The sequence below is a fragment of the Natrix helvetica genome (assembly GCF_964273705.1).
Source record: "Natrix helvetica genome assembly, chromosome: 3".
NCBI classification, from domain to species: Eukaryota; Metazoa; Chordata; class Lepidosauria; order Squamata; family Natricidae; genus Natrix; species Natrix helvetica.
The window spans coordinates 138,159,580-138,281,475 of NC_138549.1; the positions used below are offsets into that span (position 1 = coordinate 138,159,580).

General features: G+C 38.6%; 2 protein-coding genes across 3 annotated transcripts; one reads left to right on the plus strand and one right to left on the minus strand.

Annotated features, from left to right (window-relative positions):
• Positions 1–16,720: 16,720 nt before the first annotated feature.
• Positions 16,721–110,369, plus strand: PKP1 (plakophilin 1). 2 transcript variants are annotated; one of them, XM_081947522.1, is made up of 14 exons: positions 16,721–17,111; positions 29,333–29,433; positions 39,022–39,449; positions 43,236–43,380; positions 46,904–47,111; positions 47,633–47,810; positions 50,623–50,737; positions 52,006–52,158; positions 52,875–53,051; positions 58,002–58,155; positions 59,063–59,249; positions 60,301–60,385; positions 61,213–61,309; positions 109,647–110,369. In XM_081947522.1, the coding sequence occupies exons 1-13, from the start codon at positions 16,901–16,903 to the stop codon at positions 61,282–61,284; spliced, it is 2,214 nt and encodes a 737-aa protein (XP_081803648.1). In that variant the 5' UTR covers positions 16,721–16,900; the 3' UTR covers positions 61,285–61,309; positions 109,647–110,369. The 2 variants fall into 2 exon arrangements, with proteins under 2 accessions (XP_081803648.1, XP_081803647.1); XM_081947521.1 differs by lacking the exon at positions 109,647–110,369 and adding an exon at positions 63,668–67,178.
• Positions 86,861–120,564, minus strand: TNNT2 (troponin T2, cardiac type; the record flags this gene model as incomplete). The annotated part of the gene is made up of 14 exons (XM_081949178.1): positions 86,861–87,143; positions 97,105–97,145; positions 102,073–102,163; positions 104,291–104,400; positions 104,980–105,090; positions 105,891–105,968; positions 106,664–106,780; positions 106,888–106,948; positions 110,376–110,397; positions 111,905–111,937; positions 112,754–112,813; positions 114,251–114,280; positions 117,994–118,069; positions 120,409–120,564. 14 exons carry the CDS (start codon positions 120,562–120,564, stop codon positions 87,095–87,097), a joined length of 1,035 nt encoding a protein of 344 aa, XP_081805304.1. The 3' UTR covers positions 86,861–87,094.
• Positions 120,565–121,896: the final 1,332 nt, after the last annotated feature.

Sequence of the window (121,896 nt, forward strand, 5' to 3'; positions counted from 1 at the left end):
CCAGTCAATTGCAAAAAGCAGCAACATTTGCCTATCTCAGGTCCTTGGGAAGGACATAATAAAAATGCCAAATCCAGTCTAAACATCTGGCTAACTGTGTAACAAATCAATAATAATTTAGAATAATTTAGAAAGAGAGATATGGAGGTGGGAATAAAGGAAAACCCCTAATTTAAAAGAGGACATCATTCATCATTTATTTTCATGGGCAAAGAGCCACACCTTCAAGGGCCTTGCAAGTACCATCAGAATGGAGGCCATTTGTATCTGGGGATTGGAGAATCTTGTTTAGGTGCTACTTAGAGAGAACTTTCACTTCTCTTAAACTTTCTTTTGGATGGTGTTACAGGTTGATGCCATTGTTTAACTGAAGGAACCCAGATCATGTCAATCCTTCCAGATCAAATTGGTCCAGCAGATACTATGGGAGATAGATGGTCCCTCAAGTTACAAAATTCTATGCCATGCAGGTATATTACTTCTTTTATATCTATAATAGAAGCTGCTCACTTAGCCATATTCCTGAAGTTTCAGCAGTTAGTTACTATATGCTATGGTTCTGCTTCTGAGAGAGAAGTATTGCAAAATGTGGTATGAAGTCTGACAAGCAGCTATAACTATCTCATTGTAGATCTTGAAAGGGTAGGAAGTAACTTCAAAATGTAAGCACTCAGGTCAAGTTCCATGGAAGAATATGAGAGCTGAAAGAAGAATTCTACATATAAATTGCAGAACATAAATGTTGGAGATAGATGGGGTTATTTTTGGAATCATTCTGGATGAGAAAATGGTTTGCACCTATCCAAAAGAACATTTGCCTGAAATATGCTAGGAGTTTTAAGTTGTATCCTGTATGAATTGAACATGACGTCTCCAAAGTACAAATTTCAGATACTACAGACTCAGACTCATAAATAAACTTCAGATTCATAAATAAACTTCAGACTCATAAATAAAGACTCATATCCTTAAATATAAATGCCTGCAGCTATTTCTTCTTTCAAATATTTTTTTCTGTTTATCTTTTAACTTTGTGGAGGGTTTTATGAAAATAAACACAAATTTCTTCCCCCTCTCTCTCCCTCTTGTCTGTCTCTCTTCTCTCACCCCTCTCTCTTAAATGGACAAATGAATAAAAGCAGTATTGATTATTTGTATTACTTTCATCTCTTCAACCAAGTAAAAGATAACTTATTCCCCAAAAGCAAATTGCACATCTTCCAAAAAGTAGAAAATAATAACAACATTGCACTTTAATTTCCACAACATCTGTGGTGAGCTACAGAAATAACAAACTCTAGAAGAAAATGAAAAAAATAGTACTCAAATTCTTGATTTTACTTGATTTGTAGTTGAACACAAATCTTGAACTTCAAAGAAGTGATTTTCAAAAAAAAAAAAACTGAGTAGGATTCTACAGCAAGAGAAACTAATTTGAAAAGGAGTTCAGATTGTTTTTTTCTACTGAGAAAATAATTCCAGTGAATGAAAATGAAATAAATCAGCGTGACTGAATAAAGATTAGTGATGATTTAAAATGAGACCCTCAAAAAGAGGGATTGATCACCAAAGAATTGTATAGTCTGGAATTGTAAAGATGATGTCAAAAGGAATAAAGCTCAGAATGAACATTGAGGTTGGCAAGTGATGTTTAAAAAAGCAATGATCTTTTTTTTTGCATAGGTTCCAATTAAACTGAAAAAAAGAATCATAGATCAACTACTGAAGCAAGATGGCAAAATATGGCAAACAAACAGCCACTAGGGCTTATATCTGATCGTTTCTGAAAATTGTGAAGTGGAGGTGTGTGAATGTTTTGAAAGGGGAAAAAAAGGAGGATCCAGGGAACTATAAGCAAAGGCTGATGTTAATACCTGGGATTAATATCTAATCAGTCTATACCTTGAAAATAATAATTATCACTCTGAAAATAATGTTATAGTTAATGTATACTAGCATAGATTTATTAATGAGAAGTTTAGCTAAAGTAAGTTCCTTTCATCTTTTTGATTAGGCAATTCACTTAGTAGATTGTGAAGAATGTGTAAATGTGATATATCTTGATTTAATTTATTGACAAAGTAGGTCATGATATTGTGATTAACAAGATAGGTAACCTTGGGCATAATTATGTCAATGCATAGCTGGGTCCAAATTATACTCCAAATTATATTCAAAGTATGCTTATCAATGGTTCCTTATCAAACCGAGTCCAGTTCTGGGCCTGGTATTTGTCAACATTTTCATTTAATCTATTACACAGGTAAAGAGATGGATAAAATAGTGATCAGATTGCAAGATGGAATGGATAATAGAAACAGAATAACTAATTGATAGCTTAGAAAAAGGGTGTAAAATAAGAGAACTGTAAATTCTGCACTTAGGAAAAAGAAATAAAACAAGATATCTTATTTGAAATTTGAATTGTAGTTGATCACAAGGTGAATATGAGTCGCCAATGTGATATGGGCAGCTAAAAAGAAAAAGCTTAGATTTTGCCAAGAAAAGTAATTTCCAAATAATGGGAAGTTATAGTTTGCTATGATTTGAGGGTAACATTAAGTTCTCCTTCGTTGCACATATTTAGTAAATGATTGGACAACAATTTGTTTTTGATGCTTTAATTTAAATCTCTACACTGAGCAGGGGATTTGACCTAACTCTTCCTTATCCATTTTATGATTCTAAGAAAAATAAAAATGAGGTGTTTTAGTGCTAATTTGGAATTAATTAAAGAAATAGACCAGACATTTCTTGTAACGTTGATTGTCTGACATCAACAGGAAAAGGCAATTGCTGGAATTTACAAAACAATGAGATAAGTGGAACATAAAATTGATAGTCTTTAAATCTATGGAAACACAGTTTGTACTAATGTCTTAAGGGAATGCAAAGGGGAGAATAGGAAAACAAATGGAGAAGCCTGCTTTATACTTTCATCTATATAATTGATTTATTTTTCTTTTTTATTATAAATAAAAGCATGTTGCTCACCAGAAAAGCTTCAAGGCTTGGTGTGGGAAGGAAAGGTTCATTGGAACAATCAAAAGAAAAAAAAACAATCAAAAGAAAAAGGGATACTCCAGAGGTATTGCAATATATGCTTGAAGAGAAGGGGAAACAGGTATCTGTATCTGCAAACTCTATTAAAAAGTGAGCTGGTTGCTTTTGAAATGAGAATGGAAGAAAGGTTTGTAAAGATGAAAGAGGAAATAAAAGAAGTTACCCAAAGTTGAAGAATGTATTTATTTAACTTAATAATAATAATAATAAATTTGGATTTATTAGCCGCTCCCTTTCCAAGTAGGACTCGGGGCGGCGTACAATGGAGCATAAAACATAAAAGATATATAACAGCACAAGAACGTACATACATACACAACACACATACATACACGGAGGAGGAAACAAATTACATCATTAGACAGTTAAAAATCAGCTTTAAAATACCCCAATTGTAAAAACCCAATATGCAGTTAAAAATTAATATTTAAGGACAATTTAAAAAACAGTTAGGAGGAATGAGAAAATTACGATTGCGATTGAGCCAGGCCAGATAATTGAAAGAGGTGGGTCTTCAGCTGTACACGGAAGGAGCGGAGATCGGAAGTAATCCTGATGTCACGGGGGAGGTCATTCCACAGGGCTGGGCCCATCACAGAGAAGGCTCTGCTCCTGGGTGTCGCCCCCCGGCACTGTTTGGCGGACGGCACCCGGAGAAGTCCCTCTCTGTGTGAGCGAATTGGTCGTAGGGATGTGTGGGGCAGGATGCGATCCTGCATATAACTAGGCCCTGTGCCATGAAGCGCTTTAAAGATCATAATCAAAACCTTGAAACGCACTCGGTAGACCACAGGAAGCCAGTGCAGCTCGCGCAGGAGAGGTGTTACAGGGGAGTATCTAGTCCTCCCCATAATCACCCGCGCGGCCGCGTTCTGGACCAACTGTAGTCTCCGAGTGCATCTCAAGGGAAGCCCCATGTAGAGAGCATTGCAGTAATCCAGGCGAGACGTCACTAGCGCATGGGTGACTGTGCGTAGGGCATCCCGGTCCAATAAGGGGCGCAATTGGCGCATCAGGCGGACCTGATGGAACGCCCCCCTTGCCACGGCTGTTACATGGTTATCCATGGACAGCCGGGCATCCAGGAGGACGCCCAAATTGCGCACCTGTTCCATGGGGGCTAGTTGGACGCCCCCGATGGCCAGAGATGGAAGCACCTGGTTGAACCGGGAGGCCGGAAGCCACAGCCACTCCGTCTTGGAAGGGTTGAGTTTTAGTCGGTTGCCATCCATCCAGACCCGTACGGCCTCCAGACACCGGGACATCATTTCGACGGCCTCATTGGGGTGGTTCGGAGTGGAAATGTATAGCTGAGTATCATCAGCATACAGATGATATCCCACCCCAAAACCACGGATGATCTCGCCCAGCGGTTTCATATATGTGTTGAACAGGAGAGGCGAGAGCACCGATCCCTGTGGCACTCCACATGTGAGTGGCCTCCGGGTCGAACTCTGCTCCCCTGTCAACACACGTTGCGTCCGATCAGAGAGGTAGGAGCCAAACCACCGTAAAACGGTGCCCCTGACTCCCAGCCCCTCTAGCCGGTGCAACAGGATACCATGGTCGATGGTATCGAACGCCGCCGAGAGATCTAATAGGACCAGGATAGAGGAACAACCCCTATCTCTGGCCCTCCAGAGATCATCAACCAATGCAACCAAGGCCGTCTCCGTGCTGTGCCCGGGTCGGAAGCCGGACTGGCGCGGGTCTAGATAATCATTTTCCTCCAGGTGACGTGGGAACTGCTGTGCTACCACACTCTCTACAACCTTCGCTAAAAAAGGAAGGTTGGAGACTGGACGATAATTGACTAGGTCCGTTGGGTCCAGGGAAGGCTTCTTGAGCAGGGGCCTCACCACCGCCTCTTTCAAGGCGGCCGGTAGAGACCCCTCACCCAACGAGGCGTTCACCAGGCCCAGGAGCCAGTCGCGCGTAACCTCCCAGGATGCCAGTACAAGCCAGGAGGGACACGGGTCCAATAAACATGTGGTGGGTCGCAGACGTCCACGCAACCTGTCCAAATCCTCGATGGCAACCGAGTCAAACTCCTCCCAAAGCGGTCCCTCAAGACTCGCAACGGGCGTCTCTACTGAACCACTGAAAGGGGTCCATCCCATCCGAATTTGAGCGACTTTGTCCTGTAGATAATTCCCAAACTCCTCTGCTCTGCCCTGTAGTGGGGCTTCCCGTGGTCTCTCAAACAAGAGGGAACGGGTCACCCGAAACAGGGCGGCAGGGCGGTTATCTGCAGACGCAATAAGAGCGGCGCAATGTTGACGTTTGGCCGCTCTTAATGCCACAAGGTACGTCTTCAAATAGGCTCGTGCCTGTGCTCGGTCAAATTCGGAGCGGGAGGATCTCCAACGACTCTCTAGGCGTCTCTTGTGGCGTTTCATCACCCTTAGCTCCTCGGTAAACCAAGGTGCCAGGGTGGTTCGTCGCCGCAGGAGAGGCCGCAAAGGCGCCACCCGGTCTAAGGCCCCGGTAGTCGCACTGTTCCATGCGTCTACCAGGTCCTCCACCCGGGGGCGGGTCAGGTCCACAGGAGGTGGCCCAAGTTCCGTCTGGAACCTATCCGGTTCCATCAGGCGCTTGGGGCGGAACCATCTAATACCTTCCAGTTCCGCCTCCTCGCGGCGGGGGGTAGCACCAGGGAAGTCCAGCCGGAGAAGTGAGTGATCCGACCATGACAGGGGAATAGTGTCTAGATCCCCTATTCCCAGATCACTCGTCCACTGGCCAGAGACAAAAACAAGGTCCAGGGTGTGGCCTCCCTCGTGAGTAGGGCCCTGAATTAACTGGGTCAGGTCCATGGCTGTCATGGAAGCCATGAACTCCCGAACCCCCTCAGACGCTTCTCCCATCGACGGCAGATTAAAATCCCCCATCACTAAAAGTTTGGGGGTCTCAACCGCCACCGATGAGATCAGCTCAAGGAGTTCGGGCAGGGCCGCTGAAGTATAGCGAGGAGCCAGGTATACTATCAGCAGGCCCAACTGCCTCCCTGGGCCCCATCTCACGACGAGGGACTCACACCCAGATGTCTGCGGCACGGTGAACTCTCTCGGCTCTAAGTCTTCCCGGATAATCACTGCTACCCCACCGCCCCTTCCCTGGGCCCGAGGCTGGTGAAATGCTCGATAACCTGGAGGGCACATTTCCACAAGGGGTAGACCTCCCTCGTGGCCCAACCAGGTCTCGGTTATTCCGGCGAGGTCCGGCTCCCCCTCCAAAATTAGATCGTGGATGAGGGGGGCCTTATTGACAACGGACCTCGCGTTGCATAACAGCAGTCTCAGGCCTTGGGTCTGTAGATCCTGACCACCTAGTATGCAGGGGTTGGTACAAACGACCGGGAATGACCAAAAACCCCGGTCTCCCAACCGACTACGTGCTCTTAAACTGTCCTCGCACCTGCCCCTCCCCACGACCGTTGGTATTAAGGTGCCCTTCACAGGAATGCTATCTTCCCTCTCCTCCCCCACTCCGCTCCCTCCTCTTTCGACCACACCTAGGTGCCTGGCTCTTCCATCCCTCCTAACCGGTTCCCCCCCCCATCCCTACAACCCCTCCCCCCCATCCTTATAACCCGTTACAACTTTTAAAAAACATTTAATTAAAAAACCCCTTAACATGCGCTTCCTCCACCTCTCTGGGTTAATGAACCCGTCCTCAAGGTGGGCCCTTGAAAGGGCAGGAGGCCATAGCTGCGAGAGGGGGGAATCTCGTAGCTGTAGTAGGTCTAGCCTCATATATAACATGATTAGACAGGGCCAAGTTCGTCAAGAGGGAGCTGTAGATGTATCAGTGGCCACAGTTCCCACTAAGGGGATGGTCTTGGCAAGAAGATAGTCCAGGCAGGGGGATAGGCTGATGAAAATAGTCCATATCCGAATGGAAATGCTGGCTGATGGAAGTATGATAAAGTAGCCAGCTGGTGGATAAGAATTGCAGCTAAGAGGTGGTTTGCAATGGATGGTAAATCATAGTAGATGGTAGGGCAGATAGCCCGTAGTAAGTAGATGGTAAATGCGTGAGTGGGGGGGGGGGTAGTAGCGAGCACAGCAAAACACCGGGTCTGACCTTCTGCGTGGGCCTCTGATGTTCCAGGCCTCCGAGTCTATGGCCTGCCCTAGGTGAAAAGAATCCTCTGTCCATTTGGCAACCCAGGTGTTGTTGTTGGGCCCGGGAGGGCTGCATCGGCCTCCCTGCGGCCTTCCTGCAGCCCTTCCCTCGATCTTTCAACTCTGATTCCTCCGGCGCCTCAGGCCTCACCCTCCTTCCTTCATCCCTTAGGCGCCTTAGGTCTCTCGGGCCTCCCTCGGGCCTTACATCCTACACACATCACCGGCCAAATTCGAGCTCAGCGATCCATAGTTAGTTCATAGTTTGGGCCGCTCGGCTCTCCTGGGTTGCCACCATCACTCTCATATCACAGGCCAAAAACCACCCAGTCGCACAATCACGCAGTCGCGCAGATCGCCCAGACCACCGCCGCTGTCCTCCACCGCTGTCATCCACCTCCTCCAGCCTTCTCGCCCCCCTCCAGTCCAATTTTTACCACTCCGCTGCTCCGCTGGCTCTGGCGCACCGTTGTTCTGCCGCCACTCTGCCGCTCTGCCGCCCTGACTCCAATTCTGAGAGCGCCGGCCGCCATGCTGGTTTAAAACGCCAGCTACCACGCCGCGCCGCTATCTTCCTCCTGTCTGGCTGCCCGGCCGACCCGACAGGCCAGCTTGGGGCCAGGCAGGTGCCAGGATGTTTAACGCCAAAAATCCCCGACCCTCAGGGTGGAAATGAGGGTCGGCAGCATCCCGCCCGTCAGAAAGCCCTCCGCATTTAGCGGAGCTCAGAGGCAGTCCTCCATTCCCTCCGGAAGCTTCTCCTCCAGTCCAGCAAGTTGCAGAATAGGTTAAACAAATTAATGACCGAAGTGGACAATTTTAGAAGGTAAAATGGAAATAATAAATAGAGAGCTGGAAAAGGACTTAGACAATCTGGCATTACTAGAATTGAGAGGAAAAGAATTTTGCTTGAGGCTTAGAGCATCCTGGAGAAGATACAGAGAAAAGGTGGTTCAATCTTTAAAAAACTTTATGGACTGAAGATGATATGGAAGTAGAAATTGACAAAGTGTATAGAATTAACATACAATTTTTGAAATAAAGAAATGTACCCAGGGTAGAGGTGGGTTCCTACCAGTTAGGACCGGGTCAGCCGAGTAGGTAGTAACTTAGCCTACCATGCCCCCGAACTGGTTCTATAGGTGGCGCTATAGGTGCAGCCATTTTGTTTTTTGCTTCTGTGCATGCGCAGAAACATTTCTTTTACTACTGTACATTCAAGCATAGCGCGCATCAAGCACAAGTATACACGCGCCCAAAGTGCATCCCTGAGCAAACTGGCAGAAGCTGGAACAAACCCCTGATCCAGGGATAGTGCTGAGCATTTTTAGCAGGATGAAGACTTGAGGCCAAGTGTTGCAGCAGCATTTTACTACCAGATTGAAGACCAATAATGCCTATTGTACTTAAAGAAATCCTAATTTGAATACTGCACAAATGAAAATAGTTTATTTTTTAAAACTAACAAACTGAAACAGAAAAAAGATATCATTTCAATGGAATAAATTAGAAGGAGTGATCTTCACTTTTAAATAATAGAGGTTAAGTTGAATTCTGTCCAAAAAAGCAAGCAAATTTCTAGAAGAAAAATAAAGGAGAGGTGGAAGAAATGCAAATGGATGGAAGTATTAATGGGAAACATAAAGGATTTGGGTGCTTTAGCTGATTTAAAATTAACAAAAAAGATAAATATGTCAATAAAAAATATAAAAATGGAAAACTAAATGAAACTGTTGGAAATAAATTGGTTTTAAGAGGAAAAAAGTAAAATATCTAGGTATCACTATGACTAATATAAATTGTATGTTATTTCAGAAGAATTAAATTAAAACAGGGGATGAAATTAGAAAGGACATGTTAAGATGGGAGAAAAACCAAATTATTATTGCTGGGAAGAATCTCTGTTATAAAAATGAATGTCCTGCATAAACTGATGTTTTTGTTTCAAACAATACCTATTTTAACAACTAACGAACCATTTATGTGATGGCAGAAAGATATATCTAGTTTGTATGGCAGGAAAAGAAGGCAAGATATAAAGTCTTCAAGATGCAAAGGGACAAGGGGGATTAGGATTACCTGCTTTAAAACTGTAATTTTCACCCAGATATTTGGATTGGATAAAAGAGTAGGTATTGTTGAGAAATAAAAGAATTTTATTTTATTTTTATAAAGATTTTTTTTATTTTAATTAAACAAAAACACACAAAAAAAGAATCATCCTTCAATACATCTTGTAGAAAGCGTGTTGATTGGTTACAAATAACTTTCGTGCATTTCTTCCATAGTCATTACTTGTAGTTCATAATAGATTATACACTTTAAATCTTGCCAATTGTGGTGTCAGTCTTCTTTTTATCTCCTATATAAGGTTTTTATAGATTTCTCTCCACACTTCATTACTTAAAGGATCTCTCAGGTAATCTCGTTGCCCTCCAATTATTTTTAAGATTAGCTTGTTTTGGGTTATCAATCATGTTTCTGAAAGAGTTTCTCTTCTTAAATCCATCATCATTACCCTTTTTTCCTCTTCTGTATCTTGAAATCTGGGGTACAGCTCCAATTCGTCGAAATCCCTCTTCCGTGTTCCCTTCATTTCACTTTCACCCCACATTTGCTCCATTAATAAATTCATCAGTTGTCTTGTCTTTATCGTCTATATCTTCATTCTCCCCTTTAATTTTGGGGGCTCCAGCCCCTTCATCTTTTGATGTGAGAAATACTAGTTTTTCCAACTTCTTCTCAATTCTCCCATATCTTTCCAATAAATTTTGAATCCCAGCCAAAATATTTTGAAATTTTAAGGTTTCCTCCTCAGAATATTGATCCATGTTTCCAAAAAAGAAGAAAAAAAGAACTAATAGCCACTGCCACTCTAGTCTTCCAAGCCTCTTTTATTTTTTTAATTTTAGGTTGATTTTTTTTGTGCTCTTCAAAAGAGAAGGGTTTTATTTTGTTTTGTTTTCCCCTTTTCTCTCCCCTGCCAAAATAGTTCTCACAGGCACCTGCAAAAACAATTCATGGCCTTAGCTCTTTATCCATTTGTATAAACAATTTACAAACCCTTCTGCTACAAAATCAGTGCAAACAAAGAGGAAAAAAAAGAGAGATACATTGTTCCAAAAACTCCAACTTCTGACTTCCAAGTGGCTATGTTGTTACTTTCCACTTTCACTATCTCAGGCTTAAATGAAATAAAATTCTTTAATAAAATTTCATAACAAGTACTAGGAAGAATTGTTAAAAACAAAAAGGAAAGTTTTATTCCAGAAATCAAAAAATAAAGTAACAAAGAGCAGAAGAAAAAAAGGTTGATCCATTCACTTTAAGAGAAGAAACAATCAACATTACGAGCATTTCAATCCACAAAATATGGTTACAAAGAAAAAAAGCTTTCCAATGAAATCCAGTATTAATTAATTTTGCAGCCTAATTCTTGCTTCAGGATCTAATTTGGCTTTTTTTTTTAAAAAAAAGGTTTCTTTGAGCTGTTTTTCCAAAATAGAAAAAAGTCTCACCAGATGGACTCACTTTCTCTTTTCACTTCCTCCTTCTGGAGTGTCCAACTTCATCAGCCTGCCTGTTTACCGCCGGCTTGAAGAACTTCCCTTGGGTCAATCAGGGACTTTGCAATGTCCCTGAGACCAGCAAGGCTTTGTCTTCCTGATAACTGTCTCTACGGGACGGTTTAGGTCCATCTGGACCATCCAGCGGCAAAAGTGTCAACGGCAGTCTCGGAGTGTTGAGACAGCACGTTGTGTCATCGCGACATAGCTCCTCCTTTTCCCGAAATGAAAGAATTTTAGAAGTGTACAATCTGAGGAGTGGATGGCATGTTTTAATGGTATAATTAAGCTAAGGCTAATTATATTTTAAAAATCACTCTGTTAGACATGTCATATTGATAATATGGAATAGATATAAATCTAGACTGTGCCCAAAAGTACCTTCAAGGGTTTCAGCACAAGAAGCATTTTATAGGAAAATGACAGCAGGTAAAGAGAAATTATTAACTATTGAAAATGTTAGATCATGGAGAATATAAGATGAAGTCAAAAGAACAATTCACTGCAGACCAATTTATTTTTCAGACATTTTTGTTCTATGACAAAAATTCAAGGTAAATTACAGGAATTTTGGAAATGAACAACAAAAGACAAAATTTCAAGTTGAATTATATGTATTTATTTATTTATTTATTACTTGAACTTATTAGTCGCCCCCTCTCCCCACAGGGACTCGGGGCGACGTACAAAGGTATTATATAGCGTATAGAGGAGGTAAGAATAAATAAATAAGTTACAATACTTAAAAAGTTAAAACCCCAGTGAAATTAACCCTTAAAAACTAAAATTACAATTAAAAATGCCCTGGGCTGGGGAGGTTGTAGAGTTATGCCAGGTCAGCTAGTCGAAACAGGTAGGTTTTCAGCTTCATACGGAAGGAGCAAAGGTCGGTTGTAGTTCTGATGTCTGGGGGGAGGTCATTCCAAAGGGTGGGGCCCACTACAGAGAAGGCCCTACTTCTGGGCGCTGCCCTCTGGCACTCTCTGGAGGACGGCACCCGGAGTAGTCCCTCTCTGTGTGAGTGGACGGGTCGCAGGGATGTATGGGGCAGGACGCGATCCCGCAGGTAACTAGGCCCTGTGCCATGGAGCGCTTTGAAGGTGGTAACCAGTACCTTGAAGCGCACCCGGTAGACCACAGGAAGCCAGTGCAGCTCGCGCAGGATAGGTGTTATATGGGAGAATCTCGATCTCCCCATAATTACCCGCGCGGCTGCATTCTGGACCAACTGCAGTCTCCGGGTGCACCTCAAGGGGAGCCCCATGTAGAGAGCATTACAGTAGTCCAGGCGAGACGTCACCAGTGCGTGAGTGACTGTACGCAAGGCCTCCCGGTCCAAAAGGGGCTGCAACTGGCGCACCAGGTGAACCTGGTGGAACGCCCCTCTCGCCACGGCTGTCACATGATCTTCCATAGACAGCCGGGCATCAAGGAGGACGCCCAAATTGCGTGCCCCTTCCACCGGGGCTAATTGATCATCTCCGATGGTCAGCGATGGCATATGCTGGTTGAACCGGGAAGCCGGAAGCCACAGCCACTCTGTCTTGGAGGGGTTGAGCCTGAGCCTGTTGTCATCCATCCAGACCCGTACGGCTTCCAGACATCGGGACATCACTTCAACAGCCTCGTTGGGGTGGTTTGGGGTGGAAATGTACAGCTGAGTGTCATCAGCATACAGATGGTATCCCACCCCAAAACCACGGATGATCTCACCCAGCGGCTTCATATATATGTTGAACAGGAGAGGCGAGAGGATCGAGCCCTGTGGGACCCCACAGATAAGGGGCCTCGCGGTCGACCTCTCCTCTCCTGCCAACACACATTGCGTCCGGCCAGAGAGGTAGGAGCGGAACCATCGTAATACGGTGCCCCCGACCCCCAACCCCTCCAGACGGCGCAATAGGATACCATGGTCGATGGTATCGAAGGCCGCCGAGAGGTCTAATAGGACAAGGATGGAGGAACAACCCCCATCCTTTGCCCTCCAGAGATCATCCACCAACGCGACCAAGGCTGTCTCCGTGCTGTGACCGGGCCGGAAGCCGGACTGGCGCGGGTCTAGATAATCAGCTTCTTCTAGGTGACGCGGAAACTGCTGAGCCACCACACTCTCAACAACCTTCGCTAAGAAAGGAAGGTTGGAGACAGGACGGTAATTTGCTAGCTCCGTTGAGTCCAGAGAAGGCTTCTTGAGCAGGGGCCTCACCACCGCCTCTTTCAAGGCGGCTGGTAAAAGGCCCTCACCCAGCGAAGCGTTCACCAGCTCCAGTAGCCAGCCTCGTGAGCCCTCCCAGGAGGCCAGTACCAACCAGGAGGGACACGGGTCCAATAAACATGTAGTGGCTCGCAGTCGCCCGCGCAACCTGTCTAAATCTTCGGTGACAACAGGGTCAAACTCCTCCCAGCATGGTCTCTCAAGACTAGCTTCAGACGTCCCCACTGGAGCACTGAGGTGGGTCCATCCCCTTCGGATCCGATCGATTTTATCCTGCAGGAACTCTCCAAATTCCTCTGCCCGGCCCAGTAATGGGGGGTCCCGCTGCCCCTGTGACAAAAGGGAGCGGGTCACCCGAAACAGGGCGGCAGGGCGGTTCTCCGCGGACGCTATAAGGGTGGCACAATACTGACGTTTGGCCACTCTTATTGCCACAAGGTAAGTCCTTACGTAGGCTCTTACTTGTGCTCGGTCGGATTCGGAGCGGGAGGACCTCCACTTGCTCTCTAGGCGTCTCCTAAGGCGTTTCATTGCCCTTAGCTCCCCGTTAAACCAGGGGGCCCGGGTAGATCGTGGCCGTCGAAGAGGCCGCAAAGGCGCCACCCGGTCTAAGGCACCGGCGGCCGCATTATTCCAAGCGGCTACCAGGTCCTCTGCCCGGGGGTGGGGCAGGTCTGCAGGAGGTGGCCCAAGCTCTGCCTGGAACCTATCTGGCTCCATCAGACGCCTGGGGCGGAACCATCTGGGATAGTCTGGTTCCGCCTCCCCGCGGTGGGGAGCAGCGCCAGGGAAGTCCAGCTGGAGAAGTGAGTGATCTGACCATGACAGGGGCGTGATGACTAAATTCCCTCTTCCCAGATCACTCGTCCACTGGTCGGAGACAAACACAAGATCAAGTATATGGCCTCTCTCGTGTGTGGGGTCCTGAACTACTTGAGTCAGATCCATGGCTGTCATGGAGGCCATGAATTCCCGGGCTGCCCCGGATGCCTCTCCCGTCGATGGCAGGTTAAAGTCCCCCATCACTAATAGCTTGGGGGTTTCAACCGCCATCTCCGTGATCCGCTCGAGGAGCCCGGGCAGGGCCGCTGATGTATGGCGGGGAGCCAGGTATACTATCAACAGGCCCAGCTGACTCCCTGGGCCCCATTTCACACCCAGAGACTCACAACCAGAAATCTGCGACACAGTGAATTCCCTCGGTGCCAAATCTTCCCGGATGATTATCGCTACCCCACCACCCCTACCTTGGGCCCGTGGCTGGTGGAATACACGGTAACCTGGAGGGCACATTTCCCTGAGGGGCAACCCCCCCTCTGGGCCCAGCCAGGTTTCCGTTATTCCTGCGAGGTCCGGCTCCCCCTCTGTGATCAAGTCACTGATGAGGGGGGCCTTATTAATCATGTAGATGATGAACATGTAATCACCAAAATGAGAAAACTCTTGCTGAAGTTTGAAATGGAGGACAAACAAGTGAAAGAAGGTACGACAAAATGAGCTAACCATATTAGACACATTGTATTTTGGAAAAGTGAGAAAATGTGTTTGAAAGGACTGAAATTCACATTACTGTAATAATGAAAAAGAATGTTTCTTTAAAATGATGTACTGTTGATATATGACTCCATAAAAATTAGCCAGACTATATAAGGGTATTTCAAATTTATATTGGAAATATGGGTTATTTTATCATGCCTAATACACTTGTTAAAAAGCCAGAAAATTTTGAGCTTAAATACATACACTGTTAAAACAATTTTTAAAGATTAAGATTTAACTGAAACCAGAACTTTTCTTGTTGGGATTAATGAACAGACAACTAGAAAAGAGTCATGGAAGACTATTTTTATATATTATGTCTGCTATAAGACTACCATGTACACAAAAATAGAAAGACTTTGATATACCGTATTCACAATGGAAGAATGCTTGGCAACAATGATGGAACCAACAAAGAGGCAAACTTAACTTGTTTGCTTAGAGAAAAACCAACTATTTTATCAGTGACTGAAAATCTCTTATAGACTTTTTGCTGAAAAAGGGAAAAAGATAAACGTGATTTATGGCTTGGATGATTAGAAAGTTGTCTATTTCCCATTATCACATTATTGGAAAAAATACAAAATGCTCCTCATAATCAAATCAATCTTTGCAAGAGTTCTTCCTTTTCCTCTTTTTAAAAACAACTTTGTTCATGCGACTAATGTCAAAGAAGCAACTTATCAGAATCATTTATTTCTTCTTTTCCAAGTATGGTTTTATTAATCTGGTTTAAATATAATGAATTATATTTCATTTTAATTATTTATATATAATTATGTTTCCTTATATATGCACCAGCAAACAATAACACATGAAGGGAAAACGTTTAAGTGCAGATTATTTAAAGACTGTAACAGAAGGCAGATGTTCGGATATCAACATCATCTCTCTAATGGTTTATGATCTTCAGTTTTATGATCTGATTTCCCCCCCATGAATATACATCCTTATTTTTTTTCCAAATCTATTTAGAGAATAAACAAACCACTCTAAGGCATTATTTTTGTTCGTTAAAAAGAATGAGGTAAATACTGAAACTAATGAGACAGTTATTTGTGATTTTGAAAAATGCTTACAGAGATATCAAGTGCCAATATATACAGAGCTAAACTCTGTGTATAGCTTCTGAGATCATGAATTTTAAAGCCTGTTGTGGGATTGCAGCATTCTGAAATTAGGAATATCTAATGTATTTTGCAGAGCTTTTTTGATATGGAATAAAAGAAGTGGGTGGCTTCTTGTCTCACATTCTTCTCTAATATGTGAGATTTTTAACTTCTCCATAAAGTTCTTCATACCCAGCTGTTTTAAACATACACATTTTAGTAGCTAATGGGCAGGTTCAGCTACAGCTTTTAACTGTCCATTTCTCCCCCTCTGCCTCCTTACCTGTCATTATTTTGAATAAGGCTTAAGAGCCTTCTAGTAAAAGCTGCTATCACCAGATTTTGCTTTTCCTGAAAGATGAGTTTTCAAAAGTGCCTAGTTCTCTTACAACTTGCTGTGCTGCCTAATTCTGGCTATTCCAACCTTCTTAATAATGCTTTGGAACTCTAACCTGTATGAAGTTTTTGCATGTGGAGAACTGGCAAGGATAGATTTTCCTAGCCTGCTCTCCTAACATTTGACAGTGGTCCATGACTGAGTCCATGCTATAGAAGGAATATTGAGGTACATGAGGGGAGAAAAAACCTGTTTTGAAAGACAGAGAAACCATCTCTATCACAGAATTAATAAACAGCTTATGTTGGGCTTCATATCATTTTTCCTTTGCTTTGCTTTCCTTCTACTAACAATATGTCCGAAATGATTTTATGAATTAATGTTCAAGCAGCTGATTTCTAATTAGGAGCCCATTTGAGAGCACATAAAGTAAGAAAAATGCAGGGTAGAAACCCTGGTTAGACAGCCAAGAACTCATTTTAAACTACTAACTCTGGGTACCAATATCAAGGAAAAGATAAAATGACAGAGGGTATGAATTTGATTTTAGTGGTGACCTTTGCCTCCTACCTACCTGCCACCACAGATGGTATTTTAGCTAAAACACAACCCTATCCGGAGAAGCCAAAGGGCAGTAGCTTGGCAAGTTTGTTCTGCTGTTTTGGGCTCTGGAAGTAGAATACAGCAATGGGTGTGTGCAGACATAGACAGAAGGCTGTATATCCAGTCTAGCAGAGGGCGTGCCTGCTCAATGATTCACAGGAGAGCAGAGTGTGGAGAAAGAGCAGCTGTCAGCAGAGGACCGTATGGCAAGGAGGGCTCCCTGAGATTCTACTCTCCATTGAGATTGTTTTGCTGCTGTTTGCTGTTTTTGCTTTGCTTTGTTTTTTAAAGTTTCAAAGGATAGGCAGGTGACATTCATCTTGGTACCACCATCTGCAACCATGCTTCACTCTCCACTGAAAACTGCACTGGCATATGAGTGCTTCCAAGATCAGGCCAATTCAACTTTAGCTTTGCCTTCAGATCACAAGTTAAAAACAAGAGGGACAGGAAAACAAAGGGTCCAGGAACAGGTGATGATGACCGTCAAGCGGCAGAAGCAAAAGTCCTCCCTTTCATCAGCATCAAATGCGGCAGGTCACTCCAACCGAGGTAAATATCTACCGCTACTATGAATAACAAGGGATGCTGGCTGGGGTGTGTTAACGTGGTCACTCTCCGTAGAACACCACTGCATATTTTAGGATAATTGGAATTCACCCAAACACTTTATGTACTTGCTTTTGGTTCTGCCTGCAGAATTGTGTGATGAACATTGGAGGAATGTCTTGCACTGTTTGATAGGATGAGCGTACACATAAAAGTTTTGAGTCCTTGACTTTCTGCTTTGCAATTTAATGTTTGTGATGTTGCAGAAGCTCCAAAGCATATCCAGTTAAATTTATTAAGGCTGAAGGTTTCAATCTGGCAAGGAGAACTGCACAAGGTGATTCCGAGTGCAGATGCTTCTGTTTGAAATAGAACGCTGGGAGTACCAAAATCTTCTTAACTTTATCAATATCAAGCTTCTGTGATATTATTGTTCTTTGGCTGGAATGAAACCAACGGAGTAATTACAGGCACAGTTGGACTGATTAAACTTTTCTAGATCCCACCAACTTCAACAAAAGAATAAAGCATTTCCAAGTTTAACATTCTGCATTAAAGTTAATAAAAATGTAATGGATAATTTTATTTCAATCTTAGGTTTTGAGACTGATTGTGATTTCAATTGGACTTTAAATTTGTTTATGTTTACATGGGGGAAATGTATGTGTATACAGAAAAGTTGTTTAAGTTGGATGTATTGCTGAGAGTCAGATTAAATGATTTTGATGTTGTTAGTTCTTTGGACCACCCTCTAAATACGTTTTAACATTCCATTGATGTAGGAATTTTATATCTTATGTTTTGTGTCTATTATCATGAAACACAATCTGTAAAACCACAGGGGGAAAGCTTTATTGCCCAGAAAACACACAATTAATAATAGTCTGCACTGTTTTGTGTGTGTGTGTGTGTGTGTGTGTATGTGTGTGTGCCTCTTTCTAATTATAGACCAAACCTGAAAACCTGGTCTTTGCTTCCCAGACAGTTATGCTTAGACTTGGAAATGTAAAGTCTAATTCTGGAGCACATTAACACATTGTCTCCTGTAATTTGAAGCTGTGAAGTTTCATGGTTTCAGGCTTTTTAAAAAAAATATGCATTTAAAATATGAATTTTAAATTTTAAAGTAATGTTTAAAATATGTATTTATGGCAGTACATTGTCCTGGTTCAAATATATATTTATAAGGTAATATAGATTTTCATCACTCAAGTTGTGAAGAGCTTATGCTTAAGTCTTTTCACGCTGCTGATCACAAACACAAAATTATAATAAGCAATAGTGTTAATTGAAATCCTAGCAAAAGGCAGTCTGCTTAATGTTAGCATAAAAGATTGATAGTGATCCTCAGGGAAAGCCAATAAGATACTATTTTCTACACCACAGGACTGTTAACTGAATAAAATAAGGATTGGTAACATTTGTCTGAATGTGGGATTGGCTACCTTCTCAGACTTGAGAGTTTTTTGCCTGCCAGAGTAGTCACCTTGGGAATTATTATTATTTTTTTGGAAGGAAGGAAAACTAAGAATCTATACCTTTTAAGGCTTGAAGATGATTAGTCATCTTGTTACATAACTTTCAGGATTTTCCAAAACACTTTGAAAGACAATTTCTCTTTGAAAGACAATTTAATCTTTATTCAAGTCATTTTCCAGATGGAGAGCTCTGATTTTAAATCTTATTTGTTTCCGATCTCTCAATACCGCTGTGCTGGATCTTCTGCAACTATAGCTTCAAATAATGCTACCTCAGAATAATATATTCCACTCAATAGTGAATTTCCTGAAATATAAAACAAGGAATTTCTGACTAAACAAAGTCTACGGTAGGCCTTGAGTTACGTGTGGTTGTTTTAGTAAACTGGATCATAGTATTTAGAAGATTTTTTTTTTGTTCAAGAGCCAATTCTGTTGATTTAGAGAACATACCTTTTTTCAATTTCAATATCTTTGCTGAAGCAGAAATAACCTCTGAAGAAAATTTAGTTGCTAAATAGCATAAAAATATGGGGCAATAGCAATTCAGAAAGACATGGATGAGGAATGGAGTTTCTTGAATTGTTTTGCTTTTTCATTTCATAGATGCTACTTTTGCCTGTGAACTCTTTATTTTGCCTTAAAAAAATCCAATAGAAGTATCATTCTGCTCTTAGTAGTTGTTCTACACTCAGTGAAACTTCCCAGAACTTTTATTGGGAATGTGACAGTTTCATATCACCATTCATCCAAAAACATATTAATCCCAAACTGAAGAAAAATGTGATTCTAGTTATGAATATCAAACTTTTATTATTTGCTTATTCTGGATGAGCAACAGGAAAGGATTGTAGACAGCATCAAATATCAGGTGTTATCATTGGCTTTGGGTGGCCGGATTATCTCTTGATGTAATATGGTATCAGATAGCAAAATTACGCACAACACAGATTCTTTCTTCTTCTCTCCCCCCCCCCCCCCAACTCTCAAATGAGTAATAGGCTTTGAAAACTAAAATCAGAGGGAAGGCTCCTTTACCTAAAACAATCCTTTGGTTACTCCACTGAAATTGTGAAAATCATTTTCCCAGTTTCTTTTCTCCCTGGCCTGATAAGTTAAAAGAGGGGATCCATGCATGTTTCCCCATGGGGACCTGAGTAGGGGTTGTGGGATAGGGTGGGAAATGATTTAAAAGCCCCATTTTCATCACTAGTCAACCTACAACTACAATATACCAGTGTCATGAATCACTGGCATTGGATGTTTTTCAAGCCCACACATTGATTCCTTATTGATCCTGGAAGCCTTCTGTTTTTGGGTGTGCATCCTTCAACCTATTGCCATTGTGCGATTCCTGTTGTTTCCTAACCTGCATAGATAAATATTGACCTAACTCAGATTTCTAAAAAAAGGACTGAAAAGGGAGAGAGGGAGGGAGGGAGGGAGAGTGTGTGTACTCTATAGTACAGTTCTTATTTTCAGCTTTGTTAGAGGACATTTTGATATCTTCTTCTCTATAGAATCCTAGTCACCAAGTTAAAAGCCATTTGGGACACAATTAGAAAATTATCAGAAAATAATTTGATATCACAAGGACACGTTTTTTAGTAAAGTTTCCACTGCATTTATAAGGCACATTTGGAAGATGTTGGGAGGGAAGTTTAATTCTAATGCTTAGTCATATAATAAATGTACAATTTTTATCTCAGTTGGAAAATTGCAGGTATTTTTTTGTGGTGTATGTGCATGGAAATAGAATGTTGTGAGCTAAAGAGTATTTAGACTTCAGAACAATTAATTGCCAATCACATCTTTAAATTATTTGACTTATTGCAAGAAGAATTTAGATTGTCAAAAGCTGTGAAATACTAAATATATATATATATATATATATATATATATATATATATATATATATATATATATATATATATATATATATATATATATATATATATATATATATATATATATATATATATATTCTTAATTTGTTTTCTAGAAGCAACAGCAGTATCTGGAATTCTCTAGTTATTAGAAAAGTGTTTCAGATTATTCCAAACCTAAATTCTTTTTATTGACAATTAAAGAGTTTAGTTTAAAAAAAATTAAAAAAAATATTTTCAAGAACTTTGGAATGATGAACTGGAATAGCCTACATAAAAATGAAATCCAATCAATCACTTTTTAAAATGTTCAATATGTTGAACATATATGATCTTCAAATAAGGTTAATTCAGAAAAAGATTTGTTTCATGTCTATTGGCAACCTCAGAAAATGTTTCTAAAGGGCTGGCTTCAACTTCGTCATGACAGAAGTACAAAATGATTGTGGGAGTACCACCACAATATAATACGGGGTTGTCCCAGTATTATCTATTTAGGTTTAATATTCATGTAGATAGTCAATGTGATTTGGGGAAATGAAAATAGGATTTAAAGATACGACACTATGAATTATATATCAAAGATTTGGAATTTGTCAGTTTAAGAAGAGCTGTGATTTGTGAGCAAAAAATAAAAAATAAATATTTTTTATGATGGACAAATACTGCTGCCCCAATATACAATCGGGTTCACATTATGCTCATAGCTTATCGATTAGCATAATGAAAAGTCAGATGGGTATTAAAAGTCCGTGTGATTAAGGTTTAATACAGTGCTTAAAAATGGAGATGATTTCTACATGTCTGTAATATTTTTCTTGTTTTTAATCACCTTTTTTCTATACAATAATTCAAAAAAAAAAAAAGCATTCATATACCAGAAGGAGCTCTGAATATACGCTTCAGATCTTGAAGACTAAAGACTTTCTAGGACTGATTAGCTTACATTTTCGAGCTATTATTAAGCACCTCATTTTGAAATGTAAACTCATCTAAAAAAAACCAGTAGCCCAAACTATTTATTTCTGTCACAGAATGAAATAATTTATCGATATATTGTCTATAGTCATTTTGAATATGATAAATATATATTCCTTCCAGCTTGTTCCCTAGTTGTTAAATCATACAAACATTTGCATTTAAATTCTATGAACAATTTCTATTGCACATATTTTCCCCTAAAATGCTCTGACTCTATATTAAAAATGCATTTTGATCTTGATATTAGTCTTAAAAATACGATGGGCTGTTTTGCATAAAAAAAAATTAAAACTCAGCAGAATCTTCCTGCATAACCCATTTTTTATTTACATAATAAAATAATGAAATGAGAGATTTGCCTCATTTAAAACTATCGTAGTCACAATCAAAATCAGGATAAAATAAGTCTTTTTAAAAGGCAGCCATCTACTTTGTATTTCATATTACAGCTACTTCTGAGCTTGTAAAATACCTCTATAGGTCTTCCATTGCCAAGAAACAAAATTAAATCTTTCTGTAAGTTTCTAATTTGCTTAAAAAGTATCAAAACCAAAAGACAGAGGAAGAAGAATTTCAACTGAACTGAATATTTGAGATGTGTGATTTATGACAGGCTAGCATTTTCCACATCACAAAATATGTTGTACAATTTAAAAGGCTCTTATCAAGTGAACTTACATCTGAGGAGCAATAAATTACGAAAACTGGATGGTCATTTCAGTAGAATTCTGATGAAACTAATGATAAGTAACTACAGAAAATAATAACGTTAAACAGCTTCTCTGCCTGAAAAATTGTAAATGTAATACCAGAGAGTAGAATCAATTAAGTTGAAATGGTAAACAATGGCCAAAGTTACAAGGAAGAAGCCGAATAGACCTGTTATCAGGTATTTTTATGCAGAATGTAGTCTATATATGTTTCTTGTCAGCAGGTACATTAATGGGGTAAGCACATTTTTTCATCATACTTGAATTTTGCAATTATTTCATTTAGTAAGCATTACTAAGCATTAATTTTGTACTCAACAGTAATTTATTAAAAACAAGAACAAATGACAAATATTAACTGATACACAAGAATATATGCTCAATGCATTAAAAAAATAGCAGTTCTCTCTTTCCACATAAAAGAACAATAAAATAACAATGTAATATATAGACCAGCTTTAAGATAAAATATAAAACATATCTTCATAATTGGCTTTACATTAATCTAAATCAGTATGGACTGTAGAATTGTAAAACGGACTGAAAATGGGTAGATTTGTGGTGGAAATTAGCATATTTTAGGTAGTGAAAGAAAGGTATTGAGAATAAAATAGGATTTTACATTTTTTATAGTTAAATAAGATATAGAAATAAAATAAAATGTGTCAATAATAGAGCCATAAAATAAAATACTTTACATAGTTATAAAACAATATCAAGCTAAATTATGTGGAATAATGCTAAGTAGTACAAGGCAAACGGTTTTAAAGGGCTTTTATTTTTTCTCCTTTTTAGCTAGTCACATGTTTTAATAATATTGCTAACTTTTGTTAAAGATTACCAATCCATAATTAGAGCATATTGAAGTCACTTTCTATATTACACTCTGACAATTTTGTGTTCAGCATATTTTTTTTCTTAATGTCAAAATGTAACCGAGATGCAGCAATCTTCCTTTACTGGCACATACTAATAACACACATGAGTTTAAGTATATTGTTGACGTGCATATACATAGCCCCAAATAAAGGGTTACTGTGCTTCTTTGATTTTACAGAATGAGCTAAACTCATGCTTGAATCTCAACTATTGAAATAAAGGGAGGTTAAATGCCATTAATTTTTGTTAGAACTTGTTGATAAGGAGCAAGATCTCTTGTTTCTTCTACCAAAACCTTCTTGTTTCTGTGTATAAATTGCAATGTAATATTTAATATTATAAGGCACAGAGTCATAAAAGAGATCAAAATGAGATATAGATTGACATATGAAATCAGGATTTTTCTAGGCATTGTCTTTTTTCATGGTACAGATTTGCATGATTTTAGTGCTGGACAGACATTTTTTCCCCTTTTGCTTTATTTTTGTTCATTTCTCATTTGGTTTGAATTGAAAGAATTTTGACATTCTTTCAAAGAAGAAAAGAATTCTGGGAAAGTCTTCAAGAATGGATTGTGGTATCTTTGCATGTACTGTATGTAGTTACAAGATGGCTAACAGGTGCATGAGAATGTTCTGCCTCTATTTGTTCAATCATCCCTCTAGCAATGTATGACGTCCCTGACTTCCCACGCTTCAATTAAATCCTAGGGATGAGATGATGAAGGAACTCCTCTGTTTGAGTGTTTTCAGTAGTAGTGCTTGAACATTTGGGAGGAGTCTTACCCTTAAGAAATTATTGGAGTCTGCCCAAAATTTAATGGAATATTTAAAAATAATATTCATGCCTACCTCTATTATAGATGCTAATTAATAATATTACTGGTAATATAGAAATATTAATGATATAATAATGATGATATAGTAATATTGCTACAATACATTTTTCAGCCCAAAGCAATAAAAAAAGAAAAAAGAAAACTCTAAAACTTTTTGTCCCATTCAGAAGAGAAAATATAAGTAGACGAATAATTTCAACTGTTTTTCAACACTGTTGATGAAGAATCTTGACAACACTTGGAGGTATAATCAAGTTCTTTTCTCCATGAAAGTTTTTCCCAAGAAGAATCACCTAAGGCTACTATTTTGCTTTGGCTAATAGTACTATCAGTAGCCTTTTAAATATCTATGGAAAGTAAATTATAAATAGCTTTTCTGTGAACAAGCAGACAAGAAGTATAGGTTTAAAAAAGCCCAAATTCGTAGCTCAAGAAGAATAGGAAATGTTGAAACTTTTTAAATTATTTGAACTTTATGAATGCTGCTTATGACTTCAGCTGCTAAAGTGCATGTCTGGTTGCAATGTATAAACTGAATTTCTTTTGTGCATTTGGAAACAATCTGGCATAATGATCTCACGGTGCTTTGTAAATTGGCACATTGAAAAGGGCTTTATTGGGAGCTTGGTTTGTATAGAACACCTGATTAAGTAATGTAAGTCCAGGACAAGGTAAAGTTAAAATAACTGAATGTATGAGGGGCCAATCTGGATCAGTCACTGGGACCAGACAAAACTTCTGGTCCCAGTGACTGACCCAGACTGGATCCTGCAACATTATCCTGGGGCAAGTAAATTCATCTTCATTCGTAAATGTATGAGACTCAGCATGGGTTGAGTCTAGACATACAAGCCTAGAATAAAATGAAAATTATATAGAATATTTATAACATACAATTTCAGCTTAAATTAGATAATTAAAAAATATTTGATTTCTTTTATACATTAAAAATTGTGATCAATGATCCAGTCCTAAACTGTTAGAACTGTTGTGTGCTCCAAAAATCAGCCAATGTCATGTGTTCATATAGGGCTTTTAAAAGTAAATAAAAACTGATAACACTATCCTGATAGCCAAAAATGCAGAGTCTGCTTGCAAATGGTCTGCTAGTTATAAAAGTCAATGGGTGCAATGAAAACAAATGGAACTAAAATTAAACATAAAGAATTCCAAACTAATGACATCAGTATAATAACCAGCTTGAAAATGACAATGAAGTTATCAAAGTGAGTAGTTTCTGCTTTTGAGGATCAACCATCAACAATATAGAAACCAGCAGTCAAGAAATAAACTGCAGACTAACACTTGGTAGACAACAATGACGATCTGGGAAAAGATATTCAAATGGTGTGATTTATTATATCTACAAATACCAGAATCAGGCAAGCTATGGTGTTCCTGGTAGTGCTCTATGGAAGAGAAAGTTGGACCTGCAGAAGCATGAGAAGGGAACATTGATACTTTTGAACTTTTGGTGTTGGAAAAGACTATTGTGAATCCTATACCATGGACAGCCAAGAAATCAAACAAATAGATAATGAAAAAATCAACTTGGGTTATCATTCAAGGCACAAATGAACAGGCTTAAGTTTTCCTACTTTGGAAAACATCATGCAAAGATTTATCTCTCTGGGGAAGGGTCTAATGCTGATGAAAAGGAAAGGTGGATAGATAAGTAGTTGGAACAGGAATTGAGCAAATACAGAAAATCTAAGCAATGAGTCAAAGGGAAGGACTTCGGGAAACAGCATGGAGAAACATACCTTTTCAGGAAGTAGAAGTAGATGCTTATCTACTTCTATACCACATTAGGGCTTCTGAATCAAGTTAGTATATTGTTGACTTTTTTTAACCTATTCTCCAAATGACCATGCTCTGAGATGCCAGAAAATGAGATAGTGATGGCTCATAGGCTGATTTTTTTCCTTTAGAGCTATTAAGCAGTATTTATCATGCATCTTGAACATACTATATTAGCATTTACATGTCCAATTGATCCTGTCAAACATTTTGGGGGTCTATGCCAAAGTTTTGCAAAAACTTTGCAAAAACTGTGTGTATGGAGATATAACTTTCTTATATGTAGTAAACAGGTTTAACATAACTGTGTTCCAGAAACATATTTCTCCAAGGGCATGTTTTGAAGAAATGGTGGTAGTTAGCTGTGCATCTACAGATGTAGATTATACAAATGCAGGAGAAAAACCAGGTACAATAGTGCTTACGGCACAGGTAAAGTTGTCAGCCTATAATAACCTCAGGCTTAGGTCATTCAGTTCTTTGATGGATGTCTTTATTGTTTTAATGTTTTTAAATTGTTTAAATTGTTTCATAATTTTAGTTCTAGAATTGTAAGTCATATAGAGTCACTTGGTTGAGTTGAAGAGGGAAGAAGGGGGAAGTTAGAATAAACATAATTAAAAAGTAACTACAGGGTAAATTAGTGATGTCGTCTTCCCTCCTCCTCCCCCTCCTCCTCCTTTTCCTGTATATCAAGCATCAGCAACCCCTGAAAGAGCAGATCCACAACATGGGACAACTCCTGACCTCAAGTTACTATCAGATAGGCAGATAAAGTCTATGTCTATACCAATTACCCAGATTAAGATGCTGTGAAAATTGTGAGTCTCCTGCTTATCACTACCCAATGGAATAATCCATGAGCTAGCTTTGAAGATTACTTGAAAACTGCAACTGGTTCAAAGTGCAGTGGCCTGCTTATTGGTAAATCTGATGTGCCATTAAATCACATAAGACCTGTTTTGTGGTCATTGTTTTTCTTACTAACAGGTTTTCAAGTGAAATATTCATTTTAACCTGTAATGCTCTGCAAAACTACTTTAGTTATTCAAAACTTGATGGGGAGATGCAACTGAAGTTTTGCCATTTCAGTCCCCATATTTTGAAAGGTTTCTTTCATAAGGTTAGGTTAGCACTTACACAGGTGGCCTTCTAAAAACTGTTGAAGACCAAGTGTGAGAACAAACTTTTGGTGGATGAAAATTGTTCCATTGAGCCTGTTTGTACTTGCTTATTTTTATTCTGCTTTTCCTGTTTGATAAGGAGCCCTAGTGTTGCAGTGGTTGAAGTGAAGTAGTGCAGGCAAAACCTTCACACAGTCTGGAGTTTGATCAGTTGAGGAGATGACGAGCCCGAGGAAGGAGTCAAACACGTTTTCAGCCTTGAGTCTCTTCGTGCCCACAAGAGGTCTAAATTTAGCCCAGCTTGAATTCCACTGACTCTTATCTACTGCCAATTTGCTTTGACCATTAGTAGTTCAGATTCTTGTAGAGAGTTTAAACTTGTAATAAAATCTTATATCAGGGGTGAAATCAACTTACCTTCGCTACCGGTTTGCAAATGTGAGCGCATGCGCGTGCCACCTTTGCACATGCATGGAACTTTCTGCGCATGTGCAGAGCATCAAAAATAGGACATAATGACGTCCAGGTGAACCAGATAGAACCGTCTGAATTGCACCACTGCCTTATATACATTTGAACTGCCTGAGTTTCCTGATTTCCACACTTGACACTTAGCCTTCCATCCTTGTGAAGTTGGTACAATGAGGGCCCAGATTGTTGGGGCAATATGCAAATAATGCTTACATTATAAGCCTAAATGCTATTGCTATTGCTTTACAGTGTGTAGGCACAGTTGCTATTTTTCTGATAATGAATTTTCAGGAGTTGTTAATATTGTGGTGGTATCAGAATATAATAAATATAGTATAAACACAATATCTATACAACACACCTATAAAATAGCCAAATATTGTAAATTACCTCAGTTTGCAATTCTTGTAACCTTTGATGGAAGTTCATTGCTTAGAAAGGTCTTTAAACTTTAACCTTAAATGCTATTCATTTCCTTTAAATCAGATTTTGAGTGTCTCCCACTGAGGCACATTGTCAGTGAAATTTTTGGAAGTCAAAAGACTTTCATCATTTTAGACATTGTCTCTGTAATTAGCTATTAAGGATTTATTCAAGTCTACTCTTTATTGCTGAAGTGATGAAGAGTTCGATTCAATATTTCTATATTATACTATTCCATGGCAGTCAATGTGGTATAGTGGTTAAGCTGCTGGACTTCACTTAGGCAGTGAAGCCAGATAGGTGATTTTAGGCCATTTACTCTGACTCAGCCTAGGTTGGGAGAATATATATATCTGAAAAACCTCTTTAGGATAAAAGTGGTAAATATATTATTCATGGGCCCATAACAGCATATCTTAATGGTATCTATGAAACATCCACATGAGAAAAGCACACTAACTATCAATTAAAATAGCTTGCATATTGAATATTTTGAAATTTTAGCAAACTCAATATGACATTTAATGAGTAAGAGTGTCAAAGTCTGATATGATTTTTCTGCTTTTAAAGTGCTGAAAATTGTTGAGACCTCTGGCAGTGTCCAAAATTAATTCAGGTGTCCATTATTTGAAAAATATGGCTTTCCATTGATTTAGGGACCATTCCACAGACACTGTTTCCTCATAGTGAGGAGTAGTGGTGAGCAGATGAAGACAATTCACCAAGATTCAAAATTGTTTCAATAAAAAGACATGTCTTTGGAGGTCTTTGTACCTGTTTCTTCGTATAAGATCAATAGCTAACATGAATATAATAAAACAGTAAAATGTAATAAAAGTCTTTGGTTTTTGTTTGTTCATTGTTTCTCCTATTGCTAAGGCTGCCCACTTGCCAACTAATGGGCAATTATAAAAGGATTAAAAACATCTAGCAGGAATAAAAAAGAATTATAGCAATAAAAACAAATGAAGGCACACTCCCTGGCGGGATGACAGGCTCAAAAGACACAGCATAGGCTTGCACATCATACTTCCCCCATTTCTGTGGGAAGAGCCAGGTTTTCAAGATATCCTTAAAGACTGCAGAATTAGGCCATATTGACCTTCGAGGCATGGCTATTCCCAATGTATTACTTTCTTTTGAGGGGCTGGTTAACCCATGGTTATCATATTGGTCAGACTGGCAGAATGCTACTTAAATAAATAGTGGAAAATCCCACTTGACAGTATATTCAAAATTCAGTAACATAAGCATAATCAGTTTAATATAAGTAAGTTGGCTATGTTGAGTGGAAAACTGAATCATTTGTCTACAACAGATATGATCATTTTATTACATAATCTGCTAAAATGTGGTAAAATTTCAGAATTCAGTACATCTCCTTGAAATATATACATCTTTACATTTATGCTTCATACAGCATACTGTATGTCCCATGAACTTTGCCAATAGCTTCTTATGTAGTTTTTTTTATATCATAGCCACATATACAACATGGTAACATTTCATTTATGTCATCTGTTCACTGATTTTTTGTTTTTAGCACAAAGTGGGCAGCTGGGTCAAATACTAAATCAAAATCAGAGATAAAAATCTTTTTTTTTTCATTCATAATATTCTTGCTGTGTTTACAGGTTCGATGTATGATGGTTTGTCTGATGGCTATAACTATGGAACAGCTCGTGGTACCTACTATGCCAAAGCCCACACAGGAACAAATAACTGGGGCCATACGGTAAAGTTTTATGTTTGTTTGTTTGTTTATTTTGGTCTTATGGTCAGGAATAGGAAACTCAAATCCTTTTTAGGCTTATTTAAAGCCATGTTGAGAAGGAATGGAAGATGGAATGGTTAGTTTGTTTAAAGACATAATCAACAGCTTTCTGATGATTGAAAATTTGATTTTGTATACTATTCCAATAACCAGAGTCTTATTTTTCTCTGTAGAGAATATTTACAATTCTCTGTGCATTATATGTTGCATTTTCTAGTTGTAAGGCCCTAACGTAGATTAAATTAAGGCATTACTTTATAGAAAATAGAAGGTTTGTGTTTTCAAATAAGTTTCTCTTAAAAGCATTGCAATTCTATACTTTTCTTTAAATGCATATAAGTACAGTCAGCTTGTATAAGCAAGGTGTTAACTATGGAAATCTATAATTATCTTTCTGGCCAAAAATCTTAGTGATTATAGTTCTAATGCATCTCTAGAGGGGTAAATTGGGGAAATTTGAAGACCAACAATAATCCCCTTGTGTTTCTTGATAATTCATTTCTAACTGTACCTTGGAATAAGGTGGAACTGGGGATGTTTAGACATAATAAACATTGAATTCTTTGTTTCTTTAAGCAAGCCAAATGGCTAGATTTAAAGATATTTTAGGGAAAAGAGATAGAAATTGATATCGATGCAGGTATATTGTTTCAGAGAAATTAGAATGCATAAGATTTTATTTCCTGGTTAATCATAGTTAGTCAGTTAAAATATTAAATGACTAAAGACTACATCAAAATTGATCAGACTTTTAGCATAAGCTATAGCTTACATTAAACATATAACATAAAAATATATAAACATATAGATGACATTTGTAATTTAAAAAAACCATTGAATTGAGCATAGTAGCTGTCTTAGATAGGCAGCTTAGATAGCAGATACTCGGATGAGGCCAGTGCAAACCAAGTCCTTTGCTACTGTTCTTCCTTTGGTGCAATGGAAAATTGTATCAGTAGGTTTGAAGTCAACAGCTTTATTCAATTAGACCAGCCTTCTTTTTCTTCTTCTTCTTCTTCTTCTTCTTCTTCTTCTTCTTCTTCTTCTTCTTCTTCTTCTTCTTCTTCTTCTTCTTCTTCTTCTTCTTCTTCTTCTTCTCTTTCTCCTCCTCCTCCTCCTCCTCCTCCTCCTCCTCCTCCTCCTCCTCCTCCTCCTCCTCCTCCTCCTCCTCCTCCTTTTTCTCTTTCTCTTTAGAATGGCTCTGGGAAATACTCTACACCAGGGATGTCAAACTGGCGGCCCACAGGCCAGATGCATCATGTGTAGGACACACCCACCCCACGAATGGGAAAAACATCATGAAACATCACATGACAGCAACCTGACGCAGCGAGTTTTGACACCCGTGCTCTGCATTGTAATCTAGGATTTTTCCCCAATGGATATTCTAATCAGGAGTACAGGATGGCTGCTTTGAAAAGTCAACAAGCCATCTGAAGCTTTTAAGACTTTGGTGTATTGGCTTGAACTTTATACTAAAATAAAAAGAGGATGAAACCCCCGTGCAGTTAATAAGGCCAATCAATTCAAGATTAATTTAGATTCAGAAAGAGTTTTCATGCTTATACATATGGACACTACCCATCACCCCCAAGGGGCTGGAAAACCTTGAGTCAAAGACAACTGAACAGCTTCCAGGTATGAAAAAGGAAACCATTCTGTCTGTCTAGAATTAAGCTGTCAGAGAAAATTAAGCTGTCAGGATAAGAGCCTGTGAAAACTATTTGGTAGACTAAATACAATAGGAGATGCCTTTACTGTAGTATGAAACATCATTTGTTAGTCTCCTAGTGAAATGTATGTGGAACTTAATGTCCAGCATATGCTCTGATTGCAAATAGTTGAACAAAAATAGCTTTTGGGGTTTGGTGGGAAGTTGTATAACTAGGATGTTTGGCAATCAAAGTTAGAATGTGCTAAAATAATTGGAATATTAGCGTAAGTGTGATGTAAGTCTGTGTGTGCGTGAAAGAGAGAGAAAGAAAGAGAAGAGGAAACAATATTAACTTAATGTCCCTTCAAGCCACCATCTTTTTAATCAATTCAGGAAGAAAAGAGCACATAACAAACAAATGAGTATATGCTAAATTGTCCCCATCTCTTCCAGAACTGAAGTAGAAAATTTATCAGTTCAGTGAAAAATGTAAAACATAGGTATATCTAGCAAAACCATGGCATTTAGCCTTATTTTTGTTGGTTTTTCAAGTTTATGTGTTCCATTGGTGTGCTATAGACTGGGGTGAATTCTTTTGGCAAGCAGAATCAAGGGTGTGTGTTGTACTCTGGTGGTAAGCCATCTTATTTTATTACCTTGGTTTTTCCCTCAGGCCTGCTAGACACTCCTTCTCAACGTGTTCGTGCAAATGTTTTAACCTTCATACCATCTGCTGCTGGAGAAACAAATCAGGCAGTTTTTTTTTAATCAAATGTTTTTGAGAAAAGGCTGCTGGCCTACCTAAGGGAATTAGAAACACTCAGCACAGTTTTCAGTTGTCATCTTATTTGATGATCCCCTGAGTTACCTGAGTGGTGTGGCACTTCACTTTCTCAGTTATACAGGGTAGAGAATGAGAGCAAACTGCTTCCAAAAATACATAGTGACGGTGTTAAAACAACATTAAAATGCTGCATACAGCATATTATTATGTTTCGTAGCTGCTTTGGGAAACATATTAGCCTTGTGAAAAAATCACTGTAGTCATTATCTACTTAGGTGTTAAGTGAAGCTTAATTCATGATGTAAAAAAATGCTGGACTATATTTGGTTGGGAAAGTGGCAAATTGTAGACCTGGATTATTTAGATGTAGTAGATAAAGTACTTTCAGCCCTACGCACTATATCATTATTGTTAATATCAGTGGTGGGTTTCAAATTTTTTTAGAACCTCTTCTGTAGGTGTGGCCTGCTTTGTGGGAGTGGCTTGCCAGCCATGTGACTGGGTGGGAGTGGCTTGCCGCCCATGTGACCAGGTGAGAGTGGCTTGCCAGCCATGTGACCGAGTGGGAATGGCTTGGCAGTCATGTGACTGGGTGGGTGTGGCCAACTTGGTAAAATGTGGTGAAACTCACTTAACAACACTCTTGCTTAGCAACCAAAATGTTGGCTCAGAAACTCTGGCATTTGAAGCACGCAAGTCTTAAAGCTGTCAAGTTACAAGACCCTTGCAACTCTAACCCTTTAGAAAAAAACAAACCAGGGGTGTTCAAACTTGACAGCTTTAAGACTTGTGGACTTCAACTCCCAGAATTCCTCCTCCAGTCATGTTGGCTCAGAATTCTGGCATTGAAGCATACAAGTCTTAAAGCTGTCAAGTTACAAGACCCTTGCAACTCTAACCCTTTAGGAAAAAAAACCAGGGGTGTTCAAACTTGACAGCTTTAAGACTTGTGGACTTCAACTCCCAGAATTCCTCCTCTTGCTCTTCATCTTGATGATGTGCGGATGGGTGGGGGGAGGGAGCTGGAACCGGTTCTAAACGGCACTGTAGATTTGTGGAATCTCTTCTATAGAAGAGGTTAGAACTGGCAGGAACCCACCCCTGATTAATATATTACTGAACTCAATGTTCCAATGAAATCAGAGGATTGCCAAGAATGCACACTAATGCTATACTGATTAACTCTCTTTGCCATTTGGAATATCCCACCTCACTTCTTGAGGTGGGACCTCTCTTGGCTGGACTTTTGGAAGACCCAACTCACTTGGTGCTCATAGAGAAGCATGTAATCATGGGGTCAGTTAGCGCCATTTCTTTTTAACTTTAATTATTTTATTACTGTTTTAATTGTTTCCTTTATACAATATTTATAGGGGGGTGTTTACATTTTAATTATACACTTCCCAGAGTCACTCTGGTATGAGAGAGGCAGTCTCCAAATAGACTCATATTTGGGATATATAAATATATTTATAGTTATATAAATAAAACAAATAAATAACTAGACTAATACTATCTCAACGCTGCTGGATTTCCTTGCTTATGATAAATGTGCCTTGTGATAAAAAGTTGCATTTATGAATCAGATTTTATATTTTAGGTTTTAATTTAAAAATGGGCAGTAAAGAGTACCTTTCTCTGATTTTGTTTAATAACAATGAAATCAATGGCATCCATTCAACAATGCTGAAAGATGCCTATTTTTCAGAATTATGTTTCAGGCACACCTTTCAACTGACAAGCACAATCCAGTTGGCCTAGAAGTTATTACATTTCTATAATAAGAGGATACTTGCATTCTAAGTTTTAAAAAATAGGTAGATATATCATAGCATCCATATCAACTGATCATTTTACAAATTGACAATTGAATTCAACTTGAGAAAAGGAAGCAGATTCTGATTCTCCTCTGCACCCTTTCCCCACCTCCTCAAAATGCCCCTGAAGACAAAGTATCTTGGATTCACCACTCCAGATTGCTTCTTGATGTAGTTTCTTCGATATCAGATATGTTGGATATCAGATACGAGTGAGAGATGTGTCCCTTCCGCTAATTTCATTCTTGAGCCTTTTCTTCATAAACTGGGCTGCAACTGGAGAACTTTTGGGAGCAGCCCCTTTTTTTCATTCATTCATTCTTTCTTTCTTTCTTTCTTTCTTTCTTTCTTTCTTTCTTTCTATCTATCTATCTATCTATCATCTATCATCTATCATCTATCAACTATCAACTATCATCTATCTATCTATCTATCTATCTATCTATCTATCTATCTATCTATCTATCTATCTATCTATCTATCATCTATCATCTATCTTCTATCTAATTTTAAAACTGCCCATCTCCCATACAGAGGGGCTCATTGTCTGGAGAAATGGAGCACTGCAGTCTGCTTCTTATACTTCCTATTACCTTGAAAAATGTGCATATTCTTTTCCAATTGTTCCTGACCACATTTAATGAAGGTTTTATTAAGGGCTCATCTTCATGGGCCAGCAACCAACCATTTTGTTGTTCCAGTTTATAATGCAGAATTTTTCTGTCCCCCACCCCCACCCCTGTAAGTCTTGTCATGGACATGAACTGCAGCATTTCCTTCATGCTGATGTTTGGTATTGATGAGGACTGGATCTTGCCAAAGTCCTATAAACCAATTCAGATTGCTGCAGATGCACCCTTTCCCTTCTGGTCATTGTGCATTGCCCTCCATGGTCATTTTGGCTTTAAGTAGAGAGAGATTCTATTTGCCAAGGTTTTTGCTTATGCAGTGCTTCTCTGGTGCTGGTCAGACATGATGCAGGTGTAGAGCTCTTCTAAATAATATTCAACATGTTTTCTTTTAAAGATAGATTTACATATGATTAAAAAAGAGGACTAATGCTGTGCTGTACAGAATAGTTGAGACTACAAGAGAATAGGATTGAAACACTTGTATTGTGGATGTTCTTCTAGATACTTTCATTACAGATTTTCCTTTTACCAGCAAAGTTTTATGTGTGGCCATACTCATTTCTAGCATTATTTGGTGGATAATAATATTTGTGCCATTTCATCTTCTGCTGACATTTTCATACTCACTAGTGACTTCTAAGTGATGGCCACAGTCACTAATTGCCACTAATTGTCATTCTGTTCCCCTTTGTTCAGCTATAAGTTTGGATGCATAAAAAGGAGAAGGAATGAGAGAGGGACTCTGACAATGTGCCTAAAGAACTCTCTTTTATTTACTTCCCCATGCATACTATTGATTGGCTGGTCTTTTTAAAAAACATTGGTTTTATATTCCTCCGGTGCTGATGTCAGAAACATCCAGGGTGATAGATTGCTGCCATGGAGTATTTTAGCTGAGCTCTTATTCAGGGGACTTGAGTGGTGGCTATAGCCTCTCTCAAGGGAACCTGCCACACTCAGCCCATTTCTCTCTAGAACGCGTTAAGGTGACCAATTAATGTTGGGTTTCCCATCAGCAGGCGATGCTTAGTGGGAAAGGAAATAAATCCAGGGAATCCACCAATGACTTTCTTCCATTTATCCTGTATGAAACCTGTAAAGGCGGCATCATTGTTACAGAGCCAAATTAGAATTTGGTTGTCAGCACAGTCCAATTAACCTTGGCATCCTTTTCTGCTGACTCAAGAAGAAGAAGAACACAGATGAATAAAGCCATGAAGAAAAGCCCTATATGTTGGTTGAAAGAGATTAAAAAGCAGTGGCAGCTAGGTTTATTTTATAAGTTAACATGTGTTTTTATTCCAGTAACGAGGGATGTTAGAAACAGCAATTTGGCAGAGATGGCTAGCCCCTGGGGCATTAACTGCAAACAAAAGCTAGCTATTATGTTCACATTAAAGACTAAACATATTATTTGTGTGCGACTTCTGTTTTCTTTTGCAAGTATCCACATCGTGCATCTGGAAAGAGAACAAACAAAAAAGGTGTGCACAGATATGTATGCATCTACATAGCTTATTTTGTGTTTGTGGGAAGAGATAGCATTTTGGAATGCGAAACTAGTTTTCATTACAAATGAGATATTAACATATTCTTTTTCCCAGTAAGTCTTGGGAATTGTGAATGCCATGTTTTGAGTTTTGGAAAGGCATTTTTTTTTGTTCAACAAAGAATAGGCAAGTCACTGCAAGTACAGACTGGGTGGGGTGCAACACCGAAAATATAGTTTGTAGAGAGATGGAAAAACAGCTTGGTTTGTGTGAAAAGAAGCTCATTATCAAAACCCTTTTAGAGTTCTGTGTCTCATTCTTTTTCAAGAATCAAAGTGGCTTTTGGGTATTCTGTATTGTAATATGTCATTATTGGTTGGGTTTTTTTCAATATTTGATCCTTAAAATGGGTTACTTAAGATTTATGAGTGTATTAAGGCAGACCACTTTTCTTTCTAAGATTTTCCGAAGTATAGTATGGGTGGAAACTAATCAAAGAGAGAAGCAACTTAGAACTGAGGAGAAATTTCCTGACAGTTAGAACAATTAAACAGTGGAACAGCTTGCCTCCAGAAGTTGTGAATGCCCCAACACTGGAAGTCTTTAAGAAGACGTTGGATAGCTATTTGTCTGAAACGGTATAGGGTTTCCTGCCTAGGCAGGGGGTTGGACTAGAAGACCTCCAAGGTCCCTTCCAACTCTACTATTGTATTGTATTGTATTGTATTGTATAGGGGACACTAACATTTTTGTGTGCTTCCAATTCAGTGTTAGTTGCCTTTTATGTAGAAATGTGAAGTGTATCCTGAAACCACTACTCTGAAAGTTAAGGATAAACTCTCAAGTTCACATAGCTCTTCTTTCAATGGATATGTTAGGTTAGATTACAACTGAACTTCTCATTGAAATGGGGGTGGGGTGGGGAGTATAGATGGATATATTTTCCAGTAACTGGCAGGTATCAAAATTTCAGCAAGGCTACATTTTTGCCTACAAAATGTAGGCAAATTTGAATGAGCAAATTAGGCATTCACTAACAAAAACATTCTTCAAGGGGTATATTTAAATCAGATCTTCCTTACCAGGTACCTTCCAGATGTGTTAGAAAACATCTGTCAGAACTGCTAGCCAAGCAGCATGAAATGTGTAATCAGATACAGCTAAGATATAAAGAATCCTATGAAATCCCTCCAGATGCTAATAAAAACTGGTAGAATTCCTGTGCCCGTATAGCAACAGTTATTGTACTAACATTCACATACCATTGTCAGCAGGGGTGGGTTGCTGCCGGTTTTACTACCAGTTTGCAACCCACACACAACATGCATGCTCTGTTCAATGTAAATTGTTCTGCACATGCACAGTCACTAAAAACCAAGATGGTGGTGGCCCAGCAGTGTGGAAATGGGCATCACATTATAGTAAAATAAATGAACAAAGTTAAGACTAAAATGGATCCATAAAAGATTATTTACCATTTCCTGCCCTCAGAACAGAGTTATTGATTATTATCATATGCAGAGGATCTTGTATACTTGCGCACATGGCCTTCTGGATATTGCTGAAACTCAGTTGCGTGCAGTGAGGTTTATGACTGATGAGGCTGGTGACGTCATCAAACCGCGTGGTTGCTCTGATCGTACGGGCGCAGCCTGACCAGAGAAGTTTCTCTTCTCAGAAATGTCAGAAAGGGATGGCAGGCTGCCACAGCTCCACTGAGAAGACATTTCTGAGAAGAGAAACTTCTCCTTTCTCCTCCTTCCCCCCTCCCTTCTAGCACTGATGATGTTACCTAGGCATTTTTTGCATCGGGCGAGCCCGGGATCCTTGCAAGGAGAATGGGACCACATGTTCAGGAGGCTCCTCAGTGCCAGCCTCAGATCAGCGCAGCCGCGGTCCCTTTCCCCTGCACACGTGGTCCCATTCCCCTCCTTCCTGAGCCAACATGAAGGGGACCGCGGCTGCGCTGATCTTAGGCTGGTGCTGAGGAGCCTCCTGCACATGTGCTCCCATTCCCCTTGCAAGGATCCCGGGCTCGCCCGATGCAAAAAATGGCGAGATCGGCGCACTTGGGGCTGCTGCTGCAATGTCCAGGGAGGCTAAACCAAGCCGCGCACCTCTCCCAGCCACTTTCACGGCTTCCCAGAGTAATTTTTTTTTTCATGATGAGAGTGGTGAGGCTCTGCCTCCCCTGCCTCCCCTGCCTGCACGTCACTGGCTGAACTATATATCCCATAACAATTCCTCCACAAGTTAGGGCTGATGAGTCTTTAATGGCAACAGAACATATGAAAAGACACATCTTTCATGTTTCTTTGAGGTTTTCTAAATCCTGTGATAAATATCTATATAAGTAAATGTAGAATTTTATTTGAAGTTTTTGGGAAGTTTGCATTAGATTTCAGTGATAGGAAAATAGGGTGAAAACTGATTTGAGCAAGTAAATGTTGGACATCCCCATTCCTATTACACTGACATAAAAATAGAGGAGTGGGGTGGATCTAAGAATAATACAATGCAATATCAACAACAATATTGGAAATCCTTAGAAGTGGTAAGAAATAATATATATTCTTATGCAGGACTGTCGCTGCTAACATGGAAAGCCATATTTTTTTGGGGGGGGGGAGGTGTGAAGACAGCAAGAAGACTAGATTATGACAAGAACTAGTATTTGAAAGATGCAAAAAAACTTTGTCAATCTATACTTCTATTGCAGCAACCTCCAACTTTGGGCACCAGGGATCAAATCCATGGAGAGGGGTTTTTTCCATGGACTGGAGGGGGTGAGGTTTGTGTGCTACCTGCATCCCACAGATGGGGCTTTGCTTGTTTGCGCAGCCCATTTTCTGGTATGCCATAGACCGGTGCCGGTCAATTGACTGGGGTTTGGGGACCCCTGCTCTATTGAGTGCAGTGACTACCCATCATGGAATTGTATTTTGAAAATATTGACTCTCAGATACCATTTCTAGGAGCAGCATGTTTTTGACTGATACGTCTTATTCAGCATGATTCATTATTGTTCCTATCAAAGTAAATGTTATTTTCATTGAGTCCAGCATCCAATTTCTCCCAGTTTTTTTTCCTTTGTCAATCAGATGAAGAATAACATTAATCAAAGACATTTGCTGGTTTTCCTTCCCTTCTGCCTTCTTTCTATGTCCATCAGATGTACAATGGAACACTCAAAAGAAATGCAGCTGAGAACAAACGCTACAGTTCCTACAGCCAAATGGACAATTGGGGTAGCAAGCATTACAACAAGATCTGTAATCCTACGCATGCTGGCAGCGACTACTGCTTTGTGCAGAACATGAAGAGTAGTCGGAGTGAGCCAGACCTCTACAATGACCATCCACGTGGCACACTAAGGAGAAATCAGAGTGGAAGCCGGATGAATCACAAGGCCAGTCTAAATCGTCACAGCCTCTACAGCACTACATGCAACAACCAGGAAGGAATTACTACCCTAACAAGGTCAAATAAGAGAATTCCAATCCGCACCCCCTCTTGCGCGTCTGCTAACAAGCAAGATGCAGTCTATGCCCAGCCTGTAGCCAGCAAACCTGATGCAATCTACGGACCAGGTCGCTCCAAGTAAGTCTCTGTACATATTTTGTCTGTGCGGCCCATGATGTAGGAAATTATGTGCAAGTAAAGACAGATAAACAGCATAATGAAAATTCAGTTGGAGCATTTTGGTTTCCATCACCTTGAAAATAAGAACTAATAATAATCATAATCACTTCAGAACCTTCATATGACTTTGATAGAATTTGTCTGAGATAGGAAGACATTTAGGCTACAATCCTAAGCACACTAATTAGGAAGTAGTTCTATCAGAATTACATGGTGTTGTTATGAATCCTTGAGTAAGAAAACAAGTGGTATTCATATTTAAGAGTAGATCAATACTGCTGTTGTTTATTAATATATTTCCCTGCTACACCACTGATAGCTGAATGTTTAGCACCACGATTCAATAGCTAATCAAGGATTGAGTTCTTCCAAAGAAAAACTACTTATAAAGATCTAAAAATTCCAACAGGAATTTTTTATTTTTACTTAACCGATATTTAAATGACCTCAACCATTAGAATAAAAAGAAACTCAATAATAATAACTATACTCTTAGAATGTTTAACCATTCTGAATACTAACTACTCATGAACATTGGATAGTGAACTATATGGTTCAGCTTCTCTTGTGGTATACCCACCTAAACAGAACATAGAGTTTACTATAGTTTTATGCACAAGTGGAATCATTAAAGCAGCTATGTCTTTTCTCAGGCTCACATGACAGCTTCTAGGGATCTGTATGATTGTGTTTGAACATATTTCTAGAGATAGCTGGAAACAGCTTCTGAAGAAACAGTGCATGACTGTTGAAAATGGTTGCTTTAACTATTTGGAAAGAGATGACTTTAATATACCCATATATGTTCTGCAGCAGTTCTGTATAGTAATTGCATGCTAGATTCAGCTTCATCTAACTATTTTAAATTAGAAGATGCAGAGACATGTATATATGAGCCAGCATTGGGAACCTTCCTGAAAACGAGGTGGAGGATGGCAGGCAAACTGTTCTGTTGTAATAAAGTGTATTAGGACTATTCTACGTGCAGCAGTGCAAGTGGCATGCTAGAATTTAAAATCGAGCAATCTTTCAAAACCTCTCCTTAAGAAATGATGATTACAGATACCGGTTCCTATTAGAACAGAGTGGCTGTCGTCTCTTAAACTACTGTGTGGGAAACACTTTCCTCTGCCAAACATCTTTCAGGAGTGGCCCCTTTGGAGCACCTTTTCCAATTGGGTGTGGTTCCTCTTGTGAAACTGGTCCAGATTGGGGAGTTGTTTGCCTTGAAGCACAGGCCTGGCTGGTGACTCTTCCATCCAGTAGAACCGGTTCCTCTTTGGGAGCTATTTCATTTCTAGAACTGAGACTGCTTGGTCCTGTACCATAGTGGGAATGGGATGGAATTAATGTGATTGTTTTAAAAAGAGCACTGTGAGTGAGTCACTTTTGAAATCAGCCAGAATGGAAAGTTCATTTCATATGTTACTTTCTGTTGAAATAAATAAATAAATACTTAGAGATGTGCACCCACCCTAGGGATTGACAGTTTAATTCTTGACAGCCAAGAGAAGCTGGAGGATTTTTTAAACATGTATTATTTTCCAGGTCAGTTGAAATTTGGAGCTTCTATTACAGAGATTTGCTTAATAGATGGAGCAGGGCACAACAAGCTTAAGGCTGGAGTAATGAGAAACTGATCAAAATTGAAATTTACTCAACTCAAAGCCTTGCCCAACTCTGAGTACAGAACCCAGATAATGAGTCCAGCAGTTTCTGCATGAAACATGTGATTCTACTGAACTGTGATTACCTCTTGCACTTTAGCCTTGTCTTTTTTCTCTGTGGAATCATCCTATTCATCAGTCATGCCTTTGAATGTGCTAACACATTCTGATTACTGTTATGAGTTGTGTCAAATAGTACTCAATAATTCTATCAACAACAACAACAACAACAACAACAACAACAACAACAGGAAAAAGAGTTCAGAGCTACTTTCATACTCTCAGGCATTGTTTCAGTCATTCCCTATTGGCAATTGTTAATATGAAGGAGCATTATATATCACATCAGATTATCCCAAATATCGGAAATCCTATGAAACTCTACAATTGTTATTTCCTCCCAAATCTCTTTTCACAGACATAGAGAATCATAGAAACCAATACCAAATTCTGGGATTTACCAGATTCCTCAAATATGTGCTTTTTATTTGAATATGATTGAATGCCACATTTATAGCAGCATAATTTATTTCTGTCTGTAAAGAAAGTAAGAAACTGTCTTTATACTGACCAAATATTCATTCTGACTGGATAGTCAAAATAATACTAGTGTTTGAGTGATAAATATGAGGAATTCAAATAATTCAATTCTTTAAATTTAAGTTCTATGCTTTACAAATGCAAAAGTTGGCACCGTAGTCTTGCCTTGTTGCTATAAAAAGATAATTAGAATGTTGCAAATGGTGCAATCTATGTCATTTTTAAACAACTTTATAATGCCTTCATAAGACCATACTTGAAATATAGCATCCAGTTTTGGTCACCACAATATAAAAAAGATGTTGAGGTTCTAGAAAAAGTGTTTTTGCAAAGGAGATGATGAGGGGAGTGAAGGCTAAAACATATGAAGTAAAGTTGCATGAATTGGATATGTCTATTTTAATGAAAAGAAGGACTAGGGGTGATATGATAGCAATGTTCTAATATCCAAGGGGCTACCTGAGAGAAGAGCAAGTTTACCTATTCTTCAAAGCATTGAAAGGCAGAACAAGAAGCAATGGATAGAAAATAATCAAGGAGAGAAGCAATTTAGAACAAAGGAGAAATGACCTGACTGTTAGAACATTTAATCAATGGAATGATTTGCCTTCAGAAGTTGTGGATTCATTAGGTTTTTAAGACAAGATTGGACAACCATTTTCTGAAATGATACAAAGCTTCATGCTTGAGCAAGGGATTATACTAGAAGACCTCCAAGGTTCTTTCCAACTGTCATTCTGTTATATATTTTATACTTAGGATGATTTTATGTAATCATGATACAATTATAATTTAATTGTATGAAGTTAGAACATATATCAATAAAGAGCAGAAATCAAAAGAGTATCATGATCAGCATATAAAAAGGCTGACATATGAAACAAGAAATCTGGGAAGCAAAGCTTTAATTTAAGAATAATTCTGTAGCAAAAGATTAGCTTTTAACATAATGATGATCTGGATACTTAATACATCACTATCAAGTGGGGATGAAACAGTGGTGGGATCCGGATCCCGTTGCAACCGGTACAGTGCAACAGGGCCCAGCGTCCCCCACATGAATACATGCAGCATGCATGCACATGCGCATGTGTCCTTACCTCCGTGACGTCTCCATGACGTTCCAGCTGCTCGGTGGAGCGTTGTGCAGGCACCGTACACTCCGTGCACGTGCACGGAAGCGCCAAAGAGCTCAAATGCAGGCAAGGAACTCGGGCGGGTGAGGGAGCCCTCCAGAGCACTGTACCAGAATGGTACCCGGTGCTCCCAGCAGGCACAGGTATGCACGTACCAGGGCGTACCATCTCCAATCCACCACTGGGATGAAACTATAACATACCAATGCCCCCAACTTAACAAACCTCTCCAAAAGATTTTTTCATTTATTTAATTAAATCCTGACCATTTTCAAATCATGAAAACTAAGCTGATGCCTGCTAAAAAGTCAAAAAAATCACACAACTCATATTTCTTTTAAAATAAACCACCCTGCATAATAACAAAGGCAGTTTTGAATGTTTCTTCTTTTTATATTCAGAATATGTCATGATGAAGTGGATTATGGAGCAATGACCATCCAGAAAGCCATTCAACTCCTGTGTTCCTCAGATGAGAAAAATCAGGCCATGGGTGCCTACTTCCTCCAGCATACCTGTTTTCAAGATGAATCTGCCAAGCAAGAGGTAGATATGTTATTTCAGCTTTATGGTGGAAGCTTAAAAATGCAGAACTATGTCAGAACATTTTTCTTCTATAGCTCCAACAGGAAGATCAAATTAGGAACCAAAATTACCATTCAATACCAAATAAGTTACTAAAGCATATTGCAAGGATAAATAAATGTGGTTTTACATCCATATTTACTTAATATTCATAACATGATATTTGTCCACAAATAATTTATATTTGAGAACCTAAATGTACAGCTATTAGAAGTATCCCTGATTGGAATATACTTAAGTACCCTTATTGGAATAAAGACAAAAGCTTTATATAAGATTTACTATATTCAGTTAACGATTCTAAAGATATGGTTATTTTTATTATATTCATTATTAATTCAAGAACTGTATCCAAGGAAACAATCTTGAGTTTGGAATACCTAGCCATTACTTCCTAAGTAGCCAACAAGCTACCAGTGAAATTCCAACTGTATTCAATTTTATCATTAAAATGTTCCTTTAGAACAGTGGTTCTCAACCTTCCCAGTGCCGTGACCCTTCAATACAGTTCCTAGTGTTGTGGTGCCCCCCTCCAACCATAAAATTATTTTCATTGCTATTCATAACTGTAATTTTGCAATTTTCCAATGGTCTTCGACAATCCCTGTGAAAGGGCCGTTCGACCCCCAAAAGGGTTGTGACCCACAGATTGAGAACCGCTGCTTTACAATATTTAGGTGATTATCCTCCTATACTAAAAATGTCATTACTGATCAATGAGAATATAATTAAGCTCTCAGAAACAAAAATAAATACTGCCGTTTGGAATATGAGTCAGAAAGTTCATCAAACAGTTTAGTCATGGTATACAGTATGTTATAAATGTACACAGTATTTAAGGATTAGTCTAAACCTTCTGATTGTATGAATATTTATCTTTTCTATAACCTGCTAGAATAGCGATAGGGCTAGTAATTGTGGTACTATTTAGCAGATGTTGGAAGTGGGGGCAGTATAAATATTTAGTACAATCTATCTGTTATGACACCTACTTGCTGGACAAAAAAATTGAGTTGTTTACGGAAAAGCACTGTGAATGTTTGGAACTCTGTAGCCAGTTTTCAAAAGAAATCCTCTTCTTACACTATTCTAACCTCACTTCACTCACACAATAAATAGTTGAGTGAAATATGATAGTACTTTAGCATTATGGCCGATTCCATGACACTGATTGTGTTTGACAATGGACATAATACACTTCTGGACAGCTATGATATATTTGAAATTCCAGTAAAACCAAAGATGCTGCTCGCTGTGAGGTCCATTTTCCTGTTTACAAAAACTCCTTTCTCACCCTGATTCCTGAGCTTTAGGCCTTTGAAGGGTTTTTTCCCTGACTGCTTTTCAGATATATAAATAAATTTATTCTGTATATGACCAGACAAATACAATGGGAAGTAAAAACAATATTGAGTTAAAATAATTAACGGTATTTAATTTCCCTTTTGCATGGCGTGAGAATTAGGGAATATTGTCACTGTAGGACCAGCAATTGGACAGAGAGAAAAAAGTTACATTGACTGTTTTAAGTATTAATTAAACTAGACTTTCTTTTAGGTAAATATAGTAGTTTAAGCTCTTGATAACTTTAGTTGGCAGAAAAGAAGTGGGAATTATAGTTAGGTATGCAGGTCCAGCACCATCACTTCAAATTTCTTTCCTGGACAGGATCCTTTAAGGCAGGGGTCTCCAACCTTGGCAACTTTAAGACTTGTGGATTTCAACAGCCAGCAAAGCTGGCTGAGGAACTCTAGGAATTGAAGTTCACAAGTCTTAAAATTGCCAAGGTTGGGGAGACCCCTGCTTTAAGGGACCTGGCCACTTTGAGCTAAAAAGATAAGAAGTATGAAAAGATACAGATTAAAGCTCAACTATAAGTAATCAGAGCCCTTAGCAATAAAATATTCTTAGAGGGAAGTCGAATTAATGTTGGAGATGGGTTCAAAAGAGTTATACCTGCTTTCCAAATGTCTCCCCTATCCCACTGAAGAAAGAGGTAAAATGTATTTTCTATACTCTCCATGTATTACTCAAGGTAACTGATAGCACATTGATGATGGCTGCATAAATAGAGGGATAGAATCAAGATCACGTGAAGTGTTAATACCACATTATAATGCCTTGGTAAGGCCACACTTGGAATACTGCATTCAGTTCTGGTCGCCACAATGTAAAAAAGATGTGGAGACTCCGGAGAGAGTGCAGAGAAGAGCAACAATGATGATGAGGGGACTGGAGATGAAAAAATATGAAGAACGGTTGCGGGAACTGGGTATGTTTAGCTTAAGAGAAAGAAGGACTAGGGGAGACATGATAGCAGTGTTCCAATATCTCAGGGGTTGCCACAAAGAAGAGGGGGTCAAACTATTCTCCAAGGCACCTGACGGTAGAACAAGAAGCAATGGGTGGAAACTAATCAAGGAGAGAAGCAACTTAGAACTGAGGAGAAATTTCCTGACAGTTAGAACAATTAATCAGTGGAACAGCTTGCCTCCAGAAGTTGTGAATGCCCAAACAATGGAAGTCTTTAAGAAGATGTTGGATAGCCATTTGTCTGAAACGGTATAGGGTTTCCTGCCTAGGCAGGGGGTTGGATTAGAAGACCTCCAAGGTCCCTTCCAACTCTACTATTATATTGTATTGATGATTGCTTGGTGCTTGGGGACTGCAGTTCAGGACAGGAGATGAAAATTTTCTATATTCCCTCCCTAGCTCAATACCGTTTTATTGATCATTAAAAACATAGACACTCAAAATATTTCACTTAAATGCAAGCAGTGGCTATTATTCATACAATGTAATAAATTCGTTTCCTGAATACGTCGATTCCATACTTGAGTCACTTCAGGATAAGTGCAGCTCAGCATCAGTCCTTACTAATAGCAGAACTAAAGAACCATTTTTATCAAGTCAACGTCACAATTCTGGTTCACATAATTCATAACACCATTCTCAGAACGCAAATAGATTGATATTACATCCATTGCTTAAAATGTGCAAATCCTGTATTTATTAAACTACTGAAATAATTTATATTCAATGGTACATTTATCTTCAATTTGAGAACTGAATAATGGGAAGACCAAGACATGACTCAATTTTTTAAGATCCTTTTTAACCCCTGGTATTGGGCAGTTGTTTATTAATCAGAAATGATTCTATTCTGTTCTGTTCTGTTCCGTTCCATTCCGTTCTGTTCTGTTTCAATCCATGCCATCCCATTCCAAAGAAAACCATTGGGGTCTCAAGAAGCTCTCATATAATTCTGAAGGCCTGAAATGGAGACAGCGGTCATTACCTCCACTTCCCTGGTATATGTGCCAAGGAAGGTTACATGTGCATACTTTCTGCAGTAGTGCCTCCTTAAAGCATATATTTAAATTTACCATCAACTTTTAACATAAAAGTTTTGTATTGACTGAAAGATCAGCAGAGCTTTATGAGCAGTTTTGTTCCATGAACATTTCAATTATCTCTTTTTTAGGTTTACCGACTTGGAGGCATTGCCAAGCTGATTGAACTTCTGCGCAGTTCAGATGAGAACGTGCAGCAGGCTTCAGCTGGGGCCCTTCGGAACTTAGTCTTCAGAAATCCAACTAACAAATTAGAAACCCGCAGGCAGAATGGAATTCGAGAGTGTGTGAGTCTCCTGAGGAGGACTGGGAACACCGAAATACAGAAGCAGTTGACAGGTATTCTTTTGTTTTGCAGCAAGGTGAAGCATCAGTGGCAATGAGTTACAGAATGCAACTAAAAGGATACTTTGGACACCAAAAGATACACCTCTTCAAGAAATGGAAGCTAGTTATTAGGATGGCTGACAAATTAAGTGATTTGTAAATGCCTGAATGTAGCCCTTTAATTCAGTCAAGAAATTCACTATGCTTCCACTGATTTGTATTAGGAAAATTTAACACAGTCTCTCTCTTTTTGTGAATTGGAGAATTTTGCAAATATTTCTTACCACTTAACAGGAAAAGAATGATCACATATTTTCTTTTTTGTTCCATATTTCAGTAACATTAAGATAAGGCTGAATGTGATCAGAAAATAGGCTTCTAATATCATCCTTCAGTGATAATTTACTTGGAAGACCTGCTTGACTTCAGTGAATATTTAGAGAGAGATTTTTCACATCACCTGTCTTGCCTGTTTATATGGAAAGAGTCACACTGCAAACTCCAGCAACAAACCTCTTTAACTTAATTTCTAGGATTGCTCTGGAACCTGTCCTCCACTGATGAACTGAAAGAAGATCTGATACACGATGCTCTTCCGGTTCTCACCGATCGTGTTATTGTACCTTTTTCTGGATGGTGCGATGGTATTAGCAATAGAACAAGAGAAATTGTTGACCCAGAAGTTTTCTTCAATGCCACTGGCTGTTTAAGGTACATCATTGGACATAAAATTAATATTTTAATCATATCGTTAAAAATAACAGAATGAGTTTAAAGTTATCCTGGAGCTATCCTCCAAAAGAGCTATATGTTGTTTGGTTTCATTTTTCAAATATTTACAAAGACAGTGAGGTCAATAATATAAAAATAAACAATCAAACACTAAAAAGATGGAAGAACTCTGCATCCTTTTGCATATAACTGGGATTCTATTGTTTTAAAAGGTTGCTATTTAAGCCTTACCTTCAGTGGAGTTGGTGATATGAATAATGGTTTCTGAGACCTTACAGAATTGAATTTTGCACGTGAGCAGACTGGTGTAAGGAGGCATTTCTTCAGTGTTGGTTTCCAAGCCATTTAGGTCTTTGAAGAAAAGCAGCAATACCTTGAAATGGCTTGGAAGGAAATAGGTAGTCACTAAGCTTCTTTAACAAACCTGGTCAAGGAAAGAATGTCCATCTAAACTCTTCAAATGCTGTAATCAAAGCTTCTGAATTAGATAATGCAATCATCCATGTAAATAGATATATTTGGATGTTTCTGTTGCTTAATAAAATGACAAGTAGGTGCAAGATCTATGTTATGTCGCAGACAAATGTCCAACTATATTGTTAAAATGCAATGCTTCCTGCTAACTTTTTGAGAATTTAAACAATAGCCTCTGGCTATGATTTCCCATAAAAAGTCCTATTGTATTGACTTTCCAATCTAAAATACCTTGAACACTTGTCAGTCACTCCAATTTACATTATACGAGGCAATTTGTGGGCAGAGAAGGTTTTGCTCATGCTTGCGAAAATCAAACCAACCTTGGCATGCAGATATGAGTTCTGACTTGTAGCTTTCAACTACCAGTCTCCTAGCTGCCAGCAACTAGGAACTATTGGATGGGCAGATGAAACATATTTGCAATTAGAAAATTTAATCAACTGAAGCAGTGCCTTAGGACAGGGATAGGCAGTCAATAGATTAGAAGCTACTGGTACAATTTTGGGAAATCTGCAGAAGATTAAGAAGAATGTTTGAATCTAAATTGAATAACAATAGCAAGTATTGAATATATTTCTTCCTTAAACTAAACTGCTAAAAAACAGTGTTTGGGGAAAACCAGGGATCTTACAAAAGTGAGATTTCTTCCATATTTTGTGATTTGGTTTCAATGTAACATTCATACCATGTGTCCATATTAAGTAATTTATTATAAATAACTCGAACATATCACATCCGTACCCATTGAAGATATGGTATGACATACTCTGTCTTCAGTTACTTGTATCTTCCCTTTTTGCTCCTTTCTGGAGCATATTTACCTCTACAATAGTTAAGACCATATGTGCCACTGATTTCTACACCTAAGTGTTGCTGCTACTCCTTTTTTAAATGCTTTCTAAAACTCAACCATGGGCAGATTTATTAAGATGTAGTGTAATCCTGTCTAAACAGTTGTCTATTTTATCCAAATGTCTAAGCAAATAATTTATTACCATTTGCCCGCAGAGATTTTCATTGAAGTTATTTATGCTGTTATGAAACATAGATTTAACTATAAAGTAGCTGAGTAGAAAGGAATGAATGTGAGTGTTGTTCTGTGCCCTCAATTGCCCAATATTGGAGGTGTGGTTTCCAACTATCATGATTTGGAAAACAGAAAATATAAACTTGCTTAACTCCATTTAAAACAAAATGCAAACCTTTAGTCTGTACTTACAAAAATCCAGGTGGAGGGAAAGATAGGGAAATCTTAGCAAAACCTGCTCCTGCTGACATGTTTGATGAACTATAACCCATTTTTCATAATTCTTCCATGATTTCTAATTGTTCCTTCCCTGGCCGTGATAAACTTGCTCACTCATTATCTATACCATTCCTTTCCCTGATGCTTCCCAGATGTGTTGGACTTCAATGTCCATGATTTCCATGATTCATACAAGTTTTCAATACTGGCTGGGGATAATAGACTGTAGTTCAACACACCTGGAAAGTTACAGGTCAAGAAAGGTTTGTATATGGAAAAGAAACAGCTCTCAGATACTTTTTAGTAGAGATTTTCCTAGCTCTACCTACAACACATCTCTACAACAGATACAGTCCTTTTGCACATAAAGTCATGTGCTAGGCGAGTGTTCTATGGCCCCTCTCTCTTCTTTACTATAGTGACTTTGCAAACTAGTATGAATGTTACAGATCAAACTGCTAATCAATCAGATTATATACAATGGATATTCATATCCACAAGCTCAGATGAAGTCCTTTGGTCTGATATTTATCACTTACACATAAAATAATAAGCCAGAAATCATCAAAACTGCAAGAACAAAATGAAGCTTACATATTCAAAATGTAGCTGGAATGAGAAAAAAGACCCACAGAAACAGGAGGCACAATTATTATGGTGCTTCTATGGGAGGGATCTTCAGGAAATTCTAGACTGCTTTGCAGGATGACTCCCTGTGTTCTTAGAGGCTAGCTCAGGGGTGTCAAACTTGCGTCGTCACAGCGGCATCATATGAGGCATCAGGACTTTTTTTTCCCCCTCACTAAGCCGGGCGGGGCAGAGCCAGCACAGTGGTGAGTGTTGAGTTTAACACCACTGGGCTAGCTGATATGTGATGGGATTGTTTTGTGATTATTCTTTCAAATCTGTAGAATACAACTGAGGCTTAATCAGCTTACATTTTCAAAGCACCTCTAAAAATTCATTATCTAAATCTTCTCCCCCTTAAAAAAAAGGATTTTCTTAGATGTTTAATGATTTTCTCTATGTCATATGTCAATGTAAGTCTTTATAAAATCAATTTTGTAGGAACTTGAGTTCTGCAGATGCTGGACGTCAAACCATGAGAAGCTACCCAGGATTGATTGACTCTGTGATGACATATACCCAGAATTGTGTGGCAGCTAACCAGCCAGATGATAAGGCAATAAGATCTTTTTGTATACTTTATGAATTGATACAGTTTTTGGTTCCATGAAAAATTAGCCTTGGACTGAATTCCAGTAAATATATAAATATGGAATAGATTTTTTTAAACTCTTCCTCACTTAGTGCCCCTTCCTATAAAATCTACATCAAAATATTGTGAGCTATAATGCTCATGATCAGAGTGTAAAGGGAAAATTACTTTGGATCCAGTCAAGGTGTCTTTCACCTTTGGAGTTGCACTTTAGCAAGATCCTTGTTCAATTTCAACGGGGTTTCTTCATTTTCCAAATTTCTTGTAAGATGGTAGCTTAATCATTGAAAGCACAAAACCCTGTTGTGTAACAATGTAAATAGGAAAAAAAAAGAAATGTTCATTTTTACCAAATTCAAAATTCTATATATTATACATTTGGAATACAGGTAGTTGTCAACCTATGATTAATCATCTATTGACCGTTTGAAGTTGTGATGGATCCCCCAAATGGTATTTTTGACACATTCCGTAGTTCTGATGACTGTCCCTGTGGTCACATGACTGTCTTTTGAGTACTCAGCAACTATTTGCAGAGTTCTGCTGTCATGTGATAGCAATTTACAATGTTTTTGCCAGATATTGGCATTTACTTCAGTTCCTCACAAAAGCTGCCCATGGCAAACAATGAATTGGCTTAATTAATACAGCGTTGCTTAATGATTGTAGTGCTTGCTTTGGTGTTCTCTCAAACATGGCGCCCCAAAAGGTCATAAAATCAAGTTGGTCATGAGATTATCCATTTCACTGTAATTGCCAGGCTCAATTACAGTCATAAATCAAGGACTACCTGTACCATTAGGTTTTTCTCTAAAAACACATTCAGTACTAGTCTCATTACTTTTTAAGCCTTTGCTGATTTATTATTCCAAAAACTTAATTTCTTCATAATCTTAGAATCATTTTGCTTTCATTACCTTCCCATTTCAGACAACTGTTGCAAATCCTTTTGTGTTCAGCATTTCCAGGAACACATGGTTTCTGTAATAGTATTCTCATCTTCTTTCTGGAGGAATCTTTATGGCAAGCAATTCACTGGGGAGACCTGTTGTAGGGATAATAGAATTTAAAACTGAGGAAAAAGTTTAATTTGTAAACCAAGATAACACAATAATATGTACCCCTGTATATATTCAAAACAATGATGGCAAATGTAATGCAATTACATTGTATTGCAATGTAATTACAAATGTATTGGCATAATAAATAATTAATTATTTTGATTCTTATAGTCTGTGGAGAACTGTATCTGCATTCTTCATAATTTGTCCTACCGCCTGGATGCTGAAGTGCCGAATAAATACACTCATCTTAACCACTTGGCCAGGAACACTCACACAGACAAAAGTTTGACAGGCTGCTTCAACAACAGAGGAAAGCTGGAGGTAAGATGTGAGGCATTCATTTACAGAGGGTGCCATTCAAGTGAATGCCCTTTTCTTTGAAATAAAGATAGGTATCCTACATCCCTTCTCTAGAATGGGAAAACCACCCTTCACTAGAAGTTGCAGGTGTCAGAGCAATTATTCAAGTTTCATATCTTTGTTTTCCCTTCAAAATGTTTTTTTATGAATTGTTGAAGCTTAATGAGATTACCAAATGTCATGCACCTTTGGCATTCTTCATGAAATCTCACCAAAGATGTCCTCAATTTCATGAAAATTCATATAAAAATGTCAAAACCTGAAAGAAGTCACTGAAACCTGATGAAAGATTGATTATCTCAACTAGATTCCATTAATTCCTGGGGAAGCTTGTCAAATTCATTAATTGTGGCAATTATCAGAATTACTGAATGTTTATTTTTGAATTTGAACCTGAACCACTGAACAAATTCAGTTCTGATGATTGTAAAAGAGTATAAATGATGTTTTAGAAAAACAGATATCTGTCAGACAATATCTCTATATGTTTTCAGTATTTTATCCAAGTGTGCCAATTGTATAAGATTTTATAAGCTTGTGCCATGATGGCACAAATATATTGAGGCACATTTTGTTCCCTATTTAATTAGCAAGGTAAAATGATAAGTTAGGGTGATAAAATGTGGGCCTTTTTCACAATCTGAATGTTTTAGATTTTCCTTTTGATTTATCCTTAGTATGATGAATATAATCTACCACTTCCTGAAGAGGACTATAAACCTAAAGGTTCCAGCTGGCTGTACCATTCTGATGCCATCCGTACCTACCTGTCTTTAATGGAAAAGAGCAAAAAAGATGCCACCCTGGAGGCATGCGCTGGAGCTCTGCAAAATCTGACTGCAAGCAGAGGAATGGTAACTATTATACTTTTTCCCTACATGCTTGGTTGGGTTTTAGGGAAAACACTCTATTTCCTTCTTGTGAAGAAAATAAAACTGTTTTATTTGTTTGCCAATCTCCCAGGCCCATCCTAGAGAGGGCCTCTTTTGCAGATCTCACCATTCTCTCCACCTGACCATTGGAGGCCGGATGGAATGGCGCGACCAGGGCATGCCTGATTCCCTGAGCTGCTAGGAAGGTCTCAAATTGCATGGCCATGAATTGGGGCCCATTGTCAGAGACCAAGATATTAGGCAGGCCGTGTGTGGAGAAAAGTCTCTGTAGCACCTTGATGACCGCTTTTGCCATAGTGGAGGTCATCAGGACTACCTCTAGCCATTTCGAGTAGGGGTCCACAACTACGAGAAATGTCTGGCCGTGAACTGGACCAGCGAAGTCAATGTGTATCCTAGACCATGGTGCTTGAGGTTGCTCCCACTCCTTAGTGGGCGCCTCTGAGGGAGCTGCTCTGGACTCCTGGCATGATGTGCAGGTAGCCACCCATTCTTCAATCTCCCTATCCATGTTAGGCCACCACACGTAACTCCTAGCCAAAGACTTCATCCTGACAATTCCAGGATGCCCTACGTGTAAAGCCCCTAATACTGCAATGTGCAGTTTGGGTGGAACAACAACCCAGTCCCCCAACAGTATACAGCCATTTATAACCGATACCTCATCACGTTTGGCAAAAAATACTTTTTGAAATCAGCCACAACAGGCCCCTTGGGCCACCCCCTCCACACCCAGTTCAAAATTTGCTTGATAGTGGAGCCCTTTGCAGAGTGACAGGCAACGTCACTGGATGAGACAGGCCCGGTCTCAAGGCAGTCAGTGAGGAAGACTGGCATCTCGTGGTAGGGTCAGCAAGAAGTTCAAGCAGCGGGCAGCAGCTGAGAGCATCAGCGTGCCTCAAAGTGGAGCCTGGTTGGTGGATGAGACAGTAGGAGTAGGCAGCTAGGAAAATGGTCAATCTGGTCATGTGGGGTGATAATGACACTGGGGTAGGTTGGTCCCCAGCAGTAAGCCCAACAACGGCTTGTGGTCCATAACCAGTTCAAAGTCCCGCCCATAAAGATACTCATGGAACCTCTTTATTCCGACCACTGCAGCCAAAGCCTCACGGTCCAGCTGGCTGTAGTTCCGCTCTGCGGCGGACAAGGTCTTGGAGTAAAATGCAATAGGGGCTTCGGTTCCATTGGACATGCAATGGCTGAAGACTGCGCCGATGTCAAACGGGGAAACGTCGCAGGTCAACACCAACAGCAGGGTCTGGCTGTACTGTACCAGGAAGGAATCCACTGACAGGAGTCTTTTTACCATGGCAAATGCGGCAGCTTCGGCTTTGACCACTTCATATTCTTAGCCAGGAGACGGTGTAAGGGCTCAGCAATGGTGGCTTTCTGTTTGAGAAAGATGCTATAGAAATTAAGGAGCCTGAGGAACGCCTGCAGCTCAGTTTGATTGTGAGGTGTGGGGGAGTCCTGAATTGCTTTGATTTTTTGTGTGGTCGGGTGAATCCAAGAACCGTCGATTAGGTACTCTAGGAATTCAACCCTTGGCACGTTAATTTGGTATTTCTCTTTTTTGAGACGGAGGCCTTTGTCTCTAATTCAAGCCAAAACTGTTCGTACATGTTTTAAAAGTTGAGCCTCATTTGCAGCTGATACCAAGATATCGTCGAAATAGGGGATGACTCCTGGAATCCCCTGCAAAAGCCATTCCATGATGCTTTGGAGCAGTCCAGGGGCGATACTAACCCCGAATTGCAGGCGGTGACATTTGAATGCACCCCTGTGCATCACAATGGTTTGGGCCTCTGCCATAGCGCCATCTCCAGGCAATTGTTGGTATGAGCTCCGGGCTGGATGTACTTGCTGGATTGCTACGCTCTTTTTGGTTCACCTAGTTGCCTTCCAATCACACCTTTATCGCCAGTGTTAGATTGGGTAATGGATAGACACACACAGGCTTAATAGTAACAACAGCTCTTTGTTAAGTACAACAAGTGAAAACAATCCAGTGAAGGTTGAGTGTGGCAGCAGCCCTTTTATAGAGAGCTGTCAGACCCTTCAACCAATAGGATTAAACCTCTGTTCCCACCAGAACAGAGGACCTTGGTGGAAACCACTGTAGTTAGAACAAGTATCTAACACATAGTATTCAAATTTAACTACATTTAACTAAATTTTATTGTAACATTTCATTTCATCATCCTGTATCCTTCCAGAAATAGGTCAGTCCAATATCTCTTGCCATTTGTAGAAACTGTATTCTAAGTATTTTCTTGATAAGTCTTATGTGGACTTCTCTTGACAACTTATTCATTGAATATCTTATAATGATTCGAAATCCTCCATCTGTTCCTTTCATCAGCTTGACTTTTGTTATCACTGGTGCTTCTGCCGAGATTACTCTCATTGTTTCTGTCAAGTTTTCTCCTCTTTCTTCATCTATGTTTTGACATCTGAGATAGAATTCCAGTTCATTGATCTCTCCTTTCCATATTTCGCACTTATCATTTCCCTCCACACTCGATTTGCTGTCAGTGTCAACAATTTTCTTATCACTTTCATATGTCTTTGTGGTTTTCTGAACTCTGTCCTTCAATTTCATCATTGTTTTATAAGTATTCTCAACTCTTCCCTCCATACCTTCTGTATTTTGATCTATAATTTCAAGTCTCTTCTCAATTCTCTCTGTGACTATTAAGACTTTTTGAATTTCTAGAATAATTCTTTGCAATATTTGTTCCTTCTCTTCTTCATATTGCACCATTTTTCCAGGTTATAAACACTGCCACTAAAACATCCAAGGCTTTTGCTAGGTTTCAAACAAATTCAGTGAAGTTTTTCAGGTCAAAGCTTTCTCTTTCCTTCAAAGGAACACCTGCATAAACAAAATGTTTTCCATTGACCCTTTCAGTAAACAAAGCCAATAGATTTGTAATATCAGATGTTGCAAAGTCTCTAGCCTCTATATGGCAGTGTTACATCTTTTCCCTCTGTTTTTGCCTCTCTTTCTAAGCTCTGAACTCCAGAAGAGAAAAAAAAATGTTTAAAGATTACGATCCGGCCGAGCCTTGTGAGGAAAGAGACTTTTAATCCATAAATACAAAAAATGGGAAAAGTATAGAGGAAGAAGGAAAAAAAAGACCAGTCCAGTTTAAAAGTAAGAGGCATTTGTAGAAAGTCCATCCATAGAAAACAAACAAAAATAAAGTGGAAAAGATAATACAATAGTTTTAAACCAGGGTTAATTCACCACTTACTTTCTTCTGTCTTCAATTTTATTTTAACTTTAAGTCTTTTGGGTTTTCTCTTCTCTAATAATAAAGCTTTTTCTCACCATTTCGACACACTGTCTCGCCTGTTCTGCTTCCATTTCAGGGGCCTGTCCCCAACCTTCTGCAACCATGGCTGCTTCTCTTGTAGCTGGCAAAAAGAGCTTTCTCTGGATCGATCAGAGGCTTTGCGATGCCCCTGAGATCAGCAGGACGTGCCCTTCTCTATCACCGTTCCTTCAGAACGGTTTAGATCCAAAAAGGATCGTCCAGCAACAGAAATATATACAGCAATCCTGGAGCACCAAGATTGCTTGTTGTGTCGTAGCGACGTCAAGCACCGCCTTTGCGGGACCAGAATTTCTGTCATTAAGCAATGCAGTTGCAAACTTAGCTTAACAATGACAACCTCTATAATCGCCATGGGCCATTGTTAAGTGAGGATCGTGAGTCATTAAGCAAGTATTTTGGGTGGCTTCTAATGCTCTTTGGGGGAGGATGCATGAGCATGTACATGGGCTGATGAGCATGGTTTGAGCATAGAGGGCTGGGAGAAAATCCATTGGAAGGGAGGGAATCTTGCCTGAGTAACTTGTGACTTTCCCTGACAGTTTCCCATTTACTTTGCTTGTGAGAAGCTGGCAGAGAAGGCTTTAAATTGTGATTATATGACCATGGAATGCTTCAACTCTTTTCAGTGCAAAATGGTTGCTAAGGGCCCAGATTGCAATCATGTGACCCTAGGGGCATAGGCATGGCCAGGACATGGAGGACTGGTAATACTAACCTCATTCAGTGGCATTATAACTTTAAAAGTCATTGAGCAAGTGATCATTATTGTGCAATACCTATAATCTTACCTACTTTAAACCCAACTGCCGGTTGAGGGAATAAACTGACAAAGATGCCGTGTGCTCTCTGTGTGGGTCTATTCTATTCTCCCTGTTTGGTGGCTGTGTGTGAATTCGTGGCTCATATGTGTTTACTGAAAAATAGTTCCTCATAAGATCTGTTTGCAGAGAAAAATGTGGAGAACTATTAGAGAGAATTTGTACAAAAGTGCCTTCAAAACTATTTTTGGGGCTGACGTGGTATTCAGCTGGTTCTCTCGGGCTCTGCCCACCTGTCCCCACATAATGCAGGAGCATTGCGCATACACAGAAAGTGATGTGCATGCGTAGATAGATGTGCGCTCACATTTGTGAACCAATAGGTAAGGTAAGTAAATCCCACCCCTGTTGGGGGCACAGAACAAAAAAATGGACTTTCCCAGGGTGTGTGTTTCAGCCCTTTGAACTCCAGGACTAAGCAAAGCCATATTTTTAAGGATTTAAGCTTTAACTTTTTCTTAAGGAGGATTCCCTTGTGTATATCATATCTAAGTTTGTCATTTACAGTGTGTTATCAAAGAACACCTTTGTTTGTTCTTTGGTAACAAACTGTAAACAGCAACACCCAAACTTAGATACTTGTGAGTGATGTGCAGAAACAGACCTGGTCTAGCTTAGCTTTTCCTAGAAAGCTAGCCTGATGAATCAGCAAAAATAAAATGGCTAATGAGTTGTTTTTTTAATATGATTTTCTGGCAATAAGGAATCCTGAAGGCTCCTTGTTTCAGATGTAATTTTGTTTTGTCCTCTAGATGTCAAATGCAATGAGCCAACTAATTGCCTTAAAGGAGAAAGGGCTGCCCCGCATAGCACGGCTCCTACAATCCAACAATGCGGAAGTTGTCCGATCTGGCACATCTTTACTGAGCAACATGTCTCGACATTCTATTCTCCACAAAACCATGGGTAGGCATTATTTTGAACTCCATGGGACTTTTGATATATCATCCCCATCATCTTTTCCATCCACAATGCAAAAACCCTCATGTTACAGATAATTAAGATGTTGACCTTTTATAAATATATCTTTCTGTGGAGTGTTTTATTTTTTTAAAAAAATCATCAACTCTAATTAAATAGGTATCAAATTTCCTGTTTTATAATAACGTTGAAATTGAAATTTCCCTCAACCTGTAATCTTGTTATTGGGCTACAACTCCCAGAGTTCCTCAAGCACACTGGCTGGGAATGTTGGGTGTTGCAAATTTGACACATATGGTGAGCAGCATAAAAGGATTGACTTCTCTGGTAGCTTTCCTAGTTGTCCATATTAATACTTGCTCTAAGAAGGGGATGAGAGAGAAGGAGGTATCTGGATGGAGTCACTGAAGCAGTAGGCATGAGCTTAAATGGACTCCAGAAGATGGTAGAGAACAGGATGGCCTGGAAGAACGTTGTCCATGGGGTTGCGATGGGTCGGATGTGACTTCGCAACTAACAACAACAACAACAAATCATTTAATCATCAGTATTATGGGGTTGAAGATTAAATGAGTTGTGAAATGGAAACACAGAGGAGGGAAGACTGACTGACTGATATTTCTGGGCTGTGCTATTTTCACCTGAAATGATGTTGCTTCATTTTTATGGGCCAAATATATATTTATCAGGAAATCTACACAAATTTCATCACCACCCAATGCTGATATGCTGCAGTCATTTTTACATTATAATTTTACATTCATAAAAACTAGACTCTCTTCCTCAATATCCGAGAGTAGTTAATTTTTCTCCTAATCTTAGCCTGAGTAGATCTTTCGAAGAAGTTTTATTCCATTCTTTATTTAAAGATGGTCTCTTTCTACCGCTTTAGCTCACCAGGTGCTTCCAGATGTGACTCGCCTGCTAGCCCTCCAGGCTCCAGGTTCTAGCAACTATGGAGACATTATGACATCAGCTTGCTATGCCCTTAGGAACTTAATCATGTACAACCCACAGATGGCCAAGCCTTACTTGACTGGCAGTTTGATAAATAATGTAGTAGGCCTGTGCCGAAATGGGTGAGTAATAATATGCAACTGGGGGCACAGGACAATGATACTATGCAATGTTGACATGTGGTGTGACTTAGAAGTATTTTACACTTACTGTATGATTTTTGTCTATATAAGATATCCATTTTAAGGCCATTTTAATCAATAAATACTATGTATTCTACATACTACAGGACTGATCGAATAGCCTTATCTGTACTGACTTCCCACAATATTCCTCTAGGATTGAATAATGAGGTTGACTATAGCTACGCAACCTACAACCACAAGATAGACCAGAACATTTATCAGTGGTGCGTTTGTTAAGTAAGGCCTCACATCACTGAACCATGACCTATTTTGCTGTGGCTGTCATAGCAAATGGTTATGGTCATTAAGTGAAATAACACAATTTAACAATCTTCCTTGCCAGCTTCTTCTTGACTTTGCTTGTCAAAAGCCGGGGGGGGGGGGGGGAAGGTTGCAAATGGCAATCATGCAACCCCAGGATGCTGCAACAGTTGTAAATGTATGAGAGTTGCCAAGCAACTGAATTACAATTACATGACCGCAAGGACAATGCAATGGCCATAGGTTTGAGATATAGTTATAAAGAGAATTGATATGTATGATTAAGAGAATTTTTCTCAAAAACTGCATGAAACAAAGCACCCATCTCCCATAATCTAGGCTTCATTGACAGAAGATGATTCCACCAACATTTTTAAAATGTCCCCTTTCATACCTACTCCGTTCAGGTCTTTGTGCAGGGACATTCATATCTGTCAGCTAATTACACATACCTCAATGATTTTAAAAACATTAAATCCTGAAAATGCATTGTATCTTTTAGATCAGGGGTCTCCAACCTTGGCAACTTTAAGACTTGTGGACTTCAACTCCCAGAATTCCTCAGCCAGCGATGCTGGCTGAGGAATTCTGGGAATTGAAGTCCACAAGTCTTAAAGTTGCCAAGGTTGGAGACCCCTGTTTTAGATGGAATGGAGGTAGGGAGGGAGAGGGAGAGACAGGTGTCTGTTTGCGGGTGTGTATTATAGGTGTTCTTTTTTTATTACAGATCTTACCCCAAAGCAGCTGAAGCAGCTCGAATGCTGCTATCTGATATTTGGTCAAACAGGGAACTCCAATCTGTACTAAAACAGGTAAAGTATCAAGATGGCGTCGTTTCTCACTTCTTAGAAAAGAATCCAGAATACCATGCACTTCAATAAGTAAAGTTACTGTGAGGGTGTGCACTGTGAGAAATAGTAAAAGATAAATTATAAGGCAGGGGAACTGGGATTTTTAAAGTTCAGAATGTCAAGATTTAATGCAGCCTCAAAATTCACCATTCATATGTACAATATGTTGGATTGTCGTAAGTGTAATTTTCTAGAGAGCGAAGAGTTTCTCTGGAGATGTAATGGGAGGGAGGGAGCAGAAGAAGAAAGGTAAGTAAGTAGTAGGTGTCAGGGTTCCAAGTAAAATAACCCCCTCCCACTTTCCCACAGCACTAAGTGTGGGAACCCTGAAGATCCAAAGAAACAGATGCCCTCCAGAGCTGAGAGTAGGTTTCATTTATAGGTCCATGAATAAACGACTGCTTCAGAAACAGATGTAGTCTTATCTCCATGGGAAAAAATAAAATAAAACATTTAAAAAAAACTATAGTTACAAAAGTATAATATAGTAAATTAAAGAAAATAATTGCAGAGGTACAGTTCTTTGATGTATTTTGAAATTTTACAAGCTGCTTGAATATTTATATATGATTCTATATAGCATACTGACTGTAACGCCTTATGCTCAACCTCAAGTTTCCTTTGAATGTAACAAGTGACTTGAAAAAGTGTTTGTAGAGAATCCTTTTCAATGTACCACACCAAAGATACATCTAAGTATTTCACTTATTTTAACTATGTTTTTTTAAAAAGTCTTCTTCTCTTGATTTTATCTGTTCTTTGCCTTCCTTCCATGGCTCAATCTGCAGCAAGGATATGATAAGAATATGATGGGATCTTTAACAGGAAGCACTTTGAGGACTTTGTCTTCCAGATTCTAAGAGACTTTGCATGTTTGGATTTCAGGTAAATGATGATATCTTCTTTTTCAAAGTTAGAAAAAAGTCACATTTCCTTCAGTTCAAACCATAATTATAGAACAATTTCACGAACGCGGTGGCTTAGAGGCTAAGACGATGAGCTTGTCGATCAAAAGGTCGGCAGTTCAGTGGATTGAATCACTAGCCCCGCCTAACAGGACGAGCTCCCGTTACTTGTCCCAGCTTATGCCAACCTATCAGTTCAAAAGCACTTAAAAATGCAAGTACAAAAATAGGGACTACTTTGGTGGGAAGGTAACAGCGTTCCATGCGCCTTCAGCCTTCAGTCATGCTGAAGACATGACCGCAGAGATGTCTTCGGACAGTGCTGGCTCTTCGGCCTAGAAACAGAGATGAGCACCGCCCCCTAGAGTCGGGAACAACTAGCATGCATGTGCAGGAGAAACATTACTTTAAGAACAATTTCAAGTATTAGACATGGGGCTAGGCTTTCTCTGAAAAGCAACTGATTTTAAATTTAGTCACTACAGTACTGGTACAGAGGACATGGACTATGTATACCAGAGTTGTGGAAACCACACCCCTTAACAAACCATTGGTTTGCTTAACAACTATGGTATTCACTTAATAATTACCGAGGTTACATTATGACTATCAGAAAAAAGGCGTGAAATTGATCAATATTGTCTGTGAGTTGATGTACAATGTCACGAGTTACGACCATGATGGGAAGACTCCATTATGGTCATAACTTGAGAACTAGTTGTACTTAGTTGCATTTTTTTTGAAACTCCCAGAATTCTTCTAGTGAGTAGGCCCAAAGTGGAAAGATTTAAAGGGTAAAGTAGATACTTTAGCCTTTCAATTGCTTAAGGCACCCATATAATCCCTAAAAAATTCTGACACTGCTTCCTCAAATCCTCCCTGACAACTCCTGGCATGCCAGGCAAAACCTGATGCAGCCCTTAAGCCATTAGAAGTTGCACACCCCTACTATAGACTAATTTTGTATCAAGTGCATTAACTCCCACATTGTTTCTAAATCTAATTAACATATTTTCCCTATAAAACCCAATATGATTTTCTTCTGGAATAATTTAATGGCTACCTGATCCCACATACTCCTGTCTCTGTTACCACTTTTAAGGCGATCTTCTTGGTCTTAAGAATGGTTGGCAATGTAAGACAAGGACTCTCTTATGGGAGAGTAATACTAAAAGTCTGACACTTTCTTTCTAAAGCCTCCAAAAGGACTTTTTGATTCTCTGGTTTGAGTGATTTCCACATTACTTTTTTCTCAAACCTTTGTCAGACATAGGCTATAATATTTCATTATTGTTTATTAACAGTGATATAGCTTCTTTCAGAAAAAAAATGTGTCAATACTTTACATACATGTTCAATTTAAAGCCTAATATATTTAAACCCAATATTTATATACTGCATATGTACAAAAGGTGTATAAATGTATGACTTTAGATTACTCTCAAACTATAAGGAATAAGCAGAATAGGATACAGCCTTGTTAGCAGACAAAAACTACATCAGTTTCTATTGACAGAGTTTTCATAATTCCAACATCTAACTATAAAACATATCATAAGAAGCAACTCTATACAAAACTCAATTTCAAACAGGACATAGATAACAAAACACCATTACTAGCATATTGTGTCAAAGATTGTAAAATTGCAAGTAGCACATCTTAACAATACAGGGCTTGATCTGCACAGAAAACATAAATGAATTGATTATATAGAAGATCGGTATTGAATACAAACCTATTCTTAATGGGATGGAAGTAGTGGTAAGAAGCTGATTGGAAGCATAAAATGAGGAGAATAACTGGATAATTGGCTGGAGATAATTTGTCATGAGCAGCTTAGTTTTAGTGCAAGAGTGGTAGGTGCCAGATAAGGCCCTCAACTGGATGAGTTCCAATTTCCTTTTTAGCCACTAGCACCCCCAAAATTATATTGAATGAAATTTCCTGCAATTGAAAATGGAGCAGAATATGTGATTTAAGCATCCAGTAATCATCCCCTTTATTAAAATGCTTAAATAATTTCCCATCCACCCCAACATCAAAAGAAGGGGAGGAAGCCAAAAATCCTACCTAATCAAGATGCCATCCATTGCCCTGATGGGCAAAAGAATGAAAAAATAACATTCTTAGTTGCAAAAAATAAGCAATGTTTATTTACACCCCCAATGTCTAAGGCAAGAGCTAGAGGATAAAATGGAAATTGTTCCATTGATCTTTACCTCCAAGGTGTTTTGGGATGCATTAAAAGGAGATAATAGATCATAAGCAATCAGTGTGGGAATGGGGGGAGTTTTGAAATGGTTATATTTGAAAATATTTTCCTTTTTTTTTTCCCAGAGCATGTAACTGGTTCCTGTCTGGAGTCTTCAATCCTCAAGGAATTAGTTAGGATGTTAAAAGACTATTTTGAAAGTTCAACTAAATTGTAAAATTAGGGATGAAAATTGTATTGTCTGATATAAGTATCTTAAAATGTTTTAATGAATATTTTAAATATATTTTTCTCTTGTTAAATTGGGAGGCCAATTTGCCAAAAATTGGGATGTATCATTTTGAATGACATGCATAACAACTGAGACATCTACTTCCCTAACCAATGTCAAGTCAATATATTAGGAAATGCTAGGGAAATAATGCCTAACTGCAGCTTAATTCATTTTAAAAAGCATGGATTTTTTTTATAAGTATGTATATTTTTAGATAACATTTACGTAGACAGACCACTCCTAATGTTGGATCTCTAGCTATTGCTGGATGACCATTCTCCTCATCTAAGACCAGTAAGGCTACTTTGAATGATGGGGGGCTTTGGGCTATTTGGGAATATTTTCCATAGAGTTCAGTGGGATTTACTGCAATATAAATGCCTATAGAATGGCATCCTAAGGCCATTTTTGTACAGCCATAGGTCTGGCAGTATATTTTACTGGTGAACATCAGATAGCATTTTTATTCATCCCCATTTCAACTAATTTCTGTAAAATTAATAACACCTAACATGTTTATTTCATTTTCAATAGAGATTATACATATATTTAGTGAGATGGTATTTCTTTTTATTGCTGAATTTACATTCGCTCAAGGCCTCAATAAGGGAACCTTCCACTAGTATTGTCATTACAACCCTCCTAATTCCGAGATGTGATCCCCAAACTAGAGAATACCAGATCGAGGAAGCCTGTCCAAAATATTTTTTTATGGGTTCCCTTCTGCATTCATTCATTTCTCTGCTTTGCTTTCATATTTCCCGATTATTGCTAGGCTTTTTCCCCTGTAGATCATTTAGATGTCAAGAAGCAAATTCACATAAGCAAAGTTTTTCCTGAAGAGTTTCTTAATCTTTCTTTTTGTACTATATATGAACAGAGTTCCTTCTACCGTTTTGGAAGGAAAAAACCTGGAACTCTCAAGATAATACCTTACTACATTTATCCATAACTACAGACTTCTGTATGACTCTCAGGTAGTGTGTCTCACAAAAATGTATCTTTGCTTTTTACAAAATAAACTTATCAGCTGAATGTGCCTACCAAGATTATAAACTCAGAAAGAAGATAAAATAGGTAATCTTATCCTTTCAGTGTCTTAAATGGAAGCCTAATGAAATTACATTTTATAAGTTATTAGACAAATGGGCAAGATTTTGTTATATTGCAATATTTCCATTAGTTCATCTTGACCAATGAACAGTGGATTTGGAAGGAAAATGGTTGCTTTTCTTTTAGTTTTTAATAATCCAACCATTAAGAATGTTCTATGTTTTCCAAATAATATTTCAGACTTTCGTCCTCATGAAGACATTCCAAAAGAGATAAAGAGATAATGCATAATCCAGTGATATGATGTTATTGTTCTATGCCTTGTTGTTGAAAATCTTTATTCAGAAATGAATGTGGGAACATTAATAGAGCCCTACCTAGCTTAGTTTGATATTTTCATACTGGACTTTCAGATATTGATTGGAACTCCACAATCGGGACATGAACCCAAGATTGTCATTTTATAAATCTTCTTCAACAGTTGATATATAAAAGTACTGTGATACTTAAAATAACACATAAGCTTTATGGCTAGCTGTTTTTCGTAGCCTTTTATATGTTATATCCATGAACTGATTTATTTCTTTTCAAAACTATTGAACTCACAGTCATCAACACTGCGTCTTAAAGATAGTAGATTCTGTATTTTCTCTGAATTCTGCTTTCTTTTATTTCTTGGGATTTTCTACAATTCAGCATACAATAATTTTCCTTATCAAAGTAACTTAAAAAAAACTGAAAAGGATATTGGAATTCAGTGAACTTCATCTGAGGAAAATGAGTTAAATACAATCAGAGCACTTTTTGCTAAGTCACTTCTAGAAAAGGAGTTCTGAGCAATACAGGATGGACCCGAGGAGTTATTAGAAAATCAAACTTTGTCCTGAATGTTCTGAATACATTCAGAAATGGAGCAAAGCACACCGTGAAGATATTTGGGAAAGGAAGATCAGGTGAGGAGAAGGCTGCTAAATTGAGAGGAAGGAGACTGAGATAGGTATAAAACTGGAGAAATAATGGTGCCTTGGAACTACAAAGGTGAAGAATGAGGAAATTTACATGTCGGTTTGAAATAACCAATTAAATCTTTTGTTAGATATCTGTGTTGACTGTATTCGGTTTTATTGAGATCAGTCAACAGTAATTAGTTACATTGATATAAACAACCAGCGCCAAATTTAGAGACCCAGAACAAAATTGTTCCTTAGGGCCATGGAGTGACTATGACTACAACAACAATTCTTGATATAAGAACTACCCAAATGTCATGTATAATGTTGTTTTAGCACATCCTAGGAAATTTAAATAGTGGTGCTAAAGGTTGTCTCAAAGCACAGTGAGGAATCCTGGAGCATGCTTGTGGCAATGCTGGTTTTGGTAAGGAATGACAGCACTTCATGCCAATGAACTGATAATAGGCCACCCGTCACTTTCTTATATATGAACATACAATTAGATATCCACACATCAGATTGCTCAACAAGGTTCTAAATAACATTATTCAGAAACCCTAACAATATTGAGAATAATATTGGGATCTAAAATTGCAAATTTGAATTAATAGCAGCATTTGATTCTTTTAGTCAAATAATGAAATTAGCAGGAACTATCAAGTATCCATTGCTACGTTTAGAACAAATGTTATAGTTGTTTAATTCATATGATAAGGCATGTTACATCATCAACTGCAATATTTTGGGCAACCGTCTATGATGGCTTAATTAAGTCTGTAACTTATAATGAAAAGAATTTGAAGAGTATAAGGAAGGGGCTTGATACATGGAAACAATTATATCAGATTTATTTTGTTAATACCACTGAGTCTTTTTCCCACTTCTGTATGCAGTTAAAAACATAAATCTGCTGTATATGTAATTGTGACTGGCCAAAATTGTTTATGGAGACAGACCAAGCATAACCTTTGGCCTGGCTGCATAAAAGCCAAATGTAAGAAACAGTAATGGCATAGGATTTGACTAATTGTAAATAAATTAGTTGCTGTTATAGTTTCAACATAGAAAAGGCACCTATTTTTCTAAACAGGGCTTGCTTTGTTTTAAGCCTCATAGAAAGCCAATAAAACGATGCATTGAATGTCCAGTGCATCATTTCAAAAGGCTTGTGTACACAAGCCAAATTTTTGTTAGCATTATTTTTAGCTGTAATATTAGTGGTCCTTTTTCTAACATCTGTGCAAAGCTGTAAAATATATGTGCAACAATCCCATACTACTGTTGTTTTTCCTGTACTATATGTGTATTTGCTTCATTGGAACATCTAAAGTTAATAAAGTACTGAAAGTCTCTTAATTTTTCACTGATTGTTTCTTACTTCTGCTATGAAATATATAGATAAATAAAACACTTTGAGTATGTAATATTTTGTTAAAAATTCATTTTAATATGAACAGCGTCCAATATTTATTAAAATCCAATGTAATCTCCAAAAATATATGTCTGCAAAGTCAATGAGAAAATGAGAAACAAATATTGGTCCTTTCATCAGAAGAACATTTTACAAGAAATCTCCACATAATTTTCTTCTATCATTACCCATTACCCTAATTTATTATATTAAATAAATTTAGTTCAGGTTTATCAAAGTAATTTGTTCAGCAGGTTTGCCTTAACTAATATTCTGTCAATTTTTTAACTAAATCTCTACAGCAGGATACTTCCATATTTTGAATTTGGAGATAAATCCTGAGCTTTTTCGTGAAATTCTGTAGTATTGTAGGGAGGTTTCTATAGTTACCAAATGGCTACTTGGTCATAAAGCACTAATTAACAGCAAAATCCTTCTACCCGCATCTTTTCTTCTGTCCTAGCCAGGATGCTCCTGACTATCTAACCTAAGTGAGTTATCTCCCAAGCAAAATGCTGTCATCTCCCATTAGTAATTTTCTATGACCGTTTATGACACCTAAATCTTTTTGTACCCATGTTATAGAAGTTGCCACTTTCCCACTTGCTAGAGTTTTATTTTTTTAAATAGAAATTTCTCATTTGTAGCCATGTCAAAGTGTTTCAAAAACATATAACCCATTCTCTAAAGGTTGTGGACTTGACCTGGACTAAATCAGTGATGTTCATACTGTTGATTCTGTTAAGAAAAGTTTAAATGATGGTATGAAGAAGACAGATGACACATTGCATCCTGACTCATTATTTTAGTTTATGAAGGAATTTTATTGACGATTGTCAAGTTCCTGCCCAGAAAATGAGAGTTCACCTTGAAATATATGATTTAATTGCTGGTTTCATCCAATTGCATATATTTCTTGCTATAATAGAGCATATCATTTGTTTTTGACTTAGCACATTACATGCTAATGAGCTAATGAGCATGTCCATAACCATATGGACATGCTCATCCATAAACCATGGTTTATGGATAAGCATGTTCTGCAAATACAGCCAGTTAAATGTTTATCCAATAATGCTGGTTCACAGCACTTTTCAAACCAAGGTCCACTTTTGGCTTTAGAATAGCATTCAAGAGGCTGCACTCTAGAAAAATTGACGGGACCATCATAAGGAAGGGGATGAGTCTAGGAATAAGGTTTATTTGAATTAATATTATTCAATACAATTATTATCTATGCATGTAATGTTTTCCCCTTTGATTAATTTAAATATTACAGATTATTTGTACAGTAACTTTTGCAGATACTTTGGGGTTGAATCCTAGGAAAGGATTCATATGCCCACACCTATGTTTTAAAGTATGGCTAAACCAATCATGACTTAGCACAGTGCATTACCCCAAATATCCCAATTAAGAAATGGGAACTACTGGCCTAGAATCATAGAATCATCATAGGGCTGGAAGGAGGATGGTCTTCTAGTTCAAACCCCTGCCCAAGGCAGTCATTGTTATACCACCTCAGAAAAAGCATTGTCCAAACTGTTCTTGAAACATCCAGTGATGAAGCACCTACAACTCTGGAAGGCAAGCTGTTCCATTGATTAATTGTTCTCACTGTCAGGAAATTTCTCCTTTCCAGGTTGAATCTCTCCCCCTTCCAAGGATCTTTCACCTGTTGCTTCTTATCTTACTGTCAAGTGCTATGGAGAATAAATTGATGCCCTCTTCCCAGTGACAGCCCGCAAGATCACAATCATTTCTTCCGAGTCTTCTTTTCATTAGGCTATTTGCTTTAGCTGTTCTTTTAATGATTTAGTCTCCAGACTTCTTATCATCTTTATTGTTGTTCTCAGCTTTCTTTCTAGGGCCTCACCATCATTTTACCTCATGGTAATCAGAAATGGACGCACTATTCCAAATATGGACTTACTAGTGCAGTATAGAGCAGTACTGTCACTCCACATGATGTTGATGTTAGGGTTAGGGTTAACCCTAGAACTGTGATTTCTTTTTTGGCAGCTGCAACACACTGCTGACTCAAACTTAAGTGGTGATCCACTAGGACACCTAGATCCCTCTCACAGTTAATACTGTTGAGCCAGGTACCTCCTACTCTATACCTATGCATTTGATTTTTTTTCCTGCGTTAAGTATAGGAACTTACTTCTCTCAACACTGAAGTGCATCTTATTGGTTGGGGCCCAATGTTCAAGTCTGTTAAGATCCTTCTGAATATTGAGTCTATCTTCCAAAGGGTTGGCAATTCCACCCGTATGGTGTCATCTGCAAATTGAATGAGTTCCTGTGTGAGCTCCTTACCACTGCTTTTTGTTTCAAAAATCTAATTCTGGTTGTATGTTGGATCTACTTCTCACCAGAAGATATTCATTTTCCATGGACTAAAGGCTTAAATCCAGCTTTGTCTGTTCTTTTGGATATATTCAAATATTATCCGAAGCAGTTTCTTGTTTGACTCAGTACAACTCAGAAAAGGGGAATGCCCTGGATTGAGAGAATTGTAAATATTAATTGTGCACATACATTTGGATAGGGAGTGGTGTCAGGACTTCAGATATACAGTGATAAGAAAGTGCTGTGTTAGCATCTTTTGGAAATCTTTCTTATTTTTCTTACCAAACTGGCTTACAGATACCAGTTGCTTGTGGAAACATGACAAGGAACATATATATGTAAATATAAATTATTGCATGACATGAAGAGTTTACCATTCCTATCAGCTGCCCTGCATTTGCTCTAAATTGCATCTGGTTTCACTCCAAGGACAGGAGGGGATAATTGGATTGATGCTACACCAAAGCTTGGAACCTGTAGCTGCATGCATTTTGTGACAGGAGATAGTCATAATTTTAGTGTGTGTGAATTTAAGAAAGAGTGTCAGGCATTTTTTGTGTGTGTTAAAAGGCCTGTTTCCTGGCTCTATAAATATCCATGGTTACAATTGTACTTAGTTCCATATATATTTATTTCATATTTTAATTGTTTTTAATTTGTTTTTATGTTCTATGATGTACACGGCCCAGAGTCACTTGTTGAGATGGGCATCTATACAAATCAAACAAATATATATATATATATATATATATATATATATATATATATATATATATATATATATATATATATATATATATATATATATATATATATATATATATATATATATATATATATATATATATATATATTCATATGAGAGTCCTGTACTAAGAGAATACAATAGAAGCAAATTAGTTCACTGCCCTGCGGGAAATAAAGTAAAACAGAATTTATTTTCATCCTCTTTGCTGTCACAGATTAGATCATCCACCCACCCACCCCCACACATTTCATATACAACTAAAGGTATTGTTTTTAAGAAGACATTACAAGGGAAGTTAGCCCTATAATTTAGCAGTGAGATTTGTTTGCTCACTTCATTGTGTGTGCATGAGAAAGAGAGCAAAATGGGACAACTTGCCACGGCTAACTTACTACAACCATTTCTCTGTGGCCATTTCCCTGAGGCCAACTTGCTATAGCCATTCTCATCATGGCCAACTTGCTGCGGGATAACTCAATAAAATAAATGTTATCCGCCACTGTTTCTTTGATATTATTTCCATTGACAAAAATAGAAGTGGTGGCTAACATTTATTCCATTGAACTATCCTGCTTGGATTATCCCATTCGCAAGTTGTCCCATGGCAAATTGGCCATGGCAGGATGCCTGCACCAAATTGGCCATGATGAGTTCTCCTAGATCCATTGGGGCGGGGGGGAGCTGCTGAAGCTGTAATCCATTGGATTCAGTCTGAATGCTCTATTCATTGTATTCTCACCCTACCATCCATTGAAGAAAGTCCACTTACTAGTATTGATATGCTATTCACTCATCAGGCCAATGGTCCTTGGCTCAACACAATGACTTACGTTCATCCAAGGTGAGAATATTTTTGCATCATATTCAGGAAGACACAAAATCAGAAAGTAGGATTTACCAATTAGTCAATCTTATAATCATGGTCTCATTGAATTGGAAGGATCTCCCCCCCCCCCACCCGCATACATACATATACACACACACTCATTCTTTCTTTTTACTTTTTATATTACCAAGCCAAATAAAAATCCCTGCTTTAAAAGAGGAATACTTTCTTCTATTATAACCTAACTTTAATTGTTCCTCTAGAATGAGACTGGTGAGTGCTTAACTGGTTTAAGCACTAGACATGGAAGTTTTAATCTTTTCCCAGAGCTCTAAACAACGACAATATGTGAAATTCCAGATGTTACTGAATGGTGACTCCCATTATTATTGCTGTACACACTGATGAAAACCAGACCCTGTGGACTTGTGCTGCCCTGCTCCCCACACACACATGCACTTACAGAAAGAGGTCTACAGTTTTTATTCATACAAGTCTCAGAAGCACCCCCTTGTGCAGGTCCAGATTCCAAACTCAGCATGGCAAGAGTCACTGGGCAACCAAGTCCAATGGGCCCACACAAAGTCCAGGAAAGCAGTCCTGACTCAAATCATCAGGATACAGGGCACAAGTACACCAGGTACAGAACTGGGCATGTTGCTCCAAATCTTCAGGGTGGGATTAAGTAGGTAATGCTTTTGCAGCCCTTCATGAGAGACGAGGTTGCTTCCTCATGAGTAGTCTAGTTGACAGGCATTGTGCCTGTCTCCTCTATGCTCTGTGTGTCCTTGGATCAGGAGGAGGTGAGGACTCCATCTCCTCCTCCTCATTACTAATAGGCAGCAGCTGCTCCCAGTCCTTGCCTGGAGCCTCCTGTCCAACTTGCTGTGACTCACTTTGCTCAACCTCAGCCTGTTGCTCATCCGATTGACCCAGCTGAGGCTTCTCCATCAGGCTAGCACTCTCTAACCATCAATCCTGACCATTACTTGGCTCCACAGCTTTCCTCTGCAGACTCAAACTCATCCTCCTCTTCTGAACTCAGATCTGGAGATGAGTCTGGTGCTGGATCCATGGCAGGGTCATATGTTACCTATTTGTGTACTAAAACAATATAGTGATAATAATATAATAAGGTAATGGTAAAGGTTCTCCTGGCACATATGTGCTAGTCATCCTCGACTCTAGGGGTGCTCATCTCTGTTTCAAAGGTGAAGAGCCAGCATTGTCCAAAGACATCTCCATGGTCATGTGGCCAGCATGACTAAATGCTGAAGGTTCATGGAACACTGTTACCTTCCCACCAAAGGTGATCCCTATTTTTCCACTTGCATTTTACATGCTTTTGAACTGGTAGGTTGGCAGAAGCTGGGACAAGTAATGGGAGCTCAGCACTAGGGATTCAAACCGCCAAACTACCAACCTTCTGATCAACACGCTCAGTGTCTTAGCCACTGAGTCATCTCGTCCCTTAATAATAATATAATAATAACATCTTAAAGCTTGTTAAACTACAGTTTAAACCACATTTTATTTAAGTGACTGTAAGGAAAATAATGGATATGTTTGATTTATATTTTTCTCAGCCATGATATTTCAATGGGATTAAATTCATTTTAGTTTCAACTTCCCTCAACATCTACCCCATTACTTAGAGATATTGTTACACACAGTCTGTAAAGAGTTCTCTAAACTTTGATCTGTTCATTCAGCTATCCAGTTCAGGGAAATTCAGTAAGATTTAAATAGTACACTATAATATAGTACTAGGAATAAAGTCATACACTTAGTTGACATATTGCAGTATCTAACTGGATACCTATATCAGGAGTCCCTAATCCCTGGTTTGTGACTCAATACAGGGCCACAGTCTGTTGGGCTGTGCAAGTGGCAGGCAAGCACACAAAGTTCCATTTGTGCATGTGCGCACAAAATCATCCCATCCATCCCCACTGCGACTACTGGTCTGCAGATCTGGAAAGGTTGGGGACTGCTGAATTACATAGCATCCTTTATTATATAAAGGGTCAGCTATGAAAGGAAAGGTGTGGTGATTTGAGGGTATGACATACAAGCTACAACTGTCAGTCATAAACCAGGAAATGTATAAAAACTTATTGCCAGCAATCCTGGAAAATGTTAAAGGTCTCTAATATGTAATGTGCTAGCGTTAGTGACTATCCATCATGATAGTTTTAAAACTTCAAATATATTGGGTATAAATTCCAATAAATAGATTTATAACATCCATATTTACACTGAAGTTATGTCTTGTTCAGGGAGAAAACATGTATGAAATGCAACATTTTGGGTTTGGGGTTCGATGTTGGTGGTTGTCTAAGACCTTGAGAAGAATTAGTTGTAAGAATGTAGGTATGGTGAAGTCTGTAATTAAAAAGTGACAAAACTGCACATCAGTGACATGATATGGCTCAGTATTTGCAAAGCAGTGTCAGTTACAGCAACACAAAAATATATGTTTAGTATATTTCTGACAATGTAAATAATAAGAAAAGGCAAGTCTATGAGTGTTCTTTAGAGATGCTGACCAAAAATCAATACAACTATGTTTTTACAAGGGACAAGAATTAGAAATTACTCTGTGGGCTTTCCATTTTGATCTGAATTATTAACAAGCTGTAACAAGATTTTAATACACATTTATAAGCTTGACTAAGATAAGGCGTGCTCTAATAATGGAAGGAAATTTTCTGGGGATCATAAACAGACATCAAAAGAGCTGCATAGAAATGCTTCATTTCTGTATATTATGCCAACAACAGTGGGAGTTCTGTACCTCTTCTGCATAATTTCTCCAAAATACCAAACTTTAGAAAAACTTTGTGTGATTGCTGACATATCTCATGTTAAGCCCCCTTCTTCAATGAAATCTAGGTCACTGTGACTACAGCTATTTATTGTCTTTCTTATGTGGAAAAATTATTTTTTAACCTCAAATCCCAAAACACTGCCTGGCTTTTGCTCTGAATTAATGCTGCATTGTTTGCACAATTATGAATATGTTTGGATTTTTCAAAGTAGAAAATATGATCTAAATTTGTGTGACAGCAAAATGCTTCAAATAATTTCTAAGCACAGTGGGAACCAAAAGGGGGGAAAGGGGTTAAAGCAGGGGTGTCCAAACTTGGGAACTTTAAGACTTGTGGACTTCAACTCCCAGAATTCCCCAGCATGGCTGGCTGGGGAATTCTGGCAGTTGAAGTCCACAAGTCTTAAAGTTCCCAAGTTTGGACACCCCTGGGTTAAAGAATTATATGGGTGGGAAAGATAATTGCTACTACACTCCCCAAAGTGATGACATCATGGGGCGGAATATTGTCAAACAAAAGACACACCTGTGTGGTTTTTTTTTTAATGTCCCTGAAACTAGTCCTGTAGAACCCTACAGAAAGTTTAATGATCTTATTGTGGTTACCTGGCATGGGAAAAGGAGAGAGAGAGAGAGAGAGAGAGAGAGAGAGAGAGAGAGAGAGAGAGAGAGAGAGAGAGAGAGAGAGAGAGAGAGAGAGAAATAGGGCTTTGCTTAGGTCTTGGCACAGATATAGATCTGGAGTGACTCACATACTAGGCTTCAATCACACAGAATGTGGGAAAGCAAGGCAAGTGAAAGATGGAGGGCTTTAGCATTGGTTAAGTCAGCATTTATTCATTTCTGTGGATGTGTGCTTGTTTATACAGGATTAAACCATAAGAAGTTTAATCCTGTACCCTGATGAAAGGGTATCATAGGAAATACCGTATTTGTTTGAGTATAAGATGCATTTTTCCCTCAAAAAAGAGGCTCAAAATCTGGGTGCATCTTATACAATACAGCATTTTTGTCTCCCGAAAACCCACCCCCTTCACCAAAATGGCCTTGAAGAGCCTTTAGGAGGCTTATACAGTGCTCCTGGGGGTTGGGGAGGGCAGAAATGAGAGAAAAATTGGCCATTTTTTTTTTTGCTCAATTTTGCCCCCTTTTTTTTAATTTGCCTCTTCAAAATCTTGGTGCGTCTTATACTCTGGTGTGTCTTATACTCTGAAAAATATGGTACATCAGAAGGTATGATCAAACTACAGTGTTTCCCTGAAAATACTTTCTTTTGAACCCTCAAATAAGTGCTTGCCCTTATTTTCAGAGAGGTCTTATTATATTTATGTGCAGGAGGCCCCTTAACCTCGGCCCATGGCCTGTGGATCAACTGAACAAGAGGGCCGGAAGTTCTGTCCCTGGTTCTGTCCCACTCTTGCCAGCCCTAGCACTCTGGGCCTGCTGCTCTTTTTGCTGCCGCCACTAAGAGAAGGGGCACGGCAGCTAGAATTTGTGGGAGCAGCCTCCACAAGGTTCTGCATGGATTGCAGGTGCATGTAGGGCACGTGGGACAATCCCCCTCCCCGGAAATGGCAGGGACTGGCTGCACATGTTTTTAAATATTTTAGGGGAGGGCTTATTTTTGGGGGAGGGCTTATTTTAGTGCATGTGCTCAAAAGTCTGATTGGGCTTATTATCCGGAGAGGTATTATTTTCAGGAAAACATTGTATGTCCTTCAGCTCTCCCAAATATACAAAGAGACTTCAATATTCAGCAGTATCACAAGTGACATAACTTTTATTTTTTTCCTCATTATGGAAAAAATTGCATGCATACCCTATTGCTTATTTGCACTAATATACTGAGAATGTTTAAAATGCAAAGATTGATCTTGGAAGTGTGGGGTAACTTGAATTAACATTCATTTTAATTAAGAGATAAGCAGCACAACCATTCCTGAGGGCTCTTACATTGAAATATTAAGTTTGTGGCTTCAATCCAGAAGGCAACAATTATGCGGTGTCCTTATCTGCTTTGGCTACTCATCTTCCTGGGAAAAGTCAACAGAGCTGTTATAATGCATGACTTAGTACGATCTTGCCTAAACTACTATAGCATATTTTATATGAGGTTGTCCTAGAAAAAAACCACAACTTTTACCAATTGAAAACCATGATTGACAAATCATTTGCTATGCATTGTAAATATTATATAGCACCAATTTTGACCCCAAACTTCTTATCTTAGTCATTTCCTATACCAGTGATGGATAACCTTTTTGTCGTTGTGTGCCAAAAGCATGCATGCATGGCACACCCACATCCATAATGCAATGCATGTGCAACTCAAGAAATAAATTCTAAGAAATTACTTAGAATAATGTTATTATTATTATGTAATGTTACTGCTTCTTCAGGAAGAACATCTATTAGTTTTAACACCATTCCTAAAATGAAGATAAGATTATTACACCATTATTATTTTCTGATTGATATGCATGTGAAAAAATAATAATTTCATGAAGCATCACAAACATATCTACTAAGAATTCTATACATACAAAAGAGAAGAAATGAATAGTTAAAATGGACAACTTATAGGCGATGCCTGTAATTTACCCTGTGTTATATTTGGCCTAAGATATTACTGTACTTAAATGCATTATTATACGATAAACAAGAACAATATTTGATTTGCATGTCTCTATGGCTGTAATATAGAAATACCTTCAGGCTGGTTGAGTTTCAGCATTGATAAGTGTGGTTTTCACTTGTGGAGTTAATAATTAGAGAAGGGTTCTACTGTTACTGCAGCCTGCAGTCAAATGTCACTTGTGATACTGCTGAATATTGAAGTATCTTTGTATATGTATAAAATGAAACAATACTGCTTTGGTGTTTTTTTCCTGCTCCTGATTTGTGGGAACTTGCTTGGTTTACTTTGATGCCTATATTCACACACAGCAAATTTCCGTTCCAACAATATAACAGCATTTGTCTGTGGAGTTTTTGCTGAATTAAGTTTCGATTCAGGGTCTTATTGGTGATATTAAAGAATTACAGTAGAAAACTAGTGAGTTTTAGGAAAAGGTTGGCAGTAATCTGGCCCAGGCCAGCGACTTACTCTGAAGTTTCTCCTTAAATCTGTCTGTGAGTTCATGCCACACCTTCTCCTAGAAAATCTCTGGCCATTTTTGTCATCAGCAACACCTCCTTATGGGAAGGCAGAGATGATTCAGAGACACCCTAGAAGAAGAAATCATTATATGAGAAAATTTTGTTTCATGCAGCTCAGGAACAAGCAAAACTTGCCTTGCATTCATCATAAAGAAACCACCAATTTTACTGATTTCACACAGGTTCTTACTTGTCTCTTATACTGTCTTGTTGGAGGCATTTTTGTGGCTGATTCCCTGCAGAAGTCCTGTTATGTCAAGCAACCATATAGATCCATCAGTCTACAGTAGGGGTGTCAAACTCAAGGCCCGCAGGCCAGATCCAGCTGACAGGGTGCTTAGATCTGGCCTGAGGGCCACCCTGGAAACAGCAAAGGACTGGTCTGCGGTGCCTCTGCCAGCAAAAATGAGCTCCATTTTTACTGGCAAAGGGCTGCAGGAGGCTGTTACAGCCAAAAATGGAGCTGGAGACAATTGATCCCCACCCAGCCCCACCCAGGTCACCAAAAGTGCCCTCAACACGAATGACATTGAACTGGCCATGCCCACCCTGGTCACACCCACCCAGCCCCCCAAGGTCAAACACAACCCTGATGTAGCCCTTAATGAAATTAAGTTTGACTCTACAGTATTTCCTTTGAGGAAAGCAAGAGAGTAACAAACATTAAGCCAAATAAAGACATGAGATGGAAAAGAAAACATATTGACATAATGAAATTAAAACTGGTTTGCAGAAACCGCATCCTCTATACCTGATGCAGTTTCAGTCAATAGTTGTAATCTTTAAAGTCTCTACACTTTGGTGGTCCTGGTTATTTTTAAGACCATATATTTATAGAACATAGAATAATAAAGGACCTTGGAGATCTTCTAGTCCAACCCCCTGCTCAAGCAGGAGAACTTTAGACAAATGATTGTCCAGTCTCTTTTTGAGAGCCTCCAGGGATGGCTCACCCACAACTTTTGAAGGCAAGCTGTTCCATTGCTTGATTGATCTCACCGTTAGGAATTTTCTCCTTAGTTCTAGGTTGATTCTCTCTTTCGTTTCCATCCATTGTTTCTTGGAAGCTTGTTACCCAGGTCAATGCCTGCCAATATGTGTTCCCAGCAACATTGATCCAACCTCTGTTTGTTTTATCACCCATACCTATTTTCACTCCAGTGCATTTGTACTCTTCATACAAACTAATTTCCATAAAGCGCACAGTTATTCATAACTGCAGAACCATATAATATTATTAACACTTGCCCATGTTAAAAAGTCATCCGTTAATTTTTCCATCTTTTGTAAATTTTCTATCAAGGTCTACTAATTCATTTATTTGCTCAGTTATTACCATTTTCATTCACCTCATTTTCTTATTTAATACAATTGCCTTGATCTTTGTCACATTAATTTTCGGACTCATATTCCTTATATGGTTTATCTAATATTCACTGAAATTCATTCAGATACTCAGCCAATGTCTCAGGCATGACTCTATTGTGCATACATTCACAATCCCACAATATCACCTAGAGCAGTGATGGCGAACCTTTTTTGGCTCGCGTGCCACAAGTGGGGGGAGTGCAGGGGGGTCGTGCCACACCCATAATGCAACGCGCGACCACCCCAGTGCGCATGCGCGCAAAACGCACGACCACCTCCCCCACTTTTACATGTTTTTTTGCCCTCCCCAGGCTCCAGGGGCTTTATAGGAGCCTGGGGAGGGCGAAAAGAGCCTCCCCCGACCCCGGAGGCCCTCCGGAGGCTTCAGGGACTGTCCAGAGGCTTCCCTGAAGCCTTCGGAGCGCTTAAAACCACCCTCCGAGCAACCCGGAAGTGACTTCCGGGTTGCTCGGAGGGTCGTTTTAAGCGCTCCAAAGGCATCAGGGAAGCCTCGGATGGTCCCTGAAGCCTTCGGAGCACTTAAAACCACCCTCCGAGCAAACCGGAAGTGACTTCTGGGTTGCTCGGAGGGTCGTTTTAAGCGCTCCGAAGGCATCAGGGAAGCCTCGGGCGGCCCCTGAAGCCTTCGGAGTGCTTAAAACCACCCTCCGAGCAAACCGGAAGTGACTTCCAGGTTGCTCGGAGGGTCGTTTTAAGCGCTCTGAAGGCATCAGGGAAGCCTCGGACGGTCCCTGAAGCCTTCGGAGTGCTTAAAACCACCCTCCGAGCAAACCGGAAGTCACTTCCGGTTTGCTCGGAGGGTGGTTTTAAGCATTCCGAAGGCTTCAGGGACGGTCCTGAAGCCTCCGGGGGGGCGGGGGAGGCTCTTTTCGCCCTCTCCAGGCTCCTATAAAGCCTCTGGAGCCTGGGGAAGGCGAAAAATAGCTTTTAAAAAGATGAACTCAGTTGGCCAGTGCGCGCATGCGCGTTGGCCAGCTGACAGGGCAGCGCCTCGCGTGCCCTGACAAATGGCTCCGCGTGCCACAAGTTCGCCATCACGGACCTAGAGCATTCCTTATCTATTTGTACATATTCAACAAGCAACAAGACATCACACATTCTTTACTTACTCCATGCTCAGGGTTGAGAATTCTATTCTCAGCAAATGCTTTACTTCCTTTTTATAACACATTTATTTCATCTAGTAACCAATCTTCATATTTATGAAATATATATATATCAGAAGTTGGGTCTATTTACTTTATTATGTTTGCTCTAAAACTACTAAACATGCAGTATAATAAACATTAGTTCTCACAATCAGAGCAAAAGTCTTAGCTGTGTATCCCCTGCCTGGTATAAAACTACGTTTCACATTTTGCTTCTTGACAGTCCTCATAGGTTTACAATGAAAATTCTGCCAAACAGCATAATAAACACACTTAATAAATTAGTCCCACTACAGCTCTACATTTACTCTTGAAAGGAAGAACCATAATTTATATTCTTCCATTCTATCAGACAGATTCTGCCTTTACACAGATGGTAAACAGATCACGCAGCCATTCCATAAGATTATCCATGACAGAGGCCTTCAAATGGCAGTTTTTACTACCATAAAATAAAGAAAGTGTACACTACATTATCAGTCTTAATCATACCTATGCATTTCTTGTTAATAGTAAAGAGTGTACTGGTCTGATGAGCACAGTTTGGCTAAAATGGCAAAGGGAGAACCAAAAGCAATTTTATCCCACCATTCTGCTAATTTATTCAAGATAGCAGGAGACGAAGAAGCAGAGCCTGGGGGCAGAATCAAGAGAGGAATCAGCCTGGAGTCATTAAATATCAATCCAAGTCCAATCCCAAGAGAATATTTTGCACTATTGCTTCCATCCCTGTAACTGAGAGACATATGCAGTGTACTGTCACGTGCTCAGTTCTAAGCATAACCCTCAGACCATTTATATTAGCATTAATGTAGAATAATTTTTCTCTTTTATATGTATTGTAATAGTAATATGAATCTATTGCAATAGTATTTTTCATATGTTTTCTTTTCTTTTTAGAATACTTTTATTATTTGACTATATTGTTTGGATTTTAGTTGGGCTGAAGTTTTTGCGTTGTTTATGAGTAATGGCAGAGTTATCTATTTCCAATGTGTAAATATACCACCAACACATATGCCATCTACTGGCATTAATTCTGGATCTGATCATAACTATTTGACATGGATGGATTCCACAACCAGTGAGTCTATAATCTTTACTCCTCTGCTAACAACAAATGTGTCCTGATTTTGCAATGAAAGATTATTTTTCTCTGTGAGTGAATACATATAAACATACACATAGCAATGGTATTCACACCAAACTACAACTATGTCAAAATAATACCAAATGCAGGAATGACTTTATGTAAAATACATAATTATGCCCTTGTTTATTTCCATCTAGTACAAGTACATAAGTCACGACACTGACACAATTATGTCATTTCATGTATTCCACCTTTTGCCACCCCCACCTTTGGACATCTATGTTCCTTGACAATGATTTAGAGTAGAGAATCTTTTATGATTTTGGCTTATGCTTTTTAATGTGTAATAATCTCTCCTAAGTATTGAGAGAATTGTGAGTTTTAATTATATTTCTCACTAATCAAGAAAAAGCCTTTTGACTAGGAAGTCTTTCTCAACAATTTTATGACAGCTATATTCTCAACCCTCTATTGTGTACAAGTGGAATCAAGATATCACCTCCTTCTGTAGGAATTTTCAGCTCTTTCCAGATTGTGCCAATCAAAACTCACACACCCAGCACTTCATGTTCAGGCTTGATCCTAAAGCAGGCAATGACCGAATAGTTTTCATGAATTCTAGGAGAAAATGTGAATTATATATAACCTGAATAAAGGATATATTTACCCTCTAGATGAGTGGTTCTCAACCTTCCCAATGCCGAGACCCTTTAATACAGTTCCTCATGTTGTGGTGACCCCTAACCATAAAATTGGTGTCTCAGTTCCTAAGACCATCGAAAATACATGTTTTCCAATGGACTTAGGTGACCCCTGTGAAAGGGTCATTCGACCCCCAAAGGGATCCTGAACTACTGCTCTAGATGTTGCTGAGCAACTCATTTCCTTATTATCTAAAACTTCAGGAAATTGTCATTCAATATACAGGTTTCCACTCCTTAATTAGTTTTATTATTTCTGAAAGCAGTTTTGTTCCTCCTTGTATTGATATGTGTATATCTGTAAGAAGAAGGAAAGGAATTTTAAATAGTGTTTAGATTTTTAAATCATATATGAGTCTTGTAAACAGTGCCAATTATTGTTGTTAACTAAGGACTATTTATAGTCCAAATATATACCAACTGAAAATATGGAAGACCTCAGCACCAGAAGGTACATGTATGTTTGACCATAAATTGTAAGAGAAACCAATGTGTTTGTATGAATATATCAAATGTATTCAGTAATATCACCTTGTAAGGCTTAGAAAAATAGTACTTCATCCTCACTTTCACCGTTTTTAAATATTGTTATGCAGAAAAATAAAATAATAATAATAATAAAATACTGTTGCTGCATCTAAAGCCTACATAAGGATAAATGGGGAGTTTTCATATAGGTAATAAATCTTGAGCTGCCTTTTTCAGGGATGCCTGAGCTAGGCACAAAAACTACACTTCTTGCATTTTGTAGAGTTTCATAAAACAGAGGCAAGAGGCAACATGAAAGTACATGACTCAAAAACTAATCTTTTGACTTTAAATGGTTTCAGTGCAGGCTTTCCTTTACATGGCACTTGGCATTAGTTAAGTGAGTTACTTTTTTCTGATTTGTTATGGGGCAAGGGAATAAGGGGTGTTAATAAGGCAATGACTGATTCTGAGAATCATATATTATGCTAGTCCTTCAAAAGCAGAAGTTTCAAAATAGTTAATAATCAGGATGTACCAATGCTTCTAAACACAAGTCACAACAAAGCCAATAAGATGGTTCTCACTGAAACAGAAATATAGAATCATGGGGCTAGAAGAGATCATGGAATTCTGCTAGTCAAAGAAGGCAGGAGATCTTATACCATCCTGGGCATATTATGTCCAGTCCTTGTCTTGAAAACCTCCAGTGATTGGGCACCCACAGCTCCAGTAGGGAAGCTGTTCCATTGTTTAATTATTCTCACTGTCACAAAGTTTCTCTTTAATTCCAGGTCGAATTGCTCTTTAATGAGCCTCCACCCATTGCTTCTTGTTCTGCCCTCATGTGCTTTGGAGAATAACCAAAGAGAATAACCTACGCCCTCTTCTCCGTGACCACTCCTCAAGTACTGGAAGACAGTTGTCATGTCATCCCTAATCTTTCTCTTTGTTATACCTAGTTCCCTTAACAGTTCATTCTATGATTTAGCCTCCAGTCCCCTAATTATCTTTGTTGCTCTTCTTGGCATTCTTTCTACACGTCTTGGCATCTTTTTTGTATCATAGTGACCAGAACTAGATGCAATATTCCAAGTGTGGCCTCACTAATGCAGTATAGAGCAGTATAATCATTTTTTGATGTTGACGCTATCCTTTTGTTGATGCACCCTAGGACTGCATTGACTTTTTTGATGGCTGCAACATACTGCTGGCTCATACTTAAATGGTGGTCCACTAGAATACCTCAAGCTTTGTGTGCCCTTGCCCCTTACCTTTGAGATAGCATCCACTTTCTCAGCAGCTTGATCTCACCAATTCAGAAATGTTCTCTAAATAATACCATCTACATAAAATGATTTTCTTAGGCACCCAGGAAAATGCATCATAGAACAAATTAAGCTGGAATTCTCATTCAAATATCTAATGATCAGATTAATGATCAGTTATATCTTGGGCATCATGTGGAGACCCAAATCCCTTGAGAAGTCCACAGTGTTTGGAAAAGTTAAAAGAAAATGACAACTGGTAAAACAAACTGATTATAACAATTGTAAATCCACCATTAAGAAACCTAGGCCAAAATGGAAAGAGATCATTCTGGATATTACTTATGTCTGTTGTAAAAATGTAGAAAATTTGGTCCTGGTTGCTTTTATCAGAGAATTGAAGACATTACTTGATATTCCTTATGGGTGTGGTTCTAAAAACATGAATAGCTAGATTTATATTTAACTCCCCACCCACCCACCCATCCAACATTCATATTATTTATATGGCAACAGATAATTAAAGCAAGTGAAAAGGCTCCACCGGTTGAGAGTAATTCATGATTATAAAAAAATCACTTTGATAGAATGATACTGACATAATACAGTTTTGTGCCCTATTGAACTAAGCATTTTTTTTCAAATGGAGAAATGTTCATCCATAAACCAGAATTACTCATATTAAACTCTATTTAAAAAGAACCAAAATAAGTTACATTCTTTATTACTGCCCAAGTTCCATTAGTTTTAATACACTTAATGATAAGAAATACATTTCCCTCTGTCTACCTGGCAGCCTGTCTAACTGGAAACATGAAATATAGCTCTATTAGAGCTTCAGATTGTCTAGCATGCAAAGCTTTCTCTATGTCACATTCCAGGTTTTTCTTCCAACCCTGCCTGGATAAGCCAGCTTGTCAAGCACAACAGGAAAAATGTGAGGTTTTAACTTAGTTGTAATGGGTGCAATAATTTAGCAACCAGTTCTTAGAAACCAAACTGAACCTGCTATGTAACACACCTCGGAAGATCACCATGACAAATGTCACAATGACAAATGTCTGACGCTCATTTAAAATTAGTTTTAATAAAGAAACCTCACTCAGGTTCGTGGTTAGTTTACTGCACTAAATGAATTCACTTTGATTTTTGTATCAAAGGAGATGACTACCTCCTTAATCAAAGGCATGAATAAGAGCATGCTGCCAGGACTAGTACCTTCTACATTGCCGATATTTCTTGCAAAGATTCTGAGTATGAAGGACCAGCAACAAGTTCAAAAGAGAAATATAGCCACCAGGACCAGTTTTGAGAACTGTTACTTCTCTTACAGTCTCCAAATCACTAAACGCCATTTTCAATTTTTAGTTGTTTAGTTATCTCATTCCAGACAACACTGGATTTAAAAACAAAATTAACATAACAATAAATACAAAAAGATATACAATAAAAACAATAACTGTGCAAGAAGCTTGTGGCCAGGAGAAAAATGTTAAAAATCCTGCCCAATTTCTCAGAGATTACAGGATCAAACTCATCTCAAGTAACTAGGTATGATTGTGAATCAAACAACTTAACCAGGTCAGACCAGTTAGAGTGCAATGATGAATGAATCCTAGTGACTTTATCCACTTGATACCTAAGATATTCTTAAGTATTGTCATTTAATATGTAAGACGAAAAGAGCAAGTTTTCAGCAATCAGGGCTACATTTCTTGTAATTAGTCACAAGGACTATGATGATCAAAATAATTGTTGCAGATAAGTTGCAGGACTCGGTCACTTGTGTTTTGTGGGGAATTGAAAGATTTGATTCATTTTGTTACCCTTTCGCTATTTGAGAACAAACACAATTTGGGAAGCTTTTATTTTGAAAAGCAATAAGAGATGCCTTCTTATTTAGCTGTTTAAACTCTGTTTCTCTGGGGAGCATAGCAAATATATAGCCTCACACATAGCAGATTCTCAATCTTAATTGATGACTCTGTATTAGCAATTTATTTTGAATATGATTGTACTCAATAATTTATGCAATCAACGGACTTCAGGACAGAGATGAAACAATCCATGGACAACACGAGGAAGTTCCTTTAGGACAATATATTGTCCTATGTCTACTTTCTGACTTAGCTCTCTGGCTAAATTTCAGCCATAGGTCAGAAGATAGTCTGACTGGTATCGCTGGATGAAACTGTGCCAGGAGCTTGGCATCAACAGGCACAATAGAGAGCAAGATGTGATTATGGTAGGGAGAGATAGAAGCAGATGTCAAAGCTCCACCTTGTGTTATATAGAGGAAAATGTTTGACAGCAGTTTTTTTACATCCAAGTTTTAGTTTGGCTACCAAGGATTAGTTTGGCTAATCTCAAGGCTAAAGAAAGTCAGATTTTGTTACTACTTGCATAAATATTAGTCCGAGACATAACACAAAGAAAGAAAGAGTATAAATCTATAACATGATGTTTGTCTGGAAGAAAAGTGCCCAAAGTGCTTGCATGGCCAACTCATTTGAACCCCATGAAGATGTGAGAACTTTGCCAATTGGTTGGTTTCAGCTTCTTCTCTGAACAAACTTTGTTTGCTGAACAAACGTTGCTGCTGCTATTGAAAACAGCAAATTGTTGCTTAGTAAGCAATTGTCTTGAAAATTCCTTGAAGATAGGTTCTAACCCGGGATGGCAAACCTATGGCACACATGCCACAGGTGGCATGCGGAGCCATATCTGAGGGCACGCGAAGAGTTGCCGTATGTCAGTTCTAGCTCACATGTGCGCATTGGCCAGCTGATTTTCGGCCTTCCGGAGGGTGGGGGAGGCCATTTTCACCCTCCCCAGGATTCAAGAAAGCCTCCAGAGCCTGTAGATGACAAAAAACGGGCCCAACAGACTTATCAGAAGTTTGGAAACGAACTTCCGTTAGGCCTGTTAGGCCTGTTAGGCCTGTTTTTTGCCTCCACAGGCTACGGAGGCTGTCCTAAAGCCTGGGGATGGAAAAAAATGGCCCAATGGGCCTACCAGAAGTCCGGAGGCTTCAATGGGGCCTGCACACATGCACAAGGGAAGTTCGGGCTGGTGGTGTTGGGCACGCATGTGTAGGGGGAGGGCCTTGCATTATGGGTGTGGTTGCACACGCATGCAACAGCACCTTTTGGTACCCAAGCAGAAAATGTTTGCCATCACTATTCTAAACTGAAGGGGTATGTGTGTGCGTGTCTGTGTGTGTGTGTTTTGGGGGGGGGGGTCTTGGAGGGAGGTACTGGAGTTCAGAATCCAGTGGGTTGCATGATCCAGAACTTTTATGAAGTACAGTTTGGAAATACCACACATAACCTGGAGAACATGTCGTACATGTTATAAAGTACCATGTGTTTAGAGAGTGTTGCATAAGAACTATCACTAATGCTTTCAAATCTGGGTGATCTCTAAAAATAAGGTTCTTGACAGGATAAATGGACATCTTCCAATAACAAAGCCATTAATAGAAATAAAATTCCAAGCTGGAATGACTTTGTTAAAGGTATGTTCTCTTAGCAATATATATGAAGAATTCCAGGAATAAAGGAAGTCTGTTCCTTTCTATTTGAGATTGTAAAATTACCCAGCAAAAAGCAAATGATAAAATTAGGCAAAGAAAATAATTACAGCTTTTTGAGTTGCTTTATTTACAGACACAAATTTATTAACTTGAGTGACAGGTAATCTGTCCATTTCCATCGTGCAGTGCTGGGGCTGTGCAGTTATAGAGTGAGGCCTTTAGAAAGCAGCTTCTTCTGGGAAATCTAGACAACTTGGTGCATTTATCTGAACCACACAGACTGGGAGAGTGGATCAAATGTATTGAATGGCTGTCTTCAGAGTCTAGACAGGAAACACATTTCACTTCCATCGGCCACCAACCACAGGCTTTCCACGGGCAGCCTTGGAGCTATTGTGAAAGGAAAAAACAAATAAGGAATTTATGTGAGGTGTTTTTTTTTTCTTTGCAAATGTCTCAACAAAGCAAAGGGGAGTAGGGAGAAATGGTCTGGTTCTACTGTTGCTTTAAACAGAGGGCACAAAGAGAGGTTCTTTTCACAAGGGTTCTTTTTTGAGCTCTCAGCAGAATCCTTTCAGAGATTTGGCCCAGCCCATTTGTCCTCAGAAGGCGGACAAATGGCCCTGAAGGAAGAGCAAGTGCACAGTAAAAACACATCATGTTTAATGCATAAGAAGATGAGACTTCTGTGCTGAGGAAATGGAACCCTAAGGGGGAAATCAGTTTATGCCTTAAAAGCCATAACCATACCCAAGACTTCAAGATGATTCTCATCCTCTAATGAGCCTTGGGAACTATAATTTTATGAGGGAAGTGGGGCTAATTAATTTTCAGCATTTTCTCCAAATACAATTCTATACTACACTAATGGGATATTTTTTTTACAGGAAGATGTTAAATGCTGCAGCATGGATTAATCTGTTCCTTTTGCTAAAATTGTGAGGAATGTATGTTAAAAAGTATTTTCTTTTACAATGAGTATGAGGTTAAAGGAGGCTTGTGCCAGTAGACATTATATATAATGTGGCCTTGCAAGGAATGATTATACTCAACTGCAAATCAATATTGCTTTGTAAATTTGTGCTTTCCAGTATGTTTTTCCACTTGTTTCTGATTAAGCTAGAAAATAGGTTGTTACTTCCAATTAAATCAATGCTCAATAGTTGACTGAAGGGCCAAATAGGACTAAGATTATCAATGTTGAACTCTTTTCAAGTTTAAGGCAAAAGGAGACTAGAGGGAGATAAGATAAAATGGTATCCTGCCCCATACATCCCTTTGGCCGACTCGCTCACACAGAGAGGGACTCCTCTGGGTGCCGTCCACTAGGTTGTGCCAGCGGGCAACGCCCAGGGGAAGGGCCTTCTCTGTGATGGGCCCGACCCTCTGGAATGACCTTCCCCCTGACATTAGAACGACTACGGACCTCCGCTCCTTCCACCGGAAACTCAAAACCCACCTGTTTCATCTAGCCGGCCTGGCCTAATTCCAGCTTTCCCTCCTCAGTTTGTATTTTTAAATTTTATGGTTTGGTTTTAAGGTTTAAGTTTTTAATTCTTATAAATTTGTACAGGGGATATTTAATTCAATTTTAGTTATGTATATTATCGAGTGTATGGTTTTTAAATTTGTACCTGTACACCGCCCCGAGTCCCTTCGGGGAGAGGGGGCGGTCTAGAAGTTTAATAAATTAAATTAAATTAATAAAGGGGTCAGCAGTGTTATAATAATTAATTTATTTTAATTCTGGTTTTCATAAGGTATGCTACTTTATAATTATTTCTTTACTTATTTGTACATTTATTAAAATATTTATTTCTTACCATAAAAAACATATAAGCTCTTAAATAACAGGTTGCCCTGGAGATTATCTACCAACCTTACAGAATAATTTCATTTTGATAAAATATACCAGAGGAAACCCTGTATCTTTCATTAGCTCTCCTCTTTAAAGTATTCATTAAGTCCTCTCAAATTAAATTGGAAAGAAGTGGGATATTAGCAAAATTAGAGAATAACTGGAATTAATATACCATTATCCCAGGTTGTTAAAAAGAATAAGTAAAAGCGTAAAAGAAGTAGTGATATGAAATATTTTGTAATTCTGCCTGGATTGATGCTGCAGCAAACAATTGGTAACTTCCTACACAGCCATGGGAAGTCTTACTAAGTGTTGTTGTGGAGAAAAAGAGGAGGATGCTTATTGCCTTGAGTTTCTTATAAAGTAATAAAGAGGTGATTTAAAAAATGAATAAATAAACTTTTATCACAAGTCAACTGATCACCATTATCACTATGACCATATTGAAAAAAGATTTCTGGCATTATTAATTGGAAAGGAGCAAAAAGGTTTTCTTTAACCAACTAAAGAATACATTTAGCTTCCTAAAATAAAGAGATCACATTGCTTCTTCCTGTAACCAGGATTGCTGGTAACTATAATAAGAAGCCACTGTGTTTTCTTTTGTCACCTAGTGATCCTCTTAGATCTGCTTTCCCACCTGATGCATGTTATAAGTTGATAATTATTTGTTTTCCACACTGGCAAATAGAACTTCTACAAGCACGTTTTGCCAAGAAAGCAAGCTTCATGAATTTTCATTCATTTTCAATAACCAAGATATAAATCAGTGTTTCTCAAACTTGGCTGTCAGGGGAATTCTAGAAGTTGAAGCCACACATCTTAAAAGTTGCCAAATTTGAGAGACAATGGTATAAATTGACATATATACAGTGGGGCAAAAAAGTATTTAGTCAACCACCAATTGTGCAAGTTCTCCCACTTAAAAAGATGAGAGAGGCCTGTAATTGGCATCATAGGTAGACCTCAACTGTGAGAGACAAAATGTAAAAAAAAAAAGACCAAACAATCACATTGGCTGATTTGGAAATAATTTATTTGCAAATTATGCTGGAAAATAAGTATTTGGTCAGTATCAAAAGTTCATCTCAATATTTCATTATATATCCTTTGTTGGCAATGACAGAGGTCAAACGTTTTCTGTAAGTCTTCACAAGGTTGGCACACACTGTTGCTGGTATGTTGGCCCATTCCTCCATGCAGATCTCCTCTAAAGCAGTGATGTTTTGGGGCTGTCGCTGGGCAACACGGACTTTCAACTCCCTCCAAAGGTTTTCTATGGGGTTGAGATCTGGAGACTGGCTAGGCCACTCCAGGACCTTCTTACGAAGCCACTCCTTCATTGCCCGGGCAGTATGTTTGGAATCATTGTCATGTTAAAAGACCCAGCCACGTTTCATCTTCAATGCCCTTGCTGATGGAAGGAGGTTTGCACTCAAAATCTCACAATACATGGCCCCATTCATTCTGTCCTGTACACAGATCAGTCGTCCTAGTCCCTTTGCAGAAAAACAGCCCCAAAGCATGATGTTGCCACCCCCGTGCTTCACAGTAGGTATGGTGTTCTTTGGATGCAACTCAGCATTCTCTCTCCTCCAAACACGACGAGTTGTGTTTCTACCAAACAGTTCTATTTTGGTTTCATCTGACCATATGACATTCTCCCAATCCTCTTCTGGATCATTCAAATGCTCTCTAGCAAACTTCAGATGGGCCCGGACATGGACTGACTTAAGCAGGGGGACACGTCTGGCACTGCAGGATCTGAGTCCCTGGCGGCGTAGTGTGTTACTGATGGTAGCCTTTGTTACGTTGGTCCCAGCTCTCTGCAGGTCATTCACTAGGTCCCCCCGTGTGATCCTGGGATTTTTGCTCACCGTTCTTGGGATCATTTTGAGCCCACGGGGTGAGATCTTGCGTGGAGCCCCAGATCGAGGGAGATTATCAGTGGTCTTGTATGTCTTCCATTTTCTAATTATTGCTCCCACAATTGATTTGTTCACACCAAGCTGCTTGCCTATTGCAGGTTCAGTCTTCCCAGCCTGGTGCAGGTCTACAATTTTGTTTCTGGTGTCCTTTGACAGCTCTTTGGTCTTCACCATAGTGGAGTTTGGAGTGTGACTGTTTGAGGTTGTGGACAGGTGTCTTTTATACTGATGACAAGTTCGAACGGGTGCCATTGATACAGGTAATGAGTGCAGGACAGAGGAGCCTCCTAAAGAAGAAGGTACAGGTCTGAGAGAGCCAGAAATCTTGCTTGTTTGTAGGTGACCAAATACTTATTTTCCACCATAATTTGCAAATAAATTATTTCCAAATCAGCCAATGTGATTGTTTGGTCTTTTTTTTACATTTTGTCTCTCACAGTTGAGGTCTACCTATGATGTCAATTACAGGCCTCTCTCATCTTTTTAAGTGGGAGAACTTGCACAATTGGTGGTTGACTAAATACTTTTTTGCCCCACTGTAACTGTTTCCCTGTGTATGTACTCCTTAGTGAGTTGTGTAACCCTGGGAACCGAAAATGGTGCCCAGCTATACCTTAGTCCTTGGTACTAGAGATTGTGGGGATTGGTCCTGAATATCTAGAGAATTTCAGGTTGAGAAAGAATACTAAATGGGATTTTGCTATCCAGTTTTAACCCTGAGCATTCCCTTAGGTGGATCGTTCTGTAAACAAAATTGCACGGTGTTTTGTGCATAGGCCATGCGTGAGCCATTCGGAAAACATTTTAAAGAGCAAGAATGCAATGTCGCTGAAGCAAGCTAAAGATATCATCCATCTTTAGATTGGCTGTGAAAAACCAACTAGGAAATATATAAACATTTGGTTTAATTCTTTACCCTCCCTGTCTAGCCAATACATTTGTCTTGTTTCTCTGAAAGGGCAACAGCTGTTCCTAAATTTGAGAGCAGATTAAGAATGATATTTACTAACCTGAAAAGATTCGCAGAGATTTCCCAGATTACCATTAGCCTCTAGTACTTATTTTTGCCAGTCCTATAACCTTATCTTTTATTGATCTGACAAAATTACTCTTTCCTCCACTTTCTATAGCAGCCCAGGCTCCCTGTATCAGCTTCCAGAGCATCCTCAGATCATACTATCAAATTTGGAAGGTAGAGAGGAAATATCAGTGTTCAATGGCAGAAAACCCCTGACTCTTCCCTGATTATCCAGGAATAAAACTGAAATCAGAGTGTAAAAAGCATTGCATAAAACCAAAGTTGGCCATCAATAGAGATAGATAAGAAATCAGAATTTGCTGTAAAACCAAAGATAACATAGAGTGATGCTTAAAGCCATTCCTTTAAGTATTTGCACAATGCAAACTCGCACAGCAGATCAATACACCCCAAAGGGCACAACATGCTACTTACCCTTTCCTGAAATAAATGAGGAGACAAAAGAAGAAATATAGTTTAGTAGTGCTCAGTAGATTAGTCTAATCAATACGTTTTATTTGATGAATCTAAAAAGGCCACCAGAAATCAAGACATTCCTAATCAAGATGCCATTTGTTTATTATTTATTTATTTATTTTATTTATTTCTTAGATTTTTAGACCGCCCCCTCTCCCAAAAAGGGACTCGGAGCGGTGTACAGTCAATGCAAATAAAATACAGTCATAACAATAAAATACATTTAAAATACATTTGGAGGGGGAGATAGGCTGTACAAGAAATAAATATATTCTAACCCTAAAAACATCCCAATTAAAACCCCAAACCCAATTAAAATAAAATAAATCCCCGGGAGGTAAAAACTAAGAAAGTGCCAGGCCAGCTGATTGAAATAGGTGAGTCTTTAACTTTTGACGGAAGGAACGGAGGTCGGTGGTAGTTCGAATGTCTGGGGGGAGGTCATTCCAGAGGGTTGGGCCCATCACAGAGAAGGACCTACTCCTAGGTGTCGCCCGCTGGCATTGCCTAGCGGACGGCACCAGGAGGAGCCCCTCCCTGTGTGAGCGAATAGGTCGCAGGGACGTGTGTGGTAGGATGCGATCCTGCAGATAACTAGGTCCTATGCCATGGAGCGCTTTAAAGATGGTGATCAATACCTTGAAACGCACCTGAAAGGCCACAGGTAGCCAGTGCAGCTCGCGCAGGAGAGGTGTTACGTGGGAGTAACGTGTACTCCCCATAATAACCCACACGGCTGCGTTCTGAACTAGCTGCAGTCTCCCGATGCGTCCCAAGGGAAGCCCCATGTAGAGGGCATTGCAGTAGTCCAGGCGAGACGTCACCAGCGCATGAGTGACCGTGCGCAGGGCACTCCGGTCCAGTAGGGGGCGCAATTGGCGCACCAGGCGAACCTGGTGGAACGCCCCCCTTGCCACGGCTGCCACATGGTCCTCCATTGACAGCCGGGCATCAAGGAGGACGCCCAAATTGTGCGCCCGCTCCACAGGGGACAGTTGTTCGCCCCCTATGGCCAGCGATGGAGTCAGCTGGCTGAACCGAGGTGCCGGTACCCACAGCCACTCAGTCTTGCAGGGGTTGAGTTTGAGTCTGTTGTCACCCATCCAGACCCCGACGGCTTCCAAACACCGGGACATCACTTCAACAGCCTCGTTGGGGTGGTTTGGGGTTGAAATGTACAGCTGAGTATCATCAGCGTACAGGTGGTACTCAACCCCAAAACCACGGATGATCTCACCCAGCGGCTTCACATATGCGTTGAACAGGAGAGGCGAGAGGACCGACCCCTGTGGCACCCCACAAGTGAGTGGCCTCAGGGACGACCTCTGCCCCCCTGTCAACACACATTGCTTCCGGTCGGAGAGGTAGGAGCCGAACCACCGCAAAACGGTGCCTCCGACTCCCATCCCCTCCAACCGGCGCAATAGGATACCATGGTCGATGGTATCAAAAGCCGCTGAGAGATCTAATAGGACCAGGATAGAGGAACAACCCCTATCTCTGGCCCTCCAGAGATCATCAACCAACGCGACCAAGCGTTTCTGAGTTGAAATAGGAACCTAGAACTATTCCGGTCTACAAGCAGCTATATTTGTCACTCACATCAATAAGAGAAACAATGTCCATATAAAGATAAAAAGTATCAAGAGTTTCCACTTGGTGTAGACTTACTCCTACAATCTATGCATATAACATCAAGGAGATTTTAGCCTCTTTGAGCCTTTATTCCCCATCTCCAAACTGAGACTCATAGCCAAGGAAAATGGAAAGATATCAATGTTGGCTGATAGTTCATAATTGAGTAGAATAGTTCTGACATATCAGATAAGACACATAATGTTCTGGGTCTTAGAAAATGAATTATATGATCCCAAGGTGAGGAATGGTTTCTACTTCAAAGCTGAATTTTGACACCACATAGTGTGGTAAAACTGAACAGAAGCAAGCCATGCCATAGAAAAGTATCAGAAATGCATCTTAATTAATGCAGTTTTCTTGCACTTAGTATGGAGGTGCAGTGAAAGAATGAGAAAAATGACGTTCTGTGAGAAACTAATGATGTTCAGGGATGAAAAGAAAAATAGCTTCAGGAGCTGCAAAGGAACTTAGTGAAAACTGCAGCTGGAGAAGGAAAATTAGAAATGAACATGAAGAAATAGAGAAAAATGTGGCAGTAGGCATAAGATCAACAAATTGGATTGGGATGGGAAAGAATAAAACATAAGGAGAAGAGACCAAGCTGTCTCTTCTCAGATGTATTTGACTATAATGTCTGTAATGGTTTAGAACAGCGATGGCGAACCTTTTTTGGCTCACGTGCCACAAGTGGGGGGAGCGCAGGGGGGTCATGTGTGGGCATGTTGCACCCATAATGCAATGCGCGACCTCCCCAGTGTGCATGCGCGCACAACACGTGTGACCCCCCCATTTTACATGCTTTTTTCACCCTCCCCAGGCTCCAGAGGCTTTATAGGAGCCTTGGGAGGGCGAAAAGAGCTTCCCCTGCCCCCCCCGGAGGCCCTCCGGAGGCTTCAGGGACCGTCCGGAGGCTTCCCTGAAGCCTTCGGAACGCGTAAAATTACCCTCCGAGCAAACCGGAAGTGATTTCCGGTTTGCTCGGAGGGTTGTTTTAGGCGTTCGGAAGGCTTCAGGGATGGTCCGGACGCTTCCCTGACGCCTTTGGAGCGTTTAAAACAACCCTCCGAACAAACCAGAAGTGACTTCCGGTTTGCTCGGAGGGTCGTTTTAAGCGTTCCGAAGGCTTCAGGGATGGTCCGGAGACTTCCCTGATGCCTTCAGAGCGTTTAAAACAACCCTCAGAGCAAACTGGAAGTGACTTCCGGTTTGCTCGGAGGGTCGTTTTAAGCGTTCTGAAGACTTCAGGGACCTTCAGGAGGCTTCCCTGAAGCCTCCAGAGCAGTCAAAACGAACCTCTGAGCAAACCTGAAGTCCGTTCCCGAACTTCTGGTTTGCCCGTAGTGCTGGGTTTTTGCACTCTGGAGGCTTCAGGGAAGCTCATGAAGCCTCCGGAGGGCCTCCAGGCGGGCGGGGGAGGCTGTTTTCGCCCTCCCCAAGCTCCTTTAAATCCTTTTGAGCTTGGGGAGGGCCAAAAATGGCTTTTAAAAAGGGTGAACCCAGCTGGCCAGGGCGCACATGCACGCTGGTCAGCTGACAGGGCAGCGCCTCGCGTGCCCTGACAAATGGCTCCACATGCCACCTGTGGCACGTGTGCCATAGGTTTGCCATCACTGGTTTAGAACAAGGGTGTCAAACTAAAGGCCCATGGCCTGGATCCAGTCCATTGGGTGCTTACATGTGGCCCATGGGGCTGCCCTGGAAAAAACAACAACGGACTTGCCCATGGTGCCTCTGCCAGCAAAAACAGACCTTGGAAGGGTCACTGGTGGCCCTCCCACATTCCATTTCTGCAGGCAGAGGGTTGCAGGAGGCCATTGCAGGCAAAAAGGCAACTCAGGAGCCCAATTTTGCTGGCAGAGCACTCAGGCCATCACAGGCACCCCCAAGATGAGTGATGTTGAGCTGGCCATGCTCCCCCTGCCCTACAGAGGTCAAACACAACCCTGATGCAGCCCTCAATGAAATCAACTTTGACATCCCTGGCTTAGAATTTTGAGAGTTATAATCCAACTTTATTGGAGAATACCAAATTGTTTGGGAGTGGATCTAGTCCAGTGGTGATTTTCAATTTTTTTAGAACCTCTTCTGTAGGTGTGGCCTGCTTTGTGGGAGTGGTTTGCCGGCCATGTGACTGTGGGAGTGTCTTGGCAGTCATGTGACTGGGTGGGCATGGCCAACTTGTAAAATGTGGTGAAATTCACTTAAAAATGCTCTTGCTTAGCAACCAAAATGTTGGCTCAGAAACTCTGGCATTTGAAGCATGCAAGTCTTAAAGCTGTCAATTTACAAAACTCTTGCATCCCTAACCCTTTAGGGAAAAAAACTCCCAGGAGTGTTCACTTGACAGCTTTAAGACTTGTGGACTTCAACTCCCAGAATTCCTCCTCCAGTCATGTTGGCTCAGGAACTCTGGCATTGAAGCATGCAAGTCTTAAAGCTGTCAATTTACAAAACTCTTGCATCCCTAACCCTTTAGGGAAAAAAACTCCCAGGAGTGTTCACTTGACAGCTTTAAGACTTGTGGACTTCAACTCCCAGAATTCCTCCTCCAGTCATGTTGGCTCAGGAACTCTGGCATTGAAGTGTGCAAGTCTTAAATCTGTCAAGTTACAAGACCCTTGCACCCCTAACCCTTTAGAAAAAAACCCCAGGGGTGTTCAAACTTGGCAGCTTTAAGACTTGTGGACTTCAACTTCCAGAATTCCTCCTCTCACTCTTCATCTTGATGATGGGTGGACGGGCGGGAGGAGGGAGCTGGAACCGGTTCTAAATGGCACTGTAGATTTGTGGAACCTCTTCTATAGAAGAGGTTACAACTGGCAGGAACCCACCCCTGATCTAGTCAAATAATTGGAAAAGATCCACTAATGGCAAAGATAGGATATTGTTGCATCGAAAATTGTTTCACTCCCATGGGAGCCTTCTTGATCTCACTCTTTCATAAAAAATTTAATGACCCTCCTACACCCAATATGTAGAATAAATAATAATGGGAAAACAAAATTTATAAAAATGGTAGACAGAAGAGAAAGTGATAAAGCTCAATTGAAATAAGTGACAAAGAAATTAAATAAGAAAAGCAATGGCACTTAAAAAAAGTAGCAGTGAATGATATAAGTTGCAAATAGTAGAAGTGCTTCATTCAAGACACCTGAATACCAAGCTGCAGAAGGTGTTGTCTTCATTTATTAGCCTTGGGTTGCAACAACAGGAAAGGCAAGAAATGAAGAGCAAAGGATTAGTAGAAATGAATGAAGCAGAACGGGAAAAGAAATAAAAAGAAGACAAAAAAGAGAGCACACTTTAAAGCTGGAAAGATTTGTGAAGTGCAAAGGAAAAAAAAGAGATAAATAAATGTGGAAGATCTACTGGGAGTGCTTGATGCTATGAAACATGATGGACCTTTTACTACATGTTCTGAGTACTTACACCTTTTGATGATCACTAATGCGGTTCCGTAGAACATTAATCTGGAAGAAAAATAAATAGGTAATGATGTTTCAAGAAGAAGAAAGCATGGGAGCTACTGTGTCAGCACAGTATGAAGCCAAGAAAAGAACACAGACATTGATTATCCCCAATAGTCAGAAAGGCTTGCAGGCGGTAGCAGATGTGGAAGTGAGAACCAGAAACATATTTGGTTGCTTTATGTTTATTTATCTCCATCCTTATTTCCCTTTTTTATTATATCAGTGTAACTTTTTCTTACAATATGCCTTCTTTCAATGAAGAGGAGATTTAAATTCAGTTGCCTGCTCTTCTAATCTCTGAGGGCTTCATTTTTCATATTGCTTCTCCATGTTTCCATTGAGATTTTTTCTAACAACAGAATGGTAGGTGAATATTCTCCTTTCAGAAGCTTAAAAGGAAAGCTCTGCTATTTGTGGCAGGATCTGCATTTCTTCAAACTGTACTTCCTTTAGCACAGCTCCACAGTATTCTTCATTTTGAACATTATGCATTTTCTCTGTACAACCATGTCCTCTTCATGGAGATCACTCAAAGCATTCATAAATATGGGAGCAATGCTAATAATGCCACAAAACTAAGTTGCATTGCTATGTGGGAAATTGAAATGTCAGCCAGTCATAATGTGTGTCGATTAAGTTTCAGAATTCCGAAAAGGAGAAATTGCAAAGCAACTAAAGATACATATACAACAGGAACAAACAATTTAATGTTAGTTAACCTACAACATTTCTAATAATTTGAGATACATAATGAAGTTAACAAGAAAAGAAACGTTCATTGCCCAAAGCAAAAGAATCACCTTACTTTTATTTAGGACAGTGGTTCTTAACCTTCTCAATGCCATGATCCTTTAATGCAGTTCCTCATGTTGTGGTAACCCCCAACCATAAAATTGGTGTCTCAGTTCCTAAGACCATCGAAAATATGTGTTTTCCAATGGTCTTAGGCGACCCCTGTGAAAGGGTCGCTCGACTCCCAAAGGGGTCCCGACACACAGATTGAGAACCACTGATTTAGGAGAAGGATCAAAGATTGGAGTAAAAGAAAGGGAGAACTGGAAAAACAATATTTGTTTAGTTAGGCTAGGCTGCTTAGTTGCTGCTGCTTCTGGTACAGAGTTCCAATTAGAAAAGAAAGCTTCCAAAAGATTTTTCATGTCCATAGCCTTGATGGCTGAAAAGAGAAAAGGCTGCATGACCTCACGAGACTTAAACTTGATTATAGGAATCAAACCAAGCAGGCAAACATGCCAAAGAACAACAAAGTTATCTGAAAAGGTATTGATAGCATCCAGACTTCACAGGGACATTGGAGGACACTATCGAGAGCAGCAAGTTGCATACATAGCTCCACACCATAGATGATGTTTCCAGGAAACAGGCTATACTTACTACTTGCTTAACTCATCACAGCGTGCAGTAAGTAAGGAAATCTGGTTAGGGTTAGAGAAAGGAGAATATTATAGCCTTTCATGAATAAATCCATACTTTTTTTTTAACTTTCACCATCTGAACCTCTGGAGAATTCAGCCATTTCTAAGCATTGATTAGTTCCTATCTTTGTGTCTCTCCTGAATTATTATTGCAGTTTGCTGCCTAGTTTCCTAACTCTGCCTAACCCTCTGTTTTGTGGGTTAAGTCCAGAATTGCATGGTCTCTATAGGCTTGGATCTCTCCCAATTGCCCCCCCCCCTTTTTGCCAATTCTTAAAGTAGCTGAATATATGGGTGTATTACTAGTTTAAACTGCTGGTGCTGACTTTCTACATCCATAAAAATGCCACTCAATCATAATATTTGTGCAGGCTTGGGTCACTTATGCAATCAGGATGACTTAATTTTCTCTTATCTTAGAATAGGCACCTTGCATTTCAAAGCTTTCTTCCATCTAGCTCGCACTCATTAGAATTTACTCCATCTTAAGCAATGTAATTTTAATATATTTAAATATTTGTAAGGCTTTTATGAAGCTAGAAGAACTTTTCATGACAATACTTGTCAGTGATTTAAATTATGACACTACTGGGATTAGATATTGATTATATTAACACTGGTTTATGCCATGCTGTGTTTTTATTGCTTTTTTGTTTAGATCACAGATAGTATAAGTGAATATCAAATGAAAATACTATTAATAAAAAAGTATGAAACTTGTATGTATCCAATTCTCAATGGCTCAAAAAGGAAATTATAATTAAACATTTTAAAAAATGGCAAGCAATTTTTATTGGCGATGTAGTAAAGTGTTTCACTCTCCTTCACCAAAGGCTGAATGAAGAGCTCATTACTTCTATAAACATTAAAACATTTGCAAAGGAACTATTAAAAGAAACACAGAAATGGTGATCCTGAGAAAAAAATCTTAAATATTCATTTATTGATACCTGAATAACACCAATATCCATGAGGAGAAGGAGTGAGATAGCTGTTCATAAATGTTAAGAGCAAATTCATTTTTATAATAGAATAGAATAGAATAACAGAGTTGGAAGGGACCTTCTAGTCCAATCCCCTGCTTAGGCAGGAAACCCTATACCACTTCAGACACATGGTTAGAAGACATCTTCTTAAAAACTTCCAGTGTTGGAACATTCACAACTTCTGGAGCAGAAGTTGTATTCAGCAGGTTCTGAACAGTTATAAGAGAAACTGTAGAGGAAATTTTAAGTAGTTCGGAGAACTGGTAAATACCACTTCTGACTGGCCCCACCCCCATCTATTCTCTACCTCCCGAGTCCCAGCTGATCGGGAGGGAATGGGGATTTTGCAGTAACCTTCTCCTGGAGTGGGGTGGGAATGCCACACCCACCAAGCCATATTACACCCACCAAGCCATACTACGCCCACCAAGCCATGTCCACAGAACCTGTAGTAAAAAAAATTCAATCCCACCAGTGTTCTGGAGGCAAGTTGTTTCACTGATTAATTGTTCTGTCAGTAAATTTCTCCTTATTTCTAAGTGGTTTTTCTCCTTGATTAGTTTCCACCCACTGCTTCTTGTTCTGCCCTCAGGTGCCTTGGAGAATAGCTTGACTCCCTCTTCTTTGAGGCAACCCCTGAGATATTGAAACACTGCTATCATGTCTCCCCTAGTCCTTCTTTCTATTAAACTAGACATACCCAGTTCCTGCAACCATTCTTCATATGTTTTAGCCTCCAGTCCCCTAATCAGAAGTGGCAGTGGTGAGAGGATCCACCCACCCTCATACACGAGTGAACTGGTAGGAAACAGCTTAGCAACCCACCATTTCCCCTAATCATCTTTGTTGTTCTTCTCTGCACTCTTTCTAGAGTCTCTTTTTGATATAAATTCTTATGTAGGTAAAATGGATCTCTAAAGGCAGAAGTTAGAAGTATCTTGAGGTTTGTAGGAAACCTCACGTTTGCAAAATGGGCCTTCAGACTTGCAAGATTCTGTTAATGGAGCTTTACAATGAATTTGTTTCCTATCTAGTCTGCCTGGGAAAGCTGACATCCATTTTGCAAGTCTGAAAATTCAAATCTCCTACTGCCACTTTTACAACCTGAAAAGCTAGGGAGGGTTTCTTCTCCACCTCTTTCCCTGCGCATTGCGCAATGTGGGCTAGGCCCCCTCTTATCTCACCGTTATCTAGGCAACATTTTTTACCCCATTTCTCAAGGCCTTTCCCCTACTCCTATGCCTAAAATATACTTTGCTAACCTGGGGTGCCCACATATATTGGGAGTACAAATCTTAGAATTCCCCTTGCCAATGAGAAATATTGATAATTATAGTCCAAGCATAAATAAAACTAGTCAGGTCGGGGAAAGCAGGTTTAAACTATTTTCCCACCTATTAAACTGTATCCACTTGAAGCACAGAAGTAACTTCACTCATGTAAAGAGATCCTCAGTGCTGACTTACGATGTTGGTTCCAAATGGAAATAAATCTAAATTGTCATTCAGGTGAGTCATGTCAGATTACTCATGCCTGTCTGTTCTTGTTTGGTGAAAAAATAGGTCATTTTGTAGTGAAAATAAATAAGGAGGGGAGTAAATACCAAGGTTGTGTTGAAAGCTTGTCCATTTTCGTTTCCAGTAGTGACTTCAGTGCAAAGAAAATATGACTAGAACACCCAAATGAGGAAAATATTCAACTTTCTCTGAGATCAATCATCAACATGATTCCTTCTGTCCATTCTGCTTCAGTCCACCCATTTCCTGATTGATATTTCTTACTCACAGAAATGTGAATAATACCAGCCAATGAAAGATTTTGTCATTAACAGTATTTCATGAAGGCATGACACAATAATATTCCTCAAAGCAAGGAAAGTTAATTGAGCATAAAAGCAATTCTTTTCCTTCCTGGATCAGTTGCACAGGTGATCCCAGCCAATTAGGGATCATGTATTTAAAAGAATAACCGTCTTCCCATTTAACTCCCTTGTGATAATTACAGAGAGGGGTGGAAACACTGCTCTACTTGTTGGGGGATTGCTTTGTGGCTTTAAAAACAGTTACGAAAACTTTTGCACTGTACAAATGGCAGTACTGAATCACAGGCCTGTGTTCAGCTGTACAGCAAGTTTTATTGAGACATCTGCAATCATTTACTGACAGCTCATTTCCAGGTCAAATGGAAAAATTCTTTGGGCAGATAACTCTCCCAAGATAACTTTTATGGATGCAAAGCTTGCATTTGTGTCCTGTAGAATTTGTACATTGTTAACACGATAGTCGGATCTGCATGACTACAGATCTTTTAATAATGCATGCTGCTACATTGACATAATTTGACTTCAATAATGAAAATGTTCTCAAAAGTTTTTTAAAAAGTTCTACAAAGCTCCCCAAAGATCTAATATTTCTCCTTTAATTTCACTGTCTTAGTAAGAAGTGACATTTGGTTACCCTATACAGAATCCAGAGCTGTAAAGAAATTGATATCAATGCTCAGTCTTACCTCATATTTCTGCCTTTTGAACTTTTCCTGTAAATCAAATTTCTCAGCCTCAAGATCATGAATGCTCTGCCACAGTTCCTTGGCCTTTTCCCTGGTTTGAGAAGACATGACATTAGTAAAAGTACTAGTCATGTTAGTTCTAAATTAAGTGAAATACATAATGGAAGCCTGTTGGTCTAGATGTTGCTCCCATAGCTAGCATGGCCATTCATCATAGCAGAAGGGACGATGGAGATTGTATTGCATTCTAATTTAATGAGTTCATATGCTGACTGGTTTTTCAGAATTCAGCTTTTGGGTAAGTAGGGAACAGCCTGAACAAACCAGTGTAGCAGTATCTAAGATGGTAAACAGTATTCAGTGGTTGGTTCCTTGGGATAACCTTGTAAGAAGCACTTGCTTCCTCACATTTTCTGGCCCATATAAAAGTCCAATCCTATAGAGGAAAACCTGACAACCTCTTATTTCCTTCTTTTTCGTCAGTCTACACATCTGGCTCTTGTGATCTGGAAATCACAACTCCTAAAAGCCCATGTAAACCATAGAAGGATTGTAGAAGCAATTCATACAAAGGTCCTCTTAAACCTTGAAGTCTGAAGCACTTTCCAAACATTGGGAACTTTGATATTAGTGAACTCTTGTCTCATGGCAAGTTGGCCATGGCAAATTGTCCCATGGAGATTTCTTTATTTATTTATATGAATTTGTCAAACAAAAATGAGAACAAAAATAAGAGAATAAAAATACAAAGACAGGGACGATAGGCATGTTAGTGCACTTTTGCACGCCCCCTCTACTGACCACTTAAGTATGAAGTAAGGTCCACGGAAGTTAATTTGTGACTGAAACTGTGACTAGTTTTCAAACAATAGACTAATTTGTACTACCTCTTTAAGAGGTAGAGAATTATTCCCTCCCCTTAATTATTATGGAAAGAAGACTAAAACAAACAATCAAAAAAAGGAAAATGAGAATCTCTCCATCATTATTTCTGTAATGTGATCCACCCTTGGCAGGACACGGTGTTTTCTAAAACCCTCAACCAGTCGCTTGAAGTTGTGTATTTTTCTATGTGATCTTTGCACCCTCTAGCGGTCTTTTCTTTTTAGCTCAGATGCCAGCAATACTGTACATTCTTCGGCCTGAAGCCCAACCAGTCATCATTACAATTATGTAGCATCTATTTAAGATATAATCCTGCTGGCATCTCTTAAGGCAAATTGTGGGCAGTCAAACCGACAATTCTGTTTAACGAACTGTAAACATGTCAAAACCCTGATCAATTACACGATGAGAAAAACATTAGTGTACACTAACCCTGACTTGGGAAAAATTAAAGTGTCTCTTGACTTGACCTTGACTTCTGGTGGACTTTATGAACACATCCCTATTGTCTTCATGGCAACTACACAGAAGTAGTTTGCTACTGCTTTCTTCCAGGGTTTTTTTTTTTTTTACTTCCCAGTGTAAACCTCTGCCCTGGACTTCCATGATGATTTCAATCTAAATATTAACAAGATTTGATTCTATTCAGCTTTATTAAAACCAAAGTTTTTTGGCCATTTGCTTAGGGAACTCTAATATGTATTAACATTTTAACACCAGCTTGGCTTTGTACTTTGCCTACATTGGAGTTAAATTTGCCATGCTGCAGTTAAACAATTTCTGGAAGACCATAGATTTCTCACCCCTTTTCAGAGACTGAGTGTATGTTTACTTTTATTATACCTTTAGAGCAGGGATGTCAAACTGGCGGATGCATCACATGCAGACCACGCCCACCCCAATTCCACTAAGGGGGAAAACATTGCGATATGTCACGTGACAGCAATGTAACGCCCAGGGTTTGACACCTCTGTTCTAGAGTATTTCTTACACCATTTGTCCCCCAATATTCTACAGCCATGCAAAACTGCTTGGTATGCATCAATATAACCAAAGTAAATAGGATTTGCAGTTATTTATCTTTGGACTAGAAAATGGTTCATCAGCAGCTCTTTTTTGGTTGTAACATGTTCATGCCATCCTCTGAGAGAGAGTGACATTAGTGACAGAAATTAGACTACATTTGCTTTGTGCACAGCCATACACCATATCTAAGAAACAGAAGAAATGGCAGGTAAAATCCAGTTTTCATTTCATTTCTTGCTTTCCACTCCTGAAGAAAAGAAGACCCTCCAGCAATGTCTTCTGACTAAGGAATGAGCTCCCCTCTCACCTCAATTTGTCTTCATTCAAATGATCAATATTCAAGGGTTTACGGCGCTCAGTGAGGATCTTTTTCTTCTTTTCCCGCTCTGTTTGTTTTTTCCCACTTTTCTTCTCTGTCTAAAGAAACCAATTCATGAGTGACATCAGTGGCTGTCCAGTTCAGCCAAATTGCTTCTCTCCAGTGGTGAATCTGAGAAGTCACCTATGCATTAAATGGCCTTTCACGGGCAAAATGTTATGTGGATTAAAACTAAAGATTAAAAAAAGTTTCAAAGGGAAAGCATTGCAAGTATAAAATTATTTTTATATATCAGTGCAGATCTTTCCAAGGGAAGAGGGAAGATGCTGAGTTCAAAATTTGTGAATTTTGACCTTCACTTGCTTGACAAAGCACAGCAGTTCCTCCAAGCATATCTTTTGTTTAAAGGACCAGGTAAATCAAATCCAGTTCAAAAGTTTTTAAAAAAAGAAGAATTAACATAATTGGGGAGGAGAGGCTTTGAATTTGTAGTTAGAAACTGGATAATTAGAATGTGGATAGCAAATAGCTCAGATTGCATCATTTTATACTCAGATATAATGTACTTCTGTTTAAATGACAAGTATTTGTGAAATGTGCCATCATCCATATAATTTAATATATACACAGTTTATACAACTTTTTTTTGCAATGGACTGCAATGGACTGTTGCCTACCTTCTGAAGGTAGCCTCCAAAATGAAGCATGTTGGAGAAAGCTTTTTTCTTCCTCTCATCCTCTTCAGCCCGCTTCCTGGCTTCCTCTTCCTCTTTTCGAGCTCTCTCTTCCTACCAAAAAAGGAGACGTTGATTTCAGAAGGATAGAGAATGTATAATAAAGTCAAATGTTTACCCAATAAATGCCACTAAGAAGACGATAGCAAATAAATGCAGTCTAATTCTTGCCATAGCCAGAACAGTGATAACTCTGAATTAATTTTTGTTTAAGTTGTCCAACTGCACCAAAAGACAATTAGAAAAAGATTTAATAGTTACAATTGGCTTTTCTCTCTATGAATTGAATAGCATTAGGTTTAAGATTCCAATTCTCAGAAAAAGAATTGAAGGATCAGACTGGATGTACAAAACTCTTACAGAACCAAATATCAATGGGACAAGAATTGTCATGAATTTTCAACACTGCAAAAGCTATCAGTTATCATATTTGCAAGTATAGACAGTAATTGGTCAATTATTACCAGCTGATGAAATTTAGCACTTTATTTTTTATAAATATAGCAATTTATATTGTCATACATCTAACACCATCCTTTTCTCTGAATTAAAAAAAAATCAAATGAATAGTGTATCGTGTGGTATTTAATCATATCATTATACAATAACTATGGGACAATAGTTATCAAAGCCAGTGGTCACCTCCCAAAACAGTTCAGCTTGATGTTGAGTTAAAGATTAATGTGAAAACAATTCAGTTATGTTTTGTCAAGTCAGTGTGAATGGAATATTAAGCATTAACCCAGAATGTTTGCTATGACTGATATTATTGATAACTATTTAGAGTGAGAATAGAAAATTACTTCCACTAGTAACACTTAGGAAACTACACCACAAATGTTGGATAGACTCACAGCCAGACGGGCCTGACGTTCCTTCTCCCGCTCACTACGGATCCGTTGTTGTTCAGCTCGTTCAGCTCGTCGCTGCTCCTATATAAAGCAAGCTTAATTTTTAATATATCTTCCTGAACAGTGGCCCAATCATTTAGGATTCATGTTAAAATTTGATACTGTCAATGTAGAAGGGACAAGAACTATTGCACTTGCAGTACAATTTTGCCAGTTCAATTGAAGTGGCATAAAAGTTATTGTTGTAGATAAATCAAGACATTAATTGCAAATCATTTCTTCTAGCAATAAAGATGGTATATTATAACTACTGTCCTGAATGTACTTACTAAGGACATAAATTTCTCTATGAATATTATTTCTTACTAGAAATGTATAGAATTGCTTTAGCAATAAAGATCTGCAATTTTCTTTCCAGTTTAATACAACAGTCCCCAACTTTTCTGCTCCATGAACCAGCAGTGGTGGCAGTGATGGGGGGGAGGGGATGGTTTCACCTGTGCACCAACTCTTGCACAAATTAAGCTTTGTGTACTCGCACACTCGCCTGCCGCTTGTGCGGTCCAGTTCTCTTCCCTATTAAGAAGAATTGTGCCTAGAATTACATGTTGTTATAATCATCAATTCAGAAGCTGTCAATAAATCCAATCTTGATGCTATGTATGAACAACTGCAAAATCAGTGACTTTGACAGTTAAATCATTAGTAAGAGGATTAGGAGAATTGGGTCTGACCATAAAGAGTGTCTAAATGAAAAGTATGAAATTCCAACATACAATTCTGTCCTTGAGGAAGATCAGCTCTTCTTCTTCCTTCTTTCGATTCTCAAAATGAGCCTCAATTAGAGCTTGTAATTCATTCAGATCTTTTTCCATTCGCTTCCTGTGAATATCCTGCAGGGCAACAAAAGCATGAGCAAGATTTGGCACTGTTCTCTCAAGGACCTCTAGTGGTAAGAAAGAACTAGTTTGGGCCCTGGCAATGGCCTAAGAATACTCACATCAAAGTCTACTCTCTCTCCATCAGGGATCTTTGGAGGGACCAGATTAGGTGTGAACAACCTGAAATTAGAGGAAAACACAGATTAAAATAGGGATCATACAATACCTGACCTTGATTTCATTCTGTCTCTTTCTGCATACCTACGAGTTCATTGATTCAGTTGCATTTCTCACATCATTAGGCCAAATTTAATCCCATTGGTGTTGAGGAGTTTTATCTCCAAATTGAAATAAATTTATCCAAGACAATATAGCCAAAACTCACACACTGTAATATTGTTTTTATATTGTGTAAATTGCACATAAGGAAATAAATTCATTGTCACTTTTGAGATAAAAAAAATATTTAATCTAGAAAATAGCATATCACAAACTAGGTGAATACCTGTATAACTTACATATTGCTTGTTACAACTGATTTTTATTTTTATTTTGGAGAAGCCTTCAATTATATAATCCTCTGAACTATAAGCTACATGAAACAGTTTAGATCATGTGATGTTTATCTAATTGGATGGCATTAATATAGTTCTTTTTGTAAACAAGAATGATTAAATTTAGAGTAACTTCATTGTTTCTTAAAACCCCTGTGGCATTTACTGGTAGGTTTTTTTAAAAAATGTTTTAAAATCTTTCTTTAGCTGTGAAAAAATAATCGCACAATGCCATTTAAAGGGCATTATCTTACATTTTAACCAAATGTGTCCATGACTAAAACATTTCTTAAAAACAGAAAAGTCTCAGTATCACATCCAGAATGTTAAAGGAATAAAACCATCTTATCAACAGTGGAAATCTAGAATAAGGCTAAAAGTATAATAGCTGGTCTCAGAACTCCCCAAGCAAATTTTATTTCTATTAATTTATTTAAATAATGTTTATGGTCACAATTTCATTGCTATGGTTATTTATTTAAACTGATCGCCAATGTCACTGTAATTTCAACGTATTTATTTTTTGGTGGGGGGGGGGAGGAAGCACCAAATGGAACGTCACAATGGTTGCCATGGCTCCACCTGTCATTGCAGTTTTATTTCTCTTTACCCGATTTAGATGACATATTGAGCAGCTGTAATAACTTCATATCTGGCATTGGAATACTATCCTTGTGAGGGTTTCATCTAAGGCTGCAAGCCGCAACTGCTTTCCATCTGTCTCATCCCTTCTGTAGCTGACATTTTTAAAAATTCTAGATAACTTCCAGAACTACCTAAAAAGATCGTGTACTTTCAGTTCTGCAATTCATTCTTTTAAAAAGTTTATTTGCTATATAACCCTATGTAATTTTGAAAATAAAATGTAGACACTTTCCCAAGATATATAAAATAATACAAACAAGGAAACACAACAGCAAAGAAATGCATTCAATTTTGGGTATTAGTTGTTAGCTTTCCTGTAGTAAAACATTGGTATATATAAAAATTTTTATCAAAGGTATTGAAAAGTATGGGAAACAGCATTATCTGAAAAGTTGATGCAGAATTGAGTCATGACGAATCATTTAATTGAAAGTAAATGTTGTTCACATTTAGTCTCAATTTTTATTTATATCAGAACAATTCCTAATATTTCCTCCTAATAGAATATCTCTATCTATACATTTTTAAAAATAGAAATATCTGTTTAGTATGATGTTTACAATTTGTATTTTTCTTTCATATGATAAAAAAAGCCTACTTTCTTTCATTTATATTGACTCTTTATTTTTTGGTCTTATCTTGTTTTATTTTCAATGTTTTATTGAACACTGTATTTTTAAACAACATAATTACTTATATAAAATACATATAAAAGGGGGAAAATCTACTGTTTTCAATGGAATTTATTCCCAGTTAGTATATAAGCCTACAACAGAAATATAAGGGATTCTTCCAAAGTAGAGAATTGCACCTTATTTTTATGTGAATGCCCATAGGAGGTTTAGGTTGAAGTCTGTGTTTATATTTATGAATATAAAGGACAATCATAATTTCAAAGAATAAATACATTCATAGGAATTTAAGATAGCCAACCTGCTGGCCTGATCATTTATCAAACTTTTGAAGCCTAAGTGCAACCAGAACCCTCACTGTAGGAATAAATGACTCATCTAATGACTAGAGAGAATAAGAAACAAGGATAGTCCATATTCTGACCTTAGGAGATGAAACTCACATCATTCCAGTGTTTAATGGTTATGGTTAATTTGATCTAAAGTCTATCAACTTACGGATATATTGAGAATGCAAATGAAGGTCCTGCCATTTGTAGCAGAAATTAGACAAGATGATAAAAAGTATTGCAAGATTGCAAGAAGGTGCACAGAATATGGAGCTAAAAAGACTTAGTAACTTAGCTGGTGCAGACAGCTGTTGATGCTGCAATGACATCTCGATAATGGAGGATCCCAAGACAGCTGCATGCAGAGCACTCTGGGATCTCCTTGTATCAGGTTGCTCCAAAGCTTAGTTAATCACCAGAGGATTTCAGGTCTAAAGGACTGTGAAATGGATTGGTTGCAGCTATACTATAAATGGGGCAATCTATGCTAAATAGGACAGATTAAAGCATCTGAGTGACATGCAGCTAAGAGAAAGCAGGCAAAGAGACAACAGGGATAGGACAGCTGATATTTATGGCTTCCAACTTCAGTCATCATGTCTATGTCTCTATTCTGTTTTTGCCTGGGTTTTGTTCTCTGGAACGGTGCTAAGAGGAGAATTAATTAAACAATCAAACCTTAGAAACCATCTCTCCTTATTTTCTATTTTCCTTATAGGCCAACTATACCCTGAGGAGCAATGAAACTCACATATACCCTGAGGAGCAATGATGCAGCTGTATGGATGGCACATTAGTTTCGGCAACAATTTGAGTCCAGCTCCAACCTGGTCTCATTGGTCTCAGTTGAGCATGAGGATATCCATGTTAGTTGTCCTACATCAGGGGTGTCCAAACTTGGCAACTTTAAGACTTGTAGACTTCAATTCCCAGAATTCTGGGAGTTGAAGTCCACAAGTCTTAAAGTTCCCAAGTTTGGACACCCCTGTCCTACATGCATTGATTATGGGGGTGTCCTTGCCTGGCTGTCCCACATGTATTGATTTATGAGGGTTTCCCAGAGTCGTGATTTTCTGCAGCATCTGGCTGCATAAACAGCCACATCAGGAGACCCGCAACCCTCTTGTGAATCATTATTCGCTTAAAAGATTACCTATAGAATGGAAGACCTGCTGCCACTACATAAAAAGTGCACAGAAGACAACAGCTCCAGTGTCAATTTTTTAAAAAATCTTTTCCTTTTTAAAAACTTTTATGAAAGAAAAAAAGATAACAGAACCAATGGGTAAACATGGGCAGGTTATACATGAGACGTAATGGCATCTCATCTAAATCTATAAAATTCACTGAATGTTACGAGGCAACTGTATGACAAAAATGTAGCCTAGAAACAAGTTATATTTTAATGTATTTATGGTAACATAACAGTCAAGGCATATGTACTTACTTGGGTTTGGGCTTTGATTCCCCTGCAATAAAAACAAGTACAAAACTATAAAACATCATAAACACTATGCTCTTTCTTTTGTGGATAAGCAGTATCATACAAAAAGGGCTAATAAATGCTAAGCAAAATGTAATAGTAGTATAGTTGCATAGTGGTAAGAAAAAAAATTTAACTTTTTTCTGTCCCCCAGTTTCATTAATTCAAGTCCTTTATTGTTTACTTCCCTTTATATTCCAGATCAAAATTTTCTATATGTCTAATCATTACTGGATGATTTCATGGAAATTGACCTCCACTCCCATCATGACTTTGATGAGTTGAGGCTTTCACTAACTGTTAAAGTGTTCTCTGTCCCAGTAAAGAGAAGGAGCAGACTAGTTACCAGTCTTACCAACCATGTAACTAGTAACATTCACCATTAATAGTAAAGGGTATATTGGTCTGTTTTGCCATGTTTTGGCTAGTATACCATAATCAAATTTTACCCCAAGCATACTGAAGCTATTGTATGCATACTAAGATCTCTGGTCTAGAGGCCAACTTAATGTTGCATCCCAACTACAAGATTACTAGTTTACAAAATAAACAATAAAAACCATGTTTCCATTCGTTGTACTTAGACTTACTGTATGTACTACTTCACAGTGCTTTAGAGCCCTCTCTAACCAGTTTACAGAGTCAGTATATTGCCCCCAACAATTTGTGTCCTCGTTTTAACAACCTTGGAAGGATGAAAGGCTGAGTCAACCTTGAGCCGATGAGACTAAACTGCTGAACTGCTGGTAGTCAGCAGTCAGCAGAATTAGCCTGCAATACTGCAGTCTAACCACTGGGCCATCACAGCTCATATCAATGGTTTTAATTTAGTGCATTATCTGCCAGTGTTCAGATCACCCTTTTCTCTTTTCTGAAGTTAATCATATAGTTTGTTTTATATTTATACTTCTCTCCTCCTTTTCAAACAAGATGCTTCTTTAAGCAATGTTTGGATGTTATTGTACACCAAACTAATTCTTGGTGCATAGAATGAGTGTTTGATTCCTGATTTCCTTAAATGTAGATGCTTATTTAGTTTTTGCCTTATTCCCTCAAGTTGAGAATTGAACTTTACTATTAAATCATGTTTTACAACTATTACTGAACACAATTGTGCACCTTTTAATATCTTTAAAATCACTGAAACCCAAACTTTATATATTTCAATAATAAATGTGCAATCTGGAGTGTACCGGAGTATCTTTTAAAAATGACATGGACAGCAATGCCACCTTTCCTTCATGACCAAAAACAAACAAACAAAAAAGTCCCACCATAAGTTATACTACATCACCACTCATTCTATTCTACTTCCCAACATATTTTAAACTAAACTCATTCTCTTGGTCCTCTTGATCCATGGATGCTAAACAAGTCTAATATGACATATGAGTTAATCTTTACTCAGCCTAAGCTAATATAAGAGCTCTGAGAATTTCAGACAATCCCTCACTCAGACCGTTATGAAGTACAAGTATTTCCTATTTACTTACCTTCTTCATGTTCTTTAGCTTGCTCTTCTGGTTCTATTTTAAAAGAGGAGTAAAGAACTTGATTAGCACTGTAGCACATTGCAACACCACCACTCCCTCTGGATGCATTTTATTTCTCATAAGCTATGCCTGAAATCATTCCTAGGATGCTTTGCAGTTCATCCTCTCATTCCTGGGAAAGCTCACATTACTGACATTCTGGTTTGTTTGATAATCAGAGTCAGTAGCATCTCCATTCCTAATTTATTGTAACATCAAAACTGGACCAGATTATAATGTTATGAGCACCTGCAAATATAGATATACTATCAAAGTGACTTTCAAGTAATAAAATGCTACTTTTCAGACACATTTCAAAGTACTTGTTCCTTCCGATGAAAGGGTTAGTATTCCCCTTCTAAAACCTACATATAAAGAAAGGGGAAATAACACATAGTCAGCATAAAACATTAGATATATAGTTTATCTTTTCATGTTGTGGATATCCATGCATCTATCTGTTTTAGATATAATAATTGCTGGTTTCAATAAAACCTTGATTTTTCTAAAACAGCATTATGCTTCCATGCATAGGTGAAGAGACCTGGGGTGGAAAAAGGGAATCTCCTAATGATTTCACTAAGCACAAATTACTTTCTTTGGTTTCTGAGCTGTCTTATAATACCCATGAAACATAAACTGGGAGAAGTAGGGACGTTAATGATTTATATATAACTGTGAAGCTTTATAAAAATGTAGTTATAGATCTCATACATCTCTGCATTGTAAAAGGACATATTGTCATACCCATAACCCCCATCCCCAAAAAGTATCACCCCAAAACTGGTTTAGCAGAAAATCACTGCATGCCTTCTGCTATGGCTTCTTCTGCATCTTCGTTGATTTCCTCCACTTGCTCGTCTTCTCCTTCTACAAAATAGAACACCAGAATAACCACCAAATGCAATTATACAGAGATGAACCAATAAAAAGAAATATTTCAATATATTAGTGTCAGGCTATGGAAAGTTGGTGAAAGAAGAAGAAGAGCTGAAAAAGAGCAAAGTCCCCCCCTCCCAAAAAAAGAGAGAGAGTGGGGGAAAAGCAGTCCTGTGGTTATGTGTGACCTTTAGCTCAATTTGATGAGGTCCTTGGTCTGATTTCAATGACCGTTTTCAAGCAAGCAATTCAGACCTCTGAGAGGAGCAATATTTTTCCTCAGTATGAGGAAAGAAAGAAAAGAAAATGTTAGAAACAGAGGAGAGAGAAAGAGACAGGAGGATGTTGAAAAGGGGTGACTGAGAAAGAGGGAGCTTTGTTCAATTTGGTTCTGGTTCTACCTATCACTGATTTGTGATTCCAATAACTCCTAAAGAAATCTGCCCCTCTCCAAAATGCCCATTAGTTACATTTTGATTCAATTATAAATATCTTTCATGATGATTAAGGAAAGGAGACAGAATTCTGGGATAATCTGAGATTTCAATAAGGCACTCTTTAAATATCAAGGGCCTAGATATTTAGATTCTAGGCAGATTCCTCGGGATATATCTAAGTGGACATTTCCCACTCCCCCATTTCCAATGCATTCCAAAACAGAATAACTGTTAAATTAAGGAAACAAATGAAGAATAGATCAAAACAATGTTCAGCATATTAGAACATCTACTGGTACAATAAAGGAAAATTATAAGCAAGTTGTATCTTTTAAGTTAATGATTTTTTAAAATTTAAAATAAGTTAGATATAATCAGAACTCCATAATTATAATGAATGCTGAAGAAAAATGGGCAGAAACATTTTTTTCTCCTTTTGATAATTTTGCAGTCTTTCGTTTCTGCAATATAGATCGGATGAATTAATGTATGCCAAAAATCTAGTGAAGCAAAAAAGAGTTGCAGACAGAGAACTTGGTGTAGGAGCTTGTTCCACTATCTGACAATTCATATGATTAGCAGCCTAAACTTATAATTTTTAGCCAGTGATTCTAAGCCTCCTTTATGGAGCAATAGAGAATAAATCCATTCCATCTTCTTTATGATAACCATGTAGATAGTGCCAAGATATCATTTAAGTTAGATATAGTTTGTTAACTTTCAATCCTGAAATGGAATATTAGGATTTTCCAGTTCTATCTTATTACAAATGAAAATGACTTTTGTTATATGGAAAATACTATTTTCCTTCCTCGGTATTACAGTTCCCATTCTTTATGTTATGTTTGTGGTTTAAGTAGTCCTACTGATTATATGTATAGTGTATATTTCAGTTACATATGGTCCTTCCATACATCAATGAATAATAAATATTCCTATTGTAACATGAAGAAATATTTATAAAGTAAAATGAAAATAAAGGTTCTACTACCGTCTTCCACCTCTATCCATTCTTCCTCTTCTTAATCAAGGCAAGCAGGGTGGTGAAAGGGAATAAGTACAGAAGGTTAGCAAGGATTGTAAGAAGCAGTGGTAACAAAATAAAGTATCTATAAACAACTAGGTGTTATGCTTCAGTGCTGGTTTGTTGTAGCTGTTGCTGTTGTGCACATAACTAGAGTTTAGGTGCCAAGCATTTATGAAGCCAGGCATTAACAAGAAAATGGGATATTAAGAGCCAAACAATCTAGGACATTCACATATTTGTATACGAATAGATATCAGTATTTTGCCATCACTCGGATAGTTAGAAAACATACATGTAAAATTGCAAGTGTCAGAAAACTAATTTCAGACTGAATTTCAATGTCCTTGTTTCAATTCATTTTATATAAAAGTAACAGTGCATGCTTCAAAAACTCCTTAGAAGTGGTTCGAATCTTTCGTGAACACAGCGCTCTCTGCTAAAGCAGTTGGATTTTTGTTCAGTATCCTGTGGAGCCTGAAATGGAGTTTGGAGGGGAGAGGGTGTCATATGATTTTTAAGGGGCAACTTCCAAGATTGTTGGGGGCAATATGCTGACTCTGTGAACCACTCAGAGAGTGCAATAAAGCATTATGGAGCGGTATATAAGTCTAAGGACTATTGCTATTGCTACTAAGCTAAAGGAGTCTCTTTTCAGTCATAGCCTCGTATTTCTTTTTGAAGATCGGTGCCATTTTTAGTACATCATTATTGTTGAATGAGGAGGAGGAGGAGTGCAGAAGATGTGCTAAAAGAAAGAAGAGTGGAGTATATATATATATATATATATATATATATATATATATATATATATATATATATATATATATATATATATATATATATATATATATATATATATATATATATATATATATATATATATATATATATATATATATTCAAATTTTGATGGAAAATCATAAGGATTTTAAAAACTACGGTTTTATGTTATCATTTCCATGAATTTACTATCTTTATTTGACACTGGAAGTTATAATGTGCAATTTTGGATTGTTTGTTATGAAAACTCAACTCCTCTGGTTTTAATGAATTCTGATTGGCTAATAGATACTAGCTGATCTACAAAAATATTTTAATTGCTTATTTGACCACAAGAGGGAGCTAAAGAACATCAAATACATCTAAAACTGAAAGATTGCAAAAATTATTTTTGAGGAGTAGCACTTAACAATAGCACTTAGACTCATATACCACTTCATAATGCCTTACAGTCCTTTCTAACAGGTTTATAGGGTCAGCATATTGCCCCCAACAATCTGTGTCTTTATTTTATCAACCTCAGAAGGATGGAAGGCTCAGTCAACCTTGAGCCTGTGAGAATCAAACTGCTGACAATCGGTAGAATTAGCCTGCAACACTGCATTCTAACCACTGCGCCGCCACGGCTTCTATTTAAATAAAATAATTCATTTTATAGATCAACCATGTTCCAAAGATGTCATGAAAGAGGAACAAGGGGAAGAAATTATTCAAATATTTGGAAGAAAGGTGAGTAATCCAAAGAAGGAACCCACCACAGAAAGTTATCAAACAATTGAAGCTACTGCACAAGTATTTGACAATACATAGGACGTAACCCTAATTTTGGAATATAGATCTGATAGCAACAGTGCCTACTATGAAGATGGTTTAATTACAAGTCCCCCAGTGCAACTATAATAAGAAGAGTTACAAGTAAATCTGCAATCCTCAGGAGAATAAGTTAGGGAATCTCCATTTCAAAATCAAAGTGGCATATTGACATATTTGTTTTAAAAGTCATATTGGAGAATCTCTTAAGAAAAACAGAAGTTTATATTTTATAGACATTCCGAAGAAGAAAAAGGTTATATTTTATCATGATAAACTGGAGACATAAACTTAATACATTAATTGGAGTTAGGATAATTTTCTATTGGTTTGACATATGTAATTAAAAGTAAGTTCCAATGCATTGTTTTGTGCTTATAAAGTGGGTTCTAAAATGAAATGAATAGATTATTGTTAATGTAAAAAATGTTGAAATCAAATTTGGAAAGTATTTAAGTTGAAGAGGAAGAGAGAAAGAATACACACATACACATACACACCTTTCTCTCTCTTGCTCTCTCTCCTCTTTTTTAAATCCTGCTCTTTCCCCATGTAGGAGAAGGAGTGGCAGAATTTGGGGGTGGAATTAAAAGAGGGATTAGCCTAGATTCCCTACATCGCCACAAGCAAGCTAAATCCAACCTCCCTTTAATTCAGGCATGTCCAAAGTGCGGCCCGGGGGCCAAATGTGGCCCTTTTTCAAATTTCAAGTGGCCCGCAGCCTCTTCTCCCCACTGGAATTATTTGTTTAGTCTTTCATAAAATACTGTATTTTTCAAAGTATAAAGATGCATCTTTTTCCCCTCAAAAAAGAGGCTAAAAATCTGGGTGCATTTTATACACTGAATACAGCATTTTTTGCCTCCCAAAACTCTGCCCCCTTCACCAAAATGGCTGTGCATAGCCTTTAGGAGGTTTTCAGAGTGCTCCTGGGGGCTGTGGAGGGCATAAATGAGCAAAAAACGGGCCATTTTTTTTGCTCAACTTTGCTCCCCCCGCAGCCCCCAGGAGCACTCTAGAAGCCTCTTAAAGGCTATTCATGCCCTTTAAAAAAAGGCCCATTTTCGTGAAAAATGGGCCATTTTTGGGAGAGTGCAAAAACTTTTTTTTAAATTTGCCTCTTCAAAATCTTGGTGCGTCTTATACTCCGAAAAATACGGTAGTCAATTCGCATTTAATGTTAAGGGTTCAAAGAATGTCAGGCTGAATGATCAGCCCCACACATTTTCACCTCACCAAATCTGGCCCTCCTTGCAAAAAGTTTGGACACCCCTGCTTTAATTCCATTAACCCTCACCTAACTCCAAGCAGGTGTTAATTGTTAGTTGAAGAAGGTATGATTAGCAATAAATCAGTTTAATTGAATCTTCACCTCATCATTTGTGCCTGACACACAAACACTTTTCTCAATCTTTATTTTCATTGTATTTTATGCTATAATAAACCTTAATAATACTTTCATTCAAAAAACATAGAGAGTATCACAGCACAGGATAGAAAACAAGTGACGTGAAACAAAATACATTCAGAATACAAATGTATTACAAAAAAAAAACAAGTACAAGAATCAGAAAGATATGCAATACTAATTATATTAACAAGTTAAATCCAACTTATTTCTCTTATCTGTGATAAGTTGCCTGGACTTACATTGATAAAACCTCTATGAAATATTTCCTCCAAATCTGCTTGTTTAGATTGTCAGGAAGGATTTTATGAACATATTAATAATAATGCTACTTACTAACTTTTGAATGTCTATAATAATGTTATAAAACTGACAGTACTTAAGCCAGCTTGTATTTCTCTCTGCCTATGCATACTAATACTAATAAGGCATTCTTGAAATTGCAAATATCAATTTTTTTCCTCCCAGTAAAGAAAAAAATGGCATAGTTGAATCCTTCCTTTTTAGTAGAAATAGTATTTGTTAAAAGTACATAGATTTTTGTTCTTGCTGTACAGGAGAACTTGTGCCAAATGAATTATTGCTTTTCCTGCATCACAACACTTTTTGTTTTGTATCTTGGGAAAATCTTGTTTTGTTGTTCACTGTGTTTCTATGTTCCTTTAAGAGACATAAAACTATGACTTTTCTAATAACAACAGAAACTTACCTTCTTCAATACAGTCTTCTGCAGCAAGATAAACCAAGAAAGAAAGGAGAACAACATTAGAGCTTGTTAAGAATATCTGAAAAACCTACCCAACATGATTGTTTTCATTGCCTTACCTTCCTGTTCCCTGTAAAAGAAATAAAAGAAAAAAACTAGATTAGAATAATGCCTGAGCTTTTCTTTTCTTATAGCAGGACAGAAAACAGTTTTCCAAAAAAAGGTCCTAGTTACAATCAGCTTCAAGTTAAGGAGTCACGTCAACATCTTGTTGTCAGAACAAAAAGTCTTATGACACAGAAGCACATCAGCTTATTAGTAATCGATGGGCTAAGAAGTCTTTGAACACTTCCATAGCAATTCTTGACATCACGTTATTATTTTATTTGTTAAGTAAATTTATATTTTTTAAGTAAAATTTGTTAAAAATTTGTGTTTGTTAAATAAATTTATACTGCCCCAATGTCATTCTGGGTAGTGTACACTAAAAAATGAACAATAAACAAAACAAAACCCAAATTACATAACATTAAAACATATAAGCTGTTTCTCTGAAAAAAAGACCTCCCCGGATAATAAGCCCAATTGGGCTTTTGAGCGCATGCACTAAAATAAGCCCGCCCCGAAAATATTGCAACACAGCAGCAACCACACTTGCCACCTCCTGCAAATCAAAAATAACAAGACCTCCCCGAAAATAAGGCCAAGTGCTTATTTTCGGGGTCAAAAAAATAAGACCCTGTCTTATTTTCAGGAAAACAAGGTACCTATATATGAAATCAGAAATATAAAATTGCAACCAAATACTTTGGGATTGATTCCTGGTTGATTTCATGATCACAGTGTCTATTTTTGAGGAGCTGGCTAGATTTATTTGTCCAGAACTCTACCTGGCAGTAACTTCTATAAACATACTTCTGCTAAGGTAGATGACCTGTCTCAGAAGTTATCCTCAAAGCTCATCTGGACACCTTATTTCAGTTGACTCGGAAGCAAAACCAAAACCAACATCCATTTACAGGTTGTAGGTTCATTGAGATTACGATATGGGATCTTTTCTTTTTTTAAAAAAAGGCACAAACTGTTCTTCCTCCCTGTATTCTTGAGTGATGTGTGAGGTGTTTCTTTATGCAAATTTTGTAATTATATTATATACATACAGTCATTGTGATCTGTATGTGGGTGTTTTCAAATAGTGCTTGATGCTTACTCGTGGGTGGCCTACGTGCAGTTCCTAGGCCAACAAACTGCAACCAAACTTCAGCAACATCCTAGAGAATCAAATAGTGTGCTTGGTACAAATTGGGGTTCAGGGGCATTAGCAGTTTCTTCTGATGGTGTATATCTTAAAGCAACTATCTGCACTCACCCAATAGTTAAGAGAGAATGGTAAACTACCGAGAATTCTAGCAGCATCTGCTCCCACCTTTGCAGTGATCATTTTAAAATAAAAAAGAAGCAAAATCTTGCAAGTGAAAGGTTGCCTCCCTAATAATGAACCGATCTGCTTATAAGTACTTTGGAGAGTAAGTGCTCAGTCTTTTTGTAACAAAGCCAAAATACAACTGGTTCCTCATTGAAGAGTTACGAAACAGGATGAGGCAGATGTAGCAAGATAGTCCTGATCTCATCCCTAAAACTGTGCGACTTCTGTCTGTGAAGCTTCAACACTTTAAGATAAGGTTATGGTGATTTTAGGCTTCACTATTTCATTCCTTTTTCCGAACAGAGAAACTATTTGCTAGAAAGTTAACTCGTTTACATGAATTCATGTTTAATGTTTATATTTTGGACTTCGGAGGAATAGTCTTTAGTCTGGAAGTAGCATTAAGTCTATTGGATATTTTAATGCATGAGTTCATGTTATGCATCAACTGGGGATGCAGCTCAAATAACAGGAACAGCTGTTGGTTGCATGGAGCCAGGAGGAGCCAGATAGTTCTGAAAGATTCTCTCCCCCCCCCCCCCTCCAGTAGTCTGGTGAGGTTTTACAGTCAAGACCATGTGAGAAACTGTTCAGTGAATTGAATTAAGGGTGTACAAGAAACTGAGAAAGTGTGAAAGAATGGGAGGAACCGGGCATCCAAACACTATGAAGAACTTCCAGAATTGCAAACATAACCAAGTGAAAAGCAGCCCAATGACTGCCAAGATATGTAGAGTGCTGTGACCTTTCAGTGGTTCCTGATTATTGTATTTATAGTTTTTCCTGAAGACAAAATATTTCAAACTACTATAATCTTCCCTACTTGTAGAGACTTGTAATTATTACAAAGGATCCGTATCAGTTAAATTACCGGTATTTTTTAGAGTAAACTGGCACATATAAAGGTATATTAGGGATATTGATTATCCCTAATTATTCCTATTTGCAATTTAATATTAATAACTTTTGCATCAGGCTCCATGTCTTGTTACCCTCAAAAATGTAATGCCCAGTATTGCTATGATTAACTCTATCAGTGTCGAAGGCTGATGCTGGGAATAAGCCTTACAATCATCATGACTTAAATATGAGTTTCCCACGTTCACCTGGCTAGCCAGAATTGAAGGAGGATAAACTGAATGGACCATTATGTTGATTACAGCGACAGGCAGTTTTTATGAACTTGTTCTTTACGTGCTTTCCTTAAAGAAGTGTTTTAGAAAGAAATAAAAAAAGAGGGCAAAATTTGCAAAAAGGTATGTATATTAATGAGGGACGCGGTGGCTCAGTGGCTAAGATGCTGAGCTTGTCAATCAGAAGGTCGGCAATTGAGGAGTTCCCTAATGCCGCTTAATGAGTGAGCTCCTGTTACTTGTTCCAGCTTCTGCAAACCTAGCAGTTCGAAAGCACATAAACAATGCAAGTAGAAAAATAGGGACCCCCTTGGTGGGAAGTTAACAGTGCTCCGTGCGCCTTTGGCATTTAGTCATGCTGGCCACATGACCATGGAGATGTCTTCAGGCAACGCTGGCTCTTCAGCTTAGAAATGGAGATGAGCACTGCCCCCTAGTGTCAGAAACGACTAGCACGCATCTGCGTGGGAACATTTACCTTTACCTATGTATATTAAATTATATTTATGGGTACATATTTAGAAATAATATATCATTTAAATGACATTGGAATATACTTTATCTTGGTGGTTATGACAGTGAAAAGGTAATGTAATGCTTGCTCAGTCTACCATCAAGAACTACTGGCGAAGAACAACTTTTCTCCCTCACAAGATTCTTTATGTTATATTCAATTTGTAATGGATGCAATACATAGACAACACTGTCAAGTAGAGTCATATCATCTCTGAAATAATACATCCTAGCCAGAGGTAAAAATTAGAGATCAAGATTTAGAAGGCGGCTCAAAGCCAACCCCTAGAGCTACCAGATCCTTCTGTTCCTCCTCATTTGTGATTCAGGTTGCTGGTTTCTATTTCTTTTTCTCTTTCATGTGCTAGCTTCTGACAAATAAGCAGAGAAAATAGGGGTGGGGGGAAAAGAACTGACTTGCAAATGTTTTCCATTGACTTTGGTACTTGGATATATTAGACTTATCAAAGGCCCATCAAAAGTATTGCATCAAGAACTAGGTGTCACAATTATTAGAATGCAATATTGCAGGTTATTCTGCTGACTGACTGCAGTTTGATTCTGACTACCTCAAGATTGACTCATCCTTCCGTCCTTTCGAGATTGGCAAAATGAGGACCTGAAATGTTGGGGGCAATATGCTGACTCTCCGCTTGGAGAGGGCTGTAAAGCATTATGAAGTGATATATAAGTCTAAGAGCTATTGCTATTGACAACCCTAGAAACAGCAATGCTTCCCATGCAAATAGCTTCCAAGACGGGTGGTGGTGTACTTTCACTTTTGCTGAGTCCACAGACATGCAATAGCTATTGTCTTCCTCAGTCATCAATCTT

Coding starts and splice junctions, on each gene's coding strand:
- PKP1 (XM_081947522.1), top strand. CDS start 16,901: ATGCTTCACTCTCCACTGAAAACTGCACTGGCATATGAGTGCTTCCAA. Junction 43,381..46,903: donor ATGAATCTGCCAAGCAAGAG/GTAGATATGTTA, acceptor TCTCTTTTTTAG/GTTTACCGACTTGGAGGCAT. Junction 52,159..52,874: donor ACAACAGAGGAAAGCTGGAG/GTAAGATGTGAG, acceptor ATTTATCCTTAG/TATGATGAATATAATCTACC.